This window comes from Bufo gargarizans, chromosome 10, assembly GCF_014858855.1.
Source record: "Bufo gargarizans isolate SCDJY-AF-19 chromosome 10, ASM1485885v1, whole genome shotgun sequence".
Lineage (NCBI taxonomy): Eukaryota > Metazoa > Chordata > Amphibia > Anura > Bufonidae > Bufo > Bufo gargarizans.
Window position 1 is genome coordinate 13,451,738 of NC_058089.1, and position 144,179 is coordinate 13,595,916.

At 47.7% G+C, this 144,179-nt stretch overlaps 3 protein-coding genes across 5 annotated transcripts; 2 read left to right on the forward strand and 1 right to left on the reverse strand.

The window, feature by feature from the left end:
• The first annotated feature begins 939 nt into the window (after window positions 1-939).
• On the forward strand, window positions 940-7,308 carry RRAS2 (RAS related 2). The gene is made up of 5 exons (XM_044270720.1): window positions 940-1,078; window positions 1,229-1,331; window positions 1,742-1,850; window positions 5,714-5,832; window positions 6,493-7,308. Exons 2-5 carry the CDS (start codon window positions 1,264-1,266, stop codon window positions 6,578-6,580), a joined length of 384 nt encoding a protein of 127 aa, XP_044126655.1. The 5' UTR covers window positions 940-1,078; window positions 1,229-1,263; the 3' UTR covers window positions 6,581-7,308.
• Window positions 7,309-43,746: 36,438 nt separating this feature from the next.
• Window positions 43,747-112,176, forward strand: TUB (TUB bipartite transcription factor). 3 transcript variants are annotated; one of them, XM_044270878.1, is made up of 12 exons: window positions 43,747-43,822; window positions 82,659-82,710; window positions 83,561-83,723; window positions 90,295-90,432; window positions 97,300-97,467; window positions 97,847-97,968; window positions 98,352-98,543; window positions 100,259-100,371; window positions 100,447-100,561; window positions 101,096-101,194; window positions 101,275-101,446; window positions 110,146-112,176. In XM_044270878.1, exons 1-12 carry the CDS (start codon window positions 43,785-43,787, stop codon window positions 110,277-110,279), a joined length of 1,506 nt encoding a protein of 501 aa, XP_044126813.1. In that variant the 5' UTR covers window positions 43,747-43,784; the 3' UTR covers window positions 110,280-112,176. The 3 variants fall into 3 exon arrangements, with proteins under 3 accessions (XP_044126813.1, XP_044126812.1, XP_044126814.1); XM_044270877.1 differs by lacking the exon at window positions 43,747-43,822 and adding an exon at window positions 68,266-68,674; XM_044270879.1 differs by lacking the exons at window positions 43,747-43,822; window positions 90,295-90,432 and adding an exon at window positions 68,266-68,674 and having other exon boundaries at window positions 110,146-112,175.
• Window positions 112,177-129,248: 17,072 nt separating this feature from the next.
• Window positions 129,249-139,260, reverse strand: RIC3 (RIC3 acetylcholine receptor chaperone). Its single transcript, XM_044270721.1, has 6 exons — window positions 139,092-139,260; window positions 134,761-134,969; window positions 134,448-134,526; window positions 131,403-131,496; window positions 130,787-130,932; window positions 129,249-130,325 (listed from the first exon to the last, which is right to left on the reverse strand). The coding sequence occupies exons 1-6, from the start codon at window positions 139,207-139,209 to the stop codon at window positions 129,868-129,870; spliced, it is 1,104 nt and encodes a 367-aa protein (XP_044126656.1). The 5' UTR covers window positions 139,210-139,260; the 3' UTR covers window positions 129,249-129,867.
• Between the last annotated feature and the right edge of the window lie 4,919 nt (window positions 139,261-144,179).

Below are 144,179 nucleotides of genomic sequence, written 5' to 3' on the forward strand. Positions count from 1 at the left end.
TGTAATGTGTGACTCTTCTCTATGACGGATGGTGTAATGGTTGCCGCACAGTTCGCTGTTTTGTGCCTTTTCTATTGTTTATTTTAGTAAAGTTGTAAATTAATGTCTTCCTTGTGCGTCTGCCCCATTGCTGTCCCCTAGGGGGCACTATTGTAGCAGGACATGTATGGCGGTGACATCTGTTTAGTCCTCCGTTCCTGTGTGATATGTACATGTATAACTCTCCTGCGCAGGGTTATTACGGCGCTGATCTGTTATAACGCTGCGGCTCCGGTGTCACCTGGATTATAATGTTTATTATGTGACGTCAGATCTTCATCTCATACATTTTGTTCCTCTTTATCTCGGGGTCGCTCGACAGCTGGAAGTTATTTTGGCTTTTTCTTGGTTATGGAGAACCTGATCCGTCCTAATTAAGTAGACAAATGTCCGCCTGCCGTGCGCCTGTGCTGGCGTTTGCTGGGCGCAGACAGACCTCGGTCTAGACTCCACAGATTGATTGTAAGATTCATTATGTGATGTCCAGGGACATTAGGGAGCACCATAGGGGGGGAAGCCTTAAAGGGCTCCTGCCCCTTTGTGTACAGCAGAGACCGTCATGAGGGTGCAGGGTCTGACCGCAGTGCTGGGCTCATTGTAACCAAAGTACCAGTTAGGGGATGGATCCAGCCGCTCGTCTCATCTATGACATCATCACTGTGGCCGTGTGTGCAGAAACAGCGACGTATGATGTCATAATAACATGCAGCAAACCCGTGATAGTGATGTCCACTGAATTGCCCCCTCCACCCTATCCCTATAGTATAAGCTGTGAAGGTGCCTGGTGGCGACACCTTGTGGTGAGATGCGGTAAGTACAGGGCTCTGGTTTCTGTGTCCCTTTAATTTCCAAGCGTCGTTCACGGATGTATTGTGATCAGATTCCCATAATCCTGATGTCGGGAATTTGTGTACGTGGCGCTGACGCTCTGCTGTTCTCTTCTTCCTGCAGTCCTACTTTGTAACAGACTATGACCCGACCATTGAGGACTCCTACACCAAGCAGTGCGTTATCGATGAGCGCGCCGCGCGGCTGGACAGTGAGTACATTCTGTAATGGAGAGTGAGAGAAATCGGATTGTCAGCTCCTGGGGGGGCTGGAGTGAAGGATGTGATTCATGTTATATAATGGTCTGTCCTGCAGGAGGCGCCACCGCTCCTGGACTAACACTGCTGCTTGTGTCTTCCAGTCCTGGACACCGCCGGGCAGGAGGAGTTCGGAGCCATGAGAGAACAGTACATGAGGACCGGGGAGGGGTTCTTACTCGTCTTCTCCGTAACGGACAGAGGAAGGTGCGTCCCAAACGTCTAAAGCAACTCGCTACGGGGGCGGGGCTGTGACAACCTCTCAGACACGATATACAGGCAGGTTGTCAGCAGTGATAGATGTTCCTGTAGTATCAGGTGTGGATCTCATGGCTGATCACATGTCATTCTATCAGTGATGTCATCAGCAGGGGGCGGGGCTGTGACAACCTATCATACAGGATATACAGGCAGGTTGTCAGCAGTGATAGATGTTCCTGTAGTATAAGGTGTGATCTCATGTCTGATCACATGTCATTATATCAGTGATGTCATCAGGATATCAGGTTTTATGGTTTCTGGGTGGAGTTTCCCTTTAACTTCCTTGCTGTCGACCACATGATTTTTCGCTCTCAGACTATATTGTAATGAAGATTTCTTGATTTTTGTTTTTGCAGTTTTGAAGAAATCTATAAATTCCAGAGACAGATCCTCCGAGTAAAGGATCGGGATGAATTTCCTATGGTCCTGGTTGGGAACAAGGCAGATCTGGAGCATCAGAGACAGGTAACTCTGCTCCGTGACGGAGTCCGTGTGTCGGCAGTCAGGAGCGCTGTCCGTCCGGCCCCTGTGAGGTCATACTCCTGCAGTCTGTCTCTGTAGTGCAGCCTGCCTTCTGCCGGTGAGAGGGGAATCTCCCGGGGGTTTTGCTGATAAGACTTGAGGTTCGGATACTCTGTAAGCAGAGACTCTGAACTGCAACGACACTTGAATGAAGGGTAATAATATAGTTTTGTTACATATAACAACAATAAGTTATAGAGATACAGGGGCCTTTTAAGTATAATCCAATGGTATTAAAACAAATTTATTCTTAAGAAAAATCACTGAGTAAAGTGGCCTAAATGGGAGGAAATGCTGAACCCCAAAACTGCAGCGTGTTTATAATCGGGGAGCAATCCCTCCGCATGCGATCCGCTGCTAACGGCAATCCCCAGCAAAAATGCATCCAATGGAGGATGTCGGCAGCGGAGCACATGCTCCACAATGGCATCCTACAGAAGATGAAATAATGTGTGGATGAAAATATAAAAATACATAAATCACGGAAAAAAAGTGCACCACAATAATATGTGACTGACCGTACTGGCCGGGCCCTCACGCTGATGTTAAAAGCTGAGACTTTAGCCAATATCTTCCAGTCAGGAACATATCGGAGCCCTGCGCACCCCGTCAAGGTATCTCAGTGTGGCGTGGGTCCTACCGCTAAGGGCTCTTTCACACTTGCGTTATTGTCTCTGCCGGAAGAATCCTGATCAGTTTTATCCTTATGCATTCTGAATGGAGTGAAATCCGTTCAGGATGCATCAGGACGTCTTCAGTTCCGGATGGAACGTTTTTTGGCCAGAGAAAATACCGCAGCATGCTGCGCTTTTTGCTCCGGCCAAAAAAACTGAACACTTGCCGCAAGGCCGGATCTGGAATGAATGCCCATTGAAAGGCATTGATCCGGATCGGGCCTTAAAGGGAACCTGTCACCGCGATTTTGGGTATAGAGCTGAGGACATGGGTTGCTAGATGGCCTCTAGCACACCTGCAATACCCAGTCCCCATAGCTCGGTGTGCTTTTATTGTGTAAATAACCCGATTTGATACATATGCAAATTAACCGGAGATGAGTCCTGTAGGTGAGATGAGTCAGGGACAGGACTCATCTCAGGTTCATTTGCATATGTATCAAATCGTTTTTTTTACACAATAAAAGCACACAGAGCTATGGGGACTGGATATTGCGGATGTGCTAGGGGCCATCTAGCAACCCATGTCCTCAGCTCTCTCCACAAAATCCTGGTGACAGGTTCCCTTTTAAGCTAAACGTCGTTTCGGCGCATTGCCGGATACGATGTTTAGCTTTTTCTGAATGGTTACCATGGCTGCCGGGACGCTTAACTCCTGGCAGCCATGGTAAAGTGTAGCGGGGAGCGGGGGAGCAGCATACTTGCCGTCCGTGCGGCTCCCGGGGCGCTCCAGAGTGACGTCAGGGCGCCCCAAGCGCATGGATCACGTGATCACATGGAACACGACATCCATGCGCACGGGGCGCTCTGACGTCATTCTGGAGCGCCCCGGGAGCTGCACGGATGGTAAGTACACCGCTCCCCCGCTCCCCACTACTACTATGGCAACCAGGACTTTAATAGCGTCCTGGGTGCCATAGTAACACTGAAAGCATTTTGAAGACGGATCCGTCTTCAAATGCTTTCAGTACACTTGCGTTTTTCCAGATCCGGCGTGTAATTCCGGCAAGTGGAGTACACGCTGGATCCGGACAACGCAAGTGTGAAAGAGGCCTAAACTACCTATCGTAGTCTGATAGGTGCTAAGGACCGACTCGCTGCCATAGTAAGAGCCCTTTCACATCAGCGTGAGGGTCCGGCCGGTACTGGTCAGTCGCATATTATTGAGGTGCACCTTTTTTCAGTGATTTTATGTAAATTTATTCTGAAACCAAATACAAATATAAAAATACAATTATAAAGAAATATAAAATCTCAAAGCAATACTGTAGAGAATTACAAACAGCAGCGATCTGATTGTATCGAGTAGAATAGAAATACAATTCTGTGACTGTCGTTGTCACGTTCACGCACCGTCCAGTAAGAGTGCGCCGAGCTCCGGGCAGCGGGAAATACATAAAGTCCTGTGTGTCCAATTAGTATCACAGAATATATTTAAGGTCCTATAGCTATTTTTAATAAGGAGCAGTGATTGTATTCCCAGTTGTGTAAGGGTTCATGCGCCATTCAGCAGGAGTGCACGCCGCTGGTGACTCCGGCGCAACTGTAAATCTAAAGAATCCCGTGTGTCTGATTAATGGCGCAGTCCGTTCACGGCCGATAGTGTGTTTGCCAAATACTCTCCTCATTTAATCGGAGTGCCGCACTGGCTACTTTACCCATCCACTGATGCTTGAATCCGTGCGTGTATCGCAGCAACCTCTGAGGGGGGGGGGGGGGATACACGCATGGAGATTTGTTTTGATACCGTTGGATTAGACTTCCTCGTAACCTCCAGAGATCGCAGCGCCCTCCAACCTTCTAACTTCGATTTCTGTAACATTGTATTTACGGGCTCGGGGTGTTGCCCTGGGAGAGAGCGCCTACTCCGTGATATTACTTGTTGCACTGGCGCTGGCCTCTCCGTAACTTCAGCGCATCCAGCGCCAGTTCTAAATGTAAGACGGCCTCCGAGCATCCCCTTCCTCGCCTGCACCACCACCACTTTTGTAGAGCTGGTATGAGCGGGGAGAAGTCGCAGATTGCAGCGCAGAGGACCTTTGCACCGCAATCTGCGCCATAAATACACCTAATATAGGCGTATTTCTGTTTTAATAAATGACCCCCATAATGTCCTTCTCTTGCATGTTCAGTATATACAAAGGATAAATACCTTACATTGACAGCGACACACCAGCTGGGACGCCCTTTTAGCTTAAGCAATCAGAGTCTCATTGGGAAACCACCAGCTCCTGCACACGGCGCCCCTCGTGGCGAGCTTCTGACCGCTCCGTGAAAAGTTCCAGCATTTATGCTGTTTAACTATAGAGCTTCATCCCCTAGTGGAATGTAGCCTGCGCATGCGCTCCATGAGGGTCACTGTGTGTATCTTGTTCATCTGTTATAATTCCGGAGCTCGGAGCAGCAGATTCCCAGATCCGCAATAAATCTGAATCCAGGGATAACCTCGGCAGACAATGCCTACAGGTTCTATTGCACCAGCAGACGTCATACGGGGACACGATGCACAATCCATCGAGGAGTGATAATTTTTTGGATGAAAAACTAACGATTTATCACTCCTCTTTCAATCGTTCATACCTATTGTATCACACGATTCTCATCCATTTTCGCTCGCACAAGAATCTGTACGACGTTCGCTCCGTGTAATGGGGCCTTTACTGAACAAACCGTTACAAACAAGTCCTTGATTCTATGAAGTAAATGGGACAACGCCTTGTACAAACATTACAGACAAGTCTTCCATTCATTCATAGGTTAGGATCGTTCTGTCAGACACAATGAAGTCCAAATAATCAGCGGCGCCATCTTCATACTTTACCCGTGTAATACCCACCTTCCACCAGCAGGTGGCACAAAGCATTGAAGATTGATGGCATCTACAACAGCCACAGTTGTGAGCCAGGAGGCCTGAGGCACACGGGGAGGCTTCAGCTCTTGCTGCGGGGTTCCTCCACAGCTCTTTTTTATGTTGTGTTAGAATAGCACAGGGCGTCCCCCCTGTAAGATCCCGAACACCCCCAGAACTGCAGGCTGGTGCTTGGATCTTCATGTGGGTAATTAATGTTGGGGGTCAGCAGGTCGGCCGTGGACTCAGTATCGCACCCACTGCCATCACGTTGCTCTTCACAGGTAACGCAGGAGGAAGGGCAGCAGTCGGCGCAGCAGCTGAAAGTGACGTATATGGAGGCGTCCGCCAAAATCCGGATGAACGTTGATCAAGCTTTTCATGAACTGGTGCGAGTAGTGAGGTGAGCGCAGCGGCCATCGTAGATCGGGAAATGAGACGCCTGTCAGTAAGGGCTCATGCACACGACCATATGTGTTTTGCGGACCGCAAAAAATACGGATGGCGTCCGTGTGCATTCCGTATTTGCGAAATGGAACAGCGGGCCAGTAATAGAACAGTCCTATCCTTGTCCGTAATGCGGACAATAATAGGACATGTTCTATTTTTATTTTTTTGCGGAACGGACATGGAACATACGGAAACGGAACAAACATGGAGTAACTTGGTGAATGGTTCCGCATACAGTCCGCAAAAAAAACAGAACGGACGCGGAAAGAAAATAAGTTTGTGTGCATGAGCCCTAACTCTTATCAGTCAGGATCTCTGCTTGCTGTCCGTAAATGGAAACACCATTAACATCTATAAAGTTCCTCATCGGCACACGGCTTCCCTGTCTGAGTTTGTTACAATGTATCAGTGCAGGTTCTGCGCCGTTCTGCTGGATTTAAATAGTAAATATTTCTATTCACTGACAACAAGCAGAGAAATATTGAAGAGTCGAAACACAAAATATATCAGTAAGTTGTAGAATGTTGTATAACACAGTTATGGCCGAGCTGTTGAGGACACGCCCGTGCCCATAACTCCCATCATTCGCTGAGTTTGTCTTCTCTGTCTGCAGGAAGTTTCAGGAGCAGGAATGCCCCCCGTCTCCGGAGCCGACGCGGAAGGAGAAGGACAAGAAAGGCTGTCACTGCGTCCTGTTCTGATACCTGGCGTCCTGTCGGAGCAGCGTTTCTCAGTACGTGTCACCAGGATGGCCTTAGTCCACGAGACCCAGGACAGTCCCTCGAAGCCCCGTCCCAATGCAGGAGCGAGCAGGTCTCCCCGGAAATTCACCGCCAGCTCGCGACCAATCGTAAAGTTGGACTTTAATAGTTTTGTTTTTGTTTTTTAATCTATATCTTTTTCAATTATTATATATTTTTTTGTTATTGAGCGGTAAATTCTCCGTGCGGCGGTCGGGTGCCGAGGGCGCGGGGTGTGAGGTCTGTCCACGACGTATGCGGTGGGGACTGATCTTTTTTAATTTTTTTTTTTTTACATTTTTCATCTTTTAAATTGAATTTTGTCGCATTTCAGGATGAGATTTTTATTCGCCAAGAATCCGTTTTTAAGTGTCCTTTTCTTGTAAGATGGCGGTCGTTATAGCCCATAGAACTCCGCTGACATCCGCGCGGTCCGCGTCACGTTGATCCAGTGTCGGGCCGAGCGCCCTCTTCTCCATCTTATTATTTTCGCCTTCCGGGAATCTAATGTAGCGCCCGTCTCGAAGCCAAGTACTGAGGACTCTGACGTACCATCCGGCGGAGAAGCAACTAAGTGCCTGAGCTGAACTCTGACCCTGGAGGAATGAGCGCAAATATGGCGTCATACGCGGGCGGTGAGCGTCTTAACCGTTGCCAAATTCTGATGACAATAAAGGTTATTGGTGTAAGTGTGGCGCAGTCGGCATCCATTTATATGCCTGGAATGTACAGAGAGAAGACTTAAAGGGCCGGTACAGTCTCCTGTAAACAAGGCTTAAAGGGCGTGTCCTGAATTAGAGAGTGAGAACAGCGCCCCTCCTTTCCCTGGGCAGTAACTGGTATTGCAGTTTAGTTATTCACTTTAGTGAGGATCAGCTGTAATACCAGGTGTGTCCTCTAGGATTGGAGGGGCGCTGTTCATGGGAAGAAGCAGACTGCTTTGATAGTTGTATAATGAATTAATATTTTGGATAAGTTCTTGCTGTCAATGAATGGGTGCGGACATGGAGAAATCTCTGCAGAATCCGTGACAGTTTACATGACGATGCATGAAGATGGCTTCCCAGAACCAGAAAAACGAGCGGATTCAGTGTTCACTGCAGAATTTGTTACAGTGTGTCAGTATAGGAAGAAATAACCGTGCTGAGCATTCCTGGCTGCAGCTGAAGGTTTGTCACTACGTATCAGTTCTGTGAACCACAAACGCATGCAAAGCTGTCTGCTGTCCTTTGCTGCAGGGTGCTAGCACTCGCCTACGCTGACACGTAGTAACAAACCCTAAGCTGTGACAGCAGAACTAGGTATGGACAAGCTTTCAGCTTCAGAATGGAATAAATACTGTTTTTATTCATTGACTGCAAGCAAATATCTTGAAGGTAGTGACAGATTGAAGCACTGTTCTGCTTGATTTCCAGAAGGAATAGTAGAGGTTTGCTCTCAGGACCCTGGGAAAGCTGGGTGACGGGTCAGTGGGCTGTAATGCTGAACACTAGGGGGCAGCCTCATGGATCCCTTCCTTTTGACGTTCTGTTTTTCTGGATGTCTCTTGATGACGTCTCCGCCCGGAGCGCCGCTCTCCGTGTTATACTCTATAATTAGAGGGCAGTGATCTACAGAGACTGGCTTGACACGCCTCACCTGCATCGGGCCCCCAGGGGCCAATTTCTAACAGCCGGTGTGTTTATTTATAAGTAATTACCAAATGAGGAAAACACGAGTCGCATGTGACATCCGCGACCTGCAGGGTGAGGGGCCCGGACAGTGTGTACAGACCCCCAGGGGGCTCCTCGCGCATGGCTCACAAAGGACACGACAAACCCTCAGCAGTGAGCATGGAGGAGGATGGGGTCTCTGCCTCCAGAACGTTCCCATTCACTGACATCTGGCAGAGATTTTGAAAATATCTGAAGGGATTCATAGATATTTAAGACAGAATTGGGTGTTATACGCCTGACACCTGCCGGCAGTGGCGGGGATGACTCCGATCCTGGCCCTTTAACCCCTCAGATGCCACAGTCATACATGACCACAGCATCTGATCAGTCAGAAACCGACCCCATGAGTAGAGTGAAATCGTGTGATCGCAGGTTCAGGTCCCCCCCGTGGGACTAGAGAAACAGTGAAGAAAAAAATAAAAAAAAAGCTTCATGAAAGTCTTTAAAATGATAAAAAGCACAAATATTGAAAAGTAACTGCGTTTCCCATCAATAATATAAAAAACGTTACTTCTAATCCAGAAATGTCTGAAGAGTTAGTGACGGAACGTCTGGGTTTCTCATCTCCCAAAAAAAGTGAATAAAAATCATCAAAAAGTTGCATGTTCCCCAAAATGGTGCCAATAAAAACTGCAGTGCGCCCCAAAATATAGTTCCACGTGGACTAATAAAGTTATGGGTTTCACAATGCAAAAAATAAATAAAAAAAGAATAAAACTTTTGAATATTAAAAACAATATAAATCTAGAGGAACAATAAAAATAAACCCGAACCTCGCCCCACAAATAATTTATTTTATTTTATTTTTTTTCTGCATTACATTCTATGGGAGATGACATGGCGCCATCCTGCACACAGCGAGCATCGCGGGGATAAATCAAAAATATAAAAATGAAGACTGAACCTAAAACCTGGCCCCGTCAAAGGTGAAGGGGTTGTCCAGGATTATGAAATTGCTCAAAAACGGCTCCACCATCGTCCACAGGCCGTGTCTGGTACTGCAGCTCAGCTTTATTGATGTCAGCGGGGCAGAGCAGCAGGTCCACACACAGAACTGAAGGGGTTAATACTGGGAACATAACATCCAGAGGCGGAAGGCTCCCCTTGATCTAGTCCTGCTCACACAGCTGATTGTTTGTGACAATGTGTCAGTGTAGACCGTCCCCTCTGGGAGCCAGACACCAGGCCGTTAATTCTGCACTGGCACATAGTAACAAGCCCATCAGCTGTGTGAGCAGGGCTAGGTCAGGAGGGGTTTTCAGCATTTTCACTCACTGACAGTAAGCATTGAACGCAATACGGATACATTGTAACAACTTGTTCAGCTCTACCAGCCGGATTCATACAGTCCGGTCCATAAATATTGGGACATGGACACAATTGTAACATTTCTGGCTCTATACACCACCACAATGGATGTGAAATGAGACGAACAAGATGTGCTGTACCGGCAGACTGTCAGCTGTACCTGCAGACTGTCAGCTGTACCTGCAGACTGTCAGCTGTAATCTGAGGGTATTTACATCCAGATCAGGTGAACGGTGCAGGAATTACAGCAGTTGCATCTGTGCCTCCCACTTGTTAAGGGACCAGAAGTAATGGGACAGAATAATAATCATAAATCAAACTTTCACTTTTTAATACTTGGTTGTAAATCCTTTGCAGTCAGTTACAGCCTGAAGTCTGGAACGCATAGACATCCCCAGACGCTGGTTTCATCCCTGGTGAGGCTCTGCCCGGCCTCTACTGCGACTGTCTTCAGTTCCTGCTTGTTCTTGGGGCATTTTCCCTTCAGTTTTGTCTTCAGCAAGTGAAATGCTCAATCGGATTCAGGTCCGGGGATTGACTCGGCCATTGCAGAACATTCCCCTTCTTTCCCTTAAACTCTTTGGTTGCTTTTGCAGTATGCTTTGTGCTTTGGGTCATTGTCCATCTGCTCTGTGAAGCGCCGTCCAATGAGTTCTGAAGCATTTGGCTGAATATGAGCAGATAATATTGCCCGAAACCCTTCAGAATCCATCCTGCTGCTTTTGTCAGCAGTCACATCATCAATAAATACTAGAGAAGCAGTTCCATTGGCCGCCATACATGCCCACGCCATGACACTACCACCACCATGCTTCACTGATGAGGTGGTATGCTTAGCACCATGAGCAGCTCCTTTCCTTCTCCATACTCTTCTCTTCCCATCGCTCTGGGACAAGTTGATCTTGGTCTCATCTGTCCATAGGATGTTGTTCCAGAACTGTGAAGGCTTTTTTAGATGTCGTTTGGCAAACTCTAATCTGGCCATCCTGTTTTTGAGGCTCACCAATGGTTTCCATCTTGTGGTGAACCCTCTGTATTCACTCTGATGAAGTCTTCTCCTGATTGTTGACTCTGACACACATACACCTACCTCCTGGAGAGTGTTCTTGATCCGGCCAACTGTTGTGAAGGGCGTTTTCTTCACCAGGGAAAGAATTCTTCGCTCATCCACCACAGTTGTTTTCCGTGGTCTTCCGGGTCTTTTGGTGTTGCTGAGCTCACCGATGCGTTCCTTCTTTTTAAGAATGTTCCAAACTGTTGTTTTGGCCGCGCCTGATGTTTTTGCTATCTCTCTGATGGGTTTGTGGTGTTTTTCAGCCTAATGGTGGCTTCACTGATGGTGACCGCTCTTTGGATCTCAGCTTGAGAGTTCACAGCAACAGATTCCAAATGCAAATAGCAGATAGCAGACTGGAAATGACCTCTGGACCTTGTATCTGCTCATTGTAATTGGGATAATGAGGGAATAACACACACCGGCCATGGGACAGGCGAGAAGACAGTTGTCCCATTACTTCTGGTCCCTTAACAAGTGGGAGACACATCTGCAAACTGCTGTAATTCCTGCACCGTTCACCTGATCTGGATGTAAATCCCCTCAGATTACAGCTGACAGTCTGCAGGTACAGCTGACATTCTGCAGGTAAAGCTGACAGTCTGCAGGTAGAGCTGACAGTCTGCAGGTAAAGCACATCTTGTACGTCTCATTTCACATCCATTGTGGTGGTGTATAGAGCCCAAAATGTTAGAATTGTGTCCATGTCCCAATATTTTTGGACTTCACTGTATGATGTCATATACCTAGTGATGATGTGATGCTCCCTGAAGATGTTCTGCAGCAGCTGCGCAGTGTATGATATAGAGCTGATCTGTAACATCCTTATAGTTCACCTGTACATTATCCCTATGTATAATACTGCACCTCTGTGTTCTCTGCTGACAGCGCCTACAGGCCACTTAATTAGTGACAGGCATTACTGGGGGGAGGGTGCAGCCCCTCGAAGTCCTCTGTGTGCCGATCAGCTCCCATCAGGCGTACGGCTGTTTCTATGGGAACACAACTCCGTGCGCTGAGCCCAGGGCGGCATCTCACAGTCCACAGGACAATCTAACAGTCGCATCCAGTGTGCGGCCTGTCAGCTAAATACAAGCACATCGTATGACGCCACAATACATGTGCAGGTCACTAATCCGGAGTACGGAGCAGCAGAGACGAAGGAGCCATCAGCACATGGAAAATCCTGGAAATGCTTCCCCGTATGTGTCAGAATCTATAGCTAAACGTATAAACATTACTGTGCGGTATTATACCACTCATATCCTTATATAGGGGCAGTATTATAGTAGTTATATTCTTGTACATAGGAGCAGTATTATAGTAGTTATATTATTGTACATAGGAGGCAGTATTATAGTAGTTATATTCTTGTACATAGGAGGCAGTATTATAGTAGTTATATTCTTGTACATAGGAGCAGTATTATAGTAGTTATATTCTTGTACATAGGAGCAGTATTATAGTAGTTATATTCTTGTACATAGGAGCAGTATTATAGTAGTTATATTCTTGTACATAGGAGCAGTATTATAGTAGTTATATTCTTGTACATAGGAGGCAGTATTATAGTAGTTATATTCTTGTACATAGGAGCAGTATTATAGTAGTTATATTCTTGTACATAGGAGCAGTATTATAGTAGTTATATTCTTGTACATAGGAGCAGTATTATAGTAGTTATATTCTTGTACATAGGAGCAGTATTATAGTAGTTATATTCTTGTACATAGGAGGCAGTATTATAGTAGTTATATTCTTGTACATAGGAGGCAGTATTATAGTAGTTATATTCTTGTACATAGGAGCAGTATTATAGTAGTTATATTCTTGTACATAGGAGCAGTATTATAGCAGTTATATTCTTGTACATAGTAGCAGTATTATAGCAGTTATATTCTTGTACATAGTAGCAGTATTATAGTAGTTATATTCTTGTACATAGGAGCAGTATTATAGTAGTTATATTCTTGTACATAGGAGCAGTATTATAGTAGTTATATTCTTGTACATAGGAGCAGTATTATAGTAGTTATATTCTTGTACATAGGAGCAGTATTATAGTAGTTATATTCTTGTACATAGGAGCAGTATTATAGTAGTTATATTCTTGTACATAGGAGGCAGTATTATAGTAGTTATATTCTTGTACATAGGAGGCAGTATTATAGCAGTTATATTCTTGTACATAGGAGCAGTATTATAGCAGTTATATTCTTGTACATAGGAGCAGTATTATAGCAGTTATATTCTTGTACATAGGAGGCAGTATTATAGCAGTTATATTCTTGTACATAGGAGGCAGTATTATAGCAGTTATATTCTTGTACATAGGAGGCAGTATTATAGCAGTTATATTCTTGTACATAGGAGCAGTATTATAGCAGTTATATTCTTGTACATAGGAGCAGTATTATAGCAGTTATATTCTTGTACATAGGAGCAGTATTATAGCAGTTATATTCTTGTACATAGGAGCAGTATTATAGCAGTTATATTCTTGTACATAGGAGCAGTATTATAGCAGTTATATTCTTGTACATAGGAGCAGTCTTGTACATAGGAGCAGTATTATAGCAGTTATATTCTTGTACATAGGAGCAGTATTATAGCAGTTATATTCTTGTACATAGGAGGCAGTATTATAGCAGTTATATTCTTGTACATAGGAGGCAGTATTATAGTAGTTATATTCTTGTACATAGGAGCAGTATTATAGTAGTTATATTCTTGTACATAGGAGCAGTATTATAGCAGTTATATTCTTGTACATAGGAGGCAGTATTATAGCAGTTATATTCTTGTACATAGGAGCAGTATTATAGTAGTTATAGTCTTGTACATAGGAGCAGTATTATAGTAGTTATAGTCTTGTACATAGGAGCAGTATTATAGTAGTTATAGTCTTGTACATAGGAGCAGTATTATAGTAGTTATATTCTTGTACATAGGAGGCAGTATTATAGCAGTTATATTCTTGTACATATAAGCAGTATTATAGTAGTTATATTCTTGTACATAGGAGGCAGTATTATAGTAGTTATATCCTTGTACATAGGAGGCAGTATTATAGTAGTTATATTCTTGTACATAGGAGGCAGTATTATAGTAGTTATATTATTGTACATAGGAGCAGTATTATAGTAGTTATATTCTTGTACATAGGAGCAGTATTATAGCAGTTATATTCTTGTACATAGGAGCAGTATTATAGCAGTTATATTCTTGTACATAGGAGGCAGTATTATAGTAGTTATATTCTTGTACATAGGAGGCAGTATTATAGTAGTTATATTCTTGTACATAGGAGGCAGTATTATAGTAGTTATATTATTGTACATAGGAGCAGTATTATAGTAGTTATATTCTTGTACATAGGAGCAGTATTATAGCAGTTATATTCTTGTACATAGGAGCAGTATTATAGCAGTTATATTCTTGTACATAGGAGGCAGTATTATAGCAGTTATATTCTTGTACATAGGAGGCAGTATTATAGTAGTTATATTCTTGTACATAGGAGGCAGTATTATAGTAGTTATATTCTTGTACATAGGAGGCAGTATTATAGTAGTTATATTCTTGTACATAGGAGGCATTTTTTATTAGTAAAAGCAAACAGAAATAATAAAATATACATTTCCAAAAAACTTTTGAAAAACAATGGTCATTAAACAGAAATCATACCCCTCCCCATACAGGGTAAACTCATAATTTCAATATATGTTAAAAGAAAAATAATACCAATCAAACATAATTCAATTGCATTAAAAGTATCATCAAATCCCAAAAATGTCACGTTGTTCCCATTTTTCCTGACTTCCAGAGATTTGATCCACCTCAGCTCTGACATGATGAGGGTCATTGCTTTTGTGTGCTGGAATGGCTCGTTACTGATGGACACTCTGGTTCTGGTTTTCCAGTGATAGTACGTTGATGACGGTAATGATGAGATACATGGTCCCCCGGTCAATGTCGCCGACATGAGATGGCCCCCCATAGATGATATCTGGGTATTTTAGAGACTGCAGTCTTGGGATTTTTAGCTTACGGGATATTTCCTGCCATATTTTTCTCTATTATAAAATGTGCCATGGTCTCTTCCTGCTGACAACCCAAGGCACACATGCGTTCTGACACGCTCAAAATTTTTTGATTCTTTTTAACAAAAAGCTTCCCATGTAAGGACAGCCAAGCAATATCATAAAATTTAGGAGGGAGCCTTACGCCATTGAGGAACCTCAGACTGTCCTGTAAGATGGTGGTCGTACAGTCTTTCAGTGTGGGCTGTAAACAGAAGAAGGTCTTACATACCCTGGAGTACAGCTCTTTCCTGGTCTTAGTCTGAATGTAAGACTTCTCTGTACCCCACTTCTTCAGGCATCTAAGACCATAGTCCAGGTACTGGGGGAGGTAGTCACGAGTCAACCAACCCCTCTTGAGACTGCCGCCTCGCACCCAAGAATCTGCAAAAGGCAATATCCAGTCCCTGACACTGTTCACCCACAGGGAGCTGTTCTCCGAGTCCAGGCAACCAAAATGAACTTTTAGGAACAAAGAGTCAAAGAGCACCCTTGTGTCACGGACGGTGTACAGGAAACAAGGCAAAACAACATGCATAAATGAGTCGCTGGATCCAAAAGCTAAGGAACAAAAGGGAGACCCCTGCAGAAGACCTGGCACTTTCCCTGGCTGCTCAGCCTATGCAAAGATCCGAATGGTGGAGGTTTGCATATCCACGTACCTTGACTATATAACCCCTGAGCACCCTACAATAGTGAGGGGACATGACCACCGGCTCCCTACACAAGATACGGAGGGAGTCAGGGTCACCTGGGATCCAGCAAACAGAAAATAACAGATAAATGTTCCACACTTAACTTTGTAGAAGAGAGGAGAACCAGATGAGCATGCACACACACTCCAGGAAGAAGTATAGGCCGCCCAGAAAAGCATTCTGGGGAGGAATTTAAAGGGAAGCAATTAGTCCAACACATGACAGCTGAGAGAGGCTAACGAGATGAGTAACTGAATACCACAACAAAGAAACTCAAGGGGGAGGTTCTGAAAGGCCTCTGTCAGAGCTTCTCAGCTGTCTGGTTGTGACAGTACCCCTCCCTCTACGAGTGGACTCCGGACACTCAGAACCCACCTTCTCAAGATGGGACCTATGGAAAGCCCTGATGAGACGAGAGGCCTTAATGTCCGTCACTGGGACCCACATCCTCTCCTCAGGACCATACCCCTCCCAATGAACAAGGTACTGAAGAGAACCGCGGACAAGACGAGAATCCACAATCCTAGAGACCTGAAATTCAAGATTCCCATCAACCATAATCGGAGGAGGAGGCAAAGGCGAGGGTACAATGGGTTGAACATAAGGTTTCAATAAGGACTTATGAAAAACATTATGGATCTTCCAAGTCTGAGGAAGATCAAGACGGTATGCAACAGGATTGATGACAGACCGGATTTTGTAAGGCCCAATAAACCTAGGACCCAACTTCCAGGAGGGAACCTTCAATTTGATATTCTTAGTAGACAACCACACCAGATCACCAACATTCAGGTCCGGACCAAGCACACGTCTCTTATCAGCCACACGCTTATATCTCTCACTCATGCTCTTTAGATTATCTTGAATCTTTTGCCAAATAGATGACAAAGACGAGGAGAATCTGTCCTCATCAGGTAAACCAGAAGACCCCTCTCCCGAGAAAGTCCCAAACTGCGGATGAAACCCATATGCACCAAAAAATGGTGACTTATCAGAGGACTCCTGACGACGGTTATTTAAAGCAAACTCAGCAAGGGACAAAAAAGAACACCAATCCTCTTGATTCTCCGCCACAAAACAGCGCAGATATGTCTCCAGATTCTGATTGACGCGCTCTGTCTGGCCATTCGACTGCGGGTGGAAAGCAGAAGAGAATGACAACCGAACCCCCAAGCGAGAACAGAAAGCCTTCTAGAATCTGGAAACAAACTGCATGCCCCTATCAGAGACTATGTCTGAAGGAATACCGTGCAATTTGACAATGTGATCAATAAATGCCTGCGCCAGCATCTTAGCATTGGGCAAACCAGGAAAAGGGATGAAATGCACCATTTTGCTAAAACGGTCCACCACCACCAGGATCACAGTCTTCCCCGAGGAACGAGGCAGGTCCGTTATGGAGTCCATGGACAGATGTGTCCAAGGACGGGAAGGAATGGGTAAGGGAAGGAGAGGACCTGATGGCCGTGAATGAGGGACTTTGGCACGAGCGCAAGTCTCGCAGGCTGCCACAAAACCCTCAACCGACTTATGAAGCGCAGGCCACCAGAATCTCCGAGCGATGAGATCCAGTGTGGCTCTTACCCCCGGGTGCCCAGCAAGGACCGTATCGTGGTGTTCTTTAAAAATCTTGTGTCTTAAAGCGAGAGGCACAAACAACCTCCCAGGAGGACAAAGATCAGGAGCCTCTGACTGGGCTGCCTGCACCTCTGCCTCCAATTCAGGAAAAAGAGCCGAGACCACCACACCTTCAGCCAAAATGGGACCCGGGTCTTCAAAATTCCCGCCTCCCGGAAAACAACGTGACAGGGCATCTGCCTTCACATTCTTAACTCCAGGGCGAAACGTGACAACAAAATTAAACCTAGAAAAGAACAAAGACCATCTGGCCTGTCTCGGGTTCAGACGCTTGGCTGACTCCAAGTAGGCCAGATTTTTATGGTCAGTAAATACGGTAATAGGGTGTCTGGCTCCCTCTAGCCAATGGCGCCATTCCTCAAAAGCCAACTTGATGGCCAACAATTCCCTATCTCCCACATCGTAATTTCTCTCTGCGGAGGAGAGTTTTCTTGAGAAAAAGGCACACGGTCGCCAATTGGCAGGAGAGGAACCCTGAGACAAGACCGCCCCCACACCCACCTCAGAAGCATCAACCTCAACTATGAAGGGTAAAGAAACATCAGGTTGCACCAAGATGGGAGCGGAAGCAAAACTCTCCTTGATATCAGAAAAAGCCTTACGCGCCTCTACTGACCAAGAAGAAAAATCTACCCCCTTTCTGGTCATATCAGTGAGTGGTTTAACAATAGAAGAATAATTCAAAATAAACTTCCTGTAATAATTGGCAAAGCCCAAAAAACGCATCAGCGCCTTCTGATTCTCAGGAAGCTCCCACTGAAGCACAGCGCGGACCTTCTCGGGGTCCATGCGAAAACCAGAAGCGGAGAGAAGAAACCCCAGAAATTGAATTTCTGGAACCGCAAACACACATTTTTCCAGTTTCGCATATAATTTATTCTCCTGCAGGATGAGCAAGACCTGACGTAAGTGTTCCTTATGAGTTTTGAAATCGGAAGAAAAAATCAAAATGTCATCCAAATACACCAATACAAATTTTCCCATCAAATGATAAAAAATGCTGTTCACGAAATGCTGAAAAACGGCTGGGGCATTCATCAAACCAAAAGGCATAACCAAATTTTCAAAATGGCCCTCAGGGGTATTGAAGGCCGTCTTCCATTCGTCCCCTTCTCTGACCCTGACCAGGTTGTATGCCCCTCTTAGATCTAATTTGGAAAAGACTTTAGCCCCAACAACCTGGTTAAACAGGTCCAGGGATCAGAGGAAGCGGATAAGGGTCACGAATTGTGATATTGTTCAGCTCCCTGAAATCCAGACAAGGTCTTAAAGAGCCATCTTTTTTCTTAACAAAGAAAAAACCAGCGGCAACAGGTGACTTCGAGGGTCGTATGTGTCCCTTTCTCAGACTCTCAGAGATATAAGCACGCATAGCGATCCTCTCAGGTTGGGAAAGATTGTATAAACGAGATTTAGGCAGCTTGGCGTCTGGGATGAGATTAATAGGGCAATCGTACTCCCTGTGCGGGGGCAAATCCTGAACTCCACTCTCAGAGAAGACATCCGAAAAATTAGAGAGAAAAGATGGTACAGTCTTAGTAGCAACCTCAGAAACAGATGTCGTGAGGCAATTCTCTCTGCAAAAGTCACTCCAACCATTTATTTGCCTCGCTTGCCAATCAATGGTGGGGTTATGTTTAGTGAGCCAGGGTAGCCCCAACACCAGAGGGGTAGGCAAACCGCTAAGGACGAAACATGACACATCCTCAACATGAGCATCACTCACAATTAAACGGATATTGTGAACTATGCCCTTTAATGATTTCTGAGAAAGTGGAGCGGAATCGATAGCAAAAACAGGAATATCCTTTCTCAAAGCGCACACCTGGAAACCATGAGTTATCGCAAAGTGATTATCAATGAGATTAACCGCTGCTCCACTATCCACAAAAATCTCTCAAAAAATGTTCTTGCTCTCTAGCGCCACCCTAGCCGGCAGGACAAAACGGGAACTGCAAGCAAACGGAAAACCTTCAATTTCCGCCTCAACCCTGCCAATAGTAACAGACGGAACATTTTTAAAAGATTTCTTCCTCTTTGTTTCTTTATTACTCCCAGAAAACTGCCTGAATCTCCTAGAGGGACAAATATTTGCCAAATGATTAATACCTCCACAACAAAAACAAACCCTCCCATGCGAGCTGAATCTTCTATTGTCAGAAGCAATCAACCCCAGCTGCATGGGCTCCTGCTCAGAAGGGGCTGACAGCGACTGAGACCCCTGCGCACAGAATGGGACCGCTGCACAGTCCTGGGACCGAGTATGACAGGAAGGGGACATCTCTCCTCTCTCTCTAAGACGCCTGTCAATACGAACGGCCTGAGACATAGCAGAGTCCAAAGAAATAGGCCTTTCATGAAAGGCAAATGCATCTTTCAATCCCTCTGAAAGACCATGGCAAAATTGACTTCGGAGTGCAGCATCATTCCAACCAGTATCAGCTGCCCATCTCCGAAATTCTGAGCAGTATATCTCTGCGGACTGTTTACCCTGGCATAATAGACGTAGTCTAGACTCAGCCAGAGCAATACGATCCGGATCATCATATATCTGACCCAGGGCTAAAAAGAATTCATCCACTGAACGGAGGGGCCGTGCCCCCTCCGGCAGCGAAAAGGCCCAGGACTGAGCGTTACCTCTGAGCAGCGATATAATGATCCCCACCCTCCGTTCCTCATCACCAGAGGAATGGGGAAGAAGGTGAAAATGGAGTTTGCAAGCCTCTCTAAAACGCACAAAATTCTCACTACCCCCGGAGAACGTATCCGGGAGAGAGATCTTAGGCTCAGAACAAACTCCATGAACGCCAGCTGAACCGGTCACTTGAAGCTGAGAAAAAGTCCTGCGGAGATCAGCTACCTCCAATGAAAGACCCTGAAGGCGTTCAGCCAAAAGTGAAACCGGATCCATGCTTGAGACGGTTATGGTGGCCTATAATGTCACGGACGGTGTACAGGAAACAAGGCAAAACAACATGCATAAATGAGTCGCTGGATCCAAAAGCTAAGGAACAAAAGGGAGACCCCTGCAGAAGACCTGGCACTTTCCCTGGCTGCTCAGCCTATGCAAAGATCCGAATGGTGGAGGTTTGCATATCCACGTACCTTGACTATATAACCCCTGAACTACCTACAATAGTGAGGGGACACGACCACCGGCTCCCTACACAAGATACGGAGGGAGTCAGGGTCACCTGGGATCCAGCAAACAGAAAATAACAGATAAATGTTCCACACTTAACTTTGTAGAAGAGAGGAGAACCAGATGAGCATGCACACACACTCCAGGAAGAAGTATAAGCCGCCCAGTAAAGCATTCATGGGGAGGAATTTAAAGGGAAGCAATTAGTCCAACACATGACAGCTGAGAGAGGCTAACGAGATGAGTAACTGAATACCACAACACAGAAACTCAAGGGGGAGGTTCTGAAAGGCTTCTGTCAGAGCTTCTCAGCTGTCTGGTTGTGACACCTTGGATTTATCATATCCAGCCCACCCTCTCTCCTCTGTAGGTAGGTGATGCCTTTTTTAACTGGGTTCAACCTGTTCCCCCAAAGAAGCTGGAAGAACAGGCTAAAGAGCCTAGCCGAGAAAGATTCTGGCAAAGGAAAGACAACAGAGATGTATAAGAAGACAGGGACCAGGTAAGTCTTCAACATTTTAACCCTTTCTCTCTAGGTCAGCCTCCAGTTCTTCCATCTCTGAACCTTTGCATGTCCAGCTTCCAACTTTTCCTCCCAATTTATCCTGGCGTTCTCGTCGCTACCGAATTTAACCCCAAGGATTTTAATATGGGTGGAGGCTTTGACAAATTGTGGCAGATCAAAATCTGGATCAGAATTCAGTGTCCAGAAAGCTTGACTCTTCTCAAGGTTGACCAGAGACCCTGAGGCCTCCGAGTAGCTTCTGATGGCTGCCAACAACCTCTCCACCTCACGAGGTTCAGATATCGCCACCGTCACATCATCCACGTAGGCAACGACACTCAGAGGCAAGCAGTGGGGGACCGGCACCCCCCGAAAACCACACTCCTGCAGTGACCTCAGAAACGGGTCTAAGGCAAACGCATACAGCAGTGGACTCAACGGGCAACCCTGTCTCACCCCTGCCGCAACCCTGAACGTGCCACCCTGCCAACCATTGACCAGAGGAAAGCTCTCTGCCTCTCTATATACAAGGTTTTCAGCCAATCAATAAATTGTCCCAGAATACCGTACTTTGACAAAGTGGCCCATAGATCCTCATGGTCTACTCTGTAAAAGGCTCTTGCCAGGTCAAGACCAACAACATACAGTTGTGTTCAAAATAATAGCAGTCACACATCACTAACCTGATCAATCACTGTTGTTGATAGAAATGATATTTCTACATGGCAAATAATTTACTAGCAGGTGTAGTAGAGTAATAGAAATCCAACAGTCAGGACCTGCTGCTGATTCTGTGTAATTGAATCACTAATTGAAAGGGGAATATTCAAAATAATAGCAGTGTGGAGTTCAATGAGTGAGATCATTCATTCTTTGAAAAACAGGTGGCAATTATTGCCCTTATTTAAGGAAAGAAGGCAGCAAATGTTGTACCTGCCGTTTACAGTGCATTTCTCTCAGAAATTCTGAGGAGACTGGGCCGTTCCAGACATTGTTTAGAAGAACAGCGTACCTTTTAAAAAGTTGGTTGGAGAGGGGAAAATATATAAATAAGTGCAGAAAATGATAGGCTGCTCAGCTAAAATGATCGCAAATGCTTTAAAATGGCAACCAAAACCTGAAAAAGACGTGGAAGAAAGCGAAAAACTACCATTCGAATGGATAGAAGAATAGCCAAAATGGCAAGGACTCAGCCAACAATCAGCTCCAGGAAGATAAAAGAAGGTGTGAAGTTCCCTGTGAGTCCTGTTACAATGAGAAGACGCCTATGTGAAGCCGAGCGATCTGCAAGAAGCCCCCGCAAAGTCCCACTGCTGGAAACAAGACATGTGCTGAAGAGCTTACAATCTGCCAATAAGCACATTGACCGGCCTGAAGAGACATTCTGTGGACTGATGAAAGTAAGACTGTTCTTTTTGGGTCTAGTGGCCGGAGACAGTTTGTCAGACGACCCCCAAACACTGAATTCAGCCACAGTAGACTGTGAAGACAGTGAAGCATGGTGGACAAGCATCATGATACGGGGATGTGTCTCAGACTACGGTGTGGGGCCTATTTATCGCAGACCAGGGATCATGGATCAATGTGAATCCATCAGAATAGTGGAAGAGGTCATGCTGCCTTATGCTAGAGAGGAAATGCCCTTGAAATGGGTGTTCCAACAAGACAACGACCCCAAACACAGCAGTAAACGGGCAGCATCTCGGCTCCAGACCAACAAGACTGACGCTATGGAGCGGCCGGCCCGATCCCCGGATCTTAATCCAATAAGAAACTTGTGGGCGACATCAAAAATGCCGTTTCTGAGGCAAAACCAAGAAATGGAGAAGAACTGTGGAATGTGGTCCGATCCTCCAGGGCTGGAGAACCTGGTCACAGGGGCAGAAGGTGGTGACTCCGAGCAGCACAGACGTCCAGCAGGTCTCAGAGACAGCGGCCATACAACTGAGTATCAGTGACGGGATTCAGAGGAGAGAAAAGCCTCAGACATTTCTCAGTTTATAGAGCGAGTGTTTGAGTTTGTAAAGAAGAAGACAAACACTGCTATTTTTTTGAACAGTCTAATCACTTTTATTCAAATTTTTTTTTTTTTAGAGGAACAACACAAATTTGATATATTTTTCTTCATGTTTTGATTTGGAATAGAAGTGTGTAGTGTTCCCAATGCATTTGTGTGGATGGAAATAAAAGCTATTAGAAGGACTTTGAGCTTTATTAACTTTTTTAAACACACTGCTATTATTTTTAACACAACATATCTCCCACACCGAAGAGCTTTACATCTCTCAAACATCTCCCTTATCGAGATGACTGCCCCAGAGATGTTCTGCCCGTTTACTGTGCCGAACTGACAGCCTGCCAACAGTGCCCGGGACAAACGGACTAATCTAGAGAAAAGGATTTTTGCCAGAATTTTCCTGTCGACATTCAAGAGGGCAATAGGCCTCCAGTTCTTGATGTCACTAGGCTCCTTACCTTTAGACAGCAGAATTAACGAGGACACCCTCATGGATGGAGACATCAGGTGATTTTCTAAACAAGTGTTGTACAAATCCATGAGAATTGGAGCCAATTGGGCTTTGAATTTCTTATAAAATTCTGCTGTAATACCATCGGGACCTGGTGCCTTCTTCAGATGTAATTTATCATTGGCCACTTTAACTTCATCCACTGTCAAGGTCAGCATAGTAAGATCTCACCACCCCCAGGATACCCTCCCGAGATTCCTGCAAACCACCTTGGGAGTCAGTGAGACCTGTGACCACTTTGTTTGCCACGCGCTCCCGACAGTTCTCAAAGGGATCAGATGACCCTAAGGTCCCATAATGCCGTTCAAGAACCAGGGAGGTGTATCTGCTGTACTGATATTGTCTTATCTCAGATTTCAGTCGGTTGATTTTTAGTTTGTCATCCCCACCCACCAAATACAGTGACTCCAATTCTTTCCGCAGCTTGAGGTACTGGCTGTACTTACTCCTCCCTTTCTTAAATGACCGTCTCCTCAAGAGGGATCTGATCTCCTCCTTGACGTCCTCCCACCAGTCGGCCATGTTGTCGTAAAAGTCTACCCTCTGTAGTTGATGCTGAAAAAGAGAGAGGACATAATCCTGGACATAAGGATCCTCCAGAAGACTGGAGTTAAGTCTCCATAACCCCCTACCAATATCAGGGCACTTAGTGACTCCTAAGCAGAAAAACAAGGCCAGATGATCTGAATAAGGGACTACTCGCTCCTTCATCCCAGCAACAGTCTCTGCTGGACTAACAAAAGCCAAATCTATCCTACTTCTGTCAGCACAAGAGTAGGTGACATTTGGCTTCCTACCTCCCTGTGTGAAGACATCAATTAAACCTGCCTGAGAGATCATGTTATTTAAGACCTTGGAGTCCCTGGTCACTGCTTGGCCAGAGGATCTGTCACCCGATGTTCTAGCGACATTGAGATTCCAGCCATTACCAGAGGAACTGAGGTAAAGAGACATTGCTTCACCTCACTGAACAACTGGATCCTTTCCGCCACTGACTGTGGGCCATAGATATCAATGAGCCGGAGCCTCCTACCATGAATAGTGACTTCTAAAACCAGACATCTTCCCATAGCCACCTCTGTTAACCGATGTACTGTCACATTATTGGTGGTGAACATGATTTCCACCCCGGCATAAGGCTCCACAGCCAGTGACTAGAAAGAAGGACCAGACCTCCAATCTCTTTCTACCTCCACTGAAAGCCCTAATGTGGTCAGACGGGTCTCCTGCAAGAAGATGACATCTGCATCCAGATACCTGAGATGGTCATACACAGAGTGTCTCGTACTCCTTACTTTTATGCTGTTCATGTTACTTGAAGCTACTTTTTAAAGAAAACGTGGCATCAAAGCACAACAAAATAAAAGCAGTGAAGTCCCCATCATCATAGGTCCTAGTCTGGGTTGTTCTGTCTGCCACTTGTTTCCATGTCTGACCTGATCTTCTATGGCACAGGGTCTCCTTTTTGTTGGGAGGTCTCCTGTGTCTCCTTCACATTCAGCATCTAATCTTTGTAGTTGTCTCTCGTAATCACCATCTGTCTCTGTCAGAACCTCGCACCTATTAGCTATCACCATTACATCTGCACCAGTATTTTTTTCTTGGTCCTCTGGCCCATGTTGTAATTTGCCTCTGGCTTTCGGGAAGAGGTGTCTTTTTTCCTCCATTTGCCCTGCTTACTCTTACTCTCCTCAGGTATAGATGGTGAAATAGATGAGTTGCTGGACCTGATGGACAGTCTCCATGTCACCCTGCACATTCTCTAAGCCCTGATGTTCTGGCTCTACACTATCCGACCCCTGCTGGACTTCTTGCCTGGTCAGTATTGTCCCTGACATCAAGGCCTCCTCCTCTACAGCCTCTGCCACCAGTTCCTCATCAGGGAGCTCTTTACAGATCTTGTGCCATGCATCTGGGCAATCTCTGTGAGGGTGGCCCATGTTTCCACACAGATTACATCTGATGGTCTCACAGTTAGCACTTACATGGCCGACCTCACCACATAGATTGCACTTCACCACAGTGCAGGCACTGGCCAGATGTTCGGCCTTGCCACATCTGAAGCACTTCCTGGGCTGACTAGGGTAGAAGCAGACGCCTTTCTCTCTCCCAATGTAGAAGGAATTGGGTAGATGCCATGTTACATTGTTCTGCTAGCGCAGTTTTACCAGGACCTTCCACCCTCCCGTCCAGATACCTTCATCGTCCCTGTTCTTAGTCAGGTCAGACATAAGGTCACAGTGTCTCCGGAGCCACAATGTCCTGGGGAGGGACGGCCTCATTCCAGAAGATGATGTTGACTGTGACAGTGTCTGGTTTGGAGATTGGAATAAAAATGTATTTATTCCAACCTTCTGAAACCTGGGGAAACTAGCCCAGAACCTATCCAGATTACACATGAACTTAAAGCGGACATCATAGCCCTGTCTATCTGGTAGGTTTATAACTGCCAAGATGTCAGCTGGCATGAACCCCATCTGGTGACACAGAAGTTCCCTCACCACAAAGCTCCTATTAGGGAGGTCTTCTTTGGTGCCTCGGTGTTTGAACCTCGCGACGTGATTGCTTCCCTCTGCGTGTAACACCCTCTTGGAAGGAGAAGCTTGCAGCCTGCAGGACAGGCCGTGTCCTCTGCCGGGGCCCATCTGGGGTATTATTAGAGGATCTGGGCTCCAGTTCAGTGCTCTGCCTATAGGTGGCAAACCGCTCCTGGTTCTTATAGGACTCTGCCAGGGGCCCCATCTTCTCCAGGACACAGTCCATCTCCCTCACCACCCCAGCCAGCTCTACGCTCAGTGAGTGCAGTCTACCATCATACAAGTTCTTACTCTTAGGGTTTGCAGTCTTAAGTTTATACAGACAGTCTATCTGCATCTGCAGCATTTCCTTATGGTGGTTCAGCTCCCTCATTCTCCTTACCAGCCCTGGGATCTACTCCGCCAGCTGCAGCTCAGGTGCATGCAACGTCTCCTTCACCTGGGGTCTTGGTTTGGGCAAAGTCTGAGGCTGTTTAAACTCAGTCTCCCCATTCCTGGCTTGATGGTCTCATCATTGGGTCCAGAGTCTGCACCTGTGATAGTCCTGGAGACTTTGCTGCAGCTTTCCCCTGGGCCATCTCCACAGGCTTCTCAGCATGTTTCATGCTCCCACCACTAGCCTGAGATCTTGTGTGGCCTGAGCACGCCATGTTGGACACCAGATCACACTGCTGCAGGTTCTCCTGCAATGCCAGTCTCTCCAGGGAGGTTCTCTCTTCCATTTCTTCATTTTTTTATATTTTTTTATCAACATTTGGAAGAGTTTGAGAGTTTCCTCCCAGTGAAGGCCTGGAAGCCTGGGCCTTGCTTGGGGAGCTTCCCCACCCAGGGTGTCCCCTCCCTGGGCTTTCTCTAGACATCAGTTGAACCTCTAACACACGTCCTCACAGCTACGAGCAGTATTATAGTAGTTATAGTATTGTACATAGGAGTAGTATTATAGTAGTTATGTTCTTGTACATAGGAGCAGTATTATAGTAGTTATATTCTTGTACATAGGAGCAGTATTATAGTAGTTATATTCTTGTACATAGGAGGCAGTATTATAGTAGTTATATTCTTGTACATAGGAGGCAGTATTATAGTAGTTATATTCTTGTACATAGGAGCAGTATTATAGTAGTTATATTTTTGTACATAGGAGGCAGTATTATAGTAGTTATATTCTTGTACATAGGAGCAGTATTATAGCAGTTATATTCTTGTACATAGGAGGCAGTATTATAGTAGTTATAGTCTTGTATATATGGAGCAGTATTATAGTAGTTATATTCTTGTACAGAGGAGGCAGTATTATAGTAGTTATATTCTTGTACATAGGAGCAGTATTATAGTAGTTATATTCCTGTACATAGGAGGCAGTATTATAGTAGTTATATTCTTGTACATAGGAGCAGTATTATAGCAGTTATATTCTTGTACATAGGAGCAGTATTATAGTAGTTATATTCTTGTACATAGGAGCAGTATTATAGTAGTTATATTCTTGTACATAGGAGCAGTATTATAGTAGTTATATTCTTGTACATAGGAGCAGTATTATAGTAGTTATATTCTTGTACATAGGAGCAGTATTATAGTAGTACATAGGAGCAGTATTATAGTAGTTATATTCTTGTACATAGGAGGCAGTATTATAGTAGTTATATTCTTGTACATAGGAGCAGTATTATAGTAGTTATATTCCTGTACATAGGAGGCAGTATTATAGTAGTTATATTCTTGTACATAGGAGGCAGTATTATAGTAGTTATATTCTTGTACATAGGAGCAGTATTATAGTAGTTATATTCCTGTACATAGGAGGCAGTATTATAGTAGTTATATTCTTGTACATAGGAGCAGTATTATAGTAGTTATATTCTTGTACATAGGAGCAGTATTATAGTAGTTATATTCTTGTACATAGGGGCAGTATTATAGTAGTTATATTCTTGTACATAGGAGCAGTATTATAGTAGTTATATTCTTGTACATAGGGGCAGTATTATAGTAGTTATATTCTTGTACATAGGAGGCAGTATTATAGTAGTTATATTCTTGTACATAGGAGCAGTATTATAGCAGTTATATTCTTGTACATAGGAGCAGTATTACAGTAGTTATATTCTTGTACATGGGAGGCAGTATTACAGTAGTTATATTCCTGTACATAGGAGGCAGTATTATAGTAGTTATATTCCTGTACATAGGAGCAGTATTATAGTAGTTATATTCTTGTACATGGGAGGCAGTATTACAGTAGTTATATTCCTGTACATAGGAGGCAGTATTATAGTAGTTATATTCTTGTACATAGGAGCAGTATTATAGTAGTTATATTCTTGTACATAGGAGGCAGTATTATAGTAGTTATATTCCTGTACATAGGAGCAGTATTATAGTAGTTATATTCTTGTACATGGGAGGCAGTATTACAGTAGTTATATTCCTGTACATAGGAGGCAGTATTATAGTAGTTATATTCTTGTACATAGGAGGCAGTATTACAGTAGTTATATTCTTGTACATAGGAGGCAGTATTATAGTAGTTATATTCCTGTACATAGGAGCAGTATTATAGTAGTTATATTCTTGTACATGGGAGGCAGTATCACAGTAGTTATATTCCTGTACATAGGAGGCAGTATTATAGTAGTTATATTCTTGTACATAGGAGCAGTATTATAGTAGTTATATTCTTGTACATAGGAGGCAGTATTATAGTAGTTATATTCTTGTACATAGGAGGCAGTATTATAGTAGTTATATTCTTGTACATAGGAGCAGTATTATAGTCGTTATATTCTTGTACATAGGAGGCAGTATTATAGTAGTTATATTCCTGTACATAGCAGGCAGTATTATAGTAGCTATATCCTTGTACATAGGAGGCAGTATTATAGTAGATATATTCTTGTACATAGGAGGCAGTATTATAGTAGTTATATTCCTGTACATAGGAGCAGTATTATAGTAGTTATATTCTTGTACATATGAGCAGTATTACAGTAGTTATATTCTTGTACATAGGGGCAGTATTATAGTAGCTATATCCTTGTACATAGGAGGCAGTATTATAGTAGATATATTCTTGTACATAGGAGCAGCATTATAGTAGTTATATTCTTGTACATAGGAGCAGTATTATAGTAGTTATATTCTTGTACATAGGAGCAGTATTATAGTAGTTATATTCTTGTACATAGGAGGCAGTATTATAGTAGTGATATTCCTGTACATAGGGGCAGTATTATAGTAGTTATATTCTTGTACATAGGAGCAGTATTATAGTAGTTATATCCTTGTACATAGGAGCAGTATTATAGTAGTTATATTCTTGTACATATGAGACAGTATTATAGTAGTTATATTCCTGTACATAGGAGCAGTATTATAGTAGTTATATTTTGCTCTATGTGTAGATGTCTCCTACATTTATGTTAGATATTATATTAATAAATCTATCCCCTTATCTTTAACCATATTATTCAGGCTGATTCTTGCTGCTGCTATGAACAGAGTTGCCGTTTTAGATGCGACATACTGTGGCTTAGCCGAGCATCAGTATGCAGTGGAGGATGGTAGTAGTAGTAGTTCTTATTGTAGGCGGCTTCTGCGATCAGCAGGTTGTTTTTAATCGTCTTCTATAGGAATACCCATTACCCTGAAAACCAGATCCCTGATAATGAACGATCTGCAGTTGGAGAATATCTTCCAGGTCCATCTCCCATCCGTGCGGCCGCCTGTACCTGCACACACATAGCGTCAGGCTGGGACTGGAGTCTATTGGGCACAGAGGGACTGTGATGTCAGGATGGAGCAGCAGCTGTAGATACAGAGCAAGGAGGCTGCCAGTATCAGGAGACTCCAGGGGAGACCCAGCGTCCTCTCCAGGCTCCTCACACTCCGTCTCCTCCATCACACTGGAGCGGCAGCAAGCAGGCTGACAGAGCTGAGGGTCTCGCTGCCAGGAGCCTGCATCCCCCTCCTCACACTGAAAGTGGTACATTCCTCAGATTGTGAGACCCAAGTCAATGAGCCTCCGTGAATCTCTCTGTGACTCCACTTACCGGACTGGAGGTACCAATCCCAGCCACAACCCAGTGCCAAGCAGCAGCCGGCAGCCCCTGAGGATGGACTGGGGTCAGCAGCAGCAGAACCATGTGCTACAGCAGGTGGAGCTATGACAGGTACCGTGCATCCTGCTTCTGATCAGGGCCCAGCGCACTGGAGGTTAATGCAGCCAGTTACAATGTGTCAGTCCGCAGCTGCAGCAATGTGTTACAATGTGCCCCATATGTGTATATAGCAGAGCTGTCCGGGCGTCCGCCGCAGCATGCTCTGTGTACAGACAGCGGATGAATCATTCATGCATTTGGAGATGAATCATTTTATAAAGGGGATAAATAATTGAGCTGCAGGAAGTAATATGTGTGATCGCGGTGCCGGGCGCCGCTGATCGCAGCACTTTATAGGCTTATTACAGGTTAGACTGCCATAAACTTGATATATTGTAATGTGTCCCCGGGAGTCAGAGGCTGTGCTGCTCGGTGGGGGAGGGGTCAGAATATGCCCCGCCCATTATATGTGTTATATGTAGGCAGGTGGGTTTCTGATTTAACCCTTCAGGTTCTTCTGAGTAAAGCCTAGGCCTTCACAGTTAGCAGTTACTGGACGCCAAACCCACCGGCTCCAACCTGATCCAGCAGCACCCCTTATCTCGGCGTATTCTGCAGATTATTACACCCCTGACTATTCTATAGATCTGCAGAACATCGCTCAGTCCTCTCTACCTCCTGACAGATATATCGTGCAGATTATTACACCTCTGACCTCTCGCTCTGTTCCCTCTGCCTCCTGACAGATACATAGTGATATATTCTGCAGATTATCACACCACTGACCTCTCTAGAGATCTGCAGAACATCGCTCTGACCTCTCTACCTCCTAAAGCTTCATGAACACAACTGTATGTATTTTGTGGTCTGCAAAAAATACGGATGACATCCGTGTGCATTCCGTATTTTGCGGAACAGAACAGCTGGCCCTCCATAGAACAGTCCTATTCCTGTCCGTAATGTGGACAATAATAGGACATGTTCTATTTTCTTGTGTAACGGACATACGGAAACGGAATGCACACCGAGTACCTTCCGTTTTTTTTGTTTTGCAGACCCATTGAAATGAATGGTTCTGTATACGGTCGGCAAAAAACCTAGAATGGACACGGAATTAAAATACGATTGTGTGCATGAGGCCTAATAGCGATATATCCTGCAGATTATTACACCACTGACCACTCCAGAGATCTGCAGAACATCACTCTGTCCTCTCTTCCTCCTAATAGCGATATAGCCTGCAGATTATTACATCTCAAGAGATCTGCAGAACACCGCTCTATACTCTCTACCTCCTAATAGTGATATATCCTGCAGATTATTACACCACCGACCACTCCAGAGATCTACAGAACATCACTCTGTCCTCTCTTCCTCCTAATAGCGATATATCCTGCAGATTATTACACCACTGACCACTCTACACAAACTTATTTTCTTTCTGTGTCCGTTCTTTTTTTTTTTTTTAGGACCATATGCGGAACCATTCATTTCAATGGGTCCGCAAAAAAAAATTTACTCCGTGTGCATTCCGTTTCCATATATCCGTATTTCTGTTCCGCAAAAACATAGAACATGTCCTATAATTGTCCACATTACAGACAAGGATAGGACTGTTCTATTAGGGGCCGGCTGTTCCATTCCGCAAAATACAGAATGCACATGGACGTCATCCGTATTTTTTGTGGATCCGTTTTTTTGTGGATCGCAAAATGCATATGGTTGTGTGCATGAGGCCTAACCTCTCTACCTCCTGACAGATACACAGTGATATATGATGCAGATTATTGCACCACTGACCTCTCTAGAGATCTGCAGAACATCGCTCTGTCCTCTCTACCTCCTGACAGACACATAGTGATATATCCTGCAGATTATTACACCACTGACCTCTCTAGAGATCTGCAGAACATCGCTCTGTCCTCTCTACCTCCTGACAGATACATAGTGATATATCCTGCAGATTATTACACCACTGACCTCTCTAGAGATCTGCAGCACATTGCTCTGCCCCTGTTGTGTGGGGGTAAGGTCCAGGCCCGGCTCTTTCTGGGTTATTTTGGCCTTTTATTTCCCTACTTGGAGCTGTGCAGCCTCCAGCCTGACATTGAGCACACCGCTGGCTTCCATGATGACATCAGAGAATCTCAGTGACTCTTCTGTAGATGGGGGTCCTCACTGCCATGAGCCCCTGATGATGGGGGTGGTGCTGATAGGACCCTCAGGATCCATGTTGTGTTGCAGGGGAGACGTTTGCGTGAATTGGAGAATTACATGGAGGCGACGGGTCCTGCACCTTATAGGGGGTGCTATTAGGGTTCATTGGCCGAATTATCCACAGCGGCAACCCCTTTAGTCATGGATCTACCACTGCACCCCGCTATGGTGGGCCCCTCATCTCTCAGGCCTGTGGATGACCCCTTTAATAGTGCGCGCTCCTGTCCGTTCCCCGGTGGTCTGCACCGGCGCTCTGATCTCAGGGGCCCCGAGGAGTCTGTTCTTTCCGCCGCTCTGTTTCCATGGGTCCGGTGACAACAAGCCTCCATGGGGCCGGGGCGGCATAGGATCGATGCCCGCGACGCACAGGTTCCCCTGCTCGCGTCGCTCGGCTCCTGGAGACCTCGGTGTCAGGCCGGTTGCTAAGGATTTGTCTTATAAAATCCCCGGGGAGATGAATATTAAAGATTCCTCCTTACACAATCCGATCCATAAATCAAGTCACTGAAAGCGCAGAGAGAACGACAGAGATCGCTCTCCTCATACTACATCATCCCAGCTGGCAGAATCGTGAGTGCAGCTCTGGGTGTGCTGGAGCCTCAGTCAGTGAAGTTAAGAGAAGCAAAGGAATCACCAGGATTATACGGAGATGAGCAGCAAAACATTATCTTGTGATGTGCAGCAGGGAGCGATAGCCTCTCAGTGTCATCTCTGCTTGCTTTCAGTGAATGAAAACTTTCAGAAGGAAATTGTTGCAATGTATCCAGGGGTATAACCAGAATTTATGTGTCTCTTTAGTCAGGAGTGGCCCCAACTTGTACTAATGCAAAGAGCAGCAACCACAGGACGGATAGCAGTGTATGTATATATATATATATATCACTCTGGTGTATATGTATATACACTCACATCAGTGTTTTCCTGATACAGAGCTCCAAATTCCCTTTTTCCCTTCACACGGCCATAAAATCCTGTTACTAGAGGAGCTGACTGCATATTGATTTATTCATACTAGCTCCCCCTAGTGGCGGCTGTAGGGAGAACAAATTCTAGTATGCAACTCTAATTGTGCTGCCGATCATGTCTATCGCAGACCCGCGCTGTCGCTTTTGGATGATTTCTTTCTGCTGTCAGCAATTTCTTAACTAATGTTTGGAGGATGAATAAGGACCCTGTTGTCAGAGAAAGATGGGCGTGACGCCTCCATGTTCTCCTAGATTCACCTACAGCACCCTGTGCACCTAACCAGACACCCTGCAGACCATTCCTCTGTTTTCTGGAATACTGATCCAGGCCGCCCCTCAGAATGTGCCGGTACTGATCCAGGCTGCCCCTCAGAATGTGCCGGTACTGATCCAGGCCGCCCCTCAGAACATGCAGATACTGATCCAGGCCGCCCCTCAGAACATGCAGGTACTGATCCAGGCCGCCCCTCAGAATATGCCGGTGCTGATCCAGGCTGCCCCTCAGAATATGCCGGTGCTGATCCAGGCTGCCCCTCAGAATGTGCCGGTGCTGATCCAGGCCGCCCCTCAGAATGTGCCGATGCTGATCCAGGCCGCCCCTCAGAATGTGCCGGTACTGACCCAGGCCGCCCCTCAGAATGTGCTGATGCTGATCCAGGCCGCCCCTCAGAATGTGCCGGTACTGACCCAGGCCGCCCCTCAGAATGTGCTGGTGCTGATCCAGGCCGCCCCTCAGAATGTGCCGGTGCTGATCCAGGCCGCCCCTCAGAATGTGCTGGTGCTGATCCAGGCCGCCCCTCAGAATGTGCTGGTGCTGATCCAGGCTGCCCCTCAGAATGTGCCGGTGCTGATCCAGGCCGCCCCTCAGAATGTGCCGATGCTGATCCAGGCCGCCCCTCAGAATGTGCCGGTACTGACCCAGGCCGCCCCTCAGAATGTGCTGATGCTGATCCAGGCCGCCCCTCAGAATGTGCCGGTACTGACCCAGGCCGCCCCTCAGAATGTGCTGGTGCTGATCCAGGCCGCCCCTCAGAATGTGCCAGTGCTGATCCAGGCCGCCCCTCAGAATGTGCTGGTGCTGATCCAGGCCGCCCCTCAGAATGTGCCAGTGCTGATCCAGGCCGCCCCTCAGAATGTGCCGGTACTGACCCAGGCCGCCCCTCAGAATGTGCTGATGCTGATCCAGGCCGCCCCTCAGAATGTGCTGGTGCTGATCCAGGCCGCCCCTCAGAATGTGCCAGTGCTGATCCAGGCCGCCCCTCAGAATGTGCTGGTGCTGATCCAGGCCGCCCCTCAGAATGTGCTGGTGCTGATCCAGGCCGCCCCTCAGAATGTGCCGGTGCTGATCCAGGCCGCCCCTCAGAATGTGCCAGTGCTGATCTAGGCCGCCCCTCAGAATGTGCCAGTGCTGATCCAGGCCGCCCCTCAGAATGTGCTGATGCTGATCCAGGCCGCCCCTCAGAATGTGCCGGTACTGACCCAGGCCGCCCCTCAGAATGTGCCGGTACTGACCCAGGCCGCCCCTCAGAATGTGCTGATGCTGATCCAGGCCGCCCCTCAGAATGTGCCGGTACTGACCCAGGCCGCCCCTCAGAATGTGCCGGTACTGACCCAGGCCGCCCCTCAGAATGTGCTGATGCTGATCCAGTCCGCCCCTCAGAATGTGCTGATGCTGATCCAGGCCGCCCCTCAGAATGTGCCGGTGCTGATCCAGGCCGCCCCTCAGAATGTGCCGGTGCTGATCCAGGCCGCCCCTCAGAATGTGCCGGTACTGATCCAGGCCGCCCCTCAGAATGTGCCGGTGCTGATCCAGGCCGCCCCTCAGAATGTGCCAGTGCTGATCCAGGCCGCCCCTCAGAATGTGCTGGTGCTGATCCAGGCCGCTCCTCAGAATGTGCTGGTGCTGATCCAGGCCGCCCCTCAGATTGTGCCAGTGCTGATCCAGGCCGCCCCTCAGAATGTGCTGGTGCTGATCCAGGCCGCTCCTCAGAATGTGCTGGTGCTGATCCAGGCCGCCCCTCAGAATGTGCCAGTGCTGATCCAGGCCGCCCCTCAGAATGTGCCGGTGCTGATCCAGGCCGCCCCTCAGAATGTGCCAGTGCTGATCCAGGCCGCCCCTCAGAATGTGCCAGTGCTGATCCAGGCCACCCCTCAGAATGTGCCGGTGCTGATCCAGGCCGCCCCTCAGAATGTGCCGATGCTGATCCAGGCCGCCCCTCAGAATGTGCCGGTACTGACCCAGGCCGCCGCTCAGAACATATGTAAGCTGTGCAGCCATGGATCTGGTAGGTTACATTGTATTTATAATGTATTCCATACTTCATCTCCCTGTGATACATTGTATCTACTGCAGTATATATCCTCTACTAAACATCTCTGCTACATTATATCGAGTATGCATCCCATGGTCATCATCTTCCTGTGATACATTGTATCAGACATTCTGGGCGCTGCTCCCAGCCCACACGGTGCGGTTCCGCGGTAAAATCTCCTCTCCCGGCCGCATCCCTCCCTTGTTTTTTGGTGATGAGGGAACAGGAATAAGAAAAACTGTTTCTTGGAAGATCCAGCCGATTCCGCATGAATGAAGTCAGATCCTCTGATATCAGATGGAGGCTTTTATTACTAACAATGGACTCGAGACTTCCCCGCGGGGGCAATGAAGTGCTAAATATAGGAAACAGCTGAGCCCACTCCTAGCCCCTCACCCCTAGCCTATTGAAATCCACAGCGTCACTTAAAGGGGAACCCCCCAGTGTCTTATGTAGAATTGTATATGGAGCCTGTAAAGAGGGGCCCCAGCTCTGGTCGGAACCTGTTCTTTTTGCCCAAGATTTTTATGAACCTGCACAGGATCCCCTCCCCATCACATAAATAATGGGGTTCAAATCCAAGGTCAGAGGTAGCCTCTCTTCTCTCCTACAAGGGTTAATATGGGGGAGGTGACCCCGAAGTCCGTATTTACATTGTTACAATCGGCTGCAGACGTATCAGACGCTTTGTATCACTGCAAATGATTCATTAAAGAAAGTGTGAAGAAGACTGTGATACCGAAATGCTTCACGCCCACCGCAAAGAAAATGAGGATGAAAACGAGCGCTCAAGAGACGCCGATACGTCCACCACAGCGAGTGCGCAGGAGACGCCGATACGTCCACCACAGCGAGCGCGCAGGAGACGCCAATACGTCCAACACAGCGAGCGCGAAGGAGACACTGATATGTACAACACAGCAGACAGGCAGGAGATACGTCTACCACAGCGAGCGCGCAGGAGACACCGATACGTGCAACACAGCAAACGGGCAAGAGATGGAGATACGTCCACCACAGCGAGCGCGAAGGAGACGTCGATACATCCAACGCAGCGAGCGCACAGGAGACGCAGATACGTCCACCACAGCGAGCGCGCAGGAGACGCAGATATGTCCACCACAGCGAGCGCGCAGGAGACGCCGATACATCCACCACAGTTAGAGCGCAGGGGAGTGCAATATGTTTACCACAGCGAGCGCACGGGATACAGAGTTACATCCACCACAACGAATGCGCAGGAGACAGGGATATGTCCACCACAGTGAGCGCAAGAAGACTGCGATGCATTCACCACAACGAGCTCTCAGAGAGACAGATGGGTCTCTGAAAATATCGCTGTGTAATCCTGGAACTTTCCAATAAAATTCATACATCAATTCCTCACCCGAGATCTCTGCTTGCTTTCATTGAATAAGAATATGCTTTTTGAAATCCAAAGAATGGAAACCTGTAGCTGGTTTAATAGTTCTGCTACAGGGAGCTCCCCCTGGTGGTGGCTGTATAATCTGTATAAAGTGAGCTCCCCCTAGTGGTGGCTGTATATTCTGTATGTAGTGAGCTCCCTCTAGTGATGGCTGTATAATCTGTATGTAGTGAGCTCCCTCTAGTGGTGGCTGTATAATCTGTATGTAGTGAGCTCCCCCTAGTGGTGGCTGTATAATCTGTATGTAGCGAGCGCCCTCTAGTGGTGGCTGTATAATCTGTATGTAGTGAGCTCCCTCTAGTGGTGGCTGTATAATCTGTATGTAGTAAGCTCCCTCTAGTGGTGGCTGTATAATCTATATGTAGTGAGCTCCCTCTAGTGATTGCTGTATAATCTGTATGTAGTGAGCTCCCTCTAGTGGGGGCTGTATAATCTGTATGTAGTGAGCTCCCTCTAGTGGGGGCTGTATAATCTGTATGTAGTGAGCTCCCTTTAGTGGTGGCTGTATAATCTGTATGTAGTGAGCTCCCTCTAGTGGTGGCTGTATAATCTGTATGTAGTGAGCTCCCTCTAGTGGGGGCTGTATAATCTGTATGTAGTGAGCTCCCTCTAGTGGGGGCTGTATAATCTGTATGTAGTGAGCTCCCTCTAGTGGTGGCTGTATAATCTGTATGTAGTGAGCTCCCTCTAGTGGTAGCTGTATAATCTGTATGTAGTGAGATCCCTCTAGTGGTTGCTGTATAATCTGTATGTAGTGAGCTCCCTCTAGTGGTGGCTGTATAATCTGTATGTAGTGAGCTCCCTCTAGTGGTGGCTGTATAATCTGTATGTAGTGAGCTCCCTCTAGTGGTGGCTGTATAATCTGTATGTAGTTAGCTCCCTCTAGTGGTGGCTGTATAATCTGTATGTAGTGAGCTCCCTCTAGTGGTGGCAGCATAATCTGTATGTAGTTAGCTCCCTCTAGTGGTGGCCGTATAATCTGTATGTAGTCAGCTCTCTCTAGTGGTTACTGTATAACTTGTATGTACTGAGCTCCCTCTAGTGGTGGCTGTATAATCTGTATGTAGTGAGCTCCCTCTAGTGGTGGCTGTATAATCTGTATGTAGTTAGCTCTCTCTAGTGGTGGCTGTATAATCTGTATGTAGTGAGCTCTCTCTAGTGGTTACTGTATAATTTGTATGTACTGAGCTCCCTCTAGTGGTGGCTGTATAATCTGTATGTAGTGAGCTCCCTCTAGTGGTGGCTGTATAATCTGTATGTAGTGAGCTCCCCCTAGTGGTGGCTGCATAATCTGTATGTAGTGAGCTCCCTCTAGTGGTGACTGTATAATCTGTATGTAGTGAGCTCCCCCTAGTGGTGGCTGTATAATCTGTATGTAGTGAGCTCCCTCTAGTGGTGGCTGTATAATCTGTATGTAGTGAGCTCCCTCTAGTGGTGGCTGTATAATCTGTATGTAGTGAGCTCCCTCTAGTGGTGGCTGTATAATCTGTATGTAGTGAGCTCCCCCTAGTGGTGGCTGCATAATCTGTATGTAGTGAGCTCCCTCTAGTGGTGACTGTATAATCTGTATGTAGTGAGCTCCCCCTAGTGGTGGCTGTATAATCTGTATGTAGTGAGCTCCCTCTAGTGGTGGCTGTATAATCTGTATGTAGTGAGCTCCCCCTAGTGGTGGCTGCATAATCTGTATGTAGTGAGCTCCCTCTAGTGGTGACTGTATAATCTGTATGTAGTGAGCTCCCCCTAGTGGTGGCTGTATAATCTGTATGTAGTGAGCTCCCTCTAGTGGTGGCTGTATAATCTGTATGTAGTAAGCTCCCTCTAGTGGTGGCTGTATAATCAGTATGTAGTGAGGAGCTCCCTCTAGTGGTGGCTGTATAAGCTGTATGTAGTGAGGAGCTCTCTCTAGTGGTGGCTGTATAAGCTGTGTGTAGTGAGGAGCTCTCTCTAGTAGTAGCTGTATAATTTGTATGTAGTGAGCTCCCTCTAGTGGTGGCTGTATAATCTGTATGTAGTGAGCTCCCTCTAGTAGTAGCTGTATTCATACTTTTGTGAGACACTCCCTATAGTTGCAGTTGGAGTCAGACAGGATTTTTTTTTATGTTGCAAGGCGGCTGGGGATTTGGACCTTTGTATCAGAAAATCAGATCTGGCTGGTATAGGAATTCTGCCTCGAAACTACCAGAGGGGGTATATCAACCCCCTATATGCCTAATGCCGTAAATGTTTGGCATTTTATGCCTGGAATTGTATGGAGCCGGTAGCTGCAGTCAGTCCTCTCTATACACGGCATGTATAATACAGCCGGCACCCTCACGCAATGGCAGGAAACGGCGATCAGGCCGAATGCCATCATTTAACCCCTCAGAAAATGTGAAATCAATGAGGTAAGGCAGAGGGGTGCAGCTACTTCTGCCTTTTGATCGGAGCCTCCGCAGTGCAATCTGGGGGCTCCGATCAGTTACCGTGACAGACTGGGGCCCGCTGAAGGTAATCTGTCTACAAAACTGTGCACGAGGCACAGCTCAGCATGGACCGTGTGCAAAATCCTATTCACCCAGGTTCTAGCCCCCTAAGGGGGCTAATAGTTATTACATAAAAAGTGGGGAAAAAATTCAAACTTTAAATCACCCCCTTTCCCAAATTTACATATAAAGATTTATAAACAAATTTGGTATTGCCGTATCCGAAAATGAACTATTCGCCATTTTTAGTCGCCTTGCCCCCCCCCAAATTTTTGAATAACAGTGATCAAAAAGTCGTACATACAAAAATGGTACCAATAAAAACTACAGTTTGTCCACAAAAAACAAGCCCTCATACAATTGTGCAGACCAAAATATAAAAACGTTATGGCTGTGATACAAATATCATTTAAATACACTAAATACAAACTATACAAATTTGGTATTGTCATAATTGTATTGAGATGCAGAATAAGGACTTCATGTCATTTTTAGCGCACAGTGAGCGCCATGATGTCAAAACCCCAAAAATCTTGGCGGAATTCCCCCCCCCCCCATTTTCCAATAAAAGACATGATAAATTAAACAGCGCCATTAACAAATGCATCCTGTCCGGCAAAAAATAAGCCCGCATATGGCTATGTGAATGGAAAAATATTATAAAGTTATGGCTACTGTTACGTGCGGAGGAAAAATAGAAAAATGAAAATAGGACCGGTCTTTAAGGGGTTAAGAGGAGGGGGTATAATAGGAGAAGGCGGTATATTAAAAGTATAATATATGGAGGGGGTAGGATAGGAGGACTGGTTATGATAAGAGAAGGGGGTATAACTGATACATTATACAGGGGGGGGGGCACCCATCCAATCAAAGACTGGCGCTGGGGACAACCAATAAAGCTGGCGCATCCATCCCTAACTATACTGGCCCATGGCGGCTCTATCCAAGAGTGCAATCACAAAGCAGGATCCCTAATTATCCCCCCTCCCCCCCCCCCCCGAACTGTGCATTACAGAAATGCATCCTTCTGTGTTAAGCTTCAGGTCCTCGCCATTTACAGGACCTCTGCTTGCTGTCAGCTACTCACACAGCTGATGCAGGTTTGTTACAAGAAGTAAGCAACACATAGTTCACCCTTGTCATGGCCTCTGCGCTGACACATTGTGGCAAACCTTCAGACGTGGGCGCAGGTCTAGGTCAGTGCAGGCTTTCAGGCTCTGGATGTCGACAATTTGTTTTCATTGACAACAAACAGAGATCTTGAAAACTGTGAAGATGTAAAACTGAAATTTTGCCTTGTCACCTTCCAAGACTCCTAGCTCATTTTTATTTTGTGGTTGGTGCAGCCGGTTGGCGGCTTTTTTTTTCTTTTTGAGAGACGATACTTTTTATTGGCGCCATTTAATTCTCTGTGTCACGTGATGTAGAACAGTAAGAAAAATATTGGTGGGGGGGGGGGGGGGGAATCAAAAAGCAATTCCATAGCAGTGAAACTGCCGTGGCCAGATTAGGGCCTGTTCACACCTGTCCGAGGGTTGGCTCCGCCAAAAAAGGTGGACAAAAAAGTCCTGCGTGCATCCGCTAAAAAAGCGCACACCTGAACGGAAACTGAACAGACCCCGATATCGTGAATGTGATCTGCTCAGAGACTTGTTACGAGCCTGATCGATGAAAATGGCAGCGGTGTGAACGCGGCTTTATTCTGCGCTCTATACAATTATGGCAAACCACATTTAGGGCTCATTCCCACAAACGTAAGGGCTCCGCGCCCATGCTGCAAATAACGGACTGCAATGCACGGGCACCAGCTGCGCTTCGGAGTGTTTCCGTGGGGTTCTGATCCGTGGCTCTGCTCCGCAAAAGTCAATGGGTCCACATCCGCAGCACGTAGTGCACGCGGCCAGTGCCCGTATATTGCGGATCCACCGCATGAGGCCTTTTACGGATTTTATTACATTTTACTACTTGTTAACTGTAGTTTCTATTGGTAGCTTTTTGGGAAAAACACAATTTTTTTGCTAATTTTCTTATTCCATTATTTTTTATAAAGCTGCAGCAGTGGCGCACAGTTACGGTCGGGTTCGGAGGACTGGGGTCGGAGTCTTAAATTTTCCTTGCGCTCCTTCTTTAATTATCGTCTTTTCTCGATGTGGAAGTTAATCCATTCCATTGTGTGTCTTTTACCTGCTCGCCGAGGACCTGTTGCTATGGAAACCAGGCGACGAAAAGATTCCTGTTCCCTCCCACTCACTGCGAAATATGGAGGCTCCGATTATTATATCCAATGTGATATTATAATGCCACAATGATACTAAATAGGGAGGGGGAGGAGCTGACCGATACAGGGCTGGTGACATCATCGCTTCAGCAGGGATTCGTCACCATGAGCCGGAACCCTGAAAATAGCTGCAATGTCCCTTTAATGCAAATTATTATAAGTAAATGTTTACATCTGGATACAATGTTTCTAGTCTTCTCATTGTTTCCTGCATGCCAGATCATAGGGGCCGAGTGCTGTCAGATCGGGCCCCTGGGTGTGTGATCCTCTGATTGGCTGCAGGCCGTTCTAGTTATGTTTCGGTTGTTCTGATTGGCTGCAGGCTGTTCCAGTCATGTGCCGGTTGTTCTGATTGGCTGCAGGCTGTTCCAGTCATGTGTCTGTTGTTCTGATTGGCTGCAGGTTGTTCCAGTCATGTGTCGGTTGGTCTGATTGGCTGCAGGCTGTTCCAGTCATGTGTCGGTTGTTCTGATTGGCTGTAGGTTGTTCCAGTCATGTGTCGGTTGGTCTGATTGGCTGCAGGCTGTTCCAGTCATGTGTCGGTTGGTCTGATTGGCTGCAGGCTGTTCCAGTCATGTGTCGGTTGTTCTGATTGGCTGCAGGTTGTTCCAGTCATGTGTCGGTTGTTCTTAATTGGCTGCAGGCTGTTCCAGTCATGTGTCGGTTGGTCTGATTGGCTGCAGGCTGTTCCAGTCATGTGTCGGTTGGTCTGATTGGCTGCAGGCTGTTCCAGTCATGTGTCGGTTGGTCTGATTGGCTGCAGGCTATTCCAGTCATGTGTCGGTTGGTCTGATTGGCTGCAGGCTGTTCCAGTCATGTGTCGGTTGGTCTGATTGGCTGCAGGCTGTTCCAGTCATGTGTCGGTTGGTCTGATTGGCTGCAGGCTGTTCCAGTCATGTGTCGGTTGGTCTGATTGGCTGCAGGCTGTTCCAGTCATGTGTCGGTTGGTCTGATTGGCTGCAGGCTGTTCCAGTCATGTGTCGGTTGGTCTGATTGGCTGCAGACTGTTCCAGTCATGTGTCGGTTGTTCTAATTGGCTGCAGGCTGTTCCAGTCATGTGTCGGTTGCTCTGATTGGCTGCAGGCTGTTCCAGTCATGTGTCGGTTGTTCTAATTGGCTGCAGGCTGTTCCAGTCATGTGTCGGTTGTTCTGATTGGCTGCAGGCTGTTCCAGCCACGTGTCAGTTGTTCTGATTGGCTGCAGGCTGTTCCAGCCACGTGTCGGTTGGTCTGATTGGCTGCAGGCTGTTCTAGTCATGTGTCGGTTGTTCTGATTGGCTGCAGGCTGTTCCAGTCATGTGTCGGTTGTTCTGATTGGCTGCAGGCTGTTCCAGTCATGTGTCGGTTGTTCTAATTGGCTGCAGGCTGTTCCAGTCATGTGTCGGTTGTTCTGATTGGCTGCAGGCTGTTCCAGTCATGTGTCGGTTGGTCTGATTGGCTGCAGGCTGTTCCAGCCACGTGTCGGTTGGTCTGATTGGCTGCAGGCTGTTCTAGTCATGTGTCGGTTGTTCTGATTGGCTGCAGGCTGTTCCAGCCACGTGTCGGTTGTTCTGATTGGCTGCAGGCTGTTCCAGTCATGTGTCGGTTGTTCTGATTGGCTGCAGGCTGTTCCAGTCATGTGTCGGTTGTTCTGATTGGCTGCAGGCTGTTCCAGTCATGTGTCGGTTGTTCTGATTGGCTGCAGGCTGTTCCAGTCATGTGTCGGTTGTTCTGATTGGTCCACCTGTGACCTCAGGGACTTGTTAGGCCGGGATTCCCGTTTCTTCGCTTTGCACAATGATCGTCTCAGCCACTAATGTGTATTAACAAGACGACGGGGGCAATATGACTGCAGGATCAGACTACACAAAGTTTGCAGTCTGTTACCATGGAGACACATAGATCTGCATGGGAGCTGTAGACCACTGGGTAACGACCTCTATTGGGGACCTGTTGACCGTCACCCAGATTTCCCGGGATGGACATAACTACTAAGCAGACGAGTCCAGGGATTATTTGGACACTGTCATGGTGTCCGTGTCCTGAAGTTCATTACCCCAGCAATCGCCACCGGTCGCCGCTGACCCCGCATGACCTTATGTAAATACCTATGTGCCGCCATTTCCTGGGTGGCGCTTATCTCCGCCTCAGACCTTTGATCCCCCAAATCCCAGGACTGTAGCACCCGACCAGAGAGTCGCCGGTGACCGCGGAGCATCCAGGATGAGGGAAAGTTTCCGGAGGAAAGAGAAGAACTACAGGTAACGTCCCCACAGAGGGGACGCTCGGGCCCCTGCGAGGATGATGAGGGGCCCTGTATTACAGGTCTAAGGCATATCTGTTGTATAATGGAACGCCCTGCAACTAGACTGATCAATTCTGCTCAATTTTTTAAATGTCTGCTTGCTGTCAATGAATGGGAATGATTGCTTATGTCCAGAGGGTAAAACAGACCTTACCTAATCCTGCTCACACAGCTGAGGGTCTGTTACAGTTATATCTAATATAGACACTTCTATGTCTGGACGGATACAATTTACCTGCACTGATACATTGTAACAGGTGGGAGGCTGCATTTAAGCTCATGCTGGATTGTTAGCTGTAAATCCATCAATTCTTTACCCTCTTCAAGATCTCTGCTTGCTGTTATTTTTTAGATTCCAAGACTGAAAACCCATCCTGACCTAATACTTTTCACAGCTGAAAGTTTGTTACAATGTCCAAACAATCCTCTGTGAGGTAAACTCTGCAGCAGCAGCACAAGTCTGTCTCCTGCCCTGATGGTTTGTTACAATGTATCAGTGCAGGTAATGTATCAGTCTGGAGTCCATGGAGCTCATGGAGGATTGTGACACAAGCAGGGGCGTAGCTATAGGGGGTGCAGAGGTAGCAGTCGCTACCGGGCCCGGGAGCCTGAGGGGGCCTAAAGACCCTTGTTCCACACAAGAAGACACCAGTATTATAGAAAGTGCATGCTGGTCAAGTTACATCTCTGGCTGAAGGGAAGGGCTTAGGTCAAGAATTCGGCATGGGGGGGCTGTTTAAATTTTTGCCTCAGGTAACACGAAGGCAATGTGCTTCCCTGCCGCTGCAAACAAATCACTGAGGGAAGGGGGGCCCAAGCTGAACTCTTGCACCAGGGCCCATGAGCCTTTAGCTACGCCCCTGGACACAAGGTTGGGCGCCATTGTAACAAACCCTCAGCTGTTAGAGGCCTAAGCTGGGGTTGGGATTTTAGCTTCTGAATGTAAACAAGAATGTTCCCATTCACTGACAGCTAGCAGATATATTAAAACTTCCAATACTTTCCACTTTGGAGAATCTCCCTGAATAGTCTCTTGATGATCACAGCATATAGGGCCCCAGTCTGGGGGGCCCGGCAGCAAGTATCTTGCAGGTTCTAGAATGTGTATGATAGGTGAGGTTGTTCTCTTCCCATTGGGTCTTATACATTCGCCTCTGGTCTCCATGGAAACCTTTAGCGTCATTCCGTCTGTAATCCTCGTAATCTGGCGCCACCTTGTGTCCATCCGCAGAGTAACAGCTGCTGAGAAATCGCCAGACTGAGCGCAATAAAAAGGTGCGTTCAGTGCGTTAGCGGATCTGGACACAGAGGCGACCGTAGGGGCGATTCGTCTCTGCCCGCTGTGCCAGAACCGGGATTAACCCCTTCTTTACGTTACATCGGCTCTGGCCACCATTTTTTTCACTTTTCCATCAGTTTTGCGGGTGCGGCTACATTGATAAGATGTGTGGCAGCAGCTCGTCAGACCGCCGGCATCGTACGAGGGTCCTTCTGAAATGGCGAGGGACGGGTGTGACGTCTCGTTCGCTCTGTGACTTTCGTACATTAACGTTTCTCCGTGTATCATGTTTATGGCAAACGATAAAAGCTGCTGCTGAGCGCAGTGCTGCGGGGATCATCCTGATTGTACTACAGATCCCATCATCTCATGGTTACTGAAGTAACAAAATCCTACCGAGAGGTAGAAAGTATGTGCCCCCCGTACCCCCATATGCACTCGTCTCAGAAGATTTCTATACTGTTCACAGTCTGTGACTAGCTTGGTGATCCAGCAGCACAGAGGATTTCAGTAGCGGAGTGTGCCGATCTTGTGAAAGGTCACAAACTGGGACTTCCAGACAGATCCCCAGCAGCACAGAGTATTTTAGAGCACTTGCTGATATATGAGCTTCTGTGGCTGACGGAAGCTTTAGTCTAATCTGATAAGTCGCAGCCTCGTCCCTATTGCTTTCAGTGGAATCGCACATCACTGCGGTCCTAGGACTTGTCATTGCGTTCCCTGTCCCACTATCCCAACCTACTTGCACAACTGCCCTAAATGGCAGACCACAACTGGTCGGCAGTCCCTGCTTAAGGGCTCATGCACACGACTGTAGCTGTATTTGCGGTCTGCATATCACGGATCCGCAAAACATGGATACCAGCCATGTGCGTTCCGCATTTTACCAAACGGAACGTCTGGCCCATAATACGTAAAACGGTCAAGTATAGGACATGTTCTATTTTTTTGGTGGGTGCAATGTAACGGACATATGGATGCAGACATGTCTGGTCCTGATGGGTAAAGGGTTCATGTTTGGTCTTGGTGGGTGGAGGTTTCATGTTTAGTCCTGAAGGATGGAGGGTTCATGTTGGTACATGGTGGGTTGAGCTTCTGTGTCTGTTCCTGGTGGATTAAGGTTTCTTATCTGGTCCTGGTGAGTGGAAAGTTCATGCCTGTTCCTGATGATTGAAGGATTAATGTTTGGACCTGATAGGTTGAGTTTTCATGTCTAGTCCTGGTAGCTATATGGCTCATCTCTAGTCCTGATGGGTGCAGGGTTCATGTCTGGTCCTGATAAATGCAGGGTTCATGACTGGTCCTGGTGGGTGAAGGGTTCATGTTTGGTCTTGTTGGGTGGAGGGTTCATGTTTGGTCTCAGTGGACTTTGGTTTCATGACTAGTCATGGTGGGTGAAGGGTTCATATTTAGTCCTGGTGGCTGGAGAGTTCATCTCTGGTCCTAGTGGGAGAAAGGTTCATGTCTGGTCCTGATGGGTTGATTTTTCATGTCTATTAATGGTAGCTAGATGGTTCATGTCTGGTCTTGATGAGTGGAGGATTCATGTCTGGTTCTGATAGGTTGAGTTTTCATGTCTATTCCTGGTAGCTAGATGGTTCATGTCTAGTCCTAGTGGGTGCATGGTTCATGTCTAGTCCTGGTGGGTGCATGGTTCATTTCTGGTCCTGATGAGTGCAGGGTTCATGTCTGGTCCTGATGAGTGCAGGGTTCATGTCTGGTCCTGATGGGTGGAGGGTTTATGTTTAGTCCTGGTGGCTGGAGAGTTCATCTCTGGTCCTAGTGGGAGAACGGTTGATGTCTGGTCCTGATGGGTGAAGGATTCATGTTTGGTTTTGGTGGGTGAATGTTTCATGTTTAGTCCTGAAGCACGGAGAGTTCATGTCCAGTCCTGGTGCGTTGAGGTTTCATGACTATTCCTGGTGGGTGTAGAGTTTAGGTCTAGTCCTGGTGGGCTTAGGTTTCATGGCTGGTCCTGATGGGTAGAAGGGTCATGCCTGATCCTGGTAGGTATTATATGCAGTGAGACCAGGAGATGCCTCATTGTCAAGGTCATTGAGAACATGGCCTCTAATTACCTGTGCACCAAACAAGTGGCTGCTTCCTCATTAACTCTCCCTGTACATGGTTAATGATCTGCGTGAATCCGGATCAGCTCCTTCTTGGTGCGGCGTCTATATTTACACAATCGGCAGCGCAGATCCCGGGGCCCTCGTTATCACTTTTCCTCCAGCGCCCAGAAGTTGCCAATAATAATGTGTCCAGGCAGAAGGGAAATGCTGCTTTTCTTCTTCCTCTTATCTCTGCAGCCATAAACACGACATTAATGCAGCCTTAATTGGAGAAATTACGCACCAGGCGTCCGGCGAGACTGCGCTAAAGTTCACAGCGCTTAACTGCACTTTGTGGAGATGAGTGTAAAATGGGAGTTGCATTAATTTAACACATGGGGGAGGGGTGTAGATTCACCATCGCTCCCCATATCCATATCCGCAGCCTATGCATTGCAGAGGGCAGAGCCCTGGGGGTGTCCGCAGCATAAATGAACATCCACTCTTGGGTAAATCTTTATTCCAGGAGCAATGGAGGCGCCGGTGATGATGAATATGGTGGAAAATATAAAGAGTCTGTTATAGCGTCACGCGACGAGGCGTTAAATTTAATAGTAGATGGCGAGAATACACCGAATATAAGTGTATGATATAATGTAACATAGAAGACAATGTAAGGTGAGACAATATACAGGATGTCGTTTAAGATCTAGTATAGTGGGATACGATGTAACCTGATAATATACAGGATATAAAGTATCACCGTATAATCCTCTGGATCGTCATTTCTAAGCGCAGTTTCGGGCCAGTGCTGGATGGGATTGAATGAAGATATTTTTGGGGGTCAGTGTGACACTGGAATATTCTGTGTCCTCCTCTGATATCCTCAGTGTACCAGCGCAGGAGTCGCTGGATGAATGTACCTAACCGGATAGTGTTGTGCGAGGTCAGGCACAACACTAGGACATGGCGGAGCCCCCGACGCGGGGAGGAGAGACCGGATGCTGCGCTTGTGACGCCAGAAGGGACTGAAGCAGAAGAACCTGCGCGCCGCGGCGGGTGACTTCAAAGTAGAGATGAGCGAACCACTCAAGATTAGTTTCAGGTCCAGTTCGTTGAATGATTGAAAAAGTTTGGTTTGTACCTGAATCGTTTCGTTGCTCCAATTGCCCTAAAAGCTGATATGTTACCCCCTCGTGCCCCCTAGGACTAATTTGTATCGCTTATTCAGACTTTTTCTTGGTTCCAGCATGTTTTGGCATAAACTGGCAGGCATACTGGGATATTCTGCTTTATCCTTCCCTGCTCTGCTAAACTCGGCTTTAGTCTGGCAGCTGGACTTTAGGACTGTTCGGATACCTTTGGAGTGGGGGTGCCTTTAACTGTTGACCCCCTCACAATGTTCTGTAAGGAGTCATGGTGCTCTATGAGCTGCTTCCCTCTGGAGGGACTCCTGCTGCAGGAGGGGGGCCTTCCCTCGTGTAACGGATCTCCTGGCACCCCAACTGGGCACCTCCGTTGATGGATGCTTCTAGTGCTTCCTGAGGGCTCCAAGCACTCCACTCCACACCGTAAGCTCTGCCGACCCCACAAACTGCCGCACCTTGTGTAAGACTGAGACAGTTTTTACATAAACCAATCACATGGAGTTGCAGGCAGACAACACACGTGATACAATGAATCAACACAATGGGATAACGTAATCACTCAAAGGCAGACAACCCACACCTGAGATACAATTAACCAACACAATGGGATAATGTAACCATTCACTGGTAGAAACTACCAATTTTTCCCTTTGTAGAATAATGACTCCATAGTTCTGGGTCCATAGTGCATAGGAAGGAGGCTAGCCCTCAGGCCTCTCCAGCAGCCGCAGTGACTGTTCAGTCTGTCACATTTCTCCCCTCCCAACAGTAGACTAACCAGGTACCAGACCCCCAACTGGTCTGGACCTGTGTTAGTCGGACAAGATGAATCCAGAACCTCTTCCAACTGGGCCGGCTGCCCAGCATCCCTGCAGGGCCGGTAGAGAGACCTTGGTCCCATCTCCACCTGCCGACTGTGGGTCCTCTCATAGTGCCTGATATGCATCATTCAGCCAGGTCTCCTGCCATACCAGGGTCTCGCGCTCCGACACCCCCCCCCTTCAGGGGCTGCTCTCCCAGTAGAGGCATTCGCAGCTCCCATCGCATCCGCAACCTCTGCTCCTCACTGGGGAGACTCTCGCCCCGCCGATGCTGCACGTCCTCCAGGGCCTCATGCCATACGCCTTTCCGGACTGCATCCCGGAGATCCGGGTGATCCTCCTCTTCCTGGTGGAACGCTGCTCAAGAACTAGCTGATTCCATGCTGCTGCGGTCGCCGGGGCGCTGTACGAGTACTAGCGTTGCCCTAATTATAACTCCACAGAGTCTCCGAGCTGCTTCTCCTCGCACTAGGACGCCATCCTCTATGTGTCAGGAATCATCCTGCTATGTCTGTAAGGTTCACATTGTCTTGCCCTCAAGTTCTCCCTCAGTTAAGATGGTGGATTGTGTCTCAGCTGGGGGCCATCTTACTTCCTGTTTCACATTTAAACCTCTCAAGCCTGTTACTAATTGCTTGAGTATTGTGTTTTAGCTTCTGCTCGTGCAGTCCTCTTGCTTGGAACTAGCTCTCTGGTTTGTTCCTCCCCCTTGCGGTTTACCCGGCTACTCTGTGACACCCTGCTACCACCTGTTCCCGACCCTGATTGCTTGACTCCGTTCCTGTGCCGCCTGCCCTGACCCATTGCTTGTCTGACCTCGGCTCTACTGCCTCCTTCGGTCCTGCACCGTTGCTACTGGTAACGGCTCTGCCTGCCTGGCACTGCTGCATCCTTCGGTCCTGCACTGTTGTAACCGGTAACGGCTCCACCTGTCTGGCTCTGCTGCATCCTTCGGTCCTGCACCACTGCTACCGGTAACGGCTCTGCCTGCCTGGCACTGCTGCATCCTTCGGTCCTGCACCGTTGCTACCGGTAACGGCTCCCCCTGCCTGGTTCTGCTGCATCCTTCGGTCCTGCACCGTTGCTACTGGTAACGGCTCTGCCTGCCTGGCACTGCTGCATCCTTCGGTCCTGCACTGTTGTAACCGGTAACGGCCCCACCTGTCTGGCTCTGCTGCATCCTTCGGTCCTGCACCACTGCTACCGGTAACGGCTCCGTCTGCCTGGCACTGCTGCATCCTTCGGTCCTGCACCGTTGCTACCGGTAACGGCTCCCCCTGCCTGGTTCTGCTGCATCCTTCGGTCCTGCACCGTTGCTACTGGTAACGGCTCCGCCTGCCTGGCTCTGCTGCATCCTTCGGTCCTGCACTGTTGCTACTGGTAACGGCTCTGCCTGCCTCTGCTGTATCCTTCAGTCCTGCACTGTTGCAACCAGTAACGGCTCCGCCTGTCTGGCTCTGCTGCATCCTTCGGTCCTGCACCGTTTCTACTGGTAACGGCTCTGCCTGCCTCTGCTGTATCCTTCAGTCCTGCACTGTTGCAACCAGTAACGGCTCCGCCTGTCTGGCTCTGCTGCATCCTTCGGTCCTGCACCACTGCTACCGGTAACGGCTCTGCCTGCCTGGCACTGCTGCATCCTTCGGTCCTGCACCGTTGCTACCGGTAACGGCTCCCCCTGCCTGGTTCTGCTGCATCCTTCGGTCCTGCACCGTTGCTACTGGTAACGGCTCTGCCTGCCTGGCACTGCTGCATCCTTCGGTCCTGCACTGTTGTAACCGGTAACGGCTCCACCTGTCTGGCTCTGCTGCATCCTTCGGTCCTGCACCACTGCTACCGGTAACGGCTCTGCCTGCCTGGCACTGCTGCATCCTTCGGTCCTGCACCGTTGCTACCGGTAACGGCTCCCCCTGCCTGGTTCTGCTGCATCCTTCGGTCCTGCACCGTTGCTACTGGTAACGGCTCTGCCTGCCTGGCACTGCTGCATCCTTCGGTCCTGCACTGTTGTAACCGGTAACGGCCCCACCTGTCTGGCTCTGCTGCATCCTTCGGTCCTGCACCACTGCTACCGGTAACGGCTCTGCCTGCCTGGCACTGCTGCATCCTTCGGTCCTGCACCGTTGCTACCGGTAACGGCTCCCCCTGCCTGGTTCTGCTGCATCCTTCGGTCCTGCACCGTTGCTACTGGTAACGGCTCCGCCTGCCTGGCTCTGCTGCATCCTTCGGTCCTGCACTGTTGCTACTGGTAACGGCTCTGCCTGCCTCTGCTGTATCCTTCAGTCCTGCACTGTTGCAACCAGTAACGGCTCCGCCTGTCTGGCTCTGCTGCATCCTTCGGTCCTGCACCGTTTCTACTGGTAACGGCTCTGCCTGCCTCTGCTGTATCCTTCAGTCCTGCACTGTTGCAACCAGTAACGGCTCCGCCTGTCTGGCTCTGCTGCATCCTTCGGTTCTGCACTGTTGCTACCGGTAACGGCTCTCCCTGCCTCTGCTGCATCCTTCGGTTCTGCACCATTGCTACCGGTAACGGCTCCGGTAACCTCCTGCAACCTTCTATTCAAGACTCCGGTGCTTCCTGTGTACAGGCCTTGTCCCTGCCATTGGATTCCAGCGGTATTCCACTAGTATAGTGACAGAATACTCAAGCCAGAAATGGAGTCCGCCAAGACTGGGAGTTCAGAGGTTCCCATTAAACAACTGCAGATCGCTGTGGCTAATATGCGCACCGAGATGCAGACTTTAAGAAATAAATATGGCGCCTTTGAAGGACAGGCTTCCCACAACATCCAAATTTATGGACAAGCGATTCACGAGCTACGTGGTACAGTGCAGACATTATCCGACCGGATAGTCCACTTGGAGAATCAAGTTTCTGTAGCACCCGCTATAGGGCCTGCAATGACCCCTAAGTTACCACCATTCAGATTTGGCGGAGACCGCGACAAGTTCCGGGGGTTCCTCAGTCAATATAAGCTATACTTTTTCAGTTTCCTACTGATAGATCTAATGTCTTATGTATCATTATGCTGCTGACACATGAAGCCATTGCCTGGGCTAGTCCATTGATTGAGACTCAAGACGCCCGGCTAAATTAGAGGACTTTATCGATGCCATGAGTCAAATGTTTGACGGCCCCAATCGAGAGGCTACAGCTGAAGCAGAATTACTAGCATTGCGCCGGGGCAGACGCCCTGCCACAGAGTATGCAATGGAGTTCAAGAGGTGGGCTGTCGACCCCGATTGAAACGACGCAGCGAAAATGTCTTTTTTTAGGAAAGGACTATGCAGCGCATTAAAAGATGAACTTGCAGAGGCCCCTTTGGGGTTGCTTCCTTTTATTAACCATTGCATTCGAATCGATACCCGACTGTCTGAACGACGACAAGAGAAATGGGCTACCTTGAATTATGATACTAAGCAGTCCCCCTCTTTTCCTGTCTCCACTTCCAAGGAACCCCAAGGAAAGATTTATAGAGAATCGGGAAGTGAGCCTATGCAAGTAGATTCCATACTAAGAAGTGAAAGCATTGATCGAAGGGAGCACAGTCTCCGGGAAAGTCTATGCTTTTACTGTGGAAAGTCTGACCACTTCCTTATCAACTGGCCTAGCCGTCCGCGGAGGTTGGTGGCAGCCATTGCAGATCCTGACTTTTCAGATGGAAAATCAATTGCTTCGGAAACAGAATTATCTGAGAAAGCTTCCTTCCCATTAAGTTCTTGATTAACTCTCAGTCGATATCCACCTCTGCTATGGTGGACTCCGGAGCTAGTGGCAATTTCATGGACCTTTCTTTTGCGCAAAAGCATGGGGTTAAATTTCAGAAAAAAACTCTCACCCGTGGTAATGGAGACCGTAGATGGATCCCCACTGAGCTCAGGGCCGGTGGATCAAGAGACGGAACCACTTGAAATCATTATAACACCTCATCACCGTGAAGTCCTATCGTTTCTATTGATTCTTGGCCTACCCTGGTTGCAAGCACAGAACCCTGTTATCAACTGGGAGACCAAAGAAATAAGCTTCCCAGTGGAGGATGTTCTCTCGACAGCTCAGTCTGAACAAGGCTCGGAAAATCCGGCTCAAGATAATAAGGCAATAGAGTCACCATCTTCATATAAGGAATTTGCAGACGTTTGCGATAAACAAAATGCGGACAAGCTTCCCCCACATCGACCCTACGATTGTCCTATAGATTTACTTCCTGGTGCACCCATACCTTTTGGAAATTTCTACCCTTTAGCCGGCCCTGAACTAAAAGCCCTCAAGGACTACATAGAAGAAAATCGTGCTAAGGGGTTTATCCACCCATCTTCCTTACCGGCGGGGGCTCCCATATTCTTTGTTAAGAAGAAGGACGGTTCTCTAAGACCTTGCATTGATTAGAGAGAACTTAAAATTACAATAAAAAATCGTTATCCTCTACCATTGACTCCTGAGCTTTTAGAGAGAGTGCGACATGCAAAACTTTTTACCATGTTAGACCTGCGAGGCGCCTATAACCTGGTCCGTATCAGATCTGTAGACGAATGGAAGACAGCTTTTAGGTAACGATACGGACATTTCGAATATCTTGTTAGGCCTTTTTTGTCTTTGCAATGCCCCGGCCACTTTTCAACATCTCGTCAATGATATCTTCAGAGCTCCGCTGGACCAGCCATCTATTTGGACGATAATTTGATCTTCTCTAACTCTATGGAAGAACATCAGAGACATGTGAGACTCATTTTGGAACGTCTAAGGAAGAATCAACTTTACATTAAGATTGAAAAATATGAATTTCACCAGACTGAGATCCAATTCCTTGACTATATAATTTCACCTCATGGTCTACACATGGACTCTCGCAAGATTAAAGCAATAGTAGACTGGCCTACCCCAAGGAGCATAAAAGATGTTCAACGTTTCATAGGTTTTGCCAATTTTTATAGACTCTTCATTTAAAGATTTCTCAGAAAGAATTACTCCTATTACACAGTTGCTTTTGTCTGGTCTCCTCAAGGACAGGAATCCTTTTGTCTCCTAAAGTCCAAGTTCACTACAGCCCCTGTATTAGTTCATCCTGACCCAGAACTCGCTTTCATTGTGGAAGTAGATGCTTCAGACTGTGCTATAGGGGCTATTCTGTCTCAGAGAACCGGAGAGAAGGGTTTATTGCATCCGTGCGCTTTTTTCTCCCAACGTTTATCCCCTGCTGAGAAGAATTATGATGTGAGGAATAAAGAACTGTTAGCTATCATTGCAGATTTTAAGGAATGGAGACATCATCTTCAACGAACCTCACAGCAAATAATAGTTCTGACTGATCACTATAATTTGGAATTCGTTAGATCTGCCAAATGTCTATCCCCTCGCCAAGCTCGTTGGAGTCTCTTCCTCAATCAATTAAACTTCGTCATCTCGTACAGGCCCGTTTCCCGTAACGGCAAGGCAGATGCTCTATCTAGAATCTTTTCCAATGATTCCACTTCTACGATTCCGCCCAAGAGCATTGTTCCTAAGTCTAATTTTGTGGGAGTAATCCATAATAAGGACTTGCTTGAAGAGATAAAAGAGGCCTATGACACCGACTCCTTGCTGTCGCGACCACCTGATGATGTGCATTTGGTGCTTAAGAACAAGGTGTGGACCCATGGGCAGCAGCTATATATACCCGAAACAATAGGACTGAAAATTCTAAAATTAGTCCATGATTCTAAGATTGCGGGTCACAAAGGAGTGCAGAAGACACAGGAATTTTTATCCCGTTTCTTTTGGTGGCCCAGTTATCAACAGGATGTAAAGAAATATCATGTGACGTTTGTGCTAGATGTAAGACTCCACGTTCTTCACCCATGGGTTTATTAAAGCCTTTGTCGGTCCCCTCTCGTCCCTGGGGTTCTATTTCCATGGACTTTATCGTAGATCTAACACAATTTTGGTAGTAGTTGACCGACTCCAAGGCTGCACATTTCATTCCATGTACCGACCTACCTTCTGCCAAAGACACCGCTGACCTGATGAAGTAATCTTGGATTGTGGGGTGCCGTTTACATCAAAATGTTGGCGTAGTTTTTGCACAGCACTTGAGATTGATATTAATCTATCAACCGCCTTTCACCCACAATCTAACGGACAAACTAAATGCACAAATCAGACTCTGGAACAGTATCTTCGATGCTTTATCCGCCATTTACAAGATGATTGGGTGGATCTGCTTCCTGTGGCCGAGTTCTCTTACAATATCTCCCAAAATGCCTCCACCAAGCAAACTCCTTTCTCTGTAAATTTAGGGTATCATCCAAATATTCTTCCCAAATTCCCCGCTGTTTCACCTATTCCAGCAGTCGCGGGAAGGATCTCTACATTACAGCAACATTTAGAGCTACAAAAGGAGCATTAGAGAGGGCGCAAGAAAATTACAAGAAGGCGGCAGATACATTTCGTAGACCAGCACCAATGTTTAAAATAGGCAATAAAGTATGGCTTTCCACTAGGAATCTGAAACTTAAGGTTCCTTCACCAAAACGCAGACAGAAATTTATTGGGCCTTATAAGATTATCGGGATAATTAGTCCAGGAGCTGTTCGGCTCAAGCTCTCACGATCTATGAGGATTCATCCTGTTTTTCATGTGTCCCTACTTAAGCCTGCCATACCCAATCCTTTTCCGGAACGTATCCTTCCTCCTCCCAATGCAGTGGAGATAGATGGGCGAGAACAATTTGTTATAGAGAAAATCCTGGACTCTAGAATTTTCCGGACCATCTAAATTACCTCATTAAATGGCAGGGTTATGGGTCGAAGAGAATTCTTGGGAACCGGTGGATAATATTAATGCTCCCCGACTGATCAAACAGTTTCATCAAAGACATCCTGGGAGGCCGAGTCAGGTCTCGTCCGGAGGCCGCTGTTGAGATGGGAGTAATGTCAGGAATCATCCTGCTACGTCTGTTTAGTTCAGATTTTCTTGCCCTCAAGTTCTCCCTCAGTTAAGATGGTGGATTGTGTCTCAGCTGGGGGCCATCTTACTTTCTGTTTCACATTTAAATCTCTCAAGCCTGTTACTAATTGCTTGAGTATTGTGTTTTAGCTTCTGCTCGTGCGGTCCTCTTGCTTGGAACTAGCTCTCTGGTTTGTTCCTCCTCCTTGCGGTTTACCCTGCTACCTCCTGTTGCCGACCCGGATTGCTTGACTACATTCCTGTGCCGCCTGCCCTCGACCGATTGCTCGGCTCTACTGCATCCTTTGGTCCTGCACCATTGCCACCGGTAACGGCTCCGCCTATCTGGCTCTGCTTCATCCTTCAGTCCTGCACCATTGCCACCGGTAACGGCTCCGCCTATCTGGCTCTGCTGCATCCTTCGGTCCTGCACCATTGCTACCGGTAACGGCTCCGCCTATCTGGCTCTGCTGCATCCTTTGGTCCTGCACCATTGCTACCAGTAACGGCTCCGTCTGCCTGGCTCTGCTGCATCCTTCGGTCCTGCACCATTGCTACCGGTAACGGCTCCGCCTGCCTGTCTCTGCTTCATCCTTCAGTCCTGCAACCTCCTATTCAAGACTCCGGTGCTTCCTGTGTACAGGCCTTGTCCCTGCCATTAAATTCCAGCAGTATTTCACTAGTATCGTGACACTATGCTCTATGAGCTGCTTCCCTCTGGAGGGACTCCTGCTGCAGGAGGGGGGCCTTCCCTTGTGTAATGGATCTCCTAGCAACCCGACTGGGTGCCTCCATTGATGGATGCTCCTAGTGCTTCCCGAGGATTCCAAGCACTCCACTTTACACCCGTAAGCACTGCCGACCCCACGAACCGCCGCAGCTTGGTTGGGATCTCGCCGTCTTCTACCCACACGGGACCTACGACAAGGCTTCCAGGTTCCAGTGGGTGAACCTCTCTTCTTTCAGACAGCGATGCGGGAACAGCTCTTACAAGAGCTAGGGATTATACTCTGGAGAGTATAATGATTATAGCAACCCCCAGAGTGTAGCTTCTCCAATCCCCCAAACAGGAGCCCAGACTTCATGAAGGGTAGAACAGGACACTTTAATGGGGCTACAGGACACTCCCATGAGGACCTTGTGGAAGACTGAGACAGTTTGTTACATAAACTAATCACATGCAGTTACAGGCAGACAACACCCACCTGTGATAAAATGAACCAACACAATTGGATAAAGTAATCACTCTAATAATGAGCCGTGGGGGATGGGTATCTCCATAGTTCTGGGTCCATAGGAAAGAGGCTAGCCCTCAGGCCTCTCCAGCAGCCCCAGTGACGGTTCAGTCCGTCACACCTCGCTGCTACATCTTCACACATCTGCATCCAACACTAGAATGACTAAGACTGACTAAACACTTCTTGCAGCCCCTCCCTTGGTAGGAAGCAGGACTAGCCCACTTCTGCCAAAAAGGAGGAGAATAGAATGGTAAGTTTCATTCTCTCTAATGATCTCTCTGCTATATACACACACCGCCATCTGCTGTACAACCAGGCACATTACATGAAATACAACGAATAACATATAGCAATAATAGGAATGTACATTGTAAAGGGACCTGGAATAAATACACAGATGACATTATGTTTAGCCCATTAAATACAGTAGCAGGGTGTAGGAATGGTAATACCACTCTGGGGTATTACACACTTGCCGTCTCCCTTCTCTCTTCCTGTTCACTGCTGCAGCGCTGATTGGCTCATCCAGGCTGTCTGTCCACTTCTCTCAGGGTCATGTGTGCACCCTTCTTCTTCCCCTCTACTGCTTTTTTTCTATGTGACATTTTAGTGGATTCATCCGAAACAAATCTGAAAATTTTGTCTGTGGTCCAAAAAATAGCAAAATTTGGGCCGAAGTGGTTCACTTATCATTACTTCAAAGGTTAGTGATTATTAATAAAAACATTTAAAAATAGCTACACGTTTCAGTGGCCGCCACCTTCATCAGGCTGCGTGTATCGCATGCAGAGGGAGAATAAATACCAGTACAACCGGAAATGAAAATTTCCAGGAGACAAACCAAAGGCCGTAAGATATTTTAAAAAATTATAAAAAGTTATATATATATATATATATCATATGTAAATAAAAAACACTAATAAAAAAAACGGAATCGGGAGAATACATAATTATACGTAAAACACGAGCCAGCAGGATATGCTCAAGAGGGAATTGACATAATGAGCACCACAGAGTGCATTGTTACTATGGAAACCAGTAAACCGGAGAATAGCCCGTGAAAATGGTTATTGAATCGGTGATCGGTAGTGATATTACTGGCAGATAAATAAGTAGTCAACAGGGACATTACTAAAGGAGCGGCCGGACAGAAACTGGATCAGGGGCCCAAAGAACGGTGCAGGAAGAAACCGAAAAGTAGATGCCCCAGTGCACAGGAGGAATGTATCCATTAGATACCCATGGATGGGAATAACATAGTATCTACAAGAAAAAAGGCAACATAAGATTACAACATCAAAGTAAATACAAAATAACAAGTGCGGAGAATCGGAAAACGATAGATGTGATATCCATCACCTTCCATTCACAACATTTAAGGGTCTCAATCATCTCATTAAAACCATCTAGAAATAAAGCATTGAACTCAAAAATCCAAAACGATTCTCTGTTGAGTAAACAGCGAGGTACATGATACAGTTATGTAATCAATCACCACTAATCTGAGGCCACGTGGGTCCTTGTCATGCACCAGAGCGAAGGATGAGAGACGAGGCCCTTACTAATGATGTAGTTTAAACTGGTAGTGCGCCCAATATACTGGAGTCTACAACTGCAGGGGAGTAGGTAGAGCGCAAAGCTACTTGTGATCTACCTCCTCCCCTGCATAGCTACTTATGATCTACCTCCTCCCCGCAGAGCTACTTGTGATCTACCTCCTCCCCTGCAGAGCTACTTGTGATCTACCTCCTCCCCTGCAGAGCTACTTGTGATCTACCTCCTCCCCTGCAGAGCTACTTGTGATCTACCTCCTCCCCTGCAGAGCTACTTGTGATCTACCTCCTCCCCTGCAGAGCTACTTGTGATCTACCTCCTCCCTGCAGATCTACTTGTGATCTACCTCCTCCCCTGCAGAGCTACTTGTGATCTACCTCCTCCCCTGCAGAGCTACTTGTGATCTACCTCCTCCCCTGCAGAGCTACTTGTGATCTACCTCCTCCCCTGCAGAGCTACTTGTGATCTACCTCCTCCCCTGCAGAGCTACTTGTGATCTACCTCCTACCCCTGCAGAGCTACTTGTGATCTACCTCCTCCCCTGCAGAGCTACTTGTGATCTACCTCCTCCCCTGCAGAGCTACTTGTGATCTACCTCCTCCCCTGCAGAGCTACTTGTGATCTACCTCCTCCCCTGCAGAGCTACTTGTGATCTACCTCCTCCCCTGCAGAGCTACTTGTGATCTACCTCCCCTCCTTCCCTGCAGAGCTACTTGTGATCTACCTTCTTCCCTGCAGAGCTACTTGTGATCTACCTCCTTCCCTGCAGAGCTACCTGTGATCTACCTCCTTCCCTGCAGAGCTACTTGTGATCTACCTTCTCCCCTGCAGAGCTACTTGTGATCTACCTCCTCCCCTGCACAGCTACTTGTGATCTACCTCCTCCCCTGCAGAGCTACTTGTGATCTACCTCCTCCCCTGCAGAGCTACTTGTGATCTACCTCCTCCCCTGCAGAGCTACTTGTGATCTACCTCCTCCCCTGCATAGCTACTTGTGATCTACCTCCTCCCCTGCAGAGCTACTTGTGATCTACCTCCTCCCCTGCATAGCTACTTGTGATCTACCTCCTCCCCTGCAGAGCTACTTGTGATCAACCTCCTCCCCTGCAGAGCTACTTGTGATCTACCTCCTTCCCTGCAGAGCTACTTGTGATCTACCTTCTTCCCTGCAGAGCTACTTGTGATCTACCTCCTTCCCTGCAGAGCTACTTGTGATCTACCTCCTCCCCTGCAGAGCTACCTGTGATCTACCTCCTTCCCTGCAGAGCTACTTGTGATCTACCTCCTCCCCTGCATAGCTACTTGTGATCTACCTCCTCCCCTGCAGAGCTACTTGTGATCTACCTCCTTCCCTGCATAGCTACTTGTGATCTACCTCCTCCCCTGCAGAGCTACTTGGGATCTACCTCCTCCCCTGCATAGCTACTTGGGATCTACCTCCTCCCCTGCATAGCTACTTGTGATCTACCTCCTCCCCTGCATAGCTACTTGTGATCTACCTCCTCCCCTGCATAGCTACTTGTGATCTACCTCCTCCCCTGCAGAGCTACTTGTGATATACCTCCTCCCCTGCATAGCTACTTGTGATCTACCTCCTCCCCTGCATAGCTACTTGTGATCTACCTCCTCCCCTGCAGAGCTACTTGTGATCTACCTCCTCCCCTGCAGAGCTACTTGTGATCTACCTCCTCCCCTGCAGAGCTACTTGTGATCTACCTCCTCCCCTGCATAGCTTCTTGTGATGTACCTCCTCCCCTGCAAAGGTAGGGGGGCTCACTACATACAGATTATACAGCCACCACTAGAGGGAGCTCACTACATACAGATTATACAGCCACCACTAGAGGGAGCTCACTACATACAGATTATACAGCCACCACTAGAGGGAGCTCACTACATACAGATTATACAGCCACCACTAGGGGGAGCTCACTACATACAGATTATACAGTCACCACTAGAGGGAGCTCACTACATACAGATTATACAGCCACCACTAGAGGGAGCTCACTGCATACAGATTATACAGCCACCACTAGAGGGAGCTCACTACATACAGATTATACAGCCGCCACTAGAGGGAGCTCACTACATACAGATTATACAGACACCACTAGAGGGAGCTCACTACATACAGATTATACAGACACCACTAGAGGGAGCTCACTACATACAGATTATACAGTCACCACTAGAGGGAGCTCACTACATGCAGATTATACAGATCCTTTTGAACTGAGTAATACATCTTTCTTCACTGAGCTGCTATTGTGCACAGTACCATTTCTCCTGTCCTATATACTGGGTGTAATCCTCAGTATCTGCTCTTATTCTGTATATATACCTCCTCCCCTGCAGAGCTACTTGTGATCTACCTCCTCCCCTGCAGAGCTACTTGTGATCTACCTCCTCCCCTGCAGAGCTACTTGTGATATACCTCCTCCCCTGCAGAGCTACTTGTGATCTACCTCCTCCCCTGCAGAGCTACTTGTGATCTACCTCCCCTCCTTCCCTGCAGAGCTACTTGTGATCTACCTTCTTCCCTGCAGAGCTACTTGTGATCTACCTCCTTCCCTGCAGAGCTACCTGTGATCTACCTCCTTCCCTGCAGAGCTACTTGTGATCTACCTTCTCCCCTGCAGAGCTACTTGTGATCTACCTCCTCCCCTGCACAGCTACTTGTGATCTACCTCCTCCCCTGCAGAGCTACTTGTGATCTACCTCCTCCCCTGCAGAGCTACTTGTGATCTACCTCCTCCCCTGCAGAGCTACTTGTGATCTACCTCCTCCCCTGCATAGCTACTTGTGATCTACCTCCTCCCCTGCAGAGCTACTTGTGATCTACCTCCTCCCCTGCATAGCTACTTGTGATCTACCTCCTCCCCTGCAGAGCTACTTGTGATCAACCTCCTCCCCTGCAGAGCTACTTGTGATCTACCTCCTTCCCTGCAGAGCTACTTGTGATCTACCTTCTTCCCTGCAGAGCTACTTGTGATCTACCTCCTTCCCTGCAGAGCTACTTGTGATCTACCTCCTCCCCTGCAGAGCTACCTGTGATCTACCTCCTTCCCTGCAGAGCTACTTGTGATCTACCTCCTCCCCTGCATAGCTACTTGTGATCTACCTCCTCCCCTGCAGAGCTACTTGTGATCTACCTCCTTCCCTGCATAGCTACTTGTGATCTACCTCCTCCCCTGCAGAGCTACTTGGGATCTACCTCCTCCCCTGCATAGCTACTTGGGATCTACCTCCTCCCCTGCATAGCTACTTGTGATCTACCTCCTCCCCTGCATAGCTACTTGTGATCTACCTCCTCCCCTGCATAGCTACTTGTGATCTACCTCCTCCCCTGCAGAGCTACTTGTGATATACCTCCTCCCCTGCATAGCTACTTGTGATCTACCTCCTCCCCTGCATAGCTACTTGTGATCTACCTCCTCCCCTGCAGAGCTACTTGTGATCTACCTCCTCCCCTGCAGAGCTACTTGTGATCTACCTCCTCCCCTGCAGAGCTACTTGTGATCTACCTCCTCCCCTGCATAGCTTCTTGTGATGTACCTCCTCCCCTGCAAAGGTAGGGGGGCTCACTACATACAGATTATACAGCCACCACTAGAGGGAGCTCACTACATACAGATTATACAGCCACCACTAGAGGGAGCTCACTACATACAGATTATACAGCCACCACTAGAGGGAGCTCACTACATACAGATTATACAGCCACCACTAGGGGGAGCTCACTACATACAGATTATACAGTCACCACTAGAGGGAGCTCACTACATACAGATTATACAGCCACCACTAGAGGGAGCTCACTGCATACAGATTATACAGCCACCACTAGAGGGAGCTCACTACATACAGATTATACAGCCGCCACTAGAGGGAGCTCACTACATACAGATTATACAGACACCACTAGAGGGAGCTCACTACATACAGATTATACAGACACCACTAGAGGGAGCTCACTACATACAGATTATACAGTCACCACTAGAGGGAGCTCACTACATGCAGATTATACAGATCCTTTTGAACTGAGTAATACATCTTTCTTCACTGAGCTGCTATTGTGCACAGTACCATTTCTCCTGTCCTATATACTGGGTGTAATCCTCAGTATCTGCTCTTATTCTGTATATATATACACTGCACAGTACCACGTCTCCTGTCCTGTATATATACACTGCACAGTACCACTTCTCCTGCCCTGTATACTGGGTGTAATCCTCAATATTTGCACAGTACCACTTCTCTTGGTTTGCCTGTTGGGGGTCATTCTACTTTTTGGCATGGATATAGTTAATGAGTTGTTCTGTTTATTACTTTGTATCTTTCTTTTCGTTAGCGGTGGGCACGATGTAATAGTCGTCAGATCTCGATGTTCCCTTCACTGAATGCTCTGCTGTCCGTTAATTATCGTATTCGCCATTGTTCCTGCTGCGTCTTTCTCTTTTTCTGTGCTCAGAAAAATTAGAGCAAGTTCATTAAAGGGAATGTGTGAGGTTTATGCCTCTGTTTCTGAGGGTATAATAACGTAGTGACAGACGCCCTGATGGCAGCACGGGGTCACTTATATTTCCACTGCTGAGCGGTGCCGGAGCCCTGGCTGGTGAGTGGCAGCTCCCCCCCCCCCCCCCTCAGTTCTCCCTCTGGTAAGTGACAGCTTCTTTCCTATACTGTGCACAGGGAGAAAGCTGCGATGGGCAGTGGAGGAGAGGGGGCCGGGAGGATGGGGGGGGGGGGGGGGGGGTTAAGAAGACAGCAGCTCCTGAATTTTCCATTCCCTTTTCTTTTACAGGTTCATATACGGAACCATTAATTTCAATGTGGCTTGAAAGAAAAACGGAAATGACTCAGTGTACATTCCGTGTCCGTATGTCCGCAAGTCCGTTCTGCCCAAAAAAAAATAGAACATGTCTTTTTCTCGGCTGTTTTGCAGACAAGGACAGGCATTGTTACAATGGATTCACAAAAAAAAACGCATGCAACACGGAAGTCACACGGATGTCACCACAATATGCATACAGTCGTGTGAATGAGCCCTTACAGTGCTTAATGAAAACTACTGCACAATAAACAGTCAGTGACCGAGCTGTGGAGGCGGGGAGTCACCAGTTTATGCTGCTCTCAGACAGATATCGCCCAGCTGCAATTGCACTGACATTTACTGAAGCTCCATTTTCTACATCTGCTCCATCACCTGACAATAGAACGTGCCTCTATCATCTATATCAGCTCCATCACCTGACAATAGAATGTGCCTCTATCATCTACATTGGCTCCATCACCTGACAATAGAACGTGCCTCTATCATCTACATTGGCTCCATCACCTGACAATAGAATGTGCCTCTATCATCTACATTGGCTCCATCACCTGACAATAGAACGTGCCTCTATCATCTACATCGGCTCCATCACCTGACAATAGAACGTGCCTCTATCATCTATATCAGCTCCATCACCTGACAATAGAATGTGCCTCTATCATCTACATTGGCTCCATCACCTGACAATAGAACGTGCCTCTATCATCTACATTGGCTCCATCACCTGACAATAGAACGTGCCTCTATCATCTACATCGGCTCCATCACCTGACAATAGAACGTTCCTCTATCATCTATATCAGCTCCATCGCCTGACAATAGAACGTGCCTCTATCATCTATATCAGCTCCATCACCTGACAATAGAACGTGCCTCTATCATCTACATCAGCTCCATCACCTGACAATAGAACGTGCCTCTTTCATCTACATCAGCTCCATCACCTGACAATAGAACGTGCCTCTATCATCTACTTCCGCTCCATCACCTGACAATAGAATGAGCCTCTATCATCTAAGTCGACTCCATCACCTGACAATAGAATGTGCCTCTTTCATCTACATCGGCTCCATAACCTGACAATAGAACGTGCCTCTATCATCTACATCAGCTCCATCACCTGACAATAGAACGTGCCTCTATCATCTAAGTCGGCTCCATCACCTGACAATAGAATGTGCCTCTATCATCTACATCACCTCCATCACCTGACAATAGAACGTGCCTCTATCATCTAAGTAGGCTCCATCACCTGACAATAGAACGTGCCTCTATCATCTACATCACCTCCATCACCTGACAATAGAACGTGCCTCTATCATGCACTTCTGGTTTATCACCTTACTGTAGGAGGAGCGGCTGTCATCTGCATCCAGCCCGTGGGCCATATGTAGTCAGCGTGTATTTCTCCCCTATGTATTGTGATGATGATGACGGTGCTAGAGGCAGTAATGTCGCCCCGGTCAGTCATTCCTCTGTATTACAGATATTGGCCCCTACCCCGGGTAGCGGCTTTACAGAGAAGACATACATATGAGAAGATGGGAGCTGATAAAAGCGACCGCAGGAAATGAATCCAGACGCTCCGCAGAGCGCTCTCCGTGAACAAATATCACTGCGATCGCGGGCGGGGAGGGGTGTCTGCATTTTGATGAATTTGCGACCGTCAGACGAAGGATTGATATCAGTAGTAAATTGCTGTTGTACTGCGAGAACCCCCCTGCCCATGACGACAGGGCTCCATACTCCTCGGGCCCCCAAATGAACAGAGCAGCAGGTCGGGCATCAACGAGGGGGCTCGAGGGCTGCGGGTTCTCATGATTGGTGGGGTCTCAGCAGTCGGACCCTCACAGACCCTACAGTCCTTCTTTACTGAGAAGTTCTGGAGATTTCTAATGGACTTTGGTCCTGATTCATCTTGATCGGCGTCTGCCCCCCGAGGAGCCATGTCATTTATGGCGTAAATAAGGAAGGTACTCCGTGTGCATTCCAATTCCGTATGTCCGTATTTCCATACTTATTGTCCGCATTACGGACAAGGATAGGACTGTTCTATGAAGGTCCAGCTGTATCGTCCCACGAAATATGGAATGCACACAGACGTCATCCGTATTTTTTGCGGACCGCAAAATAAATACGGTTGTGTGCAAGAGGCCTAAAAAAGTTGCAATTGCATTGAAAGGTTGTAGACTGCAGGGTGAAGAGGGGGCAGCTGGCGCGGTATGGGCTGACGATGGCAGAAGGGCGTGTCCTCAGATTTGGGCGGACGGCTCCAATCTGTCGCTGGAAAAAAACAGGAAGAATCGCATTGGGATCTCCCCGCAGATGAAGCAGACGGCGAATGTCAGGAGAGGGCCCCACTGGCTGCAGTAATCCAGTGTGCAGGGAGCATTAGTGATATCATATATGAGGGGTAGAAGGAGAGGAGAGCGCCCCCGTCTGGTGAAGTGCAATAACTGTATAGTCCTCTACCAAGTGCAGTACTATAATTATCCGGAGCAGTGCACTGAAGCATTATAACTGTCCAGTGCTCTCTCTGGTGCAGTGCACTGAAGCATTATAACTGTCCAGTGCTCTCTCTGGTGCAGTGCACTGAAGCATTATAACTGTACAGTGCTCTCTCTGGTGCAGTGCACTGAAGCATTATAACTGTACAGTGCTCTCTCTGGTGCAGTGCACTGAAGCATTATAACTGTCCAGTGCTCTCTCTGGTGCAGTGCACTGAAGCATTATAACTGTACAGTGCTCTCTCTGGTGCAGTGCACTGAAGCATTATAACTGTCCAGTGCTCTCTCTGGTGCAGTGCACTGAAGCATTATAACTGTACAGTGCTCTCTCTGGTGCAGTGCACTGAAGCATTATAACTGTCCAGTGCTCTCTCTGGTGCAGTGCACTGAAGCATTATAACTGTACAGTGCTCTCTCTGGTGCAGTGCACTGAAGCATTATAACTGTACAGTGCTCTCTCTGATGCAGTGCACTGAAGCATTATAACTGTACAGTGCTCTCTCTGGTGCAGTGCACTGAAGTAGTGAATGAGAGCCGAGCCGCGCTCCGGACAGCCGAGCCGCGGAGCAGTAACACGATTGATAATGCTCCGCGCCTCTCTGTGACCTTTTTGCTACAAAATCACGGTGACGACTTTATCTCACTGTGATTGATTATCAATCTTATTACTGCTCCGTGTCTCCGCTGTCCGCAGCGCGGCTCGGCTGTCTTTCACGCAGCGGATTAGCCGCACGGCATCCCCTCGTGTGAAAGAGCCCTAAGAGCACCGCGGTGGAGTTCCCCTCTGAGTATCTACCGGTATAATGCGGCACCGGACATCTCCTCCTCTTCTCCACGTCCACACCAGGCGGCTAATTAGAGGATTCATTACCCAGTGCTTCGGAGAGAAGAGCGCAAGGACCTCGACAATACAAAAGAAAGTACAGACAAAGGCGCTAAAACTTATGCAATTATTAAATGCATTCTAGTGTGAATAGTATGTGAGGGGCGGACCTGTGTGACCGCTGCCCCCATCTCATACACAGCGGGGACTGGGGCGACCACCACGGGGGGGCTCAGCTGTCACTGCTTGGGTTCCAGGGCAATCAGTCTATCTATTATGTCTCTATTTATATCTTTTATATCTATTATGTATCTATTTATATCTTTTATATCTATCTATTATCTATCTCATATCTATCTATCTTGTAGTGTAATACTTTATATTGGCTCCCTGGGAGCGGGGGCTTCTATTGGGGGTGGGTTGCTCCTTTGGGGGGGAATCTTCAGCTGGGGGGTGGCAGAGCGGCGTCCGGTGATGATGAGGATCAGAACACGAGTCTCCATGACAACCGGAGCCCGAGCTGTCTCTTCATTCATGGAGAGGAGGGCTTGTTACCCGCACGATGCACCACGTCTCACCCCGACTCCGCGCTGCAGCCTGGCACCTGCACACTGCCGCAGAGCCGGAGTCTGTGTTGATGCAAAAGTGTTCACCCCCCTCCATATATCTCACATTGAACAGTGCTGGATCTGTGCAATGGTAAATAAGGGATGGTCCAGAATCAGAAAAACATGGCTGCCTTCTCCAGCGCCACCCCTGTCCATAGGCTGTGTCTGGTATTGCATCTGAGCCTCATTGAACTGAGCTGTAATACCGCACACAACCTGTTTCTGGAAAAGGCATAGGGGTAAATAACCAGACAGATATATATGTCAGAAAACTTGCGTATATCAGTCAGTAAATGACCCCCCACGCTTCCTCTGATGGAGCAGGAGATTGTCGCCGTCCTCATGATGAAGTGGAGAGGTCACTGGGTTCTGTGTTACCCACGGGCACATGCAGGGAAGGTGCGGGTGAATACTTTTGCTGTATTTTGTGGCAGCCGGCAGCCCCAGCATCGTGCACTGGGGTCCACTGGTTGTGCTGGGCCCCCCTCTGCTCGCTCAGCTCTGCTCCATCTCAGGTTTTGCAGCGGGCTGGTGACTGGCAGATGACATCACTGGGGGTTGTGTCTGCGGAGCTGCTGCTCTGTGGAGCTGCTCAGTAAATGAGGACACTGAATGCTGCTGCTGCTGCTGCTGTGCAGGTGGAGGGGACTGAGCATCATGTTGCAGCAGGACAAAGCGGAGCCGCTTCGAGGGGGCCGCAGCGGCGACAAGAGGCGACTTTAGTGCCAACATTTCCGCAGCGGTGCACAATGCATTAGTCTCTGCTGAGGGATCTCTCCTGGTTTTATTGCTGGAGACAGGATGAGGGTGCTGTTGGGATAGACCTTGCTGTGCGCTGCACTGTGCTCTGCTCCTCCTGCACTGCTGCTCACCTTCCTCCCCTGCTCTAGAGGATGCTGCCGGCTACATGGCAGAGGTCTGCATGGGGTCTGCACAGGTCGCCTTGTCTTATGCTGGAGGTTCAGGCCCTTGACTGTGAGGAGCAATGACTTCTAAGTACCAGTCTGACTGGATTCCTTACAGGTACCTGTCCTCCTCCTCCTCACCTCCCAGCACTCGGCTGTCAATCATCTCCATCACCAGATGTACATGGCCGGACTGACCGGCAGCACATGGCGGCAATGCTGGACGGTGGCTACAATGTATCTCTGTAGAGTAATCAGGTTTCTTCTTCTCGGCAGTTATATTATATTATTATTATTTGTATCATTATGATGTCATTATTGTTATTATTATGTTATTTTATTATGATTATTGTTTATGCTTTGTGATTACTTCCGATATGTGATCTTATAGTTTGAGTTTAGGCTTCTTTCTGTGCTGACTACAGCTAACCGCCGGTTTGGCTATTTCCGGAACTCCCATAGAGGTGAATGGAGTGCACTTGCCTGGTGCCTCCTCGTTCACTTTGGGTTCCCGTTCTAGTTATAGGTGCCGGTCTCAGAGGTGGTCCTAGAGATATGCCACCAATTTGTGTGATGGGACAACCCCTTTAGGAGTTCAGTTAGTTTTACAGTTGTGGCTAGTCAGGTTAGCATGACGGCTAGTGGTAAGGCTTGGGTTAGTTATAGGATTGTGGTTGATGTTAGATTTCTGGTTAGTGTTAGGGTTTGGGTTAATGTTACGTTTCTGGTAGGCGTTAGGGTTAGGTTTCTGGTTAATAGGGTTAGCATTGGGGTAATGTTAGGGTTCTAGTTAGTAGGGTTACGGTTAGTATTCAGGTTAGTGTTAGGGTTCTAGTTAGTAGGGTTACGGTTAGTATTAAGGTTAGTGTTAGGGTTTATTGTTCATTTTAAGTATATGTTTATTGTTGTAGTCAGTGTTTAGTAGGGTTAACATTGGGGTTGGTGACCAGGTTGGGGTTATATTAACCCATGGGTGTAATGAAAGTTAGTAACTTCCGAATCCTATGACTGTCCCAGAAGATAAGTTGTGTAGACACTGGAACAAAGTGCATCGGCTCCCAGTGACATCCTCTATAGCAGGGTGTAGAGTCTGCAACCTGGTGTCACGGACGTTCCCACGACAGGTGGCAGGAGATCAGTGAGACTGGCAGCACGTGGTTTGGCGTCTGTATTGTTTCTGGTAATGGCCTCACCCCTTGCCTCCAGGTGTTGCTTATGTGGTCGTTTTACCTTCCTTATTTATTGTTCCTTCTCCCACAATGCTGTGCGGTTTAAAGCTTCTGTGCCTGTGGATTGTTTGTGGTTGGATCTCGGCTGAGTTCCTGGCGCTTCCATAGCCCCTTTGAAGTTAAGTCTTTCCTTTCCCTTTTGTATTTTGTTTGGGTTCTGTGTGTTGCATTTCCCTATTGTTTGTATTAGGCCTGAAGGAGACTCCTGTTCGTCCTTCCTTTTGGAGGAACAGGTAGTCTCGTCCCTGCCATTAGTACCAGGGTCCTATAGGGCTTGATAGGACTCTAGGTTTTCCTGCGTCTGAACTCACCTACCTCTGGGGTCTGTTCATACTGGTAGTCAATCAGGATTCTGGTTAGGGCTTTACTAGGAGGTGTCCATCTTCCTTCCCTAGTTCTCAGGCCTGATTCCCTGTTCCCCCTTTCCCTCCCACACCCAAGCGGACACCCAGGTCCACAAGTGGCCGATGATACTGTTATATGTGGCCTCCAGTCTTTAGGCTTCCTGTCACTTCTGTTTACAAGTCCTGTGTACTATTATGGATAGATATAGAGAATGAGAGGAGCAGGAGACCCCCACTCTTCTTGTATGAGGGAGTCCCTAATGGGAATAGTTTTTGCAGTCCTTGGGACTTTTACAATTTGACAATGTTGCCCTTGAACCTAAAGCGTTTGTGCTTGCCCCAGTATGGAGCCTGCAGGTTCATGTTGTGTATAGGTCTATCCCCCCCCCCAAGCTTTCTCATTTCCACATTCTTCAACTTTCAATTAAAAAATTTGTGAAAATTTACCTTAAATGGTTGATAATGTTCTAAAGTGGGTGCCGGGCCCCCTTGAGGATCCAGGTGCAAGGACCTTTGAGATCTAAGAGAGAAGGCCACGTGAGTGCCGTCAAGGCTGTAGAGACGTGAAGCTGTGGACCACCAGGAGCCACCTTCTCAGGACATGAATGGGGGTCCCAGCCCTCATGGTTGTGTGAAGGGTTAGCCTCTCTGGTGTCATGGCCGTTCAGTGACTCTGGATGGAGATGAGGGCTCCCGTGCACCTCACATGGGGCTCAGATCTGGACTCATCAATGGACAGTGGGGTCATACCTTCAGAGCTGACGTTGGGGAGGTGTCACTCCGTGCTCGTCGGTGCAGCTTCATATACATTCGCTTCTTGGGAAGGTTTCCAAGGTGATGCACATGTCTCTATATATATTCTGTAGGTGCCGAGGCCTCCGATACCTCGCTAATGTCAGCTGCAGGAATTATTCCCATTAACTCTTTCATGTGCTGTTTTCTGGCGGTGCAAGGAGCAATAGAGTGGGTTAAAATTGACACATTTTCTGCGCAATCAGTAACTGTGGTAATTAAAGGGCGCAGGTCTCCATTAATTATTTACGGAGTGACATTCTGCCCCCGGCTGTGACGAGCGACGCTAACGCGTTCCTGCCGATGAGAATCACTTTGCTGGAAAGGACTCGAGTCTTTATTAAATTCTATAACTGGATTGAAAATGATATTTGGTAGAAAAGTGTCATAATTCTGCCAAAATTTAACCTGTTCATTTCCGCTGACCAAAAGTATGTAATGGTGAGATTTAAGGGGTGAAAGATCCATAATTAATGGCAAATTGTGCTCCAAAACTGTAGACTGTGCAAAAGACAATGCACGGAACTACTTCTGTATGCAGGATATAACTCTCATCGTGTACTATACTATATGCAGGATATAACTCCCATCATGTATTATACTATATGCAGGATACAACTCTCATCATGTACTATACTATATGCAGGATATAACTCTCATCGTGTACTATACTATATGCAGGATATCTCTCATCATGTACTATACTATATGCAGGATATAACTCTCATCATGTACTATACTATATGCAGGATATAACTCTCATCATGTACTATACTATATGCAGGGTATAACTCTCATCATGTACTATACTATATGCAGGATATAACTCTCATCATGTACTATACTATATGCAGGGTATAACTCCCATCATGTACTATACTATATGCAGGATATAACTCTCATCATGTACTATACTATATGCAGGGTATAACTCTCATCATGTACTATACTATATGCAGGGTATAACTCTCATCATGTACTATACTATATGCAGGATATAACTCTCATCATGTACTATACTATATGCAGGGTATAACTCCCATCATGTACTATACTATATGCAGGATATAACTCTCATCATGTACTATACTATATGCTGGGTATAACTCTCATCATGTACTATACTATATGCAGGGTATAACTCTCATCATGTACTATACTATATGCAGGATATAACTCCCATCATGTACTATACTATATGCAGGATATAACTCCCATCATACTATCTTCCTGCGTGATCACCTGTGTCCCGCTAAATGGAGGCACGGACCATAACCCCGGATCAGGCAAGATTAGAGTCCAAAAAAAGTTTTATAAAAAGTCCAGCCTCCAATATAAGGCGCTGTATTGTATTCTTCATCCTTGAAAAGTCATAAAACCCACGTGTGAGATCACACGGACAGGACAGCGTTGTAGTCTGCGCGTTTCGGACACCAGAATACGATCCTTACTCATGACATAAGCCTTGTAATACTGAAAATCTTATATAGCCAACGCCGCCCATCAACTGAAGTATCAGGAAACACGGATCCGATATTCGTTATAGCCAAACGAGGAATGTCCCGGCGCCGACTTCACATGTTGCTCATATACATGGAGGCGATATTTCCTCCTTGTAATTCACGGCCCCGATCAGAGGAGGAAGCTGCTCAGCCCGGAGTCTTTTTCGGTATTCCGGCCGGGCAGCGGCACTTATTCTGCCATACATTTAATGTGATGTTACTTGTTTTTTGGTTTCCTTTCTTTTTTTGGTCTTTTTGCCATGGTCTGTGTCTCATAGCCACTCCTCCGTGCAGGTGCCGTCAATTGATGGGTGTGATTGGCTACATACGTTATTTAGTGTCACATAGCTTATGTCACGAGTAAGGAACATATTTTAACTTTTCAAGAATAAAGAATGCAACACGTTTTATTGGAGGCTGGATTTTTTTGTAACTTTTTTTATGGACAGAACTACTTCTGTATGCAGAATATAACTCCCATCATGTAATATACTATATGCACAAAATACCTTTCATCATATACTATTATTATGTGTATATACACTGCACAGTACCACTTCTCCTGTCCTGTATATATACACTGCACAGTACCACCTCTCCTGTCCTGTATATATACACACTGCACAGTACCACTTCTCCTGCCCTGTATACTGGGTGTAATCCTCAGTATCTGCTCTTATTCTGTATATGGACCCTGCACAGTACTATTTCCAATTTTCCATTTGACCGATTTGCTATTCTGGAGTCTGGGATTTACTGTGTACATACATTACTAATCCTGTACTGATCCTGGGTTACATCCTGTATTATACTCCAGAGCTGCACTCACTATTCTGCTGGTGCAGTCACTGTGTACATACATTACTTATCCTGTACTGATCCTGAGTTACATCCTGTATTATACTCAAGAGCTGCACTCACTATTCTGCTGGTGCAGTCACTGTGTACATACATTACTTATCCTGTACTGATCCTGAGTTACATCCTGTATTATACTCCAGAGCTGCACTCACTATTCTGCTGGTGCAGTCACTGTGTACATACATTACTTATCCTGTACTGATCCTGAGTTACATCCTGTATTATACCCCAGAGCTGCACTCACTATTCTGCTGGTGCAGTCACTGTGTACATACATTACTTATCCTGTACTGATCCTGAGTTATATCCTGTATTATACTCCAGAGCTGCACTCACTATTCTGCTGGTGCAGTCACTGTGTACATACATTACTAATCCTGTACTGATCCTGGGTTACATCTTGTATTATACTCCAGAGCTGCACTCACTATTCTGCTGGTGCAGTCACTGTGTACTTACATTACTTATCCTGTACTGATCCTGAGTTACATCCTGTATTATACTCCAGAGCTGCACTCACTATTCTGCTGGAGGAGTCACTGTGTACATACATTACTTATCCTGTACTGATCCCGAGTTACATCCTGTATTATACTCCAGAGCTGCACTCACTATTCTGCTGGTGCAGTCACTGTGTACATACATTACTTATCCTGTACTGATCCTGAGTTACATCCTATATTATACCCCAGAGCTGCACTCACTATTCTGCTGGTGCAGTCACTGTGTACTTACATTACTTATCCTGTACTGATCCTGAGTTACATCCTGTATTATACTCCAGAGCTGCACTCACTATTCTGCTGGTGCAGTCACTGTGTACTTACATTACTTATCCTGTACTGATCCTGAGTTACATCCTGTATTATACTCCAGAGCTGCACTCACTATTCTGCTGGTGGAGTCACTGTGTACATACATTACTTATCCTGTACTGATCCTGAGTTACATCCTGTATTATACTCCAGAGCTGCACTCACTATTCTGCTGGTGAAGTTTCCCAGCATTCCCTGTCTTCCAGAATCTTGCTCGGGTCACATTCCGGGGGTCAGGACAGGTACGATCCTGCTATAGACACATCTGGTTGCAGGCGCTGCTGACGTGTTGTGTGGGCATCAGGCGTCTTTTATTCTGTTTTGCACAATAGAAGTTTCTCCATATAGGAAAGTCGTGAGCGGCTCCTGCAGCGCTCATTACCTGCACTGTGCTCCATCTGTGTCTTATATCCTCCCCTTCTAAAATAGCATCACAAATGGGTCGGCGCCTACAAATAGTAAACACACAAGGGGTGGCAAGTACAGACCTCCGCAGTGTGACCGCTCTTACAGTACAGACCTCCGCAGTGTGACCGCTCTTACAGTACAGACCTCCGCAGTGTGACCGCTCTTACAGTACAGACCTCCGCAGTGTGACCGCTCTTACAGTACAGACCTCCGCAGTGTGAGCGCTCTTACAGTACAGACCTCCGCAGTGAGCGCTCTTACAGTACAGACCTCCGCAGTGTGAAGGCTCTTACAGTACAGACCTCCACAGTGTGACCGCTCTTACAGTACAGACATCCGCAGTGTGAGCGCTCTTACAGTACAGACCTCCGCAGTGTGACCGCTCTTACAGTACAGACCTACGCAGTGTGACCGCTCTTACAGTGCAGACCTACGCAGTGTGACCGCTCTTACAGTAGACACCTCCGCAGTGTGACCGCTCTTACAGCACAGACCTCCGCAGTGTGACCGCTCTTACAGTACAGACCTCCGCAGTGTGACCGCTCTTACAGTACAGACCTCCGCAGTGTGACCGCTCTTACAGTACAGACCTCCGCAGTGTGACCGCTCTTACAGTACAGACCTCCGCGGTGTGACCGCTCTTACAGTACAGACCTCCGCAGTGTGACCGCTCTTACAGTACAGACCTCCGCAGTGTGACCGCTCTTACAGTACAGACCTCCGCAGTGTGACCGCTCTTACAGTACAGACCTCCGCAGTGTGACCGCTCTTACAGTACAGACCTCGGCAGTGTGACCGCTCTTACAGCGCAGACCTCGGCAGTGTGACCGCTCTTACAGCACAGACCTCCGCGGTGTGACCGCTCTTACAGTACAGACCTCCGCAGTGTGCCCGCTCTTACGGTACAGACCTCCGCGGTGTGACCGCTCTTACAGTACAGACCTCCGCAGTGTGACCGCTCTTACAGTACAGACCTCCGCAGTGTGAGCGCTCTTACAGTACAGACCTCCGCAGTGTGCCCGCTCTGACAGTACAGACCTCCGCAGTGTGAGCGCTCTTACAGTACAGACCTCCGCAGTGTGAGCGCTCTTACAGTACAGACCTCCGCAGTGTGAGCGCTCTTACAGTACAGACCTCCGCAGTGTGACCGCTCTTACAGTACAGACCTCCGCAGTGTGACCGCTCTTACAGTACAGACCTCCACAGTGTGACCGCTCTTACAGTACAGACCTCCGCGGTGTGACCGCTCTTACAGTACAGACCTCCGCGGTGTGAGCGCTTTTACAGTACAGACCTCCGCGGTGTGAGCGCTCTTACAGTACAGACCTCCGCAGTGTGACCGCTCTTACAGTACAGACCTCCGCGGTGTGACCGCTCTTACAGTACAGACCTCCGCGTGTGAGCGCTTTTACAGTACAGACCTCCGCAGTGTGACCGCTCTTACAGTACAGACCTCCGCGGTGTGAGCGCTCTTACAGTACAGACCTCCGCAGTGTGACAGCTCTTACAGTACAGACCTCCGCGGTGTGAGCGCTCTTACAGTACAGACCTCCGCAGTGTGACCGCTCTTACGGTACAGACCTCCGCAGTGTGACCGCTCTTACGGTACAGACCTCCGCGGTGTGACCGCTCTTACAGTACAGACCTCCGCAGTGTGACCGCTCTTACAGTACAGACCTCCGCAGTGTGACCGCTCTTACAGTACAGACCTCCGCAGTGTGACCGCTCTTACGGTACAGACCTCCGCAGTGTGACCGCTCTTACAGTACAGACCTCCACAGTGTGACCGCTCTTACAGTACAGACCTCCGCGGTGTGACCGCTCTTACAGTACAGACCTCCGCGGTGTGAGCGCTTTACAGTACAGACCTCCGCGGTGTGAGCGCTCTTACAGTACAGACCTCCGCAGTGTGACCGCTCTTACAGTACAGACCTCCGCGGTGTGACCGCTCTTACAGTACAGACCTCCGCGGTGTGAGCGCTTTTACAGTACAGACCTCCGCAGTGTGACCGCTCTTACAGTACAGACCTCCGCGGTGTGAGCGCTCTTACAGTACAGACCTCCGCAGTGTGACCGCTCTTACGGTACAGACCTCCGCAGTGTGACCGCTCTTACGGTACAGACCTCCGCAGTGTGACCGCTCTTACAGTACAGACCTCCGCAGTGTGACCGCTCTTACAGTACAGACCTCCGCAGTGTGACCGCTCTTACAGTACAGACCTCCGCAGTGTGACCGCTCTTACAGTACAGACCTCCGCAGTGTGAGCGCTCTTACAGTACAGACCTCCGCAGGTGAGCGCTCTTACAGTACAGACCTCCGCAGTGTGACCGCTCTTACAGTACAGACCTCCACAGTGTGAGCGCTCTTACAGTACAGACCTCCGCAGTGTGAGCGCTCTTTACAGTACAGACCTGCGCAGGGTGACCGCTCTTACAGTACAGACCTACGCAGTGTGACCGCTCTTACAGTGCAGACCTACGCAGTGTGACCGCTCTTACAGTAGACACCTCCGCAGTGTGACCGCTCTTACAGCACAGACCTCCGCAGTGTGACCGCTCTTACAGTACAGACCTCCGCAGTGTGACCGCTCTTACAGTACAGACCTCCGCAGTGTGACCGCTCTTACAGTACAGACCTCCGCAGTGTGACCGCTCTTACAGTACAGACCTCCGCGGTGTGACCCGCTCTTACAGTACAGACCTCCGCAGTGTGACCGCTCTTACAGTACAGACCTCCGCAGTGTGACCGCTCTTACAGTAACAGACCTCCGCAGTGTGACCGCTCTTACAGTACAGACCTCCGCAGTGTGACCGCTCTTACAGTACAGACCTCCGCAGTGTGACCGCTCTTACAGTACAGACCTCGGCAGTGTGAGCGCTCTTACAGCTACAGACCTCGGCAGTGTGACCGCTCTTACAGTACAGACCTCCGCGGTGTGACCGCTCTTACAGTACAGACCTCCGCAGTGTGCCCGCTCTTACAGGTACAGACCTCCGCAGTGTGACCGCTCTTACAGTACAGACCTCCGCAGTGTGACCGCTCTTACAGTACAGACCTCCGCAGTGTGAGCCGCTCTTACAGTACAGACCTCCGCAGTGTGACCGCTCTTACAGTACAGACCTCCGCAGTGTGAGCGCTCTTACAGTACAGACCTCCGCAGTGTGAGCGCTCTTACAGTACAGACCTCCGCAGTGTGCCCGCTCTTACAGTACAGACCTCCGCGTGTGACCGCTCTTACAGTACAGACCTCCGCAGTGTGAGCGCTCTTACAGTACAGACCTCCGCAGTGTGACCGCTCTTACAGTACAGACCTCCGCAGTGACCGCTCTTACAGTACAGACCGCCGCATGTGACCGCTCTTACGTACAGACCTCCGCAGTGTGACCGCTCTTACAGTACAGACCTCCGCAGTGTGACCGCTCTTACAGTACAGACCTCCGCAGTGTGACCGCTCTTACAGTACAGACCTCCGCAGTGTGACCGCTCTTACAGTACAGACCTCCGCAGTGTGACCGCTCTTACAGTACAGACCTCCGCAGTGTGACCGCTCTTACAGTACAGACCTCCCGAGTGTGAGCGCTCTTACAGTACAGACCTCCGCAGTGTGAGCGCTCTTACAGTACAGACCTCCGCGGTGTGACCGCTCTTACAGTACAGACCTCCGCAGGTGTGACCGCTCTTACAGTACAGACCTCCGCAGTGTGACCGCTCTTACAGTACAGACCTCCGCGTGTGACCGCTCTTACAGTACAGACCTCCGCAGTGTGACCGCTCTTACAGTACAGACCTCCGCAGTGTGAGCGCTCTTACAGTACAGACCTCCGCAGTGTGACCGCTCTTACAGGTACAGACCTCCGCAGTGTGACGCTCTTACAGTACAGACCTCCGCAGTGTGACCGCTCTTACAGTACAGACCTCCGCAGTGTGACCGCTCTTACAGTACAGACCTCCGCAGTGTGACCGCTCTTACAGTACAGACCTCCGCAGTGTGACCGCTCTTACAGTACAGACCTCCGCAGTGTGACCGCTCTTACAGTACAGACCTCCGCAGTGTGACCGCTCTTACAGGTACAGACCTCCGCAGTGTGACCGCTCTTACAGTACAGACCTCCAGCAGTGTGACCGCTCTTACAGTACAGACCTCCGCGGTGTGACCGCTCTTACAGTACAGACCTCCGCGGTGTGAGCGCTTTACAGTACAGACCTCCGCGGTGTGACGCTCTTACAGTACAGACCTCCGCAGTGTGACCGCTCTTACAGTACAGACCTCCGCGGTGTGACCGCTCTTACAGTACAGACCTCCGCGGTGTGAGCGCTCTTACAGTACAGACCTCCGCAGTGTGACCGCTCTTACAGTACAGACCTCCGCAGGTGTGAGCGCTCTTACAGTACAGACCTCCGCAGTGTGACCGCTCTTACGGTACAGACCTCCGCAGTGTGACCGCTCTTACGGTACAGACCTCCGCAGTGTGACCGCTCTTACAGTACAGACCTCCGCAGTGTGACCGCTCTTACAGTACAGACCTCCGCAGTGTGACCGCTCTTACAGTACAGACCTCCGCAGTGTGACCGCTCTTACAGTACAGACCTCCGCGGTGTGACCGCTCTTACAGTACAGACCTCCGCAGTGTGACCGCTCTATGTCTCTTTATTCTGGGCTGAGGTTTGTTCCTCAGCATCAATGATCTCATTCATTAGTCGGCGACTATTTGGTGGCTGCTGCTTCACTTCCCGCTTCCTCTCCCAGACCTTTAGCAATGAATGTGGAGCTTTGTGTTTCCGACTTTCTCCTTGGATTTTTCTCTTTAAGGCGTTTGTGCAGCAGGTGCTGTGGAAGACAAGACCCTTGTTTCCCCATAAGACTTGGGGGTCTGTGCCCAGAGACATGAATGGGGGTCTCGTGATGTCACGGAGTCCTGCAGGTGATGTCTAATGCTTCCTTCCTGGGTGAACAGCAAGAGTCATTGAACATGTACTGAACCAGAAGCCCCCCATGTATCATGAAGACCCTCACCTGCCCCCTCATATATCATGACGACCCTCACCTCTCCCCCATGTATCATGAAGACCCTCACCTCTCCCCCATGTATCATGAAGACCCTCACCTCTCCCCCATGTATCATGAAGACCCTCACCTTTCCCCCATGTATCATGAAGACCCTCACCTGCCCCTCTCATATATCATCAAGACCCTCACCTTTCTCCCATGTATCATGAAGACCCTTACCCGTCATAAAGTCAATCTTTTAATATGAGGACCCTCACTTTGCCATGGACCCCCCCCAGCTTTCCCAAAACTTTAATAAATTGCAACTCTGTCTAGTTCCATTACTGTCGGGCAGTGGAGTCTGTATCGTGGCCGGTCCATGCAGGACTGTCATTCAGGACTCTGGGAAAGCTGGGTGACAAGTTGACAACCTGGTGAGAGTTGCTTGCACCTGCAGAACCCGCAGATCCTTCTATAGGAGATACATGAGTATTATTGTACAGGATTTTAGTATTCTGGAGATTGCATTGTTAGAAATGCTCGCGGCCGCTGCTGTGATCATGGAAATCACATACTCAAGTCTGAACGCAATGGAGGAAAGTGAGGCGGAGGGTGACCGGGTGACCAGCGACAGCTCTCCCTCACCGCCCCATGGGAAGCCATGGTGGCATCTGCACCAAAGCCCTGCTCTGAGGGGCCTAAAGCCGCAGAAGCAGAAAGCATATTATGAATAGCTCATGGTATTTGGGGGCCCTGTTAGAGACTTTGCATTGGGGCCCAGGAGCCCGACGTTATGCCTCTGATCACTGTGGTTCCTGCTCTGGAGCACAAACTGCTGCTCTGACCAGAGACATACTGTGCAGCCTGTGCAGGATCATATCAATAAGCATGATTCTGACTTGTTACATTGTTATTCTTTTTTATTGCATTGTTATATTTTGTAGCAAATTGTTATATTTTTCATTACATTGTTATGTTTTTGTTCTACATTGATATTTTTTTATTACATTGCTAAATATTTTATTACATTTTTGTTTTGTTTTGTTTTTTACATTATTATACACAGAATTTTATTACCTTGAAATATTTTGCGCTACATTATTAAACTTTTCCTTACATTGACATATGGTGTATATTTCACTACATTTCTATTACGTGGTGATATTCTTTTACTTTATGTTTTATATACGGTGTATTTTTGTTTATGTTACATTTTAGTCAGTTTTTGTCCAATGTATTTTTTACATTACTATGCACAATATTTTATGACATTGTTACTTTTTAGTTACATTGTTCTACACTCTTATATTTGTCTTTTCTCGGCTTTGACTGAATCTCTCATCAGAACTTCAGGAGAAGTTCAGGTGACACTTGAGATGATGCAGAAAAGTCTGACTATCCTACTACGTCATACATCGCTCAGCCTTCTGGGAGATGGAGCTTGTAGATTTGACTGAGGGTCAGCAGAATTATGACTGCAGCTCTGGATGTGACTGGAGACTTGATTCATTTGTTTGTGTTATTGTAATGACATCATTTCATCCTTTTCCGGTGGCAGATGACAATTGTACAATGGCTGAGTATTAGAAAGTAAGTGCCCCCCTCTTCACACGCAGATTGAGGGGTAATCTCCGACAGCCGGATTGTGGAGTATTTCGATTTTTTGCTTTCACCAAACCTTGGTGCGATTCCAGGTTCTGACTTTTTTATATGGATGCCGCTGTGGAGAGAGGGCCCCTAGCATAATGTGGCCCCTAGCATAATGTGGCGCACTCAGCGGGGCCTGCCATGGATGCTGGGATAGGTCATACACGTATATGCTGCAGATTTTAGGGTCTGTGATTAGGGTAGGTGCAGAGGTTGGGCCCCATCTCATTTTTTCATATTGCTCCCAAGAACATCTACCGATATATTAAACTCCAAATCATCTCTTTACCCCACAGGTACTAACATTGCAGGTCATTATATCCCCCTCCACAGCCCCTATTAATGCAAATGACCCTAAGCCCCGCCTCTCCACGTGCTTTGATTTGTGGGATAGCCCCATTATGCGCTCAAACCACTAAAGGTGTAATGGGACGGACAGATCCGTCAACAGCAGCATGTTGACGGTTTCCAGATTCAGTGATTGTTCCTATAGGGCCTATCCTTGTGTGTGACGTGCAGATTGGTGGGTGGAAGACTTGCTGGTACTTGTAGTTCTTCACGGGCTTATTCTTGGTGACCAGGGGTGGTGACTATATGGCGGCTGTTTTCTCTCACTGTCGTCAGGGCGGACACGCGATGTATCACAGAACACCGCCATATCATCCCGGCCTCCTCTAATGCACAATTAAACTGCACGTAGATTTAATAAAGACCTAAATTAGGAAGATGGGGAAGAATATAAGAGCTCTGAGCGCCAAATTATCTCCCACCGCCTACCAGGAGGTACTGTCTGATGCCGGAGGCCCCCCTAATGACCGCTGCACAGGTCCTATTCAGAGCCATTACCGAGATAACGATCCCATTGCCTCCATCGTTACATTGTAGGAAATTCTTCCTCTGAAGGTTCTGCAAACCTGGGACCCCCAAATCTACTGCTCGAAGTGGGGGGCAGCTTCGGGAAGGGGGGGTTGGTTGCAGTTTGGATTCACTTTTGAACATCACTGACCAATTAAATCTTCACATTAGACTGAATAGATTTGTAAAAACTGCTCTTGAGTTTATTGCTCCAGTCACATCCAGAGCTGCATTCATAGATTTAGTGTCTCCTTGTTGTCGGAGAGCAGTATGGGAGCGCAGAAGCCAGTAAGGGGGGGAACAAACCCTCCCCGAGGGGGGAACAAACCCTCCCCGGGGGGGAACAAACCCTCCCCGAGGGGGGAACAAACCCTCCCCCTATACAACCACACATGGTTGTTACATTGATGCAACAATGTAACAATACATAGTATAATGAGCTGCTACCCATTATAAGCAATGAGCTGGTAGTTTCCTACCCTGGACAGTCCATATGACCTGAAACTACCACTCACATCATGCCATGAAAGCTGCAGAGTGCTGGGACATGATGTGAGTGGTAGTTTCACACGCTGGACTGTCGCCGGCTGCCGACTGATACATTATTTCCTTTGTTACTGTTTTATTTACCCTAAAATGCAACTTATGTTTGTATTTGCAGCGTTCTGGATGATGAGAGCAGTAGTCTGCGCCAACAGAAACTCGACAGGCAGGTTAGTTCAGCCATGAACTGATGTGAGAATCGTGTTTGACGTAGAAAACTGAACAGATAATGTATGGACGAGCGATCATCAATAACTGATCAATAACCATTCTGGATGGGGGCCGTCACCTCATCCACACAAGAACCACAGCCACAGAATATTCTAGAAACAACAGTTATCAGAAGATGGAACCAGAGAGGAAATATCAGTGATGTCATCAGCAGGGGGCGGGGCTGTGACAACCTCTCAGACATTATATACAGGCAGGTTGTCAGCAGTAATAGATGTTCCTGTAGTATAAGGTGTGTGGATCTCATGTCTGATCACATGTCATTATATCAGTGATGTCATCAGCAGGGGGCAGGGCTGTGACAACCCCTCAGACATGATATAGGGGCAGGTTGTCAGCAGTAATAGATGAATAGATGTTCCTGTAGTATAAGGTGTGTGGATCTCATGTCATTACATCAGTGATATCAGCAGGGGGCGGGGCTGTGACAACCTCTCAGACAGGATATACAGACAGGTTGTCAGCAGTAATAGATGAATAGATGTTCCTGTAGTATAAGGTGTGTGGATCTCATGTCTGATCACATGTCATTATATCAGTGATGTCATCAGCAGGGGGCGGGGCTGTGACAACCTCTAAGACAGGATATACAGACAGGTTGTCAGCAGTAATAGATGAATAGATGTTCCTGTAGTATAAGGTGTGTGGATCTCATGTCTGATCATATGTTATTATATCAGTGATGTCATGAGCAGGGGGCGGGGCTGTGACAACTATAAAATACAATATATCTATAAATCCATTGATATTATTTCTCTGTGTCGGATAACTTTCTCCTGTTGTCGGCAGCGCGCTCTATTAGAGCAGAAGCAGAAGAAGAAGCGTCAGGAGCCTCTCATGGTCCAATCGAACGTGGACGGCCGGACCCGGACTCGCAGGATGAAACAGTCCGAGGAACAAGCTCCGCTGGTCGAGTCCTATCACAACAGTAACAGCAGCACCATCTATCACGGTGAGCACCGCGTTGCACCAGGGGCACGTCCCCATTTATTACACATTATAGTAAGGGTTTCTCTGCAGGGCGTTGGGTGTAAATCATGTGATTTTTCTAAATTAGCGGATCGGCGCTGCTTGTCTCACAATCTTTCCCACAGGAATGGACCTCAGATGAAGAGGACAAGCTCCAGTTAGTGTACATATCCCCCACAGCAGCAATCTGCGTCATCACTTTCACCTGGAACCTTCACCTCATAAAGAGCCTCAGCAGTGAAGTCCTGGTGCTCAAGGTACTGGACACACATGGAATTCTGCTTACAAGTAGTAGTAATAGAGGCGCATCGCGTAAATCTCTATTCCCTCTGAAACCACAATTTATCTCCTTCCTTTCATGTTGATCCTTTGACTCAAAGACAGAATGACCCCCAGTAGTGGAGTAACTGCCAAGGAGAAGACATGCAGTTTATTCTACTATCACTGTCTGTTATTGATCACACGGTTCGGGTTTCACCACCTTCTTCAGGGGATTGGCTTTGTTCCGCTTCTTCAGGGGTCTGACTTCGCCCGCTTCATCAGGGGGTTGGGATTCGCCTCACTTCTTCAGGGGTCTGGCTTCACCCCGCTTCTTCAGGTGTTTGGCTTTGCCCACCTTTTTCATGGGTTTGGCTTTGCCCAGCTTCTTGAGAGGTTTGGCTTCGTCCTGCTTTTTCAGGGGTCTGGCTACTCCCTGATCCTTAAGTGGTTTGGCTTGACTCTGCTTCATTAGGGTTTTGGCTTTGGCCTGCTTCTTCAAGAGTCTGTCTTTGCTCTGCTTCTTCAGGGGTTTGGCGTCACCCCACTTCTTCAAGGGTTTGGCTTCACTCTGCTTCTACAGGGGTTTGATTTTGCCCCACTTCTTCAGGCTTTGGATTTACCCCCCTTCTTCAGGGGTTTGGCTTTATACTACTTATTCAGGGTTTTGGCTTTATCCTACTTCTTCACGGGTTTGGCTTCATCCTCCTTCTTCAGGGGTTTGGCTTTGCCCCGCTTCTTCAGGGATTTGGTTTTACCCCCCTTATTCAGGGGTTTGGCTTTATCCTGCTTCTTCAGGGGTTTGGCTTTGTCCCCCTTCTTCAGGGGTTTGGATTCACCCCGCTTATTCAAGGGTTTGGCTTCATCCTCCTTCTTCAGGGGTTTGGCTTTGCCCCCCTTCTTTAGGGATTTAGGTTTTACCCCCCTTCTTGAGGGTTTGGTTTCCCCCCTTATTCAGGGGTCTGGCTTTGTCCTGCTTCTTCAGGGGTTTAGCTTTGTCCCCCTTCTTCAGGGGTTTGGATTCATCCCGCTTATTCAAGGGTTTGGCTGCCTCCCTTCTTCAGGGGTTTGGCTTCGTCCTGCTTTCATAGGGGTTTTCTTTGACTTTGGCAGGAGGACCTGTCCCTTTGTGATCCTGAGGGGATCTGACCTGACTTACTTTTTGTGATTTTTATGACATTTCCAGATTTTAGATTTAGCCGTTCCCATGTATTTTTTGAGCCGAAATCTATTATTTTCCTCGTGTCCCCATAAAATGACTGATACCAGGAGGCAACAGACAATATTCACCAGCATAAATCTCTTAGCTTATTTCTGTACCCACTGAGCCAGCATAATATAAAACACCCACATTCTCTCAGAATCTGAGCAGGACAAATACAAGGATCAGGAATCAGCTGGATCAGTGCTCAGCAGGATCAATAACTGGCTGGATCAGTATCTGGCAGGATAAATAATTGGCATATGCAGCAGGATCAGTGCCCTGATTAATACCCTGCAGGATCACTACCTGACATTACCAGCAGGGTCAGCAACTGATTCACTTCTTGGCAGGATCCGTAACCAGGATTATCATTATACAGCAGGATCAGTATTTGGCAGATTCAATTCACAGTGGATCAGTAAATGGATCAGCAACCAGCAGTATTCATGCTCACCAGGGTCAATACCTTACAGGATCAGTACTCAGCAGGATCAGTACTCAGCAGAATTAATAACCAGAAGGACCATTATGCATCAGGATCAGTAACCAGCAGTCTCTTATTTTCATTATTATCTCCCTGATCAGGGTATTTGTTACTTTGTGTCTGAGCAGAACAATCAGTAACTTAAAGACATCTTGTACACATCAGACTGGGATGGTGAATACGGATTTTAGACCGCGCGTCATCCGTCAAACATTGTAATTTCCCTTTCTGCAGATTGATGGAGGCATTCGGGGAGGCTCGCGCACACGACCATTGCCTGTTTTGGTGCCTGCAAATTGCAGATCCGCAAAACACAGATACCGTCCGTGTTCGTTCCACATTTTACGGAACATCTGGCCCATAATATTGTCCGTCGTAAGGACAATAAACGGACACGTTTCACTTTTTTGTGGAACGGCCATGCTGACCTACGGAAACAGAATGCACACGGTGTAAATTCCGTTTGTTGTTGCTCCAGTTTTTTACGCCGCCCCGTACAGGAGGACGATTGCGCTTTTTTGTGACTTTCTAAAAAGCTGTAGTCGATAAATCTAGCATGCTCCTAATTAACATATCTAACCACGCCCACTGCCCACCCACTTTTCAAAAGTGACAAGAGCAGCATAATCTGGGAAAGTTGGGTGAAAAGCTTTATTTGCAGTATTACGGCTCCCATTATGACGTCGCTCCTCATCTAGTTATATACAGGTGGGGCAGTGGAGGGGGTCACACTGTATAATGAGGCGGGTGACATTCAGGGGTCTTCAAAGCCTCAGGAGAAGGTGGTCGCCATAGTGTCCTGGTTATGCGGCGATAGAGCCCCTGCAAGAGTCTGGGAAACTGGCCGACAACCCTAGTGATAGTTGCATTGGTGGAAATATTGGTTGTCACCCAACTTTTCCAGAACCGGATATAAGAAAGTATTGGCTGAATGGAATTTTTATGAACTGGAAAGAGGCGGAGTCATCTCCGACCAATCATCTTTCTCAAATCACTTTGCGTCATGTCGCGGTGATGGAGGTTTCTTCCTTTCGCTGATTTGCTACATTGTTGTCGTGATATTCGGGGCTCACGATTGTGTCTTCCCACCTTCATTAAAGAGGCAGCACATTAGATACAGTGATGCGGCGTTCTCCCTCCACTGAACCTCTCTGCGGAGGTCGCACTCGTTAAAATCTCGCTGAAGATCATAAGTCATTTGCTTGAGTCGTTCCCTGAGAGAAGGAAAGGTCAAGGGTTAGCTGGTAAAGCTGAACTAGTTCCGCTCACATAGCTGAGTGTTTGTTACAATGTGTCAGTGCAGGTATAAGCTATCAACCTGGAGTGCAGAACAGAAGAACGATCTGTTATTGGAGTGTTCAGACTGGAGGCAATTGTAACAAATCCTCAGCTGTCCAGCGGGACTAGGTGAACAATATTTAGCATTTGAGTGTAAACAGCAATATTCCTATTCAGTAACAGCAAGCAGAGATATTAAAAATGGTGGGAATTTAAATGAAAGTCAATTGTCTAAGTGGCAGTACCTTACAATATGTGATGATGAAGCTCTATATACAGAAGGCTGGACGCCGGCCCTTTAAGTTCATTATTTGTTATAGTTCAAATATTTATCACAACAATGAAACTCTTTTAATAATATCTGCAACATTGTTACTGGTGACGATCACATGTTTCATGAATGTTACGGGTGCAGTCACTTCTTTCTATGTCCTCCCACAATTCCTAGAGGGACGCACTGCTCCGTTCACCCTGTGCAATAACGGAATGCCAAAACCAGGGGTGCAGCTGGGGAGGACACATGGGGCTCATTTAGGTAGGGGGGAGGGAAGGGAGCAGGATGAGATTGTGCCTTCCCCTTCCCTCTCATGTCTTTGTACCTTTCGAGTTACGACAGCCTAAGAGTCTTACTGGCTGTTGTAACCCGATCCAGCAGCTCTGTAATACAGGAGGTGAAGGGCGCGCTCGCCATGGCTCGGTCAGTAGATGAGGGTGAAGGGTTATAGCCGTAGTCCATTCAGGGCCTTTGGAATGTTGTGTGACAGTCCTCACAGGCAGAGTTAGGGTCCATTCACATGTCTGTTGTTTCTTTCCGGATCCGTTCCGTTTTTTGCGGACCAGTTGCGTACCCATTCATTTTCAACGGGTCCCGAAAAGATTCGGACAGCACAATGTGTGCTGTCCGTTTCCGTTGTTCCTTTCTGCATGTCCGAAAAAATATAAAACTTGTCCTATTATTATCCGCAAAATCGGATCCTGGTACAATACAAAGTCAATGGATCCGCAAAAAACGGATGACATACAGAAACATTTTCAGGAACAACGGATCCGCAAAAAACGGACCGCAATTCGGGATATAGAAAAATACTGACGTGTGAAAGGACCCTTACCTGTATACTGCAGGATAGACGAGACGCCTCCGGGGCTTTGATCTCCAGACCTTCGATGAATCATTCATTATTCTGTGCTGGCATTTCTTTGAAGTATAACACCTATCATCTCCTCTGCTGCTGTCAACGTTTCTGCAATTAGAGAAAATGTAAATGGCGAGTGATTGCGAAGGTTAATTCTGCCGCGTTAGCCTGGACACGAAGGGGGCTCGCTGATTTCTGGAGTGATTGCTCTGAGGCGCGAGGCGCTGTTCAAACACGGAAAAGTCAATGAGAGGTGACTGCCCGGCATTACCGCCATAGGCATGTCCCCGTTACACTCCACGCTGTCGCGTGATGGCGCTGCGTCAGGATCTGTAAGCTCCCATGCTACTTCGGACACCTACAAACGTTGGCCCCTGTTCACAATAGTTGGGGCCCAATCTACCCGCCAGTGCCGTCTCCGTGGGGGATTGCTGCAAACCTCAAACCTTATGTTGAACCTAACTGCAACTTCAGAGAGAAGGGGGCGGGGACAACTGTGCGACTTTTCCCGTCCCGACTGCTTGATACTTTGTAACAATCCGGATTTCAAGGCGGATTCCGTTATTTCCTGCAATTTAGTAAATCCAGAATGACCGCCATCTCCAGCGCACATCGCCATCATTGTTGTGTCCAACAGTAACCTGTCAATTGCTGCAATAAAACCTGCTCCTCCTGTGTACGGCAGCTACGGAAGACGATGGTCCTGGGCGTTATCAGGAGGACGCACAAGACGCCCGCAGAACCTTGACGGGGTGTAAAATGGATGAAAACTAACAAATGTTCAACTTTAAGAACATCTTTGTATATATAGCTGCAACAACTCCCCCCATCATCTCCTGCCTGTGCTTCACTACAAACATATCATAGAAATGTCAGTATAAGGGCTCGGTCACACGACCGTATGGCTTTTTCAGTGTTTTGCGGGTCGTTTTTAACGGATCTGTTTTTCTGGGGGGGGGGGGGGGGGTTTCAGTAGTGTTTCCGATTCCATTCCGTTTTTTCGTATGGCATATACAGTAATTACATAGAAAAGATTGGGCTGGGCATAAAATTTTCAATAGATGGTTCCACAAAAACGGATCGGATACGGAAGACATACGGAGTACATTCTGTATCTGTTACGTTTTTTTTGCGGAACCATCGAAATGAATGGTTCCGTATACAGAACTAAAAAAACAGCCCGTATACTGAAAGCAAAAAACGTTCGTGTGAATGAGCCCTAAAGATGAGAACTTTGTAAATCATTAGTTCTGCACCGAGGCTGAGTATCATGTCTTCTACTCTACTCACAACCAGAGCTGCATCCACAATTCTGCTGGTTTCCAGGGAGAAGTGCATTGTGCGAGCTCAGAGGCTAGTTATCCAGCTATAGCTCTGCAGGTCACAGGGATGGACAGGAGACCAGCAGAATTGTGACTGCAGCTCTGGTTGTGACTGGAGCATAGGACACCCCTGGGATTTAGGTGAGGCGTGGGATCTGCACGTGCTCGGCAGTTGTTCGTCTATAGCAGGGATCAGCAACCTCCGGCACTCCAGCTGTTGTGAAACTACAACTCCCAGCATGCATACTTGCTCTGCTCTTCTAAGAATTCACATAGAAATGAATGGAGCATGCTGGGAATTGTAGTTTGACAACAACTGGAGTGCCGAAGGTTGCTGATCCCTGGTCTGTAGATTTTGAGTCTGATGATTTGAGTGATTCCTGAGCCCTGGTCCCAGGAGCTGACTCTCTGTGTAACCGGGGATGTCTCGATATACTCCAGTCACATAGAAAGCACTCCCAGGACCCCTCCTCACATCCAGTCTGCCCCTTGTAGGGTATATTCACATGCAGCAGAAATTCCGCTCCCCACTTGTGACCGCGATTGTTTCTGCAGTCAGTGAATGAAGTTCTGGAAGACCCATGAATACGACAGATGCAGATGGGGCAGAGTTAAAGGCAGCAGGTCCGCTCCCCTCGTGCTGTCATCAGGATACGGGGAGCTTGGGTTCTGGGATCCGGGAATGTCACGTCCTCAGGAGATTTCCTGCTGCTACAGTGATTGATTGCATCAATGTGAGGGAATTGCCAGATAAGCAATGTCTTCCCTAGTGTGTAGTAGGGGGCCCCCTGCAGGCAGAATACGGGCTGTGCATGGTCCTCAGCGACTGGAGTAACGTGATTTCTCTCTGTTTCCTCGCTGTATCCCCCGAGCAGTGCAGGAGGCCGAGCAGGAGGACACGCAAGTGGCGGCCGAGGCTCAACCTCCAAAATCTACTAAAAAGAACAAGGCGGCCAATGCCGCTAGCTGCCCGTCAGGCAGCGCCAGGAAAGAGAAAAAAGGAAAGCAGAAAGGTCAGACGCATGACGCTCCCTGCATGCCCCCAAACAGCTGCATGACTATGTGTGCACCTGTCCGCATGCACAGATCTGCCCCTCCACCAGCACGTATCTGCCCCTCCACCAGCACACATCTACTCCTACACCCAGCACGTATCTACTCCTCCACCCAGCATGTATTTGACCCTCCATCCAGCACATATATCCCTCTCCGCCCAGCCAGTATCTTCCCATTCACCCAGCAGGTATCTGTCTATCTGCCCACTCCACCAGCACACATCTACCCCTCCATCCAGCACGTATCTGCCCCTCCATCCAGCACATATCTGCCTCTCCACCCAGCAGGTATCTTCCCATGCACCCAGCACATATCTGCCCTACCACCGTCACGTATCTGCCCTACCACCGGCACGTATCTGCCCTACCACCGGCACTTATCTGCCCCTCCATCCAGCACGTATCTGCCCCTCCATCCAGCACATATCTGCCCCTCCATCCAGCACATATCTGCCTCTCCACCCAGCAGGTATCTTCCCATGCACCCAGCACATATCTGCCCTACCACCGGCACGTATCTGCCCTTGCACCGGCACGTATCTGCCCTACCACCAGCACTTATCTGCCCTTGCACCGGCACGTATCTGCACCTCAATCAGGCTCAGCATGCACATGGTGAGCGCCACTTATTTTCGCACATCTCACATTGCTCCTCATGTAACATTTTGGGCCCATGTCAGCAGCAGTCAGCAGTCACTCCTGGCCCTGAGGATGGCCTGGGGCACCTGAGCATTGGAATCATAGGGCCACTGAATGTTCTGAGGATTCCTCCAATTGTTCTTGATTTTGAATTAATGTATAAAATGAAAACTGTGCAGAATCGTCCATCGGGGGCCGAGCACAAGGTCCCTCAGTCACAGAGGTAATGAGGCAATTCTGGCTGCTGGCAGCCACCACTAGGGGGTGCTCATAATAAACAACTAGCACTGAACCCAAGGAGAGCTGCTTGCTTCTAAGCGCCCCCTAGTGGTGGACTGTATGATTGGAAGTAGTGGAGGCAGCACAGTGCCAGGTGCCGCAGCTACGTGGCAGATGCTTTCCTCTGGTGGAGTAGAGAAGTCAGGGGCAATCCAGGCTGTAACGGATCTCCTAGCACCCCGACTGGGCACCTCCGTGGATGGATGCTCCTAGTGCTTCCCGAGGGCTCCAAGCACTCCGCTTGATACCGTAAGCACTGCCGACCCCATGAACCGCCGCAGCTTGGTTGGAATCTCATCGTCTTGTATCCACCCTGGACCTACGACAAGGCTTCCAGGTTCCAGTGGGTGAACCTCTCTTCTTTCAGAGAGCGATGCAGGAATAAGAACAGGAACAGCTCTTACAAGAGCTAGGGATTATACTCTGGAGAGTATAATGATTATAGCAATCCCCAGAGTGTAGCTCTCCAATCCCCCAAACAGGAGCCCAGACTTCAAGAAGGGTAGAACAGGACACTTTAATGGGGCTACAGGTCAGCCTTTTATGCAGGTCCTCCAGTAAGGGTCACTCCCATGAGGACCTTGTGGAAGACTGAGACCGTTTCTTACATAAACCAATCACATGCAGTTACAGGTAGAAAACACCCACACGTGATACAATTAACCAACACAATGGGATAATGTAATCACTCACAGGGGGGGGGGGGGGGGGGGGCTCTATAGTTCTGGGTCCATAGGAAGGAGGCTAGCCCTCAGGCCTCTCCAGCAGCCCCAGTGACGGTTCAGTCCGTCACACAGGCCTTGTTCATTTTTATAAGAGTCATCCTGTCAGCATTTTCAGTTGACAGGCGGATGCGCTTATCAGTTATGATGCCCCCAGCAGCACTAAATACCCGCTCTGACTAAACGCTGGCGGCAGGGCAGCACCTCCAAGGCGTAGAGCGCCAGTTCATGCCACGTGTCCAGCTTGGACATCCAGTAGTTGTAAGGCACTGAGGGATCATTGAGGACGCTGACACGGCCTGCTATGTACTCCTTCACCATCTTCCAAAACGTTTCCCTCCTTGTGACACTAGGCCGCGCATCAGGGTGAGGGTGCAGCATAACATAAAGGCAGCCATGTGGGCCAGAGTCCCAACAGACAAGACTTCGCTGTCCACATCAGGAGGATGACTCTCAGTCTCCTCATCCTCTTCCTCCTCTTTGGCCCATCCACACTTAACAGATGGAATAAACCTGCTGTGGGTACTACCCTCTGTAGCGGAGGCAACCATCTCCTCCTGCTCCTCATCATCGTCATCCAATTCGCGCTGAGAAGACGGACGGAGGGTGGTCTGGCTATCACCCTGTGTAATGTCTTCCCCCATTTCCACATGCAAAGCGTCCGCCTTCATTGTGAGCAGCGAGCGTTTCAGTAGACACAGAAGTGGGATGGTGACGCTGATAATAGCATTATCGCCGCTCACCATCTGTGTCGATTCCTCAAAGTTACATAAAACCTCACAGAGGTCAGACATCCATGCCCACTCCTCGCTTATGAAGAGTGGAAGCCGACTGGAAAGGCGACGACCATGTTGCAGCTGGTATTCCACTACTGCCCTCTGCTGCTCACAAAGCCTGGCCAACATGTGGAACGTGGAGTTCCAGCGCGTGCTCACGTGGCACAACAGTCGGTGAGATGGAAGCCGCAAGTGCTGCTGCAGCGTTGCCAGACCGGCGGAAGCTTCGATGACCTGCAGAAATGGGCACACACGCGGCGCACCTTCACCAGTACCTCAGGCAAATTGGGGTAGGTTTTGATAAACAGCTGAACCACTAGGTTGAACACGTGGGCTAGGCATGGCATGTGTGTGAGCTTGCCGAGCTCCAAAGCCACCACCAAGTTACGGCCATTATCAGACACAACTATGCCTGGTTGTAGGTTGAGTGGCGAGAGCACAGTCTGGTCCCTTATCCCCTGTCACAGCTCTGCGGCGGTGTGCTGTTTGTCACCTAAGCAGATCAGCTTCAGCACGGCCTATTGCCGCTTCCCCACTGCAGTGCTACACTGCTTCCAGCTACCGACTGATGTCTGACTGGTGCTGCAAGAGGATATTTCTGAGGTGGAAGTGGAGGAGGAGGAGAATGGGGGGTGCAGCCACTAATGTAGGTGGTGGTGGAAATCCTGATGGAGGTAGGGCCCGCAATCCTTGGCCTCGGTAGCACCTGTGCCATCCCAGGGTACGACTCAATCCCGGCCTCCACAGCGTTCACCCAGTGTGCCGTCAGGGAAATGTACTGTCCCTGGCCAAAAGCACTTGTCCATGTGTCAGTTGTTAGGTGGACCTTCCCAGTAACTGTGTTGGTCAGGGCACGGGTGATGTTACGGGACACATGCTGGTGTAAGGCGGGGACAGCACACCATGAAAAATTGTGGCGGCTGGGGACTGCGTAACGCGGGACGTCCACCAACATCAGGCTGTGGAAAGCCTTAGTGTCCACAAGCCTAAATGGCAACATTTCCAGGGCCAGTAATTTGGAAAGTTGCGCATTTAGTGCTATGGCCTGTGGGTGGGTGGATGGGTATTTGCGCTTGCGTTCAAAGGCCTGGGGTATGGACATCTGTACGCTGCGCTGGGACACGGAAGTGGATGTGGTTGCTGATGGTGCTTGCGAATGTCCAGGTGCAGGGTGGGAGGCATCCGGACCTGCGCCTTCGACAGGGGATTGGTCAGCACGTAACACAGGGGAAGAGGAGGCAGTGGTGTGACCCACAGACACTGATTGTGGACCCAGGTGTTCGGCCCACCTATTACGGTGCTTTGATGCCATGTGGCGGATCATGCTGGTGGTGGTGAGGTTGCTAGTGTTCACGCTCCTGCTCATTTTTGTACGGCACAGGTTGCAAATTACAATTCTTTTGTCGTCCACACTTTCCTAAAAAAAGCACCAGACTGTGAAACACCAACCCCTTGGCAAGGGAGATTTCTGCAAGGGGGTGCTCCGGGGAACAGTTGCGGGCCTGTTTGATGTTGCCCGCCTTCTCCCTTTTGCCACCCCACTGCCTCTTCCAGCCTGTTGCGGTGCTGCAGATCCCTTTCCCTCTGTACTGCTGTCCTCGCTCGGCTATTAACCTTCCCAGGTTGGGTCAGTGACTTCATCGTCCACCACCTCCTCTTCCACTTCCTCACTCTGCTCATCCTCCTGACTTGTTGACCTAACAACAACCTCAGTGATTGACAACTGTGTCTCATCCTCTTCCTCAACCTCTTGAGACACTAATTGCCGTTGACTTATTGGTAAATATGTCTCATCATCAGCAGGCTTGGCGAGAGGCCCAAATCAAGGAATGGCGATGAAAAGAGCTCCTCGGAATATCCGAGTGTGGGATGACTTGTTTTCCCAGACTCTCCATGGTGGGAGGAAGGAGGATCAGGGTGAGGATTCTGTTGACCAGACTCTTGGCTACTGAGACTGGACTTTGTGGAAGACAGGGTGGTGCTTAACCGACTGGAAGCATTATCTGCTGCAATCCAACCAACCACCTGGTCGCACTGGTCGGACTTCGAGAGTGGTGTCCTGCGCCGCCCTGCAAACTGGGACATGAAGCTCGGTATCGTGGATGAGTGTGTTTCTTGTGCTCTGGCAGCAGGCACAGTGTCACTGCGCCCAGGGCCACGGCCTCTGCGTGCACCATCAGCAGCACGGCCACTGCCCCGTCCCTTACTGCTCGCCTTGCGCATATTAAATGTTATATATGCTTGAAAGTATGTCACACGTACAGTAGCGCAGGATTTGTAAGTGTATGCACAAAAAAAAAAAAAAAAAGGTATTTGGGATGTGGAAACGTCACATGGGAGATATCCCGCAGATAATGTCACTGATGTCAGCAGCGGCTAATATAACATTACAGGGAATGTCACAGGTATTTGGGATGTGGAAACGTTACACAGGAGAGTTACCACCGGCAATGTCACTGTCCGCAGCGGAAAAAGTACACTGGATCTCACTGATATTTTTGGGATGCGCACACTTTACACAGGAGATGTAGCGCAGATATTGTCGCTGTCGGCAGCGGCAAAACTATTGCACGCTATTTAGAGCAGGATGCGCTAACAGCAGATATTGCTGCCACCACACACAACAATAGTCCTTAAAAGTTTTTCAACATACCCCCCAAAAAATTGACTCCCTACACTATCTTTTGCTTCTTCAGCGCAGCTCTCCATGACTAACACTGAGCCGAACACGTGTCGTTGGGAGCTATATAGCACCGATGACGCGTTCCGGTCGGCCAATCACTGTAATGCCATAAACCAACATGGCTACAGCATTACAGCGAGGGCAGTACTTACCTGCAGGTTTACTGGCGAGGAGACTCGAGCATTGCTGGTGCACCGGTGTTCGGCCGAGCATGCTCGATCAACACTAATAGAGAATTAACCTGGAAATTGCTGCACAGAGATGAAGTCAGCATCACCCACAATGCACTGCAGCTGAGCATGCCCTCATATGGTGCCCCCAGGTCTGCATGTAAGGGACGTGTCCCCCATTTATCTTGGTCATGTGACATCAGTGCGGGTGGACTCTGGCAGCATGGCGGTCCTGTGCGTTGTCGCTCGTATATGATATGTGATGTGGACGGGGCTTCATTACACCATATGTAGATTTATTTTGTATTGTACGATGTTCGCAGCCCTCACAGCCGATGGACGGCAGGACGCCCCCGAAGACAAATGTCTACAAGAAATCTTTATTATATGTTATAAGAATTATTGTTATTTTATGTTGTTATAATTATTTTGTTTATTAATATTAGAGTATTATTATATAATTATAGTTTGCATTATATTTACTTTATTATCATTATTTTTAGTATTATTATATTTTTTTATTTATATTTTATTATTATTTTATATTATTACACTTATTATTATTCAGTTACATTTTTTATAAACTCATCGGCGTCTGGTCCGGTGCAGCTGAGGACGTCCATAGGATGCAGATTAATATAAATTGCAGGTGTTATGTTTCCTGTGAGAAGGAGGTGTCACTACAGGGGGTGCAGGAGATGATGTCTCCTCTGCCACATAAGGACAGCAGTGCTAAGAAATGCACCCCAGGCACCCAGAAACCTCCTAACATCAAACACCCTTCTGGCACCCAGCACCCCCAGTTATTCAGAAACCTCCTAGCATCCAGCACCCCGCTGCCATCCATCACTCCTTGGACACCCAGTGCCCTGGCCCAAGGCACCGAGAAACTTCCAAGCCCCCAGTGCCCAGAAACCTCCTGCATCCAGTACCCCCATGCACCCAGAAATCTATTTCACCCAGCTTACCACAGGCACCCAGAACCCACTGGTGCCCAGCACCACCTCCTGGCATCTATCACTCCTCCGACACCCAGCACCTCCAGGAACCCATAAACCTCCTGGCACCTAGTACCCCCTGGAACCCACTGGTGCCCAGCACCTCCTCCTGGCATCTATCACTCCTCCGACACCTAGCACCTCCATTAACCCATAAACCTCCTGGCACCTAGTACCTCCTGGAACCCACTGGTGCCCAGCACCTCCTCCTGGCATCTATCACTCCTCTGACACCCAGCACCTCCATCAATCCATAAACCTCCTGGCACCTAGTACTCTCCATGCACCCAGAACCTTCTGGCACTCAGCCCCGGTGCCCAGCACCCTCTGGCATCTATCACTCCCCTGGCACCCAGCACCTTCAGGCACCCAAAAAAAAACAGGCACCCAGAAACCTCCTGGCTTCCAGAACCCCCTGGTGCCCATCACCCTCCTTGCACCCAGCAATGCCCCAGTGGCCTGACCCTTCCTTCGCCCCTGATTAGCCGTTCTCACAGCTTCGCTGCCCTCTCCGTGGTGGTCCAGCACCCACTCACCGCCAGGTATCTGCCTCCTCAGGTATCGATGGCCCCGCAGCTGCTTTCCAGGACGAGGCTCCGGACACAGGGAGTCACGTACAGATATTGACAGTCGGTCAGTCCAACCATGATGAAGACGAGGGGGAATCGACGGCCACCGGGCAACAGCAGAGCAAGCAGGACCTTAGGGTGACCATGCAGAAGAAAGGTGAGCTCCACTGAAGTACAGGGGGCGCTAAGAGGTGCAGAGGCCCTGAGGACTGGGTGGCCCCCAGGGACCCCTGACGTGAAGAGAACAGCTGTAACAGTGGGGAGGCAGTGAGATGTATGGAGATCCTTGCTCCCTTAGGCCTAATGGGACCATATTAATTAGGAATCTGTCCTCTCCCAAATCCCGGGGTGCAGGTTCTCATTGATGTCTATGGAAACATACATCCAGACATTGCTCCAAGGGGAAAATAAGTCTGCAACTGAGGTATGAGCTGATCTGCATGTAGACCCCTGGGATGGCACTCGTCACCCCCATGAGGGAGCTCTGACCTCTCCGACATCCTCCTCTTGAAGGATTTATTGTCTTTGGCCTGCAGGAATATCCAGCAGCATGAACTTTGATGAAGAAGAGGATGAGGAAGATGAGGACAGCTCAAGTTCATCCCAGCTCAACAGTAACACCCGTCCAGGCTCCGCCACCAGCAAGAAATCTAATAAGGTCAGTAAATTCCTAACCATGAACGTGGAGGCTTCACTCAGCCGAGAAGAACAATGCAGTTCAGGGTCTACTCCAGCTATTGTGCAACTACAACTCCCAGCATACTCCATCCACCTGTATGGGAGGTCTGAAAACAGCAGAGCAAGTGTGCATGCTGGGAGTTGCAGTTTTCCATTACCTGATGTAGGCTGCTGTCTCCTGCCCTATGGGCACTGTAATGGAGGCCATTTGTGGTTGTCACCCAGCATCGGATTGGCTGGGTTATAGACTCCACGCAGAAGACTCAGGGGCTGAGATTTTGAGGGATTCTTTTGATTTGAGGGTGACATCATCTTGGACAATCTCTGAGACTCAGGAAATCAATGACTATTCTGTTCCTGCAGGAGACAGCGTCGGCGCCCAGCCCCTCCACCAATGAGCCGCCCATCGATGTAGAAGACCTGGAGGAATTCTCCATTCGGCCGGCTCCACAGGGGGTTACTATCAAGTGCAGGATTACCAGAGACAAGAAGGGCATGGACCGGGGCATGTACCCCACCTATTATTTGCACCTGGAGCGGGAGGACGGTAAAAAGGTCAAAATGACATACATTTTAAAATATGTGTCAAAAAGTCCCTGCATTGCGGCACGTTACATCTATGAAAGTGCTGCCCTTACTGTAAGGAATCCTTCCCAGTACTATCATCCTATGTTACCTCCACAGACAGAGAGATGAACATCTAGTCATTGATTCTTTACATCTATGGAAGTGCTGCCCCTTACTGTAAAGAATCCTTCCCAGAACTATCATCCTATGTTACCTCCACAGACAGAGAGATGAACATCTAGTCATTGATTCTTTACATCTATGGAAGTGATGCCCTTACTGTAAAGAGTCCTTCCCAGTACTATCATCCTATGTTACCTCCACAGACAGAGAGAGGAACATCTAGTCATCGATTCTTTACATCTATGGAAGTGCTGCCCCTTACTGTAAAGAATCCTTCCCAGAACTATCATCCTATGTTACCTCCACAGACAGAGAGAGGAACATCTAGTCATTGATTCTTTACATCTATGGAAGTGATGCCCTTACTGTAAAGAGTCCTTCCCAGTACTATCATCCTATGTTACCTCCACAGACAGAGAGATGAACATCTAGTCATTGATTCTTTACATCTATGGAAGTGCTGCCCCTTACTGTAAAGAATCCTTCCCAGAACTATCATCCTATGTTACCTCCACAGACAGAGAGATGAACATCTAGTCATTGATTCTTTACATCTATGGAAGTGATGCCCTTACTGTAAAGAGTCCTTCCCAGTACTATCATCCTATGTTACCTCCACAGACAGAGAGAGGAACATCTAGTCATCGATTCTTTATATCTATGGAAGTGCTGCCCTTACTGTAAAGAATCCTTCCCAGAACTATCATCCTATGTTACCTCCACAGACAGAGAGAGGAACATCTAGTCATTGATTCTTTATATCTATGGAAGTGCTGCCCTTACTGTAAAGAGTCCTTCCCAGTACTATCATCCTATGTTACCTCCACAGACAGAGAGAAGAACATCTAGTCATTGATTCTTTATATCTATGGAAGTGCTGCCCTTACTGTAAAGAGTCCTTCCCAGTACTATCATCCTATGTTACCTCCACAGACAGAGAGATGAACATCTAGTCATCGATTCTTTACATCTATGGAAGTGATGCCCTTACTGTAAAGAATCCTTCCCAGTACTATCATCCTATGTTACCTCCACAGACAGAGAGATGAACATCTAGTCATTGATACTTTACATCTATGAAAGTGCTGCCCTTACTGTAAGGAATCCTTCCCAGTACTATCATCCTATGTTACCTCCACAGACAGAGAGAGGAACAGCTAGTCATCGATTCTTTACATCTATGGAAGTGCTGCCCTTACTGTAAAGAATCCTTCCCAGTACTATCATCCTATGTTACCTCCATAAACAGAGCGATGAACATATAGTCATTGATTCTTTACATCTATAGAAGTGATGCTCTTACTGTAAGGAATCCTTCCCAGTACTATCATCCTATGTTACCTCCACAGACAGAGAGAGGAACAGCTAGTCATCGATTCTTTACATCTATGGAAGTGCTGCCCCTTACTGTAAAGAATCCTTCCTTGTACGATTTCCTTGCTGATAAAGGTGAAGGGCTCCATTACTGTGGTTGTTTTGATTAGTGCTCTGCAGGTACCCCCCCCCCACCCCCACCCCCACCGCGCGGTCGCCTTTGGCCTGAGCGTTACATTGTGATATTTTTATGATAATATTTTTAGGTTTTTCTATTGGCTGGAAGAAAGCGTAAGAAGAGCAAAACCTCGAATTACCTCATCTCCATAGACCCGACCGACCTGTCCCGGGGAGGGGAAAGCTTCATTGGCAAACTGCGGTAATGACGTGACCGATGAGGTGCCGTTCACATGTAAGTGTCACGCGTGTAACTATAATCACGTAATTGCCGCAGGTCCAACCTGATGGGAACGAAGTTCACGGTCTACGATAGCGGGGTGAATCCGGTGAAGACGTCCTCAACTCTGGAGGCCAGCAACTTACGGCAGGAACTCGCAGCCATCTGCTATGTGAGTCACCCTGCATAACCACTGCAGTTCACTCACTGTTTTTCAAGATCTCTGTTTACTGTCAGTGAACACAACCATGCACGAGTTACATCTGGAGATTTTAAAACCCTCCTGACATGCACTCACAGCTGAGGGGGTGGTTACAATGTATCCATTCTAGACATCCTGGACTCCAGACATTTTACCTGCACTGATACATTGTAACAAACAGTCAGAAGAGAGATTTGTGCTGCTGTTTCTTCAGGAAATATAGACACATATGTTATACGGTGCCCACATAACGGTGCCATAGAATGCCAACATGACGGTACCATACAGTGAGCCATCAAGGTGCCATGTAGTGCCCCAAGCAATGCCACCACCCAGTGCCATGTGATAATCAGGGCCATACAGTGCTGCCCCCTGTGGGTGTTACTACCACACAGCACCACCTGCAGGTTACTGGAGGGATGCCATGAGGGAGTTTGTAGATAGTGATGCCGCTTGGTGAATCCATCGATCTTCATGTAAATCCCAGATTTTCTTTGCCTTCAGGAAACCAATGTCTTAGGCTTTAAGGGCCCTCGGAAGATGAGCGTCATCATCCCCGGGATGAACATGGACCACGAACGAGTCTCCATACGACCTCGCAATGTGAGTCCGGGATCTGGGGACCTCCACAATTTACTCCGCACCAGAATTTCTCAGAACTTTCATCATGAACTTTCTTGCAGGAGCACGAGACGCTCCTCTCCCGGTGGCAGAACAAGAACACGGAGAGCGTCATCGAGCTGCACAACAAGACGCCCGTCTGGAACGACGACACCCAGTCCTACGTCCTAAACTTCCACGGCCGGGTGACACAGGCGTCTGTCAAGAATTTCCAAATTATACATGACAACGATCGTAAGTGACATCATGCCTTATACTCCAGTCACATCCAGAGCTGCATTCAAGGTTCTATTACATCATGCCTTATACTCCAGTCACATCCAGAGCTGCATTCAAGGTTCTATTACACCATGCCTTATACTCCAGTCACACCCAGAGCTGCATTCAAGGTTCTATTACATCATGCCTTATACTCCAGTCACACCCAGAGCTGCATTCAAGATTCTATTACATCATGCCTTATACTCCAGTCACATACAGAGCTGCATTCAAGATTTTTTTACATCATGGCTTATACTCCAGACACATCCAGAGCTGCATTCACAATTGTGTTATATCATGCCTTATACTCCAGTCACATCCAGAGCGGCATTCAAGGTTCTATTACATCATGCCTTATACTCAAGTCACATCCAGAGCTGCATTCTACATTTTGTTACATCATGAATAATGCTCCAGTCATATCCACAGCTGCACTTATCATTCTGTCATATGCTGTACACTCCAGACACATCCAGAGCTGCATTCATAATTCTGTTACCTAATTTTTTTTTTACTCCAGATACATCACCCAAAAGTTTTATTACATCATGCCTTATTCTCTAGTCACATCCAAATCGGAGTTTTACATTTTTGTGACATCATGATGACTTATACTCAGCGCTGCTAGGCACTGTGAACCAGCAGGGGGCAGCAGAGACATGAGAGAGTCTGCAGCCTGAGGAAATAAGCAGAATTGTGAATACAGCTCTGGATGTGAGTAGAGTATAACACAGTGATTTGGGACCTGCAGAAGGAGTGCCTCGTTGGCGGTGGCCCCTATAATGCAGCAAGAGTCTGGGGGCCCGCATTGCTTGGCCTCACCCTTGTCTCTTGGGACCTGCATAGGGGCTGCCTTGTTGGCTGTGGCCCCTGTATTGCAGCAGGAGTCTGGGGGCCCGCATTGCTTGGCCTCACCCTTGTCTCTTGGGACCTGCATAGAAACCTAGAATGTGTCGGCAGATAAGAACCGTTTGGCCCATCTCGTCTGCCCAATATACTGAATACTATGAATAGCCCCGACCCTATCTTATATGAAGGATGGCCTTATGCCTATCCCATGCATGCTTAACTTCCTCCACTGTATTTGCAGCTACCACTTCTGCAGGAAGGCTATTCCATGCATCCACTACTCTATCAGTAAAGTAATACTTCCTAATATTACTTTTAACCCTTTGCCCCTCTAATGTAACACTCTGTCCTCTTGTAGCAGTTTTTCTTCTTGTAAATCTTCTCTCCTCTTTTACCTTGTTGATTCCCTTTATGTATTTAGCCGTCTCTCTCATCTCCCCTCTGTCTCGTCTTTCTTCCAAGCGCTACGTGTTAAGGTCCTTTAATCTTTCCTGGTAAGTTTTATTCTGCAATCCATGTGCCAGTTTAGTAGCTCTTCTCTGAACTCTCTCCAAAGTATTGATATGCTTCTGGAGATATGGTCTCCAGTACTGCGCACAATACTCCAGATGAGGTCTCACTAGTGCTCTGTAGAGCGGCATGAGCGCCCCCCTCTGTCTACTGGTAATGCCTCTCCCTATACACCCCAGCATTCTGCTAGCATCTCCTGCTGCTCTGTGACATGGTCTGCCTACCTTTAAGTCTTCTGAAATAATAATCCCTTTCCTCAGATACTGAGGTTAGGACTGTATCACTGATTGTATATTCTGCTCTTGGGTTTTTACACCCCAGGTGCATTATCTTGCACTTATCAACACTACATTTTAGTTGCCAGATTTTTGACCATTCCTCTAGTTTTCCTAAGTCCTTTTCCATTTGGTGCATCCCTCCAGGAACATCAACCCTGTTACAAATCTTTGTGTCATCAGCAAAAAGACACACCTTACCATCGAGGCCTTCTGCAATTTCGCTGAGAAAGATATTAAACAATATGGGTCCCAGAACAGATCCCTCAGGTACCCCACTGGTAACAAGACCTTGGTCTGAATATACTCCATTGACTACAACCCTCTGTTGCCTGTCCCTCAGCCACTGCCTAATCCATCCAACAATATGGGAGTCCAAGCCCAATGACTGCACTTTATTGATAAGACTTCTATGTGGGACAGTATCAAAAGCCTTACTAAGGTCCAGATAAGCGATGTCTACTGCACCTCCTCCATCTATTATTTTAGTCACCCAATCAAAAAAATCTATAAGATTAGTTTGACATGATCTCCCTGAAGTAAACCCATGCTGTTTTTCATCATTCAATCCAAGGGATTTTAGATGTTCCACAATCCTGTCCTTGAGTGTGGTTTCCATTAATTTCCCCACTATTGATGTCAGGCTTACTGGCCTATAGTTGCCCGATTCCTCCCTACTACCTTTCTTGTGAATGGGCACAACATTTGCTAATTTCCAATTGTAACGGATCTCCTAGCACCCCGACCGGGTACCTCCGTTAATGGATGCTCCCAGTGCCTCCCGCGGACTACAAGCACTCCGCTCGACACCGATACCACCACAGGAACCAGGAACAGCTCTTACAAGAGCTAGTAGGAATAGCCAGGAGAGTATACACGTATAGCAATCCCCACACACATGAGACGAGGCTCTATGTTGAATGTAAAAACAGCAACTCTTTATTGAGGGCTACCCGCCCGTATTTATGCAGGTCCCCATCTGGTTGACACGCCCCTAGGGGACCAGAAGGAAGACTGCGACACAAGACAGATACAACACATCCCCACAATGCATCATGGTTTCCTCCTCTCTGTCCTGAAGACAACCGAGGAGCAATCAAATTATCTCTCAGGACAAAGGGAAATCGCCAATACACATGTGGAGACAACAGGACAGAAATCACCATTTAAACACACAATGGCACAATGGGACAATAGAACAATGGGACAATAGAACAATGGGACAATAAAAACACACCCAGCATATTCCTCCCCTCTGTCTATCCACTCAACTATCTCCCAAGCTGACAAGTTACACTTATTATAAATTGTTACAACTTTGTGAGTTTACATTGTCCATACATATAACTTACATCAATTTAACCAGTATAACCTGGGGACAAACCTATCCAAAATTCACTTGAATAGGTTCAGGGGTTTAAAAGTTAGCAAAAGTATCTCAAAGGGCTGTAATCCTGGGGCAGGAGGCTGGCAAACAGCCCCCTCCAAAACACTGTGGCAAGGTTGGTTTCGTCACACATCTTCCCCTCTCAGGGAAGACTAACCAGATACCTGACCTCACGCCAGTCGGTACCTGAGTTAGTGTCATGGAAGGTGTACAGGAAACAAGACAACACAAAATGAATATACGACTCACTGGATCCAAAACTAAGGAACAAAAAGGGAGACCCCTGCATCAGACCTGGCACTTTCCCTGACTGCTCAGCCTATGCGAAAATCCCAATGGTAGATGATCGCATATCCTCGTACCTCGACTGTATAACACCTGAACACCCTATAATAGTGAGGGGACACGACCAGTGGCTCCCTACACTAGACACGGAGGGAGTCAGGGTCACCTGGGATCCAGCAAACAGAAAAACACAAAAGAATGCACAACACTTATCTTGTAGAAGACTGGGAAGTAGGATCAGCATGCACACACACTCCAGGAAGAAATATAAACCGCACACTGATGCACTATGGGGAGGAATTTAAAGGGATGCAATCAGTACAACTACATGACAGCTGAGAGAGGCTAACGAGATGAGGAACTGAAAGCAAAACAAAGGAAGCTCAAGGAGGAGGTTCTGAAAGGCATCTGTCAGAGCTTCTCAGATGTTTGGTGGTGACAGTTAGTCTGGCAGCCCACCCACAACCAAATACTGGACCTGTTGAATTTAGTAGCCTGTCTCTGTCCAGTGAATCCACCAAGGTTATACTGGTAGCTGGTACTCCCGGTCTCTGAGTTGCTCCCTGGCTTGGAGTGGAGGTTGCTTTGTGGGCAGGGATCAGCGGGACTCTGCCCTGGTGCCAGCGCTACCACGGAAAAAGCCTGGTTGGAGTCTGGTTGTTGGAGGGGGAGACCGACTGTCTCCCCTTTGGCTAAACAGCCCTGTCGCTGGGGGATAGGACCGACTGTCCCTACCCCCTGTGCTGTAAGTGCAGAGACCACGGTCCCATCTTCACTGTTGTGGGGCTTACTGTCTCCCCCTGGTGCGTTAAGCTGCCGCTGGGGAATGGAGACTAGGCTCCCAGTTCCCAACAAATCATGCTGCTGCTGGGGAGAGGGGGTAATGAGCTCCTCTCCCATACATACTTCCAGCCACTGTGGAGGGCGACCGACCGTCTCCGCTCCCAATACAGTGTCCTGCTGCTGGGGAAAGGAGACTGGGCTCTCTATTCCCTGTAGGACACTCTGCCGCTGGGGGACAGGACCGACTGTCTCTGCCCCCTGTAACTCCGCCTGCCGCTGGTTAATGGAGACTGGGCTCCCAATTCCCAATAAATCACACGGCCGCTGGGGAATGGAGACTGGGCTCCCAATTCCCTGCAATTCACACTGCCAATAGGGAGAGGGGGTAACAAGCTCCTCTCCCATACATACTTCCAGCCTCTGGGGAGGGAGACCGACTGTTTCCACTCCCAATACAGTGTCCTGCTGCTGGGGAAAGGAGACTGGGCTCTCTGTTCCCTGTAGGACACTCTGCCGCTGGGGGACAGGACTGACTGTCTCTGCCCCCTGTAACTCAGCCTGCCGCTGGGAAATGGAGACTGGGCTCCCAATTCCCTGCAGGAGCAGTGGAGAGACCTCGGTCCCATCTCCACCGGCCATCTGGGGTTCTTCCCAGTAAACGTACACAATATCCTCCCAGCTGAAGGGCTCTGGACCTGGGTCTGACACTCTGCTCTCCTGCTGAGCCTTCTCACTGGAGTGGAACAGCTGCTGGTAGCCCTGTTCCAGCTCCATCTCCCGGGTCACCAGGTGGACCAGGTCCTGCTCAATCTCATGAGTGTCGTCCCAGTCATACCTGCTCTCCCTCCATTCCAAGAGATCACGGAACCGGGCTTGTGTAGGGCCCCCAAACTCCAGCTCTGAAAAAGTCTCCCATAACAAGCCAGGACCATCAAACTCCTCTCCCTCTGGCTTGTCATGCTCAGCTGTCCTGGGTAGGTACTGTGCCCCATACCACCAGTGCGCCTGGTAGGCATCTTCCAGCCACAGCTCCTGCCATGCTAGGAGTTCCAATTCCTTTATCCATTCCTCCCGGGGCTGCTCTCCCAGGAAGGGCATCCGCAGGGCTACTCGCTTCAGCAACCGCTGGTCTTCCGTGGGGAGTCTCTCGTCCCGCATATACTCCACAATACCCAGTACCTGGTACCAGATGCCTTTGCGGACTGCATCTCGGTCATCCATGACACCCTCATCGTACTCCACTGCTGTTTCCATTCTGGGGTTGTCAGGGTCGCTGTACTAGGACATGCGTTGCCCTCAAATTGTAAAATCCATGGAATGGCGTCTCCTGTAGCTATCCTTATGGCTGTGGGAACGATCCCGCCGCTTGCCACCAATGTAACGGATCTCCTAGAACCCCGAACGGGTACCTCCGTTAATGGATGCTCCCAGTGCCTCCCGGGGACTACAAGCACTCCGCTCGACACCGATACCACCACAGGAACCAGGAACAGGAACAGATCTTACAAGAGCTAGTAGTAATAGCCAGGACAGTATACACGTATAGCAATCCCCATACACATAAGACGAGGCTCTATGTTGAATGCAAAAACAGCAACTCTTTATTGAGGGCTACCCGCCCGTATTTATGCAGGTCCCCATCTGGTTAACACGCCCCTAGGGGACCAGAAGGAAGACTGCGACACAGGACAGATACAACACATCCCCACAATGCATCATGGTTTCCTCCTCTCTGTCCTGGAGACAACCGAGGAGCAATCTAATTATCTCTCAGGACAAAGGGAAATCGCCAATACAAATGTGGAGACAACAGGACAGACATCACCATTTAAACACACAATGGCACAATAGAGACACACCCAGCATATTCCTCCCCTCTGTCTATCCACTCAACTATCTCCCAAGCTGACAAGTTACACTTATTATAAATTGTTACAACTTTGTGAGTTTACATTGTCCATACATATAACTTACATCAATTTAACCAGTATAACTTGGGGACAAACCTATCCAAAATTCACTTGAATAGGTTCAGGGGTTTAAAAGTTAGCAAAAGTATCTCAAAGGACCGTAATCCTGGGGCAGGAGGCTGGCAAACAGCCCCCTCCAAAACACAGTGGCGAGGTTGGTTTCGTCACACACATCTTCTGAGACGACTCCTGTTGCCAGTGATTGGTTAAATAAATCTGTTAATGGTTTTGCTAGTTTACCGCTGAGCTCTGTTAATAGCTTTGGGTGTATCCCATCAGGCCCCTGTGACTTATTTGTATTGATTTTAGACAGTTGACTCAGAACCTCTTCCTCTGTAAAGACACATGCATCAAAAGATTCATTAGTCTTCTTTCCTAACTGAGGTCCTTCTTCATTTTCCTTTGTAAAAACTGAACAGAAGTAATCATTGAGGCAGTCAGCTAGTTCTTTATCTTCTCCTATATACCTTACTTCTTTTGTTTTTAATTTAGTAATTCCTTGTTTTAGTTTTCTTTTTTCATTTATGTATCTGCAGAATGCCTTATCATCACCTTTTTTCACTGACTGAGCTCATTTCTCTTCTGCCTGTGCTTTAGAAGCTCTTATAACTGGTTTGGCCTCTCTCTGCCTAATCTTATAAATTTCCCTGTCATCCTCTTTTTTTTTCTTTTTTTTATAATTCCTAAATGCTATCTTTTTGTTTTTAATGACTTTGGCCACTTCTGCTGAGTACCACAGTGGTCTCTTCCTTTTTTTCCTTTTACTGACAAGCCTAATGCAATTTTCTGTTGCCTTCAATAGTGACACTTTTAAGTAGTCCCATTTCTCCTGGACTCCAATGAAACTGTTCCAGTCTGATAGGGACTTGTATACCACTAATCTAATTTTAGAAAAGTCTGTTTTTCTAAAATCTAAAACTTTTTTTGTGTGTGGTGTGAATCAGTCACTGTACTTCTAGTAAACCACACTGACTGGTGATCACAAGATCCCAAGCTTTCCCCTACAGTAATATCAGATACCAAATTCCCATTTGTGAATACTAAGTCTAAAATGGCCTCCTTCCGGGTTGGCTCCTCCACTACTTGCTGTAGAGATAATCCCAGTAGGGAATTTAGAATATCTGTCCTCCTGGCAGAACTAGCTATTTTGGTTTTCCAGTTTACATCAAGAAGATTAAAGTCTCCCATAATGTTAACTTCCCCTTTCAAGGTCATTGTAGCTATTTCCTCAACTAGTAGATCACCTAATTCTTTGACTTGGCCAGGTGGTCTATATATCACACCTACACGAGTTACCTTATGATTATCAAGCTGCAAGGTAACCCAAACTGACTCTAAATTGGTCTCGCTAACTTGTATTAAATTAGATTTTATGCTATCTTTCACATACAGGGCCACCCCCTTTCTTGCCTTCTCTGTCTTTCCTATATAGAGGGAACCCTGTATTGTTATATCCCAGTCGGACTGCTGGATTATCACTCTTTTGCCCTCCTTTCCGAGTTTAAATGCTTCTTAGCAAATACTTTGAACTGTTCACTGAGGGCATTCGTTTCCTTGAGAGAAAGATGCAAACCATCTTTTCCATTCCAAAGAGAGCTCAGATGAGACACAAAGCCAAACCCTTGGTTCAGACACCATTCACCAAGCCATACATCGAATTCCTTAATGCGCATCTTCCTGTCATGCTGAAGGTTATGCACAGGCAAAACTGCAGAGAATGAAATAGTTGATGCAACCTCCCGTATATCATTTCCAAGTGTGTGAAAAGCTTCCTTCACCTTTAAAAACCTCATTAAAAGCAAGATCATTTGTCCCAAGATGGACAAGAACATCCACCTCCCTTTCCTGCTTTGCTTGCCTAACAATATTAAGGATGCGTCGTCTGTCCCTGCTAGCAGTAGCACCAGGGAGACAACAACACCATTTTCCTCAAACTTCACACCTCTTATGATAGAATCGCTCACCAACAGCTGCTTACTATCAGTCCTCACCTTCTCCTTTTTGTCTTTGGCTGCAGTCTTGCATACTTTAGGCATAGGAGATGATTGTTCCTCACCCACTGAGCCTGAGCCATCCCTCATGTTGCTCTTGTGCTCTGAAAGTGCTGCAAATGAATTATGGAGAGCCACAGACTGTGGGACATGTCTTCTATCCTCAGTCTACCAGAACCTGCAGTAACCCATCTTCCATTTCTTGGGGGCCCCTGTGGCAGTGGCATTGCAACGTTCTCAGCCTGAGTTTGTTTAACAGTTAATTAACAAATCTCAGATTTCAAAAATGCTATTTCCTGCTGCATTATGGAGAGCTGTCTACAGACCAGACAGCATCCAAACCTCCGAAGAGTATAGGGGCTGCCTTGTTATCTGTGGCCTCTGTAATGCAGCAGGAGTCTGGGGGCCCCCATTGCTTGACCTTACTCTGGTATCGGTGGACCTGCAGAAGGGGTGCCTTGTTGGCTGTGGCCCCTGTAATGCAGCAGGAGTCCAGGGGCCGCATTGCCTCACCCTTGTCTCTTGGGACCTACAGAGGGGCTCCCTCATTGGCTGTGGCCCCTATAATGCAGCAGGAGTCTGGGGGCCCGCACTGTCTCACCCTTGTGTCTTTGTCTTGCAGCGGATTACATCGTCATGCAGTTTGGCCGGGTTGCAGAAGACGTCTTCACCATGGACTACAACTACCCGATGTGCGCCCTCCAGGCCTTCGCCATAGCGCTCTCCAGCTTTGATAGTAAACTCGCCTGCGAGTAATGGCAGCGCCCGCGGCATGGAGGCCGCCCGCCCGTGTCTTACACTCCCTATTGTATGGGCTGGACAGATCCGAGTTACGCTGTGTTTTAATTTGTCAGAGGGACCTCGGCGTTGGCGCCGTTGCTACGTAATTCAGAAGTCGCTCGCTGACGGAGAAAACGCGTCTCGTAAAACTTTCCGGAAACTGTAATTTTATTTTTGTATTTGTTTTTATTGAGGCCAGCATTGGGTTGGGGGAGTGGGGGGGGTCGGGGTTATAACCGCCCATCCCCCCCATGCTAGTCGCCCCGGTGGACTAAGCAGCGCTAATGCCCCCGATGAGCGCAGTCTGGTGGGCGCGCGGCCCGGGGAGACGTTTCTGCTTTGTATTTTACTAACTGTCTAACACGATGCATCTGGTGGTGGCCGTTACTAACACGACGTCGCTGCACTGATATCCGTGGAAGCACAAAAATGAAACCGCCAAAAATGTAGTGAAAATTGCTTTCTTGCCCAATTTAAGCCATTATGACTTATCTAAAAACTGTCATTTAAAGGACCGGCGTCCAGTCTTCTGTAAGTAAAGTGTAATCACTGTGTAATAGGAAGTTTTCGCTTTCTCACAATTTTCCACATCTCTGCTTGCTTGAAGTGAATGGAATCATTATTTCCATTAATTTGCTGAAACTTCACCATGACCTAGTCCTGCTCACACCGCTTGTAGGGCACAGTCCAGACAGTGTACGCTCCAGCTTTTACCTGCACTGATACAATGTAACAGAACTTCAGGACAGGAGATTGTCTGCAGTGATACAGTGTAACAGAACTTCAGGACAGGAGATTGTCTGCAGTGATACAGTGTAACAATCCCTAGAGCCAGGGTGGGTTTTCAGCCTCTGAATAACAACACATTCTCATTTACTGACAGCAAGCAGTGGTCTTGAAAATGGGGCAGAACTGAAGCACAAAGCTTCACAGATCATTGCACCTAGAAGGAAACAGAGCGCCCAGATGAATGAAGGCCCCAGGGTCCCGGTGGGTGAAGACTGGGGCTGTGACCCGGCTCCTGGTCATGGTCGCACAGTGACAACTTTTTGGATTATTTTTGATCCATTATTTTATCCATTCTCCTTCAGGATCCCTGAAATCTCCTGCTCACGACTCTTTAGTGACCTCTGCAGGCCAATTCTAGAATCACAGGCGTCTCCACCTTTACAACTTGCGCCATCTGGAGGCCGATTCTAGAATCACAGCCTTTACTCCTTGCGCCATCTGCAGGCCAATTCTAGAATCACAGGCGTCTCCGCCTTTACTCCTTGCGCCATCTGGAGGCCAGTTCTAGAATCACAGGGTTGGACCTCAGGACGCAGGGGTCACTGATGAGTTTTGAGGAGCAGAATTCAGGCCGATCGCCCCATAGATTTCACTTCATTGGAAATGTTTTGCAGCTTTTTGGGAGGAGCCACGCTCAGAGCCCGCCCCCGCGTTGCACCTTTCTTCTATTTTCCGTGTTTCTATCACTGAGCTGCCGTCGCCGCTGATAACCTCGTGATGATGATAACGTTCTGTATTCAAATTTTTGTTGTTAACGCCTCAGTGACCGCGGGGCCTCAATGGACTCATCCTCGCCTTTAATTTACGCAAACATTTTTCAGCATCTGTAGAAAAGGTGATGACTATTTTGGAAATGTATTATATATTAAAGAAAATGATATCGTCCTGCTCCTCTGGCTGTATTATCTATACTCAGATGTACCCCCCCCACAGGGCACGCAACCCCAAAAGGTCGACCTCGAGGGGCACCTGGAATTCTGCGGCAAAGAAAATGGCGTCAACAAAAACGGGTTTATGTATATGATGTGCAGAGAGACGGAAAATGAATTATATCAACCATCGTGTGGAAAATACAAGAAAAGTGACAAAAATCATCAGAAGAAAAAATAGAAAATGTATTACTAAAAATGGAGGAAAAAAATATTCCAATAAACACAAATGTAGAAAAGAGGAACTTGTCACTAAACTGTAACTGCAGTCCTATGTAACACAATGATAGCTGAGTACAGATAATGTAGTAGATGTCACCTGCAGTCCTATGTAACACCACAGGTAACACAATGATAACTGAGTACAGATAATGTAGTGGATGTCACCTGCAGTCCTATGTAACACCACAGATAACACAGTGATAACTCTCTGAGAACAGATAATGTAGTAGTTGTGACCTGCAGTCCTATGTAACACTAAAGATAACACAGTGATAACTCTCCGAGAACAGATAATGTAGTAGATGTCACCTGCAGTCCTATGTAACACCACAGGTAACACAATGATAACTGAGTACAGATAATGTAGTAGATGTCACCTGCAGTCCTATGTAACACCACAGATAACAGTGATAACTCTCTGAAAACAGATAATGTAGTAGTTGTGACCTGCAGTCCTATGTAACACTAAAGATAACACAGTGATAACTCTCCGAGAACAGATAATGTAGTAGATGTCACCTGCAGTCCTATGTAACACCACAGGTAACACAATGATAACTGAGTACAGATAATGTAGTGGATGTCACCTGCAGTCCTATGTAACACCACAGATAACACAGTGATAACTCTCCGAGCACAGATAATGTAGTAGATGTCACCTGCAGTCCTATGTAACACCACAGATAACACAGTGATAACTCTGAGTACAGATAATGTAGTAGATGTCACCTGCAGTCCTATGTAACACCACAGATAACTCTCTGTGGTGCAGAATATATTGGCTGAAAGTCATCGCCACCTGGTGGACACATGCGAGTATAACACGGGGCTCATTGATCCTGTGATCCCGTTATACTTTCGCCCGATCCTCGCCCTTTGTCCGCTGATGTGTTGTTGGCTTCTCCGCTCCATTACTAAGACCCTGCAGCTGCTATAATATACAAGGGAATTGCCAGTTATGTAATTGTCTAACACATTCAAGTACATTTAGCATCGCAGAACCTCAGTATTTCATGACTTATTAATCACTCCCCCCGAATGTCAGTCCCATGTAAAGGATCACATCGTTATTAGTGATCATGCTTCTCCATCATCAGGAAATCATTATCCCAAATCAGTTTAAAAGAGAAGCGTCGTAAGTATGAAACTGCAAACAGACGATCGTCCAGCCCAGTGTACCGATGGAGAATTTACAGCTTTTTAACAGACGGGGTGTTTCAGTTCCTCCGCTTGCTGTCAGTGATTGGAAACAGTGCTTCCAGAATGTATGGTTTGTTGAAATGTAATAATTGTGAGAAATACATTGTGATTAGTGTTGAGCGAATCGAAGCATCCGAAGTGGAATTCAATCCAAATTTCCTTGCACTTTGTGATAACTAATTTTATTTTTTTCTAAAATGTCAGCTACACAAGAGAAAGGAAGAAGCCTGGGAATGTGAGATCACCCATAATGCCGTGCAGACAGCCAATCAGCAGCTAGCCAGCCCCTGTGATGTCGCAGCCCTATAAAAGCCTCATCTCACACGGTCTCTGCCATTTCACTGTGAGCTGAGTATAGAGAGAGATGTGACAAGCGCTCATGAGCTAGGGACAGTGTTCAAGAAGCCTTTAATTGTGGAATACTAGATAGGGAGAGTGCAGGGACAGTGTAGGGCAATAGGGAGGGTTTTTGCACACTGTAGGGACAGCATAGGGTGACTGCAGGGACAGTGTAGGGAGATAGGGAGCGTTTTTACACACTGTAGGGACAGCATAGGGTGACTGCAGGGACAATGCAGGGACAGTGTAGGGAGATAGGGAGGGTTTTTGCACACTGTAGGGACAGCATAGGGTGACTGCAGGGACAGTGTAGGGAGATAGGGAGGGTTTTTGCACACTGTAGGGACAGCATAGGGTGACTGCAGGGACAGTGTAGGGAGATAGGGAGGGTTTTTGCACACTGTAGGGACAGCATAGGGTGACTGCAGGGACAGTGTAGGGAGATAGGGAGGGTTTTTGCACACTGTAGGGACAGCATAGGGTGACTGCAGGGACAGTGCAGGGACAGTGTAGGGAGATAGGGAGGGTTTTTGCACACTGTAGGGACAGCATAGGGTGACTGCAGGGACAGTGTAGGGAGATAGGGAGAGTTTTTGCACACTGTAGGGACAGCATAGGGGGACTGCAGGGACAGTGCAGGGACTGTAATCTGAAGGGATCCATAGGAGACAGTGCAGTTTACATCAATCCTTGTATAAGGCACAGAGCTATGTAATTAAACAGTGTCCTCCTTGTTTCATAGATGAGCAATTCTATTAGGCCTTGATTCTCATATTGGGGTGAATAGGCTGTGTAATATAACTGTTATTGGGGTGACATTGAGTAACTTATTTTACATATACAGTTAGTGTTACTGTACAGTATGTCCAAAAAACAGGTGCCAGGGCCCTCCAAAGGAACTGGCAGTGGCCAAAATGTCAGTGTCATGTAGCGGTTATGTTTTGACCAGCCACACAGCTGTCTTTAACTTCATCTCAAGTGACATCAGACACCCCCAGCCAGGAGTCGTGGGTTCCTCTGACACTACGCTTAGTTGGCATGGCCTGATGGCAGAATTGATGGCTTGTGCCGAGCCAAGGTGTAGAGTCCCAAGCCATCATTACTTCTCCAAAAAGGCAGTACCAGCCCTGCACACGTATTGTCACAGCGCGGTGTGGGTGGTAAGCTCCACACCGAACATAGGAGGGAAGGGAAAAGGTACTAGGCCTGGAAACTAGGGAAAGGTCACCACCTAGTGAATCCCTAAACCGAGCCCTGACTACTATCAGTATGAACAGACCTTGATGGTAGGAATGTTCATACACAGGAATCTAGAGCCCTATCTGACTGTCACGAGGGTGTCAAGAGCCACGTCTGACTCCGTTATACCCGGGGTCAGGAAGTCGCAGCGGGTGGCTGCGCGCTCTATGTCTAAAGATCACGTTGTTTCTTAGTGATTGTTTTCTGTGTTTGCCTTGCTATCCTTTTTGTCTCACTCAGGGATCCGTAGCTTCTCCTCCTCAGCTGTTTCTTGTCTGCCACTCCCAACCTCCTTATATTCTCCTCTCACACTTCTCTAGTTGCCAGTTATAGAGCTTCCTGCCTGGACTTCTATACTGACCCACTGGAGCTGAGAATCTGGTTGTTGTTCCAGAGTGCTACCCTCCGGATCCCTGTTGGGCTTTTTGTTGTCTCCTGTTGTCGCCCACCTGGGATTATATGTTTAGTTTGTATTGTCTGTCCTCCCCTTGGTGTTTTCCTTTAGAGCTAGTGGTGCGGACTAGTGTTCCCACCGCCCTGTTCACTATCTAGGGCTCATCCTAGGGAAAGCCAGGGTTTTAGGCACGTGATCGGCGTACGGGTGAGGAACCCGTCTAGGGACGTCAGGGCAGCCAGGCGCCAGCCGCAAGGTGAGTCAGGGGTCACCACCTTCCCTCTCACTAGGGCAGGGCCTCCCTCTTTCCCTCCCTCTGTGTCACGTATGTGACAGTTATGCCGATCGTGATATTATAACTGGCCCTTATTTTTTTTTGAAAAAAATAAATAAAATAAAAATAAAAAAAATAATATATAATTTTTATTTTATTTTTTCTCTACTTAGAATCCAATATGGATCCTATTGCTGCTTTGGCAAAACAGCTTCAAGGCCTGTCTTTGGAGGTGGCAGGATTGAAGGTGTCTGTCCTCCAACAGCAGCAGCAAATGCAGCAGACCGCAAGCCCAGCGGTTGCTATGGGTAACCAGGTTGTTACAGAACCCAAGGTTGTTCTTCCTGACAGATTCTCTGGGGGAAGGGACAAATTTGTGTTGTTCCGTGAGGCCTGCAAATTATATTTTAAGCTGCGCCCTTACTCCTCAGGTAATGAAGAACAGCGGGTGGGGATTGTTATTTCCCTGCTTCAGGGGGACCCGCAATCCTGGGCGTTCTCGTTACCCCCTGGTTCCCAGGCTCTCCGGTCAGTGGAGGGATTTTTTGGGGCTTTGGGTCTCATATATGATGACCCTGACCGTGTCGCCCTGGCTGAGTCGAAGTTACGGAGACTCCTACAGGGAGATCGGCCAGCAGAGGAATATTGCTCAGAGTTCCGTAGGTGGGCTACGGATACTCAGTGGAACGACCCGGCTCTCAGGAGTCAGTTCTGCTCTGGGTTATCTGAAAGGGTTAAGGATGCGCTGGCGCTGTATGAGACCCCCCTTTCCCTTTATGCTGTTATGTCCCTCTCTATCAGAATAGATAGACGTCTTAGGGAGAGATCGAAAATTCCTGAGCAATCGGTAGCCTCTCCCAAGCAGCAGTTAGTCTGTACGGACTTGGATGAGCCTATGCAGCTAGGAGGAACTTCTCGTCAGGTCCGTCCTCCTGAGGTTCGCCGTAGGTGGGGGGCTTGTTTTTTCTGTGGGGGGAAGTGTCATTTCATTAATGTCTGTCCCTCCTTTCCCAAAAACCAAAAGACCGTCGGAAAACTACTAACCCCAGGCTGTGTGGAGGATGTCAGCTGGGGGGTATACGTTTCCTCCATACGAACATCTCAATTTGTGTTGCCAGCGGTTATTGTTTTTGGTGTTAAGACGGAGTCTATTTCTTTTTTTCTAGACAGTGGTGCAGGGGTAAATTTGATAGATGCCCATTTTGCCCGCACTATGGGTTTGTCTCTCTGTACGCTGCAGAGACCTATATTGATTCTGCTCCTCTGTCTCAGAGAAACCTCACTCACGTTGTCCATAACTTACATCTTCGGGTAGGGGACCACCATAAGGAGCGTCTTTCATGTTACGTTCTGGAGGGCCTTCCCTCTCCTGTGGTATTGGGTCTTCCCTGGTTGGTAGCGCACAATCCAGTGGTGGATTGGCAGGCCAGGGAGATATTGGAGTGGAGTGAGCATTGCAGAGAGAATTGCTTAAATAGCAATTGCTTAGTCGCCTCCATAGCTTCCCTACCTACATTTATTTCGGACTTTGAGGACGTTTTTTCTGAAAAGGGTTGTCAGAAGCTACCACCTCACCGTCCTTATGATTGCCCGGTTAACCTGATTCCCGGTGCAAAATTACCCAAGTCCAGGTTGTATAATCTTTCGGGTCCCGAGAGACAAGCCATGAAAGATTATATCTCCGAGAGTCTGGCCAAGGGACACATCAGACCCTCTTCTTCACCCGTGGCTGCAGGGTTTTTCTTTGTTAAAAAGAAAGATGGGGGCCTGCGTCCTTGCCTAGATTTCCGTGAGCTAAATCGGATAACCATCCGAGACCCATACCCTCTTCCTCTCATTCCTGACCTGTTTAATCAGATTGCGGGTGCTAGGTGGTTCTCCAAACTCGATCTTAGGGGGGCCTACAATCTGATTCGTATCAAGGAAGGGGATGAGTGGAAGACAGCTTTTAACACCCCTGAGGGGCATTACGAAAATTTAGTCATGCCTTTCGGTCTGACCAATGCCCCTGCTGTCTTCCAACATTTCGTTAACGATATTTTTAGTCATCTCATCGGCAGGTTTGTAGTCATATACCTAGATGATATCTTAATTTATTCGGCTGATCTGAAAACACATGAAGTACATGTCAGGCAAGTACTGCAGGTCCTACGGACGAATAAATTATATGCGAAAATTGAAAAATGTGTCTTCGCCGTTCAGGAAATACAGTTCCTGGGATATCTATTATCTGCTTCAGGTTTCCGTATGGATCCTAGGAAGGTCCAGGCAATTTTAGATTGGGATCTTCCTGAGAACCTTAAAGCTCTACAACGGTTTTTGGGTTTCGCAAATTTCTACAGAAAGTTTATTAAAAATTATTCAGTGATCGTTAAACCCCTTACTGACATGACTAGGAAGGGGACTGATTTTTCTAAATGGTCTGACGCCGCTAAAATTGCATTTTCCTCTCTAAAAGAGAGATTTACCTCGGCACCTGTACTAGTCCAACCTGATGTCTCCCAGCCTTTTATTGTTGAAGTAGATGCGTCAGAGGTGGGAGTGGGGGCTGTATTGTCTCAGGGTCCGTCTCCTGGCAAATGGCGTCCTGGTGCTTTCTTTTCCAAAAAATTATCTGCAGCAGAAAAGAACTATGATATTGGAAATAGGGAACTGTTGGCGATTAAACTGGCGTTTGAGGAGTGGCGTCACTTCTTAGAGGGAGCAATCCACCCCGTCCCGGTGATTACGGATCACAAAAACCTTCTGTACCTAGAATCGGCTAAGCGTCTCACCCCTAGACAAGCTAGGTGGTCGCTATTCTTTACCAGATTTAACTTTGTAATCACCTATCGTCCTGGGGCAAAAAATACCAAGGCAGACGCATTGTCTCGTAGTTTCCCTGGAGGGGGTAATGTTAGTGATCCGGTACCTATTTTACAAAGAGGAGTGGTTGTCTCTGCTGTACACTCTGTTCTAGAGGGAAAGGTGTTAGAGGCCCAGGGGGACGCCCCGGCCTCTTGCCCCTCAGAGAAATTGTTTGTACCGTTAAACCTGCGTCTTGAGTTATTGAAGGAACATCATAATTCGGCACTTGCTGGGCACCCGGGTAGTAAAGCAACCTTGGAGCTATTGTCTCGTCGTTTTTGGTGGCCAAGGTTGCGTCAGGATGTAATAGATTTCGTGTCTACTTGTTCTACTTGTGCACGCGCGAAAGTCTCTCATACACGTCCAGCAGGGTCTTTATTGCCACTTTTCATCCCCAATAGACCATGGACACATCTATCAATGGATTTCATCACTGACTTACCTTTGTCTGCGGGTAAAACAGTTATCTTGGTAGTAGTAGACAGGTTTAGCAAAATGGTACACTTTATTGCGCTACCCGCACTTCCTAATGCTAAGACTCTTGCTCAGGTGTTTATCAGTGAAATCGTGAAGCTTCACGGGGTCCCTTCCGATGTGGTTTCGGATCGGGGAACCCAGTTTATTTCTAAGTTTTGGAAAGCTTTTTGTTCCCGTTTGGGGGTACACTTGTCCTTTTCCTCAGCTTTCCCTCCTCAGTCGAATGGACAGACTGAGCGAACCAACCAAAACCTAGAAACATATTTAAGGTGTTTTGCGTCTGAAAACCAAGAGGTGTGGTCATCATATTTACCGTTAGCCGAGTTTGCCATAAATAATCGCCGTCAGGAATCCACTGGCAAGCCACCATTTCTTGGTGCATACGGTTTTCATCCCCAATTTTGTACTTTCAAAGAGGGGGGGTCTTCTGGGGTTCCCGAAGAGGAACGGTTTTCTTCATCTCTTTCATCGGTATGGCAGAAGGTGCAAGCTAACTTGAAAAATATGAGTGGTAAATACAAATGCATGGCCGATAAGAAACGGTCGCCAGGTCCGGACCTAGGAGTGAATGACTATGTGTGGTTGTCTACTAGGAATATTAAGTTGAAGGTTCCCTCTTGGAAACTGGGTCCTAGGTTCATTGGTCCTTATAAAATTGTAGCCGTCATTAACCCTGTGGCTTTTCGCCTGGAGCTACCTCAGACTTTTAAGATCCATAACGTCTTCCATAAGTCGTTGCTCAAGAAGTATGTTCCACCTCTAGAACCATCACCGCTGCCACCTCCTCCTGTTATTGTGGATGGTAATCTGGAGTTTCAAATATCCAGAATTGTTGATTCTCGTCGGGTCTGCCGCTCTCTTCAGTATCTGGTGCATTGGAGGGGTTACGGTCCCGAGGAAAGAATGTGGGTTCCAGCGTCAGAGGTAAACGCCAACAGGTTGATTCAGGCTTTCCATGTCTCTCATCCGGAGAGACCTGGTCCCGAGTGTCCGGAGGCCCCTCGTGAAAGGGGGGGTACTGTCACGAGGGTGTCAAGAGCCACGTCTGACTCCGTTATACCCGGGGTCAGGAAGTCGCAGCGGGTGGCTGCGCGCTCTATGTCTAAAGATCACGGTGTTTCTTAGTGTTTGTTTTCTGTGTTTGCCTTGCTATCCTTTTTGTCTCACTCAGGGATCCGTAGCTTCTCCTCCTCAGCTGTTTCTTGTCTGCCACTCCCAACCTCCTTATATTCTCCTCTCACACTTCTCTTGTTGCCAGTTATAGAGCTTCCTGCCTGGACTTCTATGCTGACCCACTGGAGCTGAGAATCTGGTTGTTGTTCCAGAGTGCTACCCTCCGGATCCCTGTTGGGCTTTTGTTGTCTCCTGTTGTTGCCCACCTGGGATTATATGTTTAGTTTGTATTGTCTGTCCTCCCCTTGGTGTTTTCCTTTAGAGCTAGTGGTGCGGACTAGTGTTCCCACCGCCCTGTTCACTATCTAGGGCTCATCCTAGGGAAAGCCAGGGTTTTAGGCACGTGATCGGCGTACGGGTGAGGAACCCGTCTAGGGACGACAGGGCAGCCAGGCGCCAGCCGCAAGGTGAGTCAGGGGTCACCACCTTCCCTCTCACTAGGGCAGGGCCTCCCTCTTTTCCTCCCTCCGTGTCACGTATGTGACAGTTACGCCGATCGTGATACTGACCCTAAAAAGGCCCTGGAAAAAGTGTCAGGACAAAAGATGACCTGTTGAAAGAACAGGAGACTCCCTCAGGCCTAATACCTAAGGATAGGGGAATACAACAAGCTAGAAATAGGAAAAGACACTTAGCTCAGAAGTACGTGGACGAGCAGGAACTCAGTGGAGAACCAAACACCAGCACTTCCACAACCAGAAAGAAGCTATCAACCGCATACCATGATGAGTGAGACCAGACTAAATAGAGGAGTTGGAATGACCACTTAAGCTACACCTGAGACAAAAGGTGTGATCATCACCAGCAACAACACAGAAACAAGTGAAACCAAAGAGGCTGTCAGATCACATCACGTGCAGCCAGTCTCTTAGATCTTCTGACCCCTGTCACGGGAGAAGGTGGGCCAGTCCTTGAGCCTGTTGGTGTTGTGGAGCTGTAACCACAGTCAAGAACAATATCTGTCCTTTATGGCCCACTGGGTAAATGTGGTTCAGGACCGGGCACACCAGTCTCTTGGCCAGGTGACGGCACTTCAGCCTCCGCGTTCTCAAGCAGTGAGTCCAGTACTAATGTCCACCTCTGCCTCCTCATCGTCCACCTTCTCCTCAGCCTCCACTGCAGGCACAATCCAGAGTGCTCCTCCAGCATACCACATGTGCAGGGCACGGCGGTGTCGCACTGTTCTGCACCTGGTTTTCCTGGGCAAACAGAGTCACACCTGGGAGGAACTGCTCCGCCGCCATCAACAAAGAAATTGAATCCTGGCTTTCTCCTCACCAACTGAAGATCGTAACCATGGTCACCTAGAACAGGAAGGACATCGTGTCGGCGCTGCGTCAAGGAGGGCTGACCCATGCGCCCTGCATGGAGCACGTCTTAAATCTGATTGTAAAGAGGTTCCTGAAGTCTTCCACCCAACTGCAAGACATCCTGAAAATGGTCAGGAAACTGTGCATGCATTTCAGTCACACTTACACTGCAAAGCATGCCCTCCTTGAGCTGCAAAGGCAGAATGGTGTTCCCCAACATCGCCTGATATGCGACATTTCTACCCATTGGAACTCCACCCTCCATATGTTGGACTGGCTATTTGAGCAGAGGAAGGTCATAAACGATTTCTTGATGATACGGGTGGACAGGAGCACTCCCCTGTGTAACTTCAACGTTAGCCAGTGGCAGCTCATGTGTGACACCTGCCGTTTGCTCAGGCCATTTGAGGAGGCCACTTTATTTATCAGTCGCCAGGACTACGAGATGAACAATGTCATTCCACTACTTAATGTCCTGGAACAGAAGCTGTTAAATCTGTCTGGCCAGGGGACAGGAGACGTGGCGACTACATTTCATGGCCACATGAGCCCTGTCGGGGCTGAACTAGAAGAGGACATTCACGCACAAGCAATGTATACAGAAATGGGTGGTTTATCTGCACAAGTGACAGGAGAGGAGCTGGAGGGCGATTAGGAAGACCAGGCAGATGACCCCGACCCGCCGTGACAGTATGCAGTGGAGATGGAGGCAACGAGTCCCTCCAAGTTCCTTATGCAAATATCCAGATGCATGCTAATTGCTTGTGTAGTGACAGTCGTATTATCACTATTCAGAAGGATGACCACTGGCTCTCCACCATGTTAGACCCTCACTACTGCACCAAAATGGGGGCCTCATTTACACCCACTGAGAAGGGAGGACAAACTCAACTACTATCGAGACATCCTATGTAATCAGTTGGTCGCTGCCTATGTGCGCAATCGCACATCCTCACAAAAGTCTGACGGGGGGGCCCTCTTATGTTCCACTGCCATGGCTGTTGGAGGGGGTGGGGGGCCTCCAGGTGATGTCTCCTCCGATGTAGATCTTCTCTGTCATCATCTTCTCCATTTGGTCTGGAAAACTTCTCTCAGCCGCCTCGTCTCTACACAGTGTGACACACGGACATCTTAGCTTCCTCACATTTCTATCATCATCCCCCAACCTGTAGCCCCCACAGTGTTATCCTGCTGCTCGCTGTGCTCCCCAATACCACCAAATACTATCCCGAAGAAATAATAGTTCTCCCCATAGTGCTCCTCATAGTCCTACCAATAGTAATTCCCTTTTAGAATGCCCTCATTATTAATACTGCCCCCTACAGTGCCCCTACAGTGATAACGCTCCCCAAGAATTCCTTCATTAGTAGAAGAGCCCCCAGTATTAATAATATCCACACAGAGACCCCAGTAGAAGTAAGGCCCCCTATTGTTCCCCCAGTGGTAATAAAGCTCTCTGCAGACCCCTCAGTAGTAATAAGAACACCTAATGTCCCCTGGATTTATAATACCCCCTACAGTGCCCCCAGTATTTATACTGCCCCCTACTGTTATAATGCTCACCTTGAAGTGCCCCCAGTATTTATAATGCCCCCTGCAGTGTCCCCTGTAATTATATTCCTCCCTCCACCATACAGTCCCATTTAAATAACATTACACCATCTCCCCTGCCCCCTCCAAAATACAGTCCCATGTAAAAAACATCACTTCCCTCCCTTCAATATACAGTCCCATGTAAACATCACCCCCTCAACATTTATTTTTATGTAAATAACATCTCTCCCTCCCCCAGTTGCCTTCAACGTACAGTCCCATGTAAAGAACATCACCCTGCCCTACCCCCAACATGCAGCCTCATGTAAATAACATCACCCCCTTCGGCCCTAACATACAGTCCCAGTTAAATAACCACAACTCCCAGCATTGCTCTGCCTCTCCTTTCACTTACCTCTCCTCATGTACAGACATCACCTCAGCTTCTTCTCCTCTTCACTGCTGCCCTCTCCTGCACTGGTCACATGATTGTGACATCATTGCAGGTCCTCAACCACTGCCTGCTTTACTGGTCATATGACCTGTGATGTCACCACAGGTCCTTCAGCTCTTCCAGTGCATTAGACCCAATTGTATTGCCTCCCTGAAGACTTACAGTTGTATCTATCTGGCAGGCAGGACATTCGGGGCCTGGGACAAGACATCAGGGGCCCAGGCCCCGAATGTTTTAACCTAGCAACGACCCTGCTTGGACTGCACCCTGTCACCCCACATCCAAGATCTGCTGGACTACTGGGCAGCTAAACTGAATTGGTGGCCGCAACTGGTCGGGTTTGCCCTGGACAAGCTTTCCTGCCCCGCCAGTAGTGTGGCATCAGAGCGGGTGTTTACTGAGGTGAGGGGCATAGTTACCCCAAGGTGACCTCGCCTGTCCACCCAAAATGTGGAGAGACTGACCTTTGTGAAGATGAATCAGGCGTGGATCAGCCAGGATTTCCACCAATGCCTGATGCATCAGACGAGATCATCCATGGTGCCACACCAAAACATTGGGAAAAATGGCCCGTTACTTCTGGCCACCCTCCTGATGCCTCTGCTGCCATCTTCTCCTACTGCCACCATCTTGTGCTGTTTCTGCCACGGCTGTTGCAAACCCGTCTTTCTGTAACTGGGTCACTGTGTTTTTTTTGGGGGGTTGTTCTTCTGACGGATCAGAGGAAGGGCAAAATAATGAGTGACGTCGACACAAACCTACTGCTGACACCGTCTCCACTCTGTCGGGGGCTCTACTTGTCTCAGCGCGTAACAGAACGGGTTGTGTAGACATCTATGTGAAATCGGCTCTTTTACGCTATAGTAGAATCCCGGGGCACTGCGCGGTTCTTTATACCTGACGCTTCTTTATACCTCACACTTCAGTTACTTGGTCAGGTAATTCCAGCAGTTACTGTATGGTGAGCCAAATACGTGAAGTGTGAACTGAGCCTAAGGCCTCATGCACATGAAAGTATTTTCATTCCGAGTCCGTTTCATTTCATTTCAATGGGTCCGCAAAAAAAAACCCATTCAGTTTCCGTATGTCCTATTATAGTCCGCATTACGGACAAGGACAGGACTGTTCTATTAGGGGTCTGCTGTTCCGTTCCACAAAATACAGAATGCACACGGATGTCTTCCATATTTTTTGCAGATCCGTTTTTTGCATGTGGTCGTGTGCATGAGGCCTAATAGTAACACACAGTCATTCTACAGCTAACGGACGTGATTCAGAAGCATGTGTTCACACTGCCACAACATGGATTAAAAGAACCTTTGTTTTCTCCACTTCTTTATTGGCACTGCCTTTGTGTCACTGGGACATACTGGGACATACTGGGACATAGCTTCTGCAGGCGCACAGTGGTTTTTTTTCTTTTACTGAAGGCTGCTGTGTGCTTTAATTTTGGTTTAGCTAGGGGTTAGCTAGGACTGTTGGTGGCCTGCACGACAATGCGCACATAATTATACTGTATGTGACCTGTCTGGCATACTGATGCACAGTAACCGTTTCACTACCAATAAAGACTAGCTCTGCATGTTACTGCACTGCACAGTCAGGAACACCGAGATTCAGGCTCTCTGCAGGCCGGGATATCGCTTTGAGATTTCATGCGCTTTGAGAAGAATTAATTTGGAATTAAGCAAATTTCCTGAATTAAATTTTTCGAAACTTCGCTCCACCTCTAATTGTGATACATTGTAGACGTACTGCTGGAAGGTTTCATTCACTGGGTACATTTACATACAGTTCTCAACTCCATGCTGAATAGAAACAAGGCTATCTGCTGACAGCAAGCAGGGGTCCTGAAGTCTGTTCATTCCTTGTGCAGGGTGGCAGTCTACCACCGTATGACACCGCCACGGCGCCTCTCGCTCTTCTTGCAGTTTATTGTCCTGATGAGTTTATGTTTACAACCATTTATTCCATTTCTTCAATGCATCTAAAATGAAAAATACAACTGTGCAAATAGTGGCAATACAAATCCCCTCCCGTTTAGTGTATACAGCTACTGTGCAAACTATGAGTCTATGATTACAGGCTGCAAACTCTGTCAGCACCTGTTACTATCCGTCTGGTGATTTAGGCTGCGTTCACACGGGCGAGATTTCCGCGCGGGTGCAATGCAGTAGGTGAACGCATTGCACCTGCACTGAATCCTGACCCATTCATTTCAATGGGGCTGTGCACATGAGCATTTTTTTTCATGCATCACTTCTGCAATGCTTTAAAATCGCAGCATGTTCTATATTTTTTCACGCAGCCCTGGCTCCATAGAAGTGAATGGGGCTGCGTTAATAACGCATTGCATCTGCAAGCAAGTGCGGATGCAATGCGTTTTTCACTGATGGTTGCTAGGAGATGTTGTTTGTAAACCTTCAGTTTTTTATCACGCGCGTGAAAAACGCATCAAAACGCATTGCACCCGCGCGGAAAAAACTGAACAACTAAACGCAATTGCAGCCAAAACTGACTGAACTTGCTTGCAAAATGGTGCGAGTTTAACTGAATGCACCCTGAACGCATCCGGACCAAATCTGTCACGCTCGTGTGAACTCAGCCTTATTCAGCGTCTGTGCGGCGGAAAGACCAGACATTACCCTCATGTGGCGGGCACGGTCGGAATAATAACCAGTGCCTGTGGTGTCAGTGATGGTGAGCTCCCCCTAGTGGTGGCTGTCTAATCTGTATGTATGTGAGGAGCTCCCCCTAGTGGTGGCTGTCTAATCTGTATGTATGTGAGGAGCTCCCCCTAGTGGTGGCTTTCTCTAATCTGAATGTATGTGAGGAGCTCCCCCTAGTGGTGGCTGTCTAATCTGTATGTATGTGAGGAGCTCCCCCTAGTGGTGGCTGTCTAATCTGTATGTATGTGAGGAGCTCCCCCTAGTGGTGGCTGTCTAATCTGTATGTATGTGAGGAGCTCCCCCTAGTGGTGGCTGTCTAATCTGTATGTATGTGAGGAGCTCCCCCTAGTGGTGGCTGTCTAATCTGTATGTATCTGAGGAGCTCCCCCTAGTGGTGGCTGTCTCTCATCTGTATGTATGCGAGGAACTCCCCCTAGTGGTGGCTGTCTCTAATCTGTATGTATGCGAGGAGCTCCCCCTAGTGGTGGCTGTCTCTCATCTGTATGTATGCGAGGAGCTCCCCCTAGTGGTGGCTGTCTAATCTGTATGTATGTGATGAGCTCCCCCTAGTGGTGGCTGTCTAATCTGTATGTATCTGAGGAGCTCCCCCTAGTGGTGGCTGTCTAATCTGTATGTATGTGAGGAGCTCCCCCTAGTGGTGGCTGTCTAATCTGTATGTATCTGAGGAGCTCCCCCTAGTGGTGGCTGTCTAATCTGTATGTATCTGAGGAGCTCCCCCTAGTGGTGGCTGTCTCTCATCTGTATGTATGCGAGGAACTCCCCCTAGTGGTGGCTGTCTCTAATCTGTATGTATGCGAGGAGCTCCCCCTAGTGGTGGCTGTCTAATCTGTATGTATGCGAGGAGCTCCCCCTAGTGGTGGCTGTCTCTCATCTGTATGTATGCGAGGAGCTCCCCCTAGTGGTGGCTGTCTCTTATCTGTATGTATGCGAGGAGCTCCCTCTAGTGGTGGCTGTCTCTCATCTGTATGTATGCAAGGAGCTTCCCCTAGTGGTGGCTGTCTCTCATCTGTATGTATGCGAGGAGCTCCCCCTAGTGGTGGCTGTCTCTCATCTGTATGTATGTGAGGAGCTCCTCCTAGCGGTGGCTGTCTCATCTGTATGTATGTGAGGAGCTCCTCCTAGCGGTGGCTGTCTCTAATCTGTATGTATGCGAGGAGCTCCCCCTAGTGGTGGCTGTTTAATCTGTATGTATGCGAGGAGCTCCCCCTAGTGGTGGCTGTCTAATCTGTATGTATGCGAGGAGCTCCCCCTAGTGGTGGCTGTCTAATCTGTATGTATGTGAGGAGCTCCCCCTAGTGGTGGCTGTCTTATCTGTATGTATGTGAGGAGCTCCCCCTAGTGGTGGCTGTCTAATCTGTATGTATGCGAGGAGCTCCCCCTAGTGGTGGCTGCATAATCTGTATGTATGTGAGGAGCTCCCCCTAGTGGTGGCTGTCTAATCTGTATGTATGCGAGGAGCTCCCCCTAGTGGTGGCTGCATAATCTGTATGTATGTGAGGAGCTCCCCCTAGTGGTGGCTGCATAATCTGTATGTATGTGAGGAGCTCCCCCTAGTGGTGGCTGTCTAATCTGTATGTATGCGAGGAGCTCCCCCTAGTGGTGGCTGCATAATCTGTATGTATGTGAGGAGCTCCCCCTAGTGGTGGCTGCATAATCTGTATGTAGTGAGGAGCTCCCTCTAGTGGTGGCTGTCTAATCTGTATGTATGCGAGGAGCTCCCCCTAGTGGTGGCTGCATAATCTGTATGTATGTGAGGAGCTCCCCCTAGTGGTGGCTGTATGATCTGTATGTAGTGAGGAGCTCCCCCTAGTGGTGGCTGTCTAATCTGTATGTATGTGAGGAGCTCCCCCTAGTGGTGGCTGCATAATCTGTATGTATGTGAGGAGCTCCCCCTAGTGGTGGCTGTATGATCTGTATGTAGTGAGGAGCTCCCCCTAGTGGTGGCTGTCTAATCTGTATGTAGTGAGGAGCTCCCCCTAGTAGTAGCTGTATAATCTGTATGTAGTGAGGAGCTCCCCCTAGTGGTGGCTGTCTAATCTGTATGTATGTGAGGAGCTCCCCCTAGTGGTGGCTGCATAATCTGTATGTATGTGAGGAGCTCCCCCTAGTGGTGGCTGCATAATCTGTATGTATGTGAGGAGCTCCCCCTAGTGGTGGCTGCATAATCTGTATGTAGTGAGGAGCTCCCTCTAGTGGTGGCTGCATAATCTGTATGTATGCGAGGAGCTCCCCCTAGTGGTGGCTGTATGATCTGTATGTATGTGAGGAGCTCCCCCTAGTGGTGGCTGTATGATCTGTATGTATGTGAGGAGCTCCCCCTAGTGGTGGCTGTATGATCTGTATGTATGTGAGGAGCTCCCCCGAGTGGTGGCTGTATGATCTGTATGTATGTGAGGAGCTCCCCCTAGTGGTGGCTGTATGATCTGTATGTATGTGAGGAGCTCCCCCTAGTGGTGGCTGTATGATCTGTATGTATGTGAGGAGCTCCCCCTAGTGGTGGCTGTCTAATCTGTATGTATGTGAGGAGCTCCCCCTAGTGGTGGCTGTATAAGCTGTATGTAGTGAGAAGCTCCCCCTAGTGGTGGCTGTATAATCTGTATGTAGTGAGGAGCTCCCCCTAGTGGTGGCTGTATAATCTGTATGTAGTGAGGAGCTCCCCCTAGTGGTGGCTGTATAAGCTGTATGTAGTGAGGAGCTCCCCCTAGTGGTGGCTGTATAAGCTGTATGTAGTGAGGAGCTCCCCCTAGTGGTGACTGTATAAGCTGTATGTAGTGAGGAGCTCCCTCTAGTGGTGGCTGTGTAATCTGTATGTATGTGAGGAGCTCCCCCTAGTGGTGGCTGTGTAATCTGTATGTGAGGAGCTCCCCCTAGTGGTGACTGTATAATCTGTATGTAGTGAGGAGCTCCCCCTAGTGGTGACTGTATAATCTGTATGTATGTGAGGAGCTCCCCCTAGTGGTGGCTGTATAATCTGTATGTAGTGAGGAGCTCCCCCTAGTAGTGGCTGTCTAATCTGTATGTATGTGAGGAGCTCCCCCTAGTGGTGGCTGTATAATCTGTATGTAGTGAGGAGCTCCCACTAGTGGTGGCTGTATGATCTGTATGCATGTGAGGAGCTCCCCCTAGTGGTGGCTGTATGATCTGTATGTAGTGAGGAGCTCCCCCTAGTGGTGGCTGCAGGCAGCAGACTTCTGTGTTCTCTAGTGCAGTGGATTTGGAGCTCTGCGTCCTAACACACAGCACTGGCTTCTATGCAGACACATCCAGTAAGGTGCACAGTTAATAATACACAGTACATTTGGCAGAGCTCTCAGTGAGCGGCGGGGCCCATCCTGTTCTCTTCTATGGGGCCACACTGATGGACCGTGTAGCTGGCGCTCTGGACCTCCACCTTCATGATACACTCGGTGCAGACATTTTCCTCTTGCTCTATACCTGTATGGGTCGTGTCATTTGGCGCACAGGTTCCCATCTGAGGCCACGCCCCTTTCCTGTTAATCCACGCTCGGAAACAACTGGAGACACCCAAGTTCCCCAGATTCTAGGGGCGTCACATGAGTAGATCCGGGCCATAGTGATGTGGGGGTGTGATTACTTTTGCAGTACATGCACTGCGATGTCATGGCTGACATGGGGCAGTGACATCACCGGAGCTCTCACGGGTCCCTCCGTCAGTCACCAGATTTGGGGACATTTAGCAGTCTGGGGACTTTTTGCTCCGTTTGCGCAGAGACTGTAACTCATCCCCGACTGAATTACTGACGGTTTCCAGTAAATCTCCGCTCACAGCCGAATCTGTCACAGAAGCCTCGGAGTCCTCCTCGCTGGCCGCCTCTGAGCTGAAGCCGGCATTCTCCGCTATAACCGCAGGGTCCTCATCGTCGCTCGGCTCCTCGGAGCAGATCTCATCGTCTGGGGCGAGGATGGGGCTGCGCTGGGCGTCGTCACATAGGTTGTGCGTCGTAGGAGGATTACTCCCATCCTCCGCTGCGTGTTCTGTGCAGAAACGATTATAATCGTCCATGAACTCCAGCTGCTCGGCGATCTCCTCCGCGGAGGGCTGGCTCAGCAGCGAGCGGTCCACCAGGATGGTCTTGGGTCTCCTCCTGCCCTCAGACGGGTCGTAGATCGGATACGTCTCTTCTGGGTAACCTGTGAAAAACAGCAAAGTCACACTGATACATTGTAACGACGCAGCTGCTTCTACTGATCCTGAGTAACATCATGTTATACTCCAGTCACACCCAGAGCTGCAGTAACTATTCTGTGAGCTTCCTGTCAGCAGCCAGGCTATGGACCCTCCTGACACCCCCTGCTGGTTCAGGGTCTTCAAAGGGCACCCCCTGAGCGACCTGCACCGTAATCCGATGTGACAGTTATAAAGTTGCGTCTCGTGCAGTCATGCAGTGCTGTGTACTGATGCAGCTTTGGTTGTGACTGGAGCACAGAGTGTGATGTAGCAGCACAATTACAGGTCTGTGTGTGATTGGAGAATATCACCCGATGCAAAGGTTAAAATTGTCGTTGCAGCTCTGGATGTGACTGGGGTATAATAAGACATGATGCAACTCAAGATCAGTAGAGATGATGGGTGACATGCCCAACCCCCGCACCTTCCCATCCCTCCGTGTAGGGAGCCTCCTCGGCCTCCTGCTCTGGGGTGACGCCGTCCAGGACCTTTCCCTCCTTCATCACCCGAGTGATCTCCTTCAGCCTCTGCAGCAGCTCCTGCTCCTCGCCGTCACTGACGTTACCTTCTCTGCCAATTACAAAGTCACATCTCATCAGAACCGATGATGTCATCAGTGCCCCCATTTATAGTCCTGTCCCATCTTAAACCTCGGCACAACCCACGGAGATGTCGCCAAAGATGGCTGAACCGATGGCATCATCAACGACCCCCCACCCCGCTATATCCTCGTCCCATCACAGGAGACAATATAAACCCACAGGAGATGCCACCAAAGATGGGAGAACCTATGACGTCATCAGCCCCCCCCCCCCCCCCCCCATTATAACCTTATCCCATCACAGGACACAATATAAACCCACAGGAGATGCCACCAAAGATGGGAGAACCTATGATGTCATCACCCCCCCCCCCCCCCCATTATAACCTTATCCCATCACAGGACACAATACAAGCCCACAGGAGATGCCACCAAAGATGGTAGAACTGAGGACAGAGGGCGATACACTCCGGATCATGTCAGCACATTGGGCCCTTACCTCTCATTGTGGGGCCCCAGGCGTGAGATGATTTTCTCCATGGCCTCCTCGGTCTCGCGCAGTTTATCCTGCAGCTGGCCGAGCTCATAGTCAGCTGGAAATAGAGAGAGGCGCTAGAAAATGGCGCAGTCTAAGCGATGAACCGCGGTGGGCGCAGCAACAGGCGGCGGAATATTGTATGAATGGATCAGTTCTCTAACGGGCAGAGAAAAGAATAAGCGCAAATCCCCAGCCGTCCATTATACAGCACAGCCCAGGACACGCGGGGTTAAAGGAGCAGATAACAGATCACAGTATATACCAGTAATGGGGGGGCAGCTCCTCACCCGCTTATTACAGGGGCAGGGCTGGCGTTAGGGGGGAGGGGGAAATTGGGCAATTGCCCTGGGCCCCCATCACAAAAGGGGCCCCCATCACCAGTCAGTGGCGGATGACATTCGGGTCGGCAGCCCCGGGCCAAGCACCGCTGGGGGGGCCTAACGCCGACCCGAACGCCCACATACTGCGGCGGGGCATGGGAGCGCATAGTTCCCTGCCCCGCCGCCGATCCCCACCATAGGCTTTAGGCCTGAGGCCTATGCAGTAGTAAAATCCCAGTGCAGGCGTGCATGATGACATCATCGCGCGCGGCTGTGCAGTGAAGTGTGAGCGCCTAGACATAGGTGAGTATTTAGCTTTTTAGTTTTTTTTTGTTTTATGTGCCAAACTTTAGGGGACATGGGGGGGGACACACAGGAGGACATGTGAGGAGACAGTACATCGGGGGGAAATTGCAGCATGGGGGCAAATTACTATGTGGGGGCAGCGTGGAGGCCTTGCTATTGGGGAGGCACTGTAGGGGCCATTCTACTATTTCTGGGGACACTATACAGGGATTATTGCCTGGAGCACAATATAGGGTGGTATTATTACTGGGGGTCTCTAGGGGACATTATAGCTGCTGTGGACACTATAGGGACATTTGGGGTAATTTATGAAACTGGTGTAAAGCAGAACTGGCTTAGTCGCCCAGAGCAGCCAATCAGATTCCACCTTTCATATTTGATGGCTCTTTTGGAAATCCAGTTCTACTTTACACCAGTTTGATAAATTACCCCAATTATGTCTCCTGGGGTCACTATTTTTCAGCAGTACAGTACCTGGGGCATTGGGGGCACAGCGGGCACAGTATTGGGGGTGGCAGCAGGATGACACTGTGGGGACACCAGGACGGGGAGGTTGATGGAAAAATTGAGAAATCTACGTGTCTGTGTAACAAACTGTAGAGACGAGATGCGGCTGAAAGAATTAGTCATGGCGGTCTGGGTCAGACGCAGGAGAAGAGGAAAGAGAAGGTCTACATGACAGGAGACGTCCCTGGATGTGACGGGTATGTGGCCACTATGACACGTAGAAAGTGTTTTTAAAGGAGACTTACACTATATATTTGTTTGTCTTTCCACCGGCTTCTAGTTTTTTTCAGTGAACAGGTTTATAACCTGGGAATGTGATCTGGACGTCTGTCCTCGGGATCGGTCATCAGATCAGTGGGCACCCGACTCCCGACACCCCCGCTGATCAGCTGTTTGAAGAGGCCACGGCGCTGACCGGAGCTCCGGCGAGCACTGCGCTCTCTTTAAAGGGACTCTGTCACCACTTTCTAACCCCCACTTTTAAAACTATAGTTCTGTCCATGGAGCCCCTGTGATTACAATGGTGTTGTTATATGCGAAATCCGCAGGCTCGTTTTGATAAAAAAAACTTTTATCTAACCTGTCACTCATGAGGATAAGGTGCCCAGGGCGTTTCTCCTGGTCTGAACATGCCGCCCGCCGCCGCTGTTGGTGCCCAGCTCCTCCTCTGATCCTTTCAGCGCCGCCTGAATGTGAAGAAATACGCCTCCGGCTCTCCCTCAGTCCCCCCTCCTTTTCTAAAATTTCGCGCGTGCGCACAGGCCTGTGCCTGATGCGCCCGTGCGGACTTTTCGATTCAGCCTCATTGAGCGAAGTGCGCATGCGCACTTCGCTCAACCTCCCGATAACGCGAACACTGCTGCACGCGCGGGATCTTAGAAAAGAAGGAGGGGGGACTGAGGGAGAGCCGGAGGCGTATTTCTTCACATTCAGGCGGCGCTAAAAGGATCAGAGGAGGAGCTGGGCACCAACGGCGGCGGCGGCGGCATGTTCAGACCAGGAGAAACGCCTTGGGCACCTTATCCTCATGAGTGACAGGTTAGATAAAAGTTTTTTTTATCAAAACGAGCCTGCGGATTTCGCATATAACAACACCATTGTAATCACAGGGGCTCCATGGACAGAACTATAGTTTTAAAAGTGGGGGTTAGAAAGTGGTGACAGAGTCCCTTTAACGTTAACTAAGCCCAGCACCGTCCATTAGACAGCAGCGATGCTTTGTACTGCAGCTCATCTCCTTTCACTTGTGATATACAGTGACATCACCGGCTGCCCAGGTGTCCCGGGAGAAGGACGCCGGCCCATCTGATATCCTTGCTGGTTCTGTATTACACTGCAGTTTCTCTGCACGAGGAAAAACCACGTGTAATCCGCAATCAGTGCAGGCTGTGTGTAAGGCCTCATGCACACGACTGTTCAGTTTTTTCTGCGGTCTGCAAATTGCGCATCCACAAAAAACGGAAGCCGCTCGTGTGCCTTCTGCAATTTGCGGAACGGGCGGCCCATTGTAGAAATGCCTATTCTTGTCCGCAAAACGGACAAGAATAGGACATGTTATTTTTTTTTTTGCGGAGCCACAGAATGGAGCAACGGATGCGGACCCAAACAACGGCCATGTGCATGAGGCCTATAATGTGTTGTTTGTGCAATATTTCTTTTGGGGCCCCACATAAAATTTTGCCCAGGGCCACACTTTGCCTTAAACCGGCCCTGTACAGGAGGATTTATTTGCCCGGGTTACAGCCCGGCCCGATGGCGGATCTACTGAGCCAAACCATCAGTTTCATAGATGGAGTTACTACATAAAGGGGGCGGAGCTGTGACAACCCTGTGTGCGGCCCCACCCCTCTGCAGGAGCATATAATCCACTCACTGATCTTCCTCTTCAGGTTCCCGTTGGCGATGGGGGCGCTGCGGGGCTCAGGCTTCACCGGTCTGCCCTTAGAGGAGAGCTGCAAATACCAGAGAATAGCATCATCTGCAGAACATCGCACCCTTCACCTCCTGACAGATACAGTGTGATATCCTGCAGGTTATTACACCCCTGACCTCTCTACAGATCTGCAGAACATCGCTCTGTCCCTTCTACCTCCTGACAGATACATAGTGTTATATCCTGCAGATTATCACACCCAGATCTGCAGAACATTTAATTTTTCAACCTTCTCTCTGAGTCTGGACCTTACCTTGAAAAGTATATAGAGTATATACAGTAATATCCCGAACCCATAGATGGGTATTATCTGCCCCACGAGACTCTGCCGGCTGTTACTTCCTCCTCCACCAGCTTTCGCCTTCGACACAGCTTCAGATAAGTGAGAGCGGGGAAAACCTCCCCCCCTAAAGTCCACTGGTTTACCATGAGGAACAGCAGACGGAAAACGGCCGCTATTTCCTAAAAATAAATAATCCTAAATTATTCACGTTATAAGATGCCCAGGTTATACCAGCTGTACATATATAATTATATACAGCAGATGCCCAGGTTATACCAGCTGTACATATATAATTATATACAGGAGATGCCCAGGGTATACCAGCTGTACATATATAATTATATACAGGAGATGCCCAGGTTATACCAGCTGTACATATATAATTATATACAGGAGATGCCCAGGGTATACCAGCTGTACATATATAATTATATACAGGAGATGCCCAGGTTATACCAGCTGTACATATATAATTATATACAGGAGATGCCCAGGTCATACCAGCTGTACATATATAATTATATACAGGAGATGCCCAGGTTATACCAGCTGTACATATATAATTATATACAGGAGATGCCCAGGTTATACCAGCTGTACATATATAATTATATACAGGAGATGCCCAGGTTATACCAGCCGTACATATATAATTATATACAGGAGATGCCCAGGTTATACCAGCCGTACATATATAATTATATACAGGAGATGCCCAGGTTATACCAGCTGTACATATATAATTATATACAGGAGATGCCCAGGTTATACCAGCTGTACATATATAATTATATACAGGAGATGCCCAGGGTATACCAGCTGTACATATATATTATATACAGGAGATGCCCAGGTTATACCAGCTGTACATATGTATTTATATACAGGAGATGCCCAGGTTATACCGGCTGTACATATATAATTATATACAGGAGATGCCCAGGTTATACCAGCTGTACATATATAATTATATACAGGAGATGCCCAGGTTATACCGGCTGTACATATATAATTATATACAGGAGATGCCCAGGTTATACCAGCTGTACATATATAATTATATACAGAAGATGCCCAGGTTATACCAGCTGTACATATATAATTATATACAGAAGATGCCCAGGTTATACCAGCTGTACATATATAATTATATACAGGAGATGCCCAGGGTATACCAGCTGTACATATATAATTATATACAGGAGATACCCAGGTTATACCAGCTGTACATATATAATTATATACAGGAGATGCCCAGATTATACCAGCTGTACATATATAATTATATACAGGAGATGCCCAGGGTATACCAGCTGTACATATATAATTATATACAGGAGATGCCCGGGTTATACCAGCTGTACATATATAATTATATACAGGAGATGCCCAGGTTATACCGGCTGTACATATATAATTATATACAGGAGATGCCCAGGTTATACCAGCTGTACATATATAATTATATACAGAAGATGCCCAGGTTATACCAGCTGTACATATATAATTATATACAGGAGATGCCCAGGGTATACCAGCTGTACATATATAATTATATACAGGAGATACCCAGGTTATACCAGCTGTACATATATAATTATATACAGGAGATGCCCAGGGTATACCAGCTGTACATATATAATTATATACAGGAGATGCCCAGGTTATACCAGCTGTACATATATAATTATATACAGGAGATGCCCAGGTTATACCAGCTGTACATATATAATTATATACAGGAGATGCCCAGGTTATACCAGCTGTACATATATAATTATATACAGGAGATACCCAGGTTATACCAGCTGTACATATATATTATATACAGGAGATGCCCAGGTTATACCAGCTGTACATATATAATTATATACAGGAGATGCCCAGATTATACCAGCTGTACATATATAATTATATACAGGAGATGCCCAGGGTATACCAGCTGTACATATATAATTATATACAGGAGATGCCCGGGTTATACCAGCTGTACATATATAATTATATACAGAAGATACCCGGGTTATACCAGCTGTACATATATAATTATATACAGGAGATGCCCGGGTTATACCAGCTGTACATATATAATTATATACAGGAGATGCCCGGGTTATACCAGCTGTACATAGATAATTATATACAGGAGATACCCGGGTTATACCAGCTGTACATATATAATTATATACAGAAGATACCCGGGTTATACCAGCTGTACATATATAATTATATACAGGAGATGCCCGGGTTATACCAGCTGTACATATATAATTATATACAGGAGATGCCCGGGTTATACCAGCTGTACATAGATAATTATATACAGGCGATGCCCGGGTTATACCAGCTGTACATATATAATTATATACAGGAGATGCCCAGGTTATACCAGCTGTACATATATAATTAGATACAGGAGATACCCAGGTTATACCAGCTGTACATATATAATTAGATACAGGAGATACCCAGGTTATACCACATTCAGGGCCGTCTTTACCAAGGGGCAAAAGGGTCAGCTGCCTCTTGAGCCCTGCTAGCTACTGCCCCGGGTGTCAAGCTGTCTGTGTACTTTAATGTTGTGATCTAGGACCTTAATGACATCATCACCATGTGACCAGTAACCTAGCAATTACTGGTCACATGGCTATGAGGTCATCACAGGTCCTACCAGGAGTGTTGCAGAAGTTACTGTGGAGCTTTTTTGTGTGAAGATTACATCAGAAAAAGGTGACAGGGGCTGTTATGTTAATATACTGTAAACTACTGTATAGTGGGGTGCTGTATATTGTGTGGGACTGTATACTGTGTGGTGGGCTGTATACTGTGTGGGACTGTATACTGTGTGGTGGGCTGTATACTGTGTGGGGCTGTATGCTGTGGGGGGCCTGTATACTGTGGTGGGCTGTATACTGTGTGGGGGCCTGTATACTGTGTGGGGGTCTGTATACTGTGTGGGGGCCTGTATACTGTGTGGGGGTCTGTATACTGTGTGGGGGCCTGTATACTGTGGTGGGCTGTATACTGTGTGGGGGTCTGTATACTGTGTGGGGGCCTGTATACTGTGTGGATTTTTTGTGTGTGTTGTGGTGGAGGGCGTGCTTACCTGCTAAGGTGTGGGAAGGCGGGATCCAGGGGGCCCAAGTAAATTTTTGCCCAGGGTCCAATCAATATTAAAGACGGCCCTGACCACACTTGCGGCAGGACGGATCCAACAGGCTGTTCACCCTGTCGGATCCGTCCTTCTGCTATTTCGCCGTGCCGCCGGACCGCCGCTCCGTCCCCTTTGACTATAATGAAGACGGGGCGGAGCTCCGGTGCAGCACAGCAGTGTACGGTGAAACATGTGAATCCCAACCACGGTCGTGTGAATGAGCCCTTACCTTGCAAGTTATGGTCCGTGGTAGCGGAATCCATAACGCGATTCTTCGATAACCCAAACCCAAACTTTAGACGCTGAACTTAAAGAGGACCTTTCACTCGTATACAAACTAAAAACTAACTATACCTGTGGGCAGAGCGGCGCCCAGGGGTCCCCCTGCACTAACTAGTATGCCTGGGCGCCGCTCCGTTCGCCCGGTATAGGCTCCGGTGTCTCAGCTCCGTCTGTTGTACTGGACTGATTTTTTGTAGGAGGTGTGTCCCTGGCTATGAGCTGTGCGCTGCGATTGGCCAGTGCTGCAGCTAGGGACACGCCTCCTACAAAAAATCAGTCCAATACAACAGACGGAGCTGAGACACCGGAGCCTATACCGGGCGAGCGGAGCGGCGCCAAGACATACTAGTAAGTGCAGGGGGACCCCTGGGCGCCGCTCTGCCCACAGATAGAGTTAGTTTTTAGTTTGTATACGAGTGAAAGGTCCTCTTTAAAACACAAGTTCGCTCAACACTAGTCATGATGTAGGCCCAGCTCCAGACCCGGGGCCCGCCTGGAGGCATCAGCCCATCTCCCCTTACCTCCTCCTGGGTCTGCAGCCGGGACCCCTCCCTAGTGGGAGCTCAGCTGCACACAACCTCTCCTCTCCACAACTCGCACCTCTCTGAGAGGTTGTCACAGCCCCGCCCCCTGGCAATGCCCCCATGATAGGTGTTGTGGGAAGGGAGGGGGGTACCACCTTCTTAAGGTATTCAGGTGCAGGGTGAGGGCAGCAGATTATATCGGTTACATACTGCAGCACTGAAGGGTTAAATTAAAGGCAGACCCCCCTTATCTGAGACAGTTCCCCTACCAGCAGCCCCTAGGATTGTTGAGGGGTGACCTCCATGTCCCTCCCTTCAGAGCATGCAGAGCTGACGCTTACCCTCCGGCTGCTGCAGGGACGGCTTCCCCCTGTTCTGGAAGGTTTTGGGCAGGAGCAGGGACACGCACAGCACCAGGCCGGAGAACATCACCACCTTCTGAATAGTGGATAAAGCCATCCTAGAGTCTCCTGGCGATTGTGGCTGCAGGAGACGAGGACATCTGCAGGGTCATAATAAAGCGCTGCACCAATGGCTGCTCCGCTGCCAGCCTCCACCTGCATCCACAATCCGATTGGCCTCCGATGTCAGCCTCCACCTGCATCCACAATCCTATTGGCCTCCGATGTCAGCCGCCCATTGGTCCAGGCGCAGACTGTCACCCCCAGCGTCCCTCCCCCGCAGCTGAGCTGTGACAGTGTGCAGCCGCCCGGGATACAATGTAACATGTCAGAGCTCAGACTGACGTACAATGTAACGGATTAGAGAGCTGCAGTAACTGATACATTGTGTCAGGCGCCGGCTGCTGTACTGGGAATGTGCTGCCCACGGGACACAAACTATGATAGAGTCACCCCATATATACTATACATACATTATATACAGTACAGAGCCGGGACACCTACCATTATACAGTACAGAGCCTGGACACCTATACACCACATACATTATATACAGTACAGAGCCTGGACACCTAATATACCATATACATTATATACAGTACAGAGCCCGGACACCTAATACACCATATACATTATATACAGTACAGAGCCGGGACACCTAATACACCATATACATTATATACAGTACAGAGCCCGGACACCTAATACACCATATACATTATATACAGTACAGAGCCGGGACACCTAATACACCATATACATTATATACAGTACAGAGCCGGACACCTAATACACCATATACATTATATACAGTACAGAGCCGGGACACCTAATACACCATATACATTATATACAGTACAGAGCCGGGACACCTAATACACCATATACATTATATACAGTACAGAGCCGGGACACCTAATACACCATATACATTATATACAGTATAGAGCCGGGACACCTAATACACCATATACATTATATACAGTACAGAGCCGGGACACCTAATACACCATATACATTATATACAGTACAGAGCCGGGACACCTAATACACCATATACATTATATACAGTACAGAGCCGGGACACCTAATACACCATATACATTATATACAGTACAGAGCCGGGACACCTAATACACCATATACATTATATACAGTACAGAGCCGGACACCTAATACACCATATACATTATATACAGTACAGAGCCCGGACACCTAATACACCATATACATTATATACAGTACAGAGCCCGGACACCTAATACACCATATACATTATATACAGTACAGAGCCCGGGACACCTAATACACCATATACATTATATACAGTACAGAGCCCGGGACACCTAATACACCATATACATTATATACAGTACAGAGCCCGGACACCTAATACACATATACATTATATACAGTACAGAGCCCGGACACCTAATACACCATATACATTATATACAGTACAGAGCCCGGGACACCTAAATAGCCACACCATATACATTATATACAGTACAGAGCCCGGACACCTAATACACCATATACATTATATACAGTACAGAGCCCGGACACCTAATACACCATATACATTATATACAGTACAGAGCCCGGGACACCTAATACACCATATACATTATATACAGTACAGAGCCCGGGACACCTAATACACCATATACATTATATACAGTACAGAGCCCGGGACACCTAATACACCATATACATTATATACAGTACAGATCCCGGGACACCTAATACACCATATACATTATATACAGTACAGAGCCCGGGACACCTAATACACCATATACATTATATACAGTACAGAGCCCGGACACCTAATACACCATATACATTATATACAGTACAGAGCCCGGGACACCTAATACACCATATACATTATATACAGTACAGAGCCCGGGACACCTAATACACCATATACATTATATACAGTACAGAGCCGGACACCTAATACACCATATACATTATATACAGTACAGAGCCGGGACACCTAATACACCATATACATTATATACAGTACAGAGCCGGGACACCTAATACACCATATACATTATATACAGTACAGAGCCCGGGACACCTAATACACCATATACATTATATACAGTACAGAGCCGGGACACCTAATACACCATATACATTATATACAGTACAGAGCCGGGACACCTAATACACCATATACATTATATACAGTACAGAGCCCGGGACACCTAATACACCATATACATTATATACAGTACAGAGCCCGGACACCTAATACACCATATACATTATATACAGTACAGAGCCCGGGACACCTAATACACCATATCCATTATACAGTACAGAGCCCGGGACACCTAATACACCATATACATTATATACAGTACAGAGCCCGGACACCTAATACACCATATACATTATATACAGTACAGAGCCGGACACCTAATACACCATATACATTATATACAGTACAGAGCCGGGACCACCTAATACACCATATACATTATATACAGTACAGAGCCCGGGACACCTAATACACCATATACATTATATACAGTACAGAGCCCGGGACACCTAATACACCATATACATTATATACAGTACAGAGCCGGGACACCTAATACACCATATACATTATATACAGTACAGAGCCGGGACACCTAATACACCATATCATTATATACAGTACAGAGCCCGGGACACCTAATACACCATATACATTATATACAGTACAGAGCCCGGGACACCTAATACACCATATACATTATATACAGTACAGAGCCGGACACCTAATACACCATATACATTATATACAGTACAGAGCCGGGACACCTAATACACCATATACATTATATACAGTACAGAGCCGGGACACCTAATACACCATATACATTATATACAGTACAGAGCCGGGACACCTAATACACCATATACATTATATACAGTACAGAGCCCGGGACACCTAATACACCATATACATTATATACAGTACAGAGCCCGGGACACCTAATACACCATATACATTATATACAGTACAGAGCCCGGGACACCTAATACACCATATACATTATATACAGTACAGAGCCGGGACACCTAATGCACCATATACATTATATACAGTACAGAGCCCGGGACACCTAATACACCATATACATTATATACAGTACAGAGCCGGGACACCTAATACACCATATACATTATATACAGTACAGAGCCGGGACACCTAATACACCATATACATTATATACAGTACAGAGCCCGGGACACCTAATACACCATATACATTATATACAGTACAGAGCCCGGACACCTAATACACCATATACATTATATACAGTACAGAGCCCGGGACACCTAATACACCATATACATTATATACAGTACAGAGCCCGGACACCTAATACACCATATACATTATATACAGTACAGAGCCCGGACACCTAATACACCATATACATTATATACAGTACAGAGCCGGACACCTAATACCCATATACATTATATACAGTACAGAGCCGGGACACCTAATACACCATATACATTATATACAGTACAGAGCCCGGACACCTATACACCATATACATTATATACAGTACAGAGCCCGGGACACCTAATACACCATATACATTATATACAGTACAGAGCCGGACACCTAATACACCATATACATTATATACAGTACAGAGCCGGACACCTAATTACACCATATACCTTATATACAGTACAGAGCCGGACACCTAATACACCATATACATTATATACAGTACAGAGCCGGGACACCTAATACACCATATACATTATATACAGTACAGAGCCCGGGACACCTAATACACCATATACATTATATACAGTACCGAGCCCGGGACACCTAATACACCATATACATTATATACAGTACAGAGGCCCGACACCTAATCACCATATACATTATATACAGTACAGAGCCCGGACACCTAATACACCATATACAATTATATACAGTACAGAGCCGGACACTAAGACACCATATACATTATATACAGTACAGAGCCAGGACACCTAATACACCATATACATTATATACAGTACAGAGCCCGGACAACCTAATACACCATACATTAGAATACAGTACGAGCCCGGGACACCTATACACCATTACATTATACAGTACAGAGCCGGGACACCTAATACACCATATACATTATATACAGTACAGAGCCGGACACCTAATACACCATATACATTATATACAGTACAGAGCCGGACACCTAATACACCATATACATTATATACAGTACAGAGCCCGGGACACCTAAGACCATATACATTATATACAGTACAGAGCCGGACACCTAATACACCATATACATTATATACAGTACAGAGCCCGGGACACCTAATACACCATATACATTATATACAGTACAGAGCCGGGACACCTAATACACCATATACATTATATACAGTACAGAGCCCGGACACCTAATACACCATATACATAGATACATTACAGAGCCGGGACACCTAATACACCATATACATTATATACAGTACAGAGCCGGGACACCTAATACACCATATACATTATATACAGTACAGAGCCCGGGACACCTAATACACCATATACATTATATACAGTACAGAGCCCGGGACACCTAATACACCATATACATTATATACAGTACAGAGCCGGGACACCTAATACACCATATACATTATATACAGTACAGAGCCCGGACACCTAATACACCATATACATTATATACAGTACAGAGCCGGGACACCTAATACACCATATACATTATAGTACAGGTACAGAGCCCGGGACACCTAATACCCATATACATTATATACAGTACAGAGCCCGGACACCTAATACACCATATACATTATATACAGTACAGAGCCTGGACACCTAATACACCATATACATTAGTACAGTACAGAGCCGACACCTAATACACATATACATTATATACAGTACAGAGCCCGAGCACCGATACACCCATAATACATGTATATACAGTACAGAGCCCGGGACACCTAATCACCATATAC

Excerpts from the sequence above, each read along its gene's own strand:
- RIC3 (XM_044270721.1), bottom strand. The coding sequence starts at position 139,209 with ATGGCTTTATCCACTATTCAGAAGGTGGTGATGTTCTCCGGCCTGGTG. Across the intron at positions 134,970-139,091 it reads GTCCCTGCAGCAGCCGGAGG|GAAATAGCGGCCGTTTTCCG; the intron begins GTAAGCGTCAGC and ends ATTTATTTTTAG. Across the intron at positions 131,497-134,447 it reads GAACCTGAAGAGGAAGATCA|CTGACTATGAGCTCGGCCAG; the intron begins GTGAGTGGATTA and ends CTCTATTTCCAG.
- RRAS2 (XM_044270720.1), top strand. The coding sequence starts at position 1,264 with ATGAGAGAACAGTACATGAGGACCGGGGAGGGGTTCTTACTCGTCTTC. Across the intron at positions 1,332-1,741 it reads TCCGTAACGGACAGAGGAAG|TTTTGAAGAAATCTATAAAT; the intron begins GTGCGTCCCAAA and ends TTGTTTTTGCAG. Across the intron at positions 5,833-6,492 it reads GAACTGGTGCGAGTAGTGAG|GAAGTTTCAGGAGCAGGAAT; the intron begins GTGAGCGCAGCG and ends CTCTGTCTGCAG.
- TUB (XM_044270878.1), top strand. The coding sequence starts at position 43,785 with ATGAGGGAAAGTTTCCGGAGGAAAGAGAAGAACTACAG. Across the intron at positions 82,711-83,560 it reads AACAGAAACTCGACAGGCAG|CGCGCTCTATTAGAGCAGAA; the intron begins GTTAGTTCAGCC and ends TGTTGTCGGCAG. Across the intron at positions 101,447-110,145 it reads AATTATACATGACAACGATC|CGGATTACATCGTCATGCAG; the intron begins GTAAGTGACATC and ends TTTGTCTTGCAG.